This window comes from Nuphar pumila, chromosome 2 (genome assembly GCF_984573655.1).
Source record: "Nuphar pumila chromosome 2, dmNupPumi1.hap1.1, whole genome shotgun sequence".
Classification (NCBI taxonomy): Eukaryota; Viridiplantae; Streptophyta; class Magnoliopsida; order Nymphaeales; family Nymphaeaceae; genus Nuphar; species Nuphar pumila.
The window spans coordinates 108,175,892-108,320,070 of NC_143250.1; the positions used below are offsets into that span (position 1 = coordinate 108,175,892).

A 144,179-nucleotide genomic window follows, 5' to 3' on the forward strand; every position below is an offset into this window, starting at 1 on the left:
GCTTGAAGTCCACTGCTTTCACCTCCACCCCTAGCATTCTTCGCCCTCCTCCTGCTCCTTCTCTTCCTTCTTCTATATAGAGACGAGACGAGAGGATGGAAGGGTTGGATTTTGATCTTATAGGATTAGATTCTATGTCACAAAGATTAAGTGGACACACGGAATGCGATGCCGGTTGGACTCGCACTTTCAAATATGGTAACAAGGACACAATTTTTTTTTTAAAATCCACAAATAACTATTTTATGATATTTCAATGTGTTTTTTATTAAATTATTAATAAAAATGTACCCACTTTGGGTAATCTGATGACCCAATCTCAGGTTTTGAAATGAATCTGATCTTATTCTTGGCATTTCAAGCCATAATTAAGACACAACTACAGTACCTGGGTTATTCGAATGATATTAAAAAAAAAGGACTTGCAACTTCTTATGCTTGTGATGCAACTAAAACTGGCTCAACCCTCTAATCAAGAAAACTCAAGCAAGAAAATACTTATCTCTATGCTATAATGAAGCTAAGTGACAGTATGTGAGTTGACCCTCACGACAATGATCCTGAAGCAACAACAATCTGCTGGGAGGACAAAGCAATTTGGTTGAAAAATAGGAACGTGCAATGCAGAAATCACCAATGTTAGAATTGGATCAACCTGGATGAACACAGACTGATGAAGAACTCCTGTTGTAAAGGACTCATTCCAGAGATGGATCAGCCTAGATGCACGCGTGATGATGAACCCACACACACGATCCTCAATGTTGTTCAAGTATCTCAAGTTCTGATACCATGAGAAATTTACGGTAGATTAAGGAAGAAAAAATCATGTTTCCTTTCCCTTGAAAAAGTTACAAACAATCAGTTTTATATGGGCATCCCATATCTTTGGTAGGATTTACAAGATGTATAAGAAAAACTAAAAAACGAATTACAATTACTGTTACAACTTTTCATATCTATTCTAATCTATTCACACGGTATCCAAATCTCATACATCTATCCAACTGATTGCCAAATGCACACACACGATAAGATTAAGACTCTTTGATCTTTTGTCACTATTTTAAGAAAGGATATCGGCTTGCTTATCTTGACATTTTATATATAAAATCACCGGTAGTGATTTTTTGTGTTTTGTGTGGCTTAAGTACTTTGTAAAATACTCAGCCCTCATCACCTCACCATGCCTCATGGATGGATGCCACTACACATGGTAGTCATTTTCTGTGTTTTGTGTGGCTCGAGTACTTTGCAAAATACTCAGGTCTGATCACCTCGAGGATGTCACCGCCCCCAAATTGCAACATTAGCATCATGATTGGGATCCAAATGGATTACTTTTAAAATGTTGCCAGAATAAACAGATATTGGCATAATGGATGGTGTTGGCGTGAATTTTGCCACCTAGTTGTTCCATATGCTCCAAAGCACTTACAGATGCCCTTGACTCAGCTGGATAGTTGTGAGAAGACGTAGGAAAGTGCAAAGAAAGTTGGATATGTAGGCATTAAAGGACAAGCTACACTATAATAACAAGACGAATTGATCCTAAGCAAGACATCGTTGCATGGTCATGTTAAGGACAACAGGAAACTTAGTTTAAGCTTGTTTCTCTTGTGTGTGTGTATATATATATATATATATATATATATATATATATATATATATATATATATATATATATATATATATGTGGTAGAATGTAACTCTCATCAAGCCTGAAAATAGCAAAAACTCGTAGAAGTGTCACTAAGGAAGAGAAGGAGTCACTTGTGGCCCATGTTTCATGGCATGTCAATCTAAGATAAGAATGAGAAGTGGGAATCTGTCAGACCCTCAATAAACTGGGCGCAACATGCATGGTGTGCAGCGCACGCAACATGCGCGGCATGCACCGCACGCGCGACATGCGCATCGTATGGCATGCGCAGCGCACGGCGGGCGCGGCGTGCATAACACAAACTACGAGGCAGCATGCGAAATGAGGCGCGACATTCAAACGGTTGATGGCGTGCGGCGAGGAGGCGCTTGTGCTCGCCAAGGGGTGCGACCCAAGTGACGGTTGGTGGCAATGGGTGAGAAGGCACCTGTGTTCGTTAAGGGGTGCGACCCAAATGGCGCGATGATTGGAGGCATATCCCTTGTAAGTTATAAAGATGTAATGTCTGTGAATTGCTAGGTATGCAAGTCAGACCAGTGAGATTGTATTATATGTTTGAATAATACAAGTGTTGGGATTCTTTGCATTCGGCTTGTGTTAAAGAAAGTCTTCCGTTGCTGAGAGGCTGAACGAGGTCGTGACGATCTCGTGCCGGTGCAAGGAAAATTTCAAAGGTGAAGTTTGAGTTTGTGACAATTGGACTCAGAGTCAGGTTTGCCTATCATGTCGAATAAGACTGCGGAAAGGATAAGAATCCTGGAGGAGCGACTGGATGCATGGGGCACTCGGTTGATACTTTTGGAGACCCGAGTTACTGAACTTGATATCTGCATGAGATCTTGGGAGGGAAGATTCGAGAAGTCTCACAGGGAGACTTCATTTTTTACCATGATTCAGAATGATGTCAAGTCTATGGGGGACGAAGTAGGCCTTTTAAAATTGATGCTACTTAGTAATTTGGCAGACACTGAGATGAGAAAGATCAAAGTGCCATAACCTAAGGCATTTATGGGTGTGCGTAATGCCAAGGAGTTGGAAAACTTCTTGTAGGATATAGACCATTAATTCAAGAGTATTAAGACACCGGACGCTGAGAAGGTTGCTATCACCAGTATGTACCTGACTGAGAATGCTAAACTTTGGTGGCACACTCGGTCTGGGGAAACTGGACGTTCAACCATTGCCTTGTAGGAGAACCTTGTTCGGGAAATGAAAGAGCAGTTTCTGCCTAGCAATACAACATGGGTGGCAAGGAATGCTTTGAGGAACTTGAAGCAGGTTGGTTCTGTTTGAGAATATGTTAAGCAATTCTCTTTGCTCATGTTTGATATCAAGAATATGTTCGAGGTGGACAAACTCTTCAACTTCATGTCTGGGATGCAGGGTTGGGCTTAGACTGAGTTGAGAAGACAGGGAGTGAAAGATCTCCAGGCGACAGTAGCGACGACTGATGCGCTCGTCGACTACAAGGTGACATCATCTGGTTTGAATGACCAAGATGCCAAGGGCAAGTCCAAGGGAAATGGCAAAGGTAAGGGCAAGTTTGAAAATAAGCCCAAAGAAGATGGGGGTCTTAAAAAGACGGATAAGGGCAGGAAGAAGGCTTTTGGATGCTACATCTATGAAGGACCTCATTTTGCTCGGGACTGTCCAAAGAAAGAAAAACTAAATGCTTTGGTGGGTGAGGAAGGACCCACAAAGCAAGTCCATGTGAATCCTCTTCAACTTCTCAATACGTTGAGAAAGGAGATTGTGCGGAATGAGTTAATCTATGTGGAGGCAAAGATTAATGGAAAACCAGTAAAGGCTATAGTCGATACTGGGGCGACCCATAACTTCATTTTTGCAAAAGAAGTGAAGGCGTTTGGTTTGTCGTTGTCTAAGGATGAAAGTCGAGTGAAGGAAGTTAAGACCAAAGCATTGCAGATCGGTGGCATTGCCCATGTCCAACTGCAAGTTGGGGAATGGGTTGGTAGTTGCAGTCTGATGGCAATGCAATTGGATGACTTTCAAGTTATATTGGGGATGAAATTCTTGGCAAGGAATGTGGTCATTGTTATGTCGCATCTAAAGAGCATCCTCATCACAGGGACGGGGGTGCCTTGTTTCGTTCGGGGCTTGAAAGAAAATTCAGTTGTGGGCTTGGTGTTGACTTTACAACTCAGGGATGAAATCCGAAAAGGGCTTTCTACCTATGTTGCAACCTTGATAGAAGATGGTTGATCGAATAGTGCGAAACAATCAGGAGAAGTGAACGATATTCTGTGGGACTATGCGAATGTGATGCCGGATGAGTTGCCAAAGAAGCTCCCCAAGAAGCGAGATATCGATCACTCGATTGATCTGGTTCTAGGGGCACTTCCACCATCCCAGATGCCTTACAAGATGCCTCATCCACATTTGGTTGAGCTGTGGCGGCAACTTGATCATTTGCTAGATTTTGGATTGCTAAGGCCAAGCAAGGCACCGTATGGGGCGTCTGTGCTGTTCTAGAAAAAGCAAGATGGATCCCTTCGAATGTGCGTGGATTACCGTGCTCTCAATAAGGTAACCATAAAAAACAAGTATCAAATGCCTAACATTGAAGATTTGTTTGATTGCTTAGGGAAGGCACGGTACTTTTCAAAGATGGATTTGCGGTCAGGATATTATCAAGTCAGGATAGCCGAGGGTGATGAATCAAAGACTACCTTTGTGACTCGGTATGGGTCTTTTGAGTTTCTTGTAATGCCTTTTGGGCTAACAAATGCTCCTGCAACTTTCTACACTCTAATGAACAATGTCTTTCGAGAGTACTTTGATGTGTTCGTAGTAGTGTATCTTGATGATATTGTGGTTTATATCCATTCTCTTGAGGAGCATAAGATGCACTTGAAAATAGTTCTGACCAAACTGCGGGAGAATGAACTCTATCTCAAGCGGGAGAAATGTGAGTTTGCAAGGAAGAAAATTCACTTTCTTGGGCACATTATCGGAGAAGGCATAATAAAGATGGATCCACGAAAGATTCAGGCCATTACGGACTGGCCCGAACCAAAGAAGGTCTCAGAACTGCGGTTGTTCCTTGGCCTTACAAACTACTATCATAAGTTCATGAAGAGTTACTCTAAAAAGACGATGGCGCTTACTGAGTTGCTCAGAAAAGACAAGACCTGGGATTGGTCTGCTGAATGTCAGGATCCATTCACTAAGTTGAAGAGGGTGGTAACGTCAGAACCCATCCTTCATTTACCGGATTTTGGGAAGGCGTTTGAAGTCCACACTGATGCATCAGACTTTGCAATAGGAGGGGTGTTGGTCCAAGAGGGACACCCGGTTGCCTTTGAAAGTTGAAAACTCAATGATACAGAGAGGAGGTACTCTGTTCATGAGAAGGAGATGGCGACGGTGGTACATTGCCTACGAACATAGAGGCACTATTTGTTGGGCTCCAAGTTCATAGTTTGGACAGACAATGTTGCTACAAGTTGCTTTGCGACTCAAAAGAAGTTGACGCCTAAACAAGCTAGGTGGCAAAACTTCTTGGCAGAGTTTGATTTTGAGTTGCAGTATAAGCCAGGAAAGGAAAACTTGGTTGCTGATGCCTTAAGCCGCAAGGAGGAACCTGAGGTGGTTGTTGCTTCAATCACGCAAGTATCTGGAGATATCTTGCAGAGTTTAAAGGAAGAAACTCAAAAGGATTCAATCACTATCTGCTTGTTGAAGCAAGTGGAAGAAGGGGTGACAAAGCGGTTTTGGATAGAGGATGGTGTTCTCTATGCTAAAGGAAGACGACCTTATGTGCCTAATGGTGGCGGCTTCCGGAAGTTGTTACTAAAGGAGGCACATGACACCCCTTGGGCGGGGCATCCCGGACAAGAGCACACGATGGCTCTCCTATCATCCAGTTATTACTGGCCGAGGATGGAAGAAGACATTGACTTATATGTCAGAACTTGTCTTGTATGCCAGCAAGACAAGACAGAGAGGAAAAAGGTTGTTGGGTTGCTGGAGCCCCTACCAACGCCGACCAGACCATGGGAAAGCCTATCGATGGATTTCATCTCTAGATTGCCCAAGGTGGAAGGGTTTACATCGATTATGGTCGTGGTGGACAGGTTTTCAAAGTATGCAACGTTCATTCCTGCTCCAAAGGAATGCACAACGGAGATTACTGCACAATTATTTTTGAAACAGATTATGAAGTATTGGGGATTGCCGCTGAACATTGTGAATGATCGTGACGTACAATTCATAAAGAAGTTTTGGACCACCTTGTTCGAGATGATGGGCTCTACGCTTAATTTCTCGACAAGCAATCATCCATAAACAGATGGTCAGACAGAACACGTTAATGCTCTGTTGGAGGAATATCTCAGACATTACGTGCTGGCCAACCAGCAAAATTGGGTGGATCTGCTGGACATTGCTCAATTTTGCTACAATCTGCAACAGACCTCGACGACGGGTCAGAGTCCCTTTGAGTTGGCAACGGGGCAACAACATTTCATTCCTCATGAGGTAGTGAAGCAGAAGGACCAGGGTCGCTGTCTGCAACAGACCTCGACGACGGGTCAGAGTCCCTTTTGGCAACGGGGCAACAACATTTCACTCCTCATGAGGTAGTGAAGCAGAAGGACCAGGGTTGTTATCCTGCGGCATACCGGTTTGCAAGAACGTGGCATGAGAGGATAGAAGAGACGCATGATTGCTTAGAAAGAGCAAAGAGGCAAATAAAAAAGTGGGCAGATGAGAAGCATCGACCACTTGAGTTTCAAGTTGGGGAAAGAGTATGGTTGAAACCCACTCCTCAGATTTGGAAAAAGATCCCAAGGAAGACGGCACACAAAGGGCTCATTCCTCAGTATGAAAGACCTTTTAAGGTAACCAAACGGATTAGATGCTCGACTTACAGGCTGGAACTTCCAGAAAGGATTAAGGTACGTCCAGTGTTCAACGTTAGTTTTCTCATGGAGTACCATGAAGACTCAGAGGAACCCTCACGGATGGTGCCACGACGTGCTCCACCAAATATACGAACACAGTTTCAGAAGCAAGTTGAGTTCATCATGGACCGAAGGGTGGAGGGCCAAAGCAAGAAGAACCAGATGACCTACTTCCTAGTCAAATGGAAATGACTGCCGATAGAGGAAGCAACGTGGGAGAAGGACACTACTTTATGGCAATTTAAGGATTTGATCCAAGCCTACTTAAAGAAGATGAACCCGACGAGGACGTTGGATTCATCTGGTGGGGAAGGCTTGTCAGACCCTCAATAAACTGGGCGCGACATGCACGGCGTGCACTGCACGCGGCATGCACGGCATGCGCGGGGCGCGCGACATGCATAGCGCACAGCATGGGCGGCGCGCGACGGGTGTGACATGCATAACACAGACTACGAGGCGACATGCGAAATGAGGTGCGACATTCGAATGGTTGATGGCGTGCGGCGAAGAGGCGCCTGCGCTCGCCAAGGGGTGTGACCCAAGTGACGGTTGGTGGCAATGGGTGAGAAGGCACCTGTGTTCGTTAAGGGGTGCGACCCAAATGACGCGATGATTGAAGACATGTCCCTTGTAAGTTATAAAGATGTAACGTCTAGGCATTGCTAGGTATGCAAGCCAAACCAGTGAGATTGTATTATATGTGTGAATAATACAAGTGTTGGGATTCTTTGCATTCGGCTTGTGTCAAAGAAAGTCTTTCGTTGTTGAGAGGCTGAACGAGGTTGTGGCGATCTCGTGCGCAAGGCAAATTTCAAAGGTGAAGTTTGAGCTTGTGATAGAATCTATGGTGTTGTTTAAGTGAATATGAGAAAAACTGGATTTTAAACTAGGTGAGCTTTAGAAATTTTAAGACATCAAAATTTTTGGAGGGAATGAATCAATGAAATGCCATGAGTGAATTTATTAAAAAAATGACTTATTATTTGTAGGGAGAGGGTTGACGACTCAAGTCTTGACTAAGTCAATGGCAGAGAGGACCCACACGCTTTTCATAAATTAAAATGTGGTTGGTTGCCACGCCGAGCCCATCTTGGTGCACACGTCTGATTGCATTGACGACATAATTCCAGAATCTTAGCAGAAACACGCCCTGTTATCAATGGTCTTACCTCTTTGCTTTGACGATTGAAGCAGGGTATGCGTAGGAATGTGACCAAGTTCCTGAAATCTAATGAATATTTATTGCAGTTCACGAACTTGTTCACAAGTCACATCCGCAGGGTGCATTTCAAATTGGTTTTTCCAAAACCAACGTTCAAGCTGATCATGATACACAGATCTGCTTATGGGGTTGATGGTCTTCCTCATCAGCCAATTTGCAGCTGAGCCCCACTCTAGCAGGCGGAGATCAGATGCAATGTGATTGCACACTTTCAGGGTGCTGCAGCACCTGATCACCTGCCATCTGCTGTTAGGCCCCACACCTGATCATATGCATATGCATCAGCACATTGAATTTGAAAGTATGCAATCACATTGCACCTAATCCCCCCACTCTAGCTACAAGGAAACACATGAGCTAGCTAGAATCAATTCACCTCTTGCCTAACTTAAGCCCCCTGTTGAGCCATCTAATTTTGGTTATGTCAATAATGTTTTTTTTTAAGGCAAGCTGAGGTTAGGCAGACTCCTACCAGTGGGTTTTGAACCTGCAACATCCAACACAAGGTGACGTGAACTAGCTGCTCTCACCAGACAAGCGAAGCGCCTGTGACCATTCTTATTTTACATGGAGGCATGGCATAAGAAAAGATATAACATCAAGGACAATCAAGATTAAGAAGTGGGATTATAGATTCATCCAAAAGGATACATGATCACCTGTGACCATGTAATCATCACCACAATCCCCAAACATTTTCTTCCCCAGCTTTTACATCTCGACCTCCCCCTCAAATCTATTGAGGCACAGAACAAAAATCACTGCCTACCAAAGAGAAATTACAACTAAAGGAGCATCTGTTATCTTCAAAAGGAAACCAAAATAAGCCAATAAAAAAGAAACCAATGTCCCCTTTTCACACCCAAAACTTTGTCCCATCCTTGAACTTGACCAAACCAAGAGTCCCCAAATCACAAAAAACTTCCCATCTGCCGAATACGGCACCAAGCCTTCCAAGCATTCAATACCTTGAGAGCACCAAGGGGCTAAAGGATTCCTACCTTCGATCCCCACAGGTCATGGGCTTCTCCAACAGAGCAGATATGTAGACCTCACGTATGGAGGGGCCTCTGTCCAGCTTCCTACCGGTGGTCCACTTGACCTTCTTGAACCCGATCCCCTCAATCATAGGCACGTATACTGATTGCATCTGGTCCTCCAAGCAGAAGAAATGGTCGAGCCAGAAGACCCCGCCGGGCCTGAGCACCCTGTAGATGTCAAACAGTATGAACTGCAGCAGCTTGGTGGGGATCCAGTTGCTGAGGACGTGCATGGAGTGCACGATGTCGAGCGTGCTGTCGAAGAAGGGAAAACGTTGGGATATGGACATGTAGAGCGGCACCACCCCGCGCGATGCGATGAAGTTGTTGAACGGCCCGTTGAAGTTCATCGACGTCGTCACCATCGTCACGTTCCGCTCCCGCATCCGCACCGCGAACGTCGCCGTCCCTCCCCCGATGTCCAGCCCTATCCGTATCGTACCATTCTTGCGGGCCAGCACGTCATCTATTGCATAGTCCAGCGAGCCCTCCGGGGGCGGGGGGCCGACCCACCGGTGCATCTCCCGGCCGGCGAGGTCGAAGCAGTCCTTGCAGTCATCGAACCCCTTCTGGTGCTTGCGGTTGACGAGGCAGGTGTAGTTCTTGCAGGAGTAGGCCGTCCAGACGACGGACGAGTCGTCGGGGATCGACCAGAGCGAGTCGGGGAACGGAGACGGCTCGACGAACCGAGCCGGGAGTTGGGACGGCGAGCGGCAGCGGCGGCGGGGGAGGGGCTCGCAGCCCTTGAGGAGGAGCCGCTGGGCGAGGAGCTCGTCGTCTGGGCAGGGCCCTCCGACATCGTAGCTCATGTAGCGGGCGAGGTCGTCGGGGAACAGGTCGCAGGCGCGGCCGGCGGGGGGGAGGATGTGGTCGGAGCCGAAGTTGGGGTTGTGGCCAAGGGGGAGCTTGTGGGGCGAGACGAACTCGAGGTACTCCTTGGGGAGGGAATCGGCGGCCTCCTCCGCCGTCTCGGTGCCGTTGGGGAGGATGGCGGAGAGGTGCGCGAGCTGCTGCAGGAGGACCTCCGAGACGGATCTGGCGGACCGGAGCTCGTTCCGGAGGCGGGCGATCTCGTCCTCGGCTCGGGAGAGGGAGTCGATGAGGCTGTGGGAGGGGCTCTGGCGGAAGGGGCTGTCGGAGGAGAAGAGGGAGAGGGTGATGAGGTTGGAGACGAGGATGCAGAGCAGTAGGAAGCAGAGATTGTTGGCGAAGGATCGTGGGGCAGCGTCCATTGCTCCCCCCATCTCTCTCTCTCTAGATTGCCTCTCTAGCTTTTCTCTCTCTCTCTCACTTCTGTGAGTTTCTCTTGTGGGGATGGTTTATATATTGGTGTGGTGGTGGAATTGTGCTTCTTGTAAAGTCAAAAGGGTGGATGGGCAGCCAACAGGGAGTCGGGCAAGCTCCTTTGGAAGCATCTGAAAAAGAAGTGTGCCTGAATTTGGTTCGGTGGGTGTGTTGGGGAAGGAAGATGTTTGACCATCTTTCTTGTGAATAAGAATAATGTGGTTGTGGTGTTCAACCCTGGTGGAAGGGGCATTGACGCCAACATTCTAGATAAAACGTGAAATGCCAAACGAAACATGTTAATTGGGTTTTAATTGCCAGTTAATATGCTCTCTCTCTCTCTCTCTCTCTCTCTCTCTCTATATATATATATATATATATATATATATATATATATATATATATATATAAACCTGTAACATTGGACGGGTTAAAGGTCCAAAAGTTGGACGTGCCCTGCGTGTTGGATTTGCACCAAAAAAAAAATTAGTAGCAGTCATGACCACCACTAATTCTCGAGAAAAAATGACCTTTTTTGCCGTTGAACTGGAAACAATGTTCCATAAATATATTAGAGAGTTGGATCGGGAACAGCCAAAATTTGTAAAGCCTTCGTCCTGGATCCGACCCATTTGCATCCTGAACACACACATACACCGACCCATTTGCATCCCCAACACACACACACACACACACATATATATATATATATATATATATATATATATATATATATATATATATATGTGTGTGTGTGAGAGAGAGAGAGAGAGAGAGTCTATTGTGGTTGTGTTATACCGTGGCAGACACTTGTTTATGATACAACTAAATCAAAGCCGGTTATATGTTCCCCCCCCCCCGATGATTCACTGAATCCCACGTCTGTGTTCGGGGCTTTGAATGAGCACCACGTATACAAGCACATGGGGCTCGTATTCCCGTGTATGTTGACATAACTTTGCATCGGACTCTGGTGTTGTTGCAAAGACTTAAGTACCCTTTATTGCTATTCTTCTCATAAAGTGATGGTTTGAGAAAATGACAAAAATGCCTTTCATTCAAAAAAGAAAAAACAAATAGTTCAAAAAAAGGACAAACATGTCCTCCATCCAGAAAGTCGAGGATGATGTTGACTCTTCAAAGTCTTCTTCTTTTTCTGTTCAAAAAAAGGACAAACATGTTTTCTTCTTCTTTCTCCGTAAAACACTGTAAAACCCTTTCTCTCTCTAGAGAAGAAATCAAGGGAAACAAAGAGTTCTTCCTGGAGAAGGCCATGAACATCAACCCTCTCACTCTCTCTCCCTTCTCTCTCTACTTCTGTGCACATCCAACAGACGATCCTACATTGTTGCATCGTCATCTTCTTCTTCTTCCTTCTTCGTAAAACACTGTAAAACCCTCTCTCTCTGTAGAGAAGAAATCAAGAGAGGTAAAGGGTTCCTCCTGGAGAAGGCCATGAACACCAACCCTCTCACTCTCTCTCCCTTCTCTCTCTACTTGTGTGCCTGATTTAGAGTTTTTGCCCTTACAGGAGGGGGTCCGGGGGCTCCCCCCCGGCGCGGATCCCGCTGCGCGGTCAGCGGGCGGGGGTCCAGGGGGGGCCGCCCCTGGCGGGGGGCTCGGGCCTCCGGACCAAAATTTTTTTGGGCCTTCCAACAATGATTTGTAGTATTATCGGGCTTTCCTACAGCAATTTGTAGCATTTGTAGTATTATCGGGCTTTCCTACAACAATTTGTAGCATTTGTAGTGTCTTCTGCAAATCGCTATAGCGATTTGTAGTGTCTTCCGCAAATTAGGACCAACTTGTCAGAGTCATATCTCCCTAACCGGAGGTCATATTCCAAATCCGCGATTTGTAGTGTCTTCCGCAAATCGCTATAGCGATTTATAGTGTCTTCCGCAAATTAGGAAAGCCCGATAATACTACAAATGCTACAAATTGCTGTAGGAAAGCCCGATAATACTACAAATCATTGTTGGAAGGCCCAAAAAATTTTTGGTCCGGAGGCCCGAGCCCCCCGCCAGGGGCGGCCCCCCCTGGACCCCCGCCCGCTGACCGCGCAGCGGGATCCGCGCCGGGGGGGAGCCCCCGGACCCCCCTCCTGTAAGGGCAAAAACTCTAAATCAGGCACACAAGTAGAGAGAGAAGGGAGAGAGAGTGAGAGGGTTGGTGTTCATGGCCTTCTCCAGGAAGAACCCTTTACCTCTCTTGATTTCTTCTCTACAGAGAGAGAGAGGGTTTTACAGTGTTTTACGAAGAAGGAAGAAGAAGAAGATGACGATGCAACAATGTAGGATCGTCTGTTGGATGTGCACAGAAGTAGAGAGAGAAGGGAGAGAGAGTGAGAGGGTTGATGTTCATGGCCTTCTCCAGGAAGAACTCTTTGTTTCCCTTGATTTCTTCTCTAGAGAGAGAAAGGGTTTTACAGTGTTTTACGGAGAAAGAAGAAGAAAACATGTTTGTCCTTTTTTTGAACAGAAAAAGAAGAAGACTTTGAAGAGTCAACATCATCCTCGACTTTCTGGATGGAGGACATGTTTGTCCTTTTTTTGAACTATTTGTTTTTTCTTTTTTGAATGAAAAGCAATTTTGTCATTTTCTCAAACCATCACTTTATGAGAAGAATAGCAATAAAGGGTACTTAAGTCTTTGCAACAACACCAGAGTCCGATGCAAAGTTATGTCAACATACACGGGAATACGAGCCCCATGTGCTTGTATACATGGTGCTCATTCAAAGCCCCGAACACAGACGTGGGATTCAGTGAATCATCGGGGGCGAACATACACAACCCCCAACTAAATGCATCAAACAAATTTTGAAATCTTTTGAAAAAATGGGACACAAGGATATGGATTTTTTTTAACCAATACAAAAACTAATTTTTCATATTTTAATATATAAACATGTATTTTTTATCAACATATAATTAAAGACATTAAAAACAATGCCCGTATGTGTCCAAGTGATTCATGCTCTCAAAGGACACAAACCCTAGGTAGCGTATCACTGTGACCTAAGTTTGCATACACTTGATGCTGGATCTAACCGAACAAATGCTTTCAGCATGATTGATTCATCATAGTAGGTTTAATCATCTCTAACACATCATAAGATTAAGTTTTCAAGAGGGCTCACAATTGAAGAAAATGAGAATTAGTTTGAAAATGGCCGGAAACATAAAGGTGGAACAATTTTATTGCATAAAAATAATAAACAGATCATGATTTTAAATATTAGATTTTTCTTTTAGAGATCAGATGATCTATGTAAATCAAAAGTGTGCCACCGTAAGTTACTTGGGCATGACTATTACTGAATTCTTCTCTTCTCAACATAAAAGGACTAGAGAGGAAGGTTCTTTGGGGCATTGACCAATGTGAATTGAAATCAAGTGATTTATGTGATTCAAAAGTATATGATTTCAAATCATTGGATGTGATTTTGAGTCACATGAGAAGTATGTTGTTTCACAAATGTTGATAAAGTATTGTGATTGTGATTTACAATCACAACATCTTGAGAAAATTCAAGTATCATGCGGCATTGCAAAAACAACAAGTAAAATGAACTCAAATATGATTTTAATCTTACTGTCCCATTTTCTCACGGTTGCTTGCACAAGGGAGAAATAGAACAAATAAGCAGCATTCATTACACCATCGAGAGAGAATGATTAGCATTTTTTTTAAAAGGCAAGCTGGGGTTAGGCAGATCCCTAGATTCCCTACCAGTTACACAACGATACCATTGGGATTCAAACTTTGCAACGTCCCAACACAAGGTGACATGCACTAGCTGCTCCTACCAGACAAGCAGAGCTCTCATTGGTAGAATACTCGCTCTATAAAGTACCATGTAGGGCTGGTAAACAAGCTTTGGCTCATTTCTGTGGAAAGTCAATCATACTTCAAGCTTACAATGAGCCTGAGTTAAACGAGCTGAGCACGAGCTGGCTTGTTTACAGAACAACACATTGTTTTTTTTTTTTAAAGGCAAGCTGGGTTTGGCCAGACCCTACCAATTATACAACTTGAGTTTTGAACCTGCAACGTTCCAACACATTGTTTTAGAATTGGAAGTAGGATTACAAAAAAAAACATTATTTTAGAGCTAGAAGCAATAAGATTTGACCACTAAACCTATTTTTACAAACCAAATAGGTCAATATATGTTATTATGATAAGAAGCAAAATATGCCTAAAATATTAATTTCTTACTACTTAACGAGCTTATACAAGTCAACACAAGCCGAATACAAGTCAACCCGAGCCGAGTACTTATTTTTCATGTTTAGCTTGCCGAGCCTATTTTACTTTTTACCAAACCTGAGCTGAACCTCGTTTCTCAGCCCTGACTCCACCAAAGGAAGTTAAATTATTTAACTCTGGTGCTACGCAACAAACATGATTGACTTCTCCCGTAGAATATGCCGCGAGTGCTCCCTCGGGAACAATATAAAAAGAAGCAATGTAAATAAAAAATGGGTGAATGGATTTCAGAGATTAGTCACGAATATAGGTGATATCAATGGCAATGTTAGATTATTAAAAATAGAAAAATTTTTATAATAAAATCATGAAAATATCAAATCGTCATCTATTCTCAATTTTATCATGATATTGATTCCTTTATATTATTTACTTGTTCTTCTATGTTTCACTGAATCAGTATAGCAGCTTGTCCATATGGCCGGGCTCCATCACATGAATAGATTAGTATTAAAATTTTTATTATGATAAAAGATGGATATTACATTGATAGACTCGTACTAATTTTTTTGGTTATAAGAAGCAAATAAAAATTCATGGCACCCCGTTTCTCCTTTTACACATTACTTGATATCTTAAATTCCTATTTTTTTTTAAATTTATGCGCAGATATTATGCATGATTTTTCTCAAAAAGGTTTTCTAATGTACCATGAGATTTTTATTTCCTAAAAAAAAAAAAAGAAATTCTGGATACCAATATTCTGGACATTGTTTTGCAGAAGAATGACCCCAGTGAACCTTTGATGAGGCTTGCACATGGATGGAAGGGCATGTGAGTACACCGAATTTGGGATCTTGTTTACGATAAAGAAAAAGGTAGGGCTTTTTGCAAAATGGTCCCTGCCTTTTCAGCGATTTGCACTCCTCCGACCGGCGTGGCTCTTGGCCGAAAAACAGAGAAAAATCTGCGAAACCTGAGACCAATGGCTGGGCTTTGGTCAAGGTTTCCCGGCGAAAGCGAAACCAGGTCTGTCACAGTGTCACTTCCACCTCCTCCTCCGTACCATATGAGCCCATCAACTGATTCAAAGAGAGGAAAATCTGGTTCAACAACAACTTTCAACCCTAAATGATCCCAGTCCCTCTATCGTTGACGCGAAAGATGCAGGCCCTTGCTCCGATAAGCCATCCCAGCTCCACCAGAGGCTGACGCAGCTTGCCCTCTCCTAGCCCGCAGCAGAATCCCGCCGACCCATCCGCACAGCCCGAAACGACAATGGCGGTTGTCGAGTGTCGTGTCCTAGCGGACACGGTGAGACCCAAACCCCGCGAAGGATGCATCGATCTTGGCACTTGCCCCAGCCCGATGCACGACCCGGATCCTACTGGGTCGTATTGGTCTGTTGACACCCCCCACCCGGGAGCAGATCAGGTCATGCTGAACATGAGCGTTTTTGCTCATGCTGACATCGTGGGCATCCGATTTGCATTTTAAAAAGCACAAAAGTCAACAAACCACGTGGCATTCATCCAAAATGCAAACAGACGGCCACGATGTCCGCATGAGCAAAAACGCTCATGTTCAGCATGACCTGATCTGCCCCCCTCCGCACCGTTGCTGAGGACTTGAGGACTCAGTCTAAAGGATACCCTGGCAAGGAAAACCGAGTGGCTAAACAGAGTTTGGAACCTGCATCGACGTGTGACTCGGGTGCGGCACCTAGTGCGGTCAAGCTGATCCTAAGTACGGTCAACACACTCAAGGTCATAATTATCCATAACTGTTAAAAATGGTTAACTGTTTTATATATATATATATATATATATATATATATCTTCCCGCACCCAAGTCTTTTTAAAGTGCCGCACCCACACCTACTTGACATAGGCTAAAACCCTCCACGGCTCCTTCAAGAGAGCCCCCTCTCGATGGACGACCGTCCTCTTTTAGAGGGATTGGAAACTCAATGAGCCACCTGGCTCCAAGTCTGAATGAAGCCTTGATGATCCAGCAGCAACCGAACAATAGCACCGCAATCTTCAGAATTGCTCGCCCACTGTGGCAGACCCCTCCAGTTTCTTATGAAAATAATCTCATGAAACATTAGAGGACTAGAGCAAAAACAGATCATGGACACCATCATGAAGCACGGTGTGGACGTGGTTTTTCTGCTGGAGACAAAACTCTCACGTGACCAAATTCTTAAGCTGGAGCAGGATTTCCCTGGGACAAGTAGAATAATTTTCTTATGGAATCTTGTACGGTGTCGGTGGAAATTGCTTTATGTTCAGACCAACTGATGATTGTAATAGTTGTCAATCATAAGGTTCGGCCCGTGGGCCCGTGGCTACGAAAATCTATGCCAGTATGAGACTCTGAATCGGATGTCTTCTGTAGCTGTTTCAGTTTCTGTATCTATTTTCTGTTTTTCGGCTTACCTGTTCCTTTTCAACAGCAAGTGATACCTCAACATTTGCTGTGTGCTAGTACCTGTAATTGTATTAGCTTCTATTTATAATACCATATCATTTCTTTCAAAAAAATAATGAGTCTGAAAAGAGCCTATGAAGGAAAGGTCTCATTTTTTTATATTACTCCAGACCTGAAACAAATTTTGTGTAGTTTTTGAGGTGTATTATACAAAAATCTAGTTGTAATTCGAATTCTACATCAAAATACTTGGCTCATTTAGTAAAAAGGGAAATATGCCTGTCATTTTGTTGGGTCAGGTTTAAGCTTGGTTCGGGTCGAGCCTTCTTCCAAAAACTAGGCCCAAGCCCGACCAGTTCGGGCCAGGCAGCGGGCTACCCAGCCAGTTGTCCAGCCCTAGTGACACCCCTATTGGTATATTGGTATCTTGTAATATGCCTCAAACAGTAGCTACACAGCCACTCCAATCAAAATAATGGAAGTTACAACACGAGATCAGCAAAAGCATGAGCCAAAGAACATCAACCACTTCTCAGAACACGTGCAGTCTGGAGCTGCATATCAATATTATGCATCAGCAATTTAAGATGTTATGATAAAAAAACAAGGAACAATTCATAAATTCATTTGTATAATAATATCCATATAACCCTCAATTTGCTACAGTGTCATTGTAAATACACAGTCAATCCCCTAGGTGAAAAACTGTTTGTTCCACAAAAATCTCATTTACAGTATTATTTGCAAATGAATAGAAAAACTTCCATCAAAGGAACAGAGTAAGCATCTGTAAGCACTTGATATCAAATGCATGGTTTCTGATATCTGAGGATCCACTAGCTCAAGATAAGAGATGATATAAACCACCAAGAGGTTTTCTTCAGTTTAAGGAAACATACCACGTGGTGCTGACAAAGGAAAGCATGCCGTTGATAAAATTCAACTTTGTCCATCAGCCAGCTCACCAAGATGCCAAAAATTTATAGCCGAGAAGTGACTGAAATAAGCAATTTCTTTGACAAAACTGAAGGATAAAATCATAACCTGAACACTGAGCTGGAGTATGTGGTACTAACAAGGATTCAGATAGCCACCATGACCCAGCAAAGAAATCATCAACTTAGTCACAATGGAGGTGATGTTTCTTTCCGAGGCACCTCTTTATGTACCATGCAGCATGAAGGCGCAGGCCCATCCCAACCGTTATCTTCAGGACTGCAAGCATGACATAAGTAAGCAATGATAGCACGCAGATCCAGAAAAGCCTCCACCAAAGCGGACAATATGGCAAATGAGATGTATATATTGGAGTTAAGACCCGGATGACCTACAAACCAATAATACAAGCAATTATTAAATGTTGTACCGATAAACTAACAGGCTTTGAATGCATTTTCATATAAAGATAGCATACCACACATGCAGGTGCCAGTGGAATAAAAGTCAAGTTTTTCCGGCCTTCCTCTGGCTCTATATTCAAAGTCTGTATCACCAAAAACAGAAAAGAAGACAACTTACCAATCACCGTGCATCACATGTATGCAGATGGTTGCATGCATTTCTACTGGATTACAGTTTCAACTTTCAAGTTCAACCATAATCAACAAATCTTGCAATATTTTAACTATCGCCTTTTAAATATTTCTTTGACAAAAATAAGCAAAAAGTAAATATCGCCAACTTTTCTCCAGAAATTGAGTTCTCCATCTTTTTTTATTTCCAGTTTCTTATTATCATTCACTTAAAGAAAAAGATTCTCCCAAGAAAAAGGAAAAACTTCTTTCCAACTGTCACAAATACTATTTCAAGACCAGTAATGTTGACTATCATCTCAACTTTCAACAACCATCATATGGAGAATGGACAAAGAAAAACTTAAGCGCAATCACCATGTATCATAGAAACAGTAAAGAAAGCAACACAAGCTATCTGCAGATCGAACTATTAAAGCTATACTCAATGCAGATAAATTCAACATCTTCAGCTGCTTTATTCACATTTCAGGGTCAAGGTCCTGAAGTCACGCACTAGAAATGAATTAAAAAAAATTAAGATTAGAATACAATGCCTCGTGGTGCAAATCCTGGGAAAAAATATACCACAGGTGCTGTCATCCATTTGAACCAGTGAATTATTCCAGTAGCTTGACAGTTTTGGGATGTGTTGGAGGCTCAGAAGTGTAGGTACTGGAGTGGGCCACACAAAAGTGGACAGCAAGAAAAAACAAGTTGAAATATTTCTTTTACCTGTTTGCAGAGATCTTCCAAAAACTCAGAATAAGCTTCAGGCTTAATGTCATTGAATTTTGCCAGGAAGGAATGCTTGATGATGTCAATAAGCACCTCACACATGTAAACCAGGGCTGCATTCTGAAGTAAAGGTAGAATTCATTTATAGAGGGACAAGAACAGGCCAACCAGATGAACTCTTTTATGAAAGATGAGATAGGTTATTATAGACCATACAGTAAGGAAACTCCCAAACCAAGCACCCTCAGCTTCCAAAATATTCTGAGCTAGCACAAACAGAATATATGCAGTAATGTGAAACCGCTCAATGGTATCTGTTCAGCAAAACAAGTGACATAATTAACTGAAACAGCACAAATAGTTTCTTTCAACAAACAGGGAAGAAGTTAAGAGAACAGAAAATAAAAAGAGATACCACTGCTCTCTCTCTCTCTCTCTCTCTCTCTATCTATCTATATATATATATATGTATATATATATATATATACACACACACACGCGCGTGTGTGTGTGTGTGTGTGTGTGCAAGTTAGTCATGTCTAATGATAAATCAGAAACACAGAAAGGTTAAATATTTGAATACTTGTCATCTAAAAACAACCAAAGGAAGAAAAAATACATACCATAGTACACCAGTGTCTGGATATTTTCCTTGTTAAGACGCTTGAAAACATTGCTTTTAATCTCTGCAAAGTTATTTGAGACCAGCAATGCTAGTAATGCGTTATTGTGGGCAATGATGCAGGTAGATAAAGTTATCGCCTGAGCTAACAAGATAAATGAATGGACAATTATCACTTGCTAAGGAACTTGGAAATATATATAATGAATACCCAAGACCAGAGGTAAGATTAATCAGGTCAAGTCTCGTAAAAAAGGATATTGAATGCAATAACAGCTATTGTTTGGTCCAAAATGAATCTCATAAGGTCAAATGTCATGTTTTCTGGTGAACAGCTTGCAACCCCCTCTGCAGAATTAAACAGAACTTGCACAACATCCCCACCAAATGATTGGCACAGTTTGTCAAACATCTGCAATGGAAATGCACCCATTTAACAACATGAAAGGAAGTCCAGACACAATAAGCATGCTATTCAACACAAAGACATAAGAACGATTTCTCACCTCTAGGACATTATACACCACATACAGCTTAAGTGTACCCTGCCCCCGAATTATATGATATATAAGGCTGATATCTGGTTCAGGGAGAAGAGAGAGACAGAAAAGGAATTTCTGTTAGTTTGCTGAAGCCAAATAATAAATGCATGTTTCATTGACAACTAATCATCAAGAGCACAGAGAAATCTAAACTACAATGAACTTGAGATAATACAATGAACTTGAGATAATGACTCTCCCATAACAAGAATACCTATCGCCTGCAACAGCGCAACTGCACAAATCAACACCACAAAGCAACCAAAATCTGATAATTCTGCTGCACATGGCCTCTGGAACTGCCTGCCATACAATAATTGTTCAAGCATTTTGCATATCAAATACATTTATCTATTTTGTCCAAAACTTGTTTTAAAAAATAAAAAAGTACCAGCATGATCTGAAGCAAGAGAGGAGGAATCACATGATTGGATTTCTCAAATAATTGAATGTGGACATTCTCATTTCCCTCTTCTGTATTACTTTGCTCAATTCAGCAATTGTCCTATTCTGGCAGTCCAAAAAGACTCAATCCCTCCTCTTTGAGTTCTACTGACTGCCCCAATACACAATCTACAACTAAAAAGTTTCCTTGCCTTCACTTTTATATCTTCTATAGACAACATAGGCTCCTTACCTTGGTCTTCATGTAGCATAGATTGCTACATGACTTGAAGTTTTTGGCATTAATTATAGTACACATCTCCAATATATAGTGGTAGGTCAAGATGGAAGGCGTTCTCTCCAATTTTCTTCAAAACCTGGAAGGGTCTATATCTAATAGGTTTAAGCTTTTTGACCTTTCTTTTTGGCCATTATAAACTTAGATGAAGCCATACAAGGCCCTCTTTCTGAAAATTGAACTTCACGATGCTTATCATGTCATTTCTTATACTTTGTCATGACATGTTTAGTTGCACATCAACTTCTTCATGGGACTTCCATACCTTTTCAAAGAACATTTGAGTTCTCCTTTCCCTATCAAGCACCCAAAACTAAGTAAAAATTCAAAGTCAAAGTGCCTTTGTGGTAGATACCCCAAAAGAACCTAAAAAAGTGTGCCATAAATAGAACTGTAGATTTCCTATTAAATTCAAATTATAAATAAGGTAGACCACCATCCCACATTCTGGACGCTTGAAATTATTATCATTAAGAAGATGCACCACAATACTGTTGACAACTTATGTTTGTTCATCCATCTATGTATGGAAGGCAGTGCTTCATTTTAACATGTGCCATCATCCCCCCAATAGTTATTTCAAAAATAACTTTGAAATCTACTATCTTGATCAAATATATTTAAGGTAGGTAGCCCGAAATTATTCCATACATGCTGAAAGAATGATATGACTGCTTCTTTACAAGTAATTGTCTTCTTAAGGAACTAAACATAACATCTTGCTAAAACGATCACCTACCACAAATAATCATAAAAATGCCACAGAATTATTCTCCCAGATTTTACTAGGCACTAATAACTGTATCTAGGGACCTAACTTTTGATTTGAAGGCTTAGAACTGTTGCACACAATACACCTTTTTATAAAACAGGCAACAGACTGCTATAACTTAAGCCAACATATGCATCTCACAAGAAATGTTTTTCAACCTAACGTGTCCTACAATTTCAGAAATATGAACTTTTCCAATCCATTCACATTATCAGCTGCTTGTATCATACATGTTCTGGCAGTTATTTTTTTCTCCACTTCTCCTAAGCATATAATTTGGCATATTTTGAGTGGTGCAATGGCTGAAATTTCATAACTAGTAGGAGGGTAAGGTCAAGACAACATATACTATCTTAGCGGTTGCACCCCTTTTATAATTGATTACCAGGTTAAACCACTACATATATATTGTATATGTCAAATGCCAATAGCGCAGTAATGTTGTCCAAGTTTGAGGAAACTGTTAAGGTTTATGGTTTGTGTGAAATACCGCCTCCTTATCTAACAATTACAAACACCAGTTGTTCACAGTATGATGAAGTGCATACAGCTCTTTGTTTTAAGTAAGATAATTAAGTGCTGCATCCTTTATCAATTTATGGTCCTGGCTTCCGATCCTGCACTACAGGTGTTCCTAGGGCATATCCAGATGCATTAGCTTCTATTTCAAATGGTCTCTGCAAGTTAGGTGAGAATAATATTGGTGTTCCATATATCTTTCTTTTCTAGCAATTAAAATGCATATACACATTTTTTTTAACCACTCAAACTTTTGCTTGGTTTCGATCACAAACGAACTGACATACATATTGGCATGCTCTCATAAAACATTACCACCTCAATCACAATTTTAGATTTAACCCAATACTTTACACCTGAATAAACCACTATACCTCAATCACAGTTTTAGGTTTAATCCAATACATACATATTGGCATACTTTCATAAAATGTTACACCTCAAGCACAGTTTTAGGTTTAAGGCAACATGAGATGACCTTTGCTTTAGCGAGATATATCTTCAATTCACCTTCACTTACCATGAATCTAAGGTATACCAAAGTTTGCTTTTTGAATTCATACCATGTACCATTCAATTGCAATAAAATAAGTCACATGTGTTTGCTAAGATAAATGTATATTTTGTACATATTCTTTGTATATATAATATATATGTATATGCATATAATATGTACATATATTTATGTATATAATATGTACATATATTTATATATATAATATATATACATAATATCTATTCATGTAATATTATTTTAGTCAACTAAAGTTGACTTTGACTAGCCACTGGGAGCTAGTCCAACAGCTAGTCATTCTATGCATTGGACTAGGTCCAACGGCTAGAGAGCCCTCTCTTTTCTCTCTTTACTCTCTCTTTCTCTCATTCTTCTTCTACTTCTTCTATAAATAAAAGGTGGTGTAGTTGAGGGAGTGATAGGTAGTTTAGGTGTGTGTATGAGTGTATTTTGTAATGAGGTTCAATGTATTTTATATTTCTTATTTTTTGAAATTATTTATTCTCAAACTCTTGTATTCCACTTTTGTTTTGTCTTGTTCATATCCAAATGCATTGTGATATGGCAATTGGATTTCATTTGCCTAAATAAGATTTAGTCTAATCTTTTTTGGAGTATCTTGGATTTCATGCCATTTCGTGATATGTTATGTCACATAGGTGCGGGTGCGGCGATAAGGCACTTTAAAAAAACTTGGGTGCGGGGTGCAGGAGGGTATATCTATTTTAATATATACACTTTTTTTATATATATATATATATATATATATATATATATATATATATATATATATATATATATATATATATATATATATAACTTGGGTGCAGGGGGATCGAGGAAAACCCTGTTTTTTTAATAGCGAGGGGGGGGGGCGCTCGAGGTACCCCTACCCATTCTTGAGCCCCTTCCTTTTTTAAACCATGGGTGCGGGTTGACCGCACCCAGGATCACATTGATCGCACCGGGTGCTGCACCACATCACGTCAATGCGGGTACGGTGGCCTCTATGTCGAGCCCCTGTGACATAGGTGATATGGTACCAGAGCAAGGTACTTTGTTCTTGGTATCTTGTTCAAGTTCGTGCTTCATGAAGAAATTTGATTGATATGCGGCTTGGACTCAAGGTTCTCATGTTTTGGTATGTGGGATCTTTACCTTAAGATGTATTTATTTAAAAAAAAAACCTTTTATGGCATTGTGGCTATTTCTTGGGCATGAAATTTTTTATGGAAAAATATGTTAAAAGTGTTTTTTGTTCTCAAACTATTTTCTAAAAAGTTTTCCTCTAATGCATGTTCTTTTGAGGCGTTAGAGTATTCGTTTATTGGAATTAGAAGTTGTAAAATCTCTTTAATGGTATATTGTGTTTTTTGGCTCTTGTGCGAGCTTGTTTGTAACTTTATGAATGTATGTGTCAAAGCATGCCCTTTGAGTGTATGGGCTTGAAAAATTATGAGAATCCTATATATTTGTTATATGTGATCTTTCTACTTCATAGGATGTGGTCCTTAAGAATTTCAAATTCTTGTATGTTTTTTTATGTCGTGTGTCATTATGACTTTAAACTCAATAATAATGCCATGGATGAATTATATGTTATTAAATTTTCTCTCATAAGATTGTTCGATAGGCATATCATTTGCATATTTATGTCTTGTACACGTGTTTGAATGTGCAAATCCCTATGCATATTTTACGTCCCATTAATGATTTTTCATAGATTCTGTGTGGCATATGTTTTTGTCTTAGTGGCTTTAATCTATTGCTCTCTTAAAAGATTATTTTATTATGCAAAATTATTTTGTATAAATTAAGATCTTTTTTGTAAGCATCCTTGATTGGTTGTACTTGTGTATGATCTTGGATTTTTTGTGTGCACCTCCAGAGATGTTTGTTGGGGTGAGTTATGTGCACCTCGGTTTTGTCAATTTAGATTGTCAGCTCTAACCGACGGTTGTTTGATCTCTAGTTTTGTAAGTGTGTTGTATTACTCATTTGTTTATTTGGCCATTGTTATTATGTTTGATGCTTGTAATTATGTTTATCTGTGATGGCTATCCTTTTTTGAAACCATGGTGGTTCAAAAGTTTGTAAAATTTGTTGTTCTTGTCTTGATTTGTATGATATTTTCAAATCATCATTCTTATCTTCTTGATGTCATAAGTTTGTTTTCATTACAAGTTATCTTTATCACTCGTGTTTCTCCACTCACCCTTCTTATTTGAGTAATTTTTTCTTTGGATAAGAGATTTTGTTTTATAAGTGTGGTGAGTTATGTGCACCCGTTGAAAGTGATGTTGTTTATAGTTTTACAATTATTTGTGAGGTGAGGGATATGCACCTCTTGTGGATGTAGATGGTTGTTATTGTCAATTTAGATATCTGGTATTGTTGGTGCATGGTCACTGGTTTAGTTGTTGCTGACATTTGTGTTTGATCTCTTGTCCTACGTGCTGATATACTTGAATTTTGAAGATATTGAGTTGGAGGTCAAAGAGGTGATTGCTTGTGGTGAGCAAACTACTGTTGAAATTTGTCAAGAAGAGATAAACAATCTTGCATTGATAATATTTCAAAGGTTTAAACAAACACTTCAAATGAAAGTACAAATCATCAATTAAAACATGCATATAAAATGTAGAAATTCAAGAAAGCTCACAAAGAATTAACTAAATTTATACAAAAATGCATACAACAATTTATGCAAGATAACCAACATGGAACTAATCTGAATATCCTCAACATATACATTTAAAAAAAAAAATTAATGCACATAATAATAAATGAGAGAAATCTCATAAATCACAACCCATTAGGATTCACTCACAACCTAAAGTGGGTTTAAGCGCAAAGAACCAAACCACAATCTTAATATATATATATATATATATATATATATATATATTATCAATGAAATGCATATAAGATGCATGAAAATTTATCAATAAACATTTTTCCATACAAGGAAAAGCACATAACGAAACCGAGGACATGGCATTGGATAGAAATGATTGGAGGAGAAGGATTCATGTGGAAGACCCAGAATGATTTTCTTTTTTGGTTCATATCGCCGACCCCAATTGTTTTGGGACGTAGTTGTTGTTGTTGTCTTTTGAACTTTAGTGGTCAAATTCTCTTATGATTAGTAATTATGATTTCTTGAAAAATATGTTGATTTTGGGGTTATGATTGTCTAAATTAGATTTCTTAAAATTATCTTTTAGAAATGCTCCTCGTCTCTTTCTTAATGGCTATTGTATCTTGATCAAATTGTTAATTTTTAAAAATTACTGCTTAAAGTTATTTTTTCTTGATACTCTCTTTTAAAATTGTTTAGTTTATTTTCTATGTATTATATTTTTTGGGTTTTTGGTGTGTTCGACCATCCTCTCTCCATAATATATAGCAATATATTTGAAACAAATAATATTTTAAAATTTTCTTTGGTTTTGGGATATTTGGCTAGCTCTATTTACAGATTATCAAGGAAATGATGGTATTGAAGATCTTGAAGAGCAAATAGTTGAACAAAAATATTGAAGATTCTATGCACCCTTCCATGAAAGCAACTAATGAAGGAGCTTGATGAAGACTATGAAGCCATTTAAAGACATGGGTTTTTTCTTTTGTATTTGCAAACTTACGGTGAGATACCGTAAGTTTGAGGGGGGTGTTAAGATATATGTATCTTTTATACATATTTTTTGTATATATAATATATAATATATATTTATGTAATATTATTTTAGTCAACTAAAGTTGACTTTGACTCGCCGTTGGGAGCTAGTCCAATGACTAGAGAGCCCTCACTGTACTCTCTCTTTCTCTCATTCGTCTTCTACTTCTTCTATAAATAAAAGGTGGTGTGTGCATGTGTAGTTGAGAGTGATGGGTAGTTTAGGTGTGTATGAGTGTATTTTGTAGTGAGGTTCAATGTATTTTATATTTCTTACTAATGAAATTATTTATTCTCAAACTCTTGTATTTCACTTTTGTTTCGTCGTTTTCATACAAAAATGCATTGTGATATGGCATTTGGATTTCATTTGCCTAAATAAGATGTAGTCTAATCTTTTTTGGAGTATCTTGGGTTTCACGGCATTTTGTGACAATGTTCTCAATAATTATTATACATCAAAATATCATCTAAATAAACAATCACAAACTCTTCTATAAAGGTCAAAGTGCTCCATTCATAAGATGCATGAAGGTAGCAAAAGTATTGCAAAATTTGAACAGCAACCAAGCACAAACAAACTTTTTTCTGTTTCGAAAAAGCTATCCTTTTTAAATGTCATTTTCATGGATATACACTTGATGATAGCTAGCTTTCAAGTCTAACTTAGTAAAATATCACACATATTGTAATTGGTCCCGTAAATCACCAATCTGTGCTAAATGACATTTGTTGTTGATTGTGATCTTATTCAAAGCCTGATAGTCAATGACTCAATGCACATCCTCCAACAACAAGAAAACCACATGGATAGCAGTTATGCTTAGTCACCCTTTTCTTGTCATCTCCATAATTTCTCTTAATATCCTGTTCTCTAACACTAAACTTCAGTATAACTTAATGTTAGAAAGCAGAGAATCTTCAATCAACTGGATCTTGTGTTCTACTGGCCTTTTAGGTGGCAAACATTGACAAACTGAAAATAGATCCTCAAGCCACTTTAGAAGCATTTTTCATTCAGCCTAGGCCCAATTGCAATGAAAGTTCAATCAATATTGCTAGGTCTTCTTTTATGTCTCACTAAACTTTTCACAAGCATTCATCAGTCTCCTTGCTTGAGCAATAATAATCAAAGAGACAGGTTCTTCATTGTTTGCAGCATTAATCACAATTTTTTTCCACCTCTTATGAATCGGTATTGTCGCAACCTCCTATAACCGGTTGCATCTTGGCCTCCTACATAAAGATGTAGAGAATCACTTGGACAGACATACAAGAGGCCCAAACTTCACAATTTATCTTGGCAACGTACTTTTCTGTATTAACAACCTTTTAAGGTAACAACAGTTTTATCACTATTTTTAACGATCAAGGTTCTCTAGCTTCTCAGATTTACAATTGCCGCGCTTCACCTGAATCTTCAAGCAGAAGAGCTCCTCATGTATTGCTATATCATCTTTTGATTATGAGGTTCTGGCATGAGAGTAACTTGAGAACAACTTGAATAACCTATAGTTTTTCTCTCATTTGCAATGAAAACCTCCTTCCCCTTTTCTTTTTCTTTTTTTTAATTGTTTCCACTTTGGATGTCAACCAGAATGCAGCTTCCAACACTTCTTTTTCACATGGCTAATTTCGTAATGATCACATTAATTATCTTGAGTTGTATTTTCCTTTTTGTTCCACTGCCCTTTATATCAACCTTCATATTGCTTTTACTTTGAACCTTCTCTCCCTTCTCTTCCATTTTTTGATTTACTTTTAAATTTTAACTCTCAATAGCTATAGCATTTATGCTAGCTTCACTAGTGCTTGCTACCTGGAAAAGCTTTAACTCTTTCAGCATATTTTTATGTATCCACCACCGATACATTTTATTAACAGAGTTCTCACACAATAAAGAATCTAAAGAATTTTTTTTCTTTGTGGAATTTGGTAATAACTCAATGAATTGCTTAGTGTTGCCAAAAATATTGCCACTTCATCCAACAATTTTTATCTTCTCTTTCAGGTCAATGAATGAAACCACTTCTTTATCAAACTTTTAGACTTTTTCAGGAGAATTCCACCATGTCAAAGCATGATTAAAAAGCTTCAAACAAGGGTGAAAGAAAAAAACTTCTGAGAAGTACATCCATATAATGTAAAATATGTTTCTAACCAGTCACCATATCGTCGATATTTTTAAAATATCGTTAGAGTTGTGGATCTCAAACCGGATCTGGATCCAAAAATCTGTTGCAGCACAACATGAGGAACCACATATGGCGCCACCTAAGGATAAGAGAGAAGTTCCCTCAAATGTGGAACCTCCCAACCACATTCAAGTGGCGCCACCTAAAGAAGAAGTTCCATCTAATGTGCTTGTTTATGGGTATCAAAGCTAGCATTGGGATAACTCCTCAGTCAGCCTAGGATCACACATCACATCAGAGAAAAATGGCAGGATCATCGTTAGCAGTCTTTTCCAGAGTTACCGGAAACACACATGTATCAGGGGAAGCGCGCTTCCCCGAGACGCGTTTCAAAAGCGCGAAATGTGGCGCTTCCGAAATGCATGGAGAAGCGCACGTAAAAAAGAAGAAATGCATCCCCCTTTAAAGGGAAACGCGCACCCCTTTAAAGGGAGATGCGTCCCCCTTTAAAGGGGTACACATTTATGAAATGTCTATTTTACCCTTTTTAAAAACGAAATTAACACATGAAAAACAAGAAACTAAAAGAAATATCTTTCTGAATAAGGGCAAAATAGGCATTTGAAAAAAAAATCGTGAAAACATAAAAACCGAAGTCTTAGGGTTTTGTTTTTCACCCGACTCCTCTCTCTCTCTCCCTCTCATTTTCGACAACCGGCGACCTCCTCCTTTGTTGACGTCCGACGACTGAAGACCTCCTCGAGCGACGTTGGTAATGTCTCTGTTCAAGTATGTTCTCCTCTCTCATCCACTGACGTCCGACAACCTCTCTCTTTCGATTCGCTCTCCTCTCTCATCCACCAATGTTCGGACGAGTCTGAGACTCTGCGTTTCTGAAATCCATTGACGTTTGACGACCAACTTTTCTTGGTTGTTCCGGATGTGGGTGAACACACGGTAATTTTTTATTTCTTTAAACCAGTTCTGATGTCCTCTTCCTCTTTTTTCTTAAGTCTGTCTGAATGTCTCCCATTCAGATTTTTGCAATCTGTCAAAAAGTGGAATCAGTGAGCGTAGTTACCATAGGGTGAGTGGCTTTAGACTCGAATAGGGGCTATCGCCGCCTTATTTAGGAATAGTTGTATCACTCCGGGTACACCCCCTGTGATACGGGTGGAACACAAACTGTCTTTGCTGATTCGGGTATCAGTTTTCTGATTTGGGTTTTAGATGAACATAAAAAGATCTAATTTCTTTTAAGGACTTTTGCTGAGATTTTAATTCTGTTTAAATTAGATGTGTTGGTTTAAATGTTGATCTATTTGTTTCTTGTACTAGGTTCACGTATGATCAAGATTGTTTTTGTTTGAAATAAACTGATTGGCGTTATAGATTTTTAATATGCATCCTTCTAAAATGGGTTCACACTGATTGTAGTTAAATCGATTGATCGATGCTTGTGTGTATAAGCCTGCTGTTTATTACGAACAGGTTTTCAAGAATCATATATATAACCTTATGGGTTTTATACATAGATTTTGTTATATGCATTGAGTCTTGGACTCTTGGCTGATTCATGTACTGATTCGTTAAATTGATTTGATGGGCATTAAACCAAAATTTCTGATAAGAATAAATAGAACTATAGCCTGCAGTTCTTTTTAGATTGGATTTATCAGGCTTCTACCTATTTGTGATTTCCTGATTTAAATTAAATCTATGGTGTTTCAACTGCATGTTTGTTTGAGATTTAGTTTAATTAAACTTGAATTTTAAGGCTTGATGCTCTCCTCTGTATTCATTACGGGTGTTAATGCTATTAGAAAAAGGAAATCTGATTGGTTTCACAGTTCTAAAATTTAGATTGTGACTGCGAAGCTGTGTGTGATACATATTGTCTGGATTATTTTAAGAAATGAGCATGATTAGTTTATGTGCGCTGACACTGAAGTTGTTTAGTAAACCCCACGGTAATTTACGGGAATTCGATTGCAAGGGACGTTCATGGTTCACTTTGGGTCTCTTTTTTTTTCCTTTTGTTTTGGCATTCCAGTTTCATTAATGATTTGTGTTCTTCACTCTCCATCATTTATTGTTAATAATAGTTTTTTTAAAGTGTTCTAAAATGATTCATATACTTTTATGATGCAGGTATATTTGCATGTTCTTTGCTTCATTAATGACCATCACAAGCTATGATCACGATAATTATGATGACGATGATGATTCTTTGTATAATTTGGAGCATGAATCATCTAGTAGTGTTGGGAAGGACAATGCAAGAAAGGGCAAGAGGTCTTCTGATTGTCCATATCAGTTTGAGGACAGAAATGAAAATTGTTTTGATGAGGAAGATGAAGAAGAATATGACTACTATTCTGAAGATGACCAAGATGATGAACCACCTAGCATGCATAAAACAACAGTGCTATGGCGCCATGTATTGAAACAAAAGAAGAGTGGGCAAGGAAAGCAAGGTGAAACACAGGTTTTTATATGCAAGCACTGAAAAAATATTTATCATGGGTTATATACTCGAGTTTTTGCACATCTCATGGGATCTCCAAAGGGACAAAATGTTGGGATTGCCTTTTGCCCTGTAGTTGCAAAAAATGCAGAATTGGCAAGAAAAATTAAGAGACAAGTTCGCCGAGTGGAGGTTTCATCAAGTGCATTTGAGTTGAGGAGATCAAGAACTGATAATCCAAAGAAGCCTATTAGTATGACTACATCATCTAGTGGAAGCCGAAAAACAGTTGATATTCGTGATACTTTTAAAACGGTAGAAAGAGATGATGTAGATCACAAAATTATCAGATTTTTGTGTGCAAATGACATACCTTTCAATGTGCTTCGATCACCATATTAGGAAGAGATGATATCTGCAGTTAGTAAAGTGCCTGGATATAAACCCCCATTATATGAAAAAGCGCGAACAACGTTGCTTGACAGTGAGAAAGAGTGTGTTCACATAGAGTTAAATGAATTTCGAGAAAAGTTTGAGTTTGGAGTTTCCATTGTCTCCGATGGTTCGACAAATATCAAGAACAAACACTTGATAAATATACTTGCATCAAACTGTTTTGGCTCGATGTTCTTATATGCAAGCGATTTTTTTAATGTGCAACAGTCAGCTGCAAACATTGCCGAGTTTTTTAAGACGGGATTTAAACTTGTGGGGCCTTCTAATGTAGTGCAAGTGATTACAGACAATGCAGCAAATTGCAAGTTAGCAGGTGAAGAATTAAAACAAACGTATAAGTACATTTTTTGGTCACCTTGTGTTGTGCACACACTTAATTTGATCTTTAAGGATTTGGCACATGAGTTCCATTGGTTGGGAGAAACATATTTGCAGAGTAAAGAAATTGTGAAGTATATCACAAATCATTCAAAAGCACTAGCAATCTTTAGAAACAATGAAAAATTAGAGCTAATAAAGATTGCAAAAATAAGGTTTTCTTCACATTATACTACTTTGAAGCGCTTGCTTGATGTGAGGGAGAGCTTGAGACTTACAGTAATTTCAGATATATGGAGCGAGTGGAAGCAATCATGCACGGATGCAACTATGAAAAAAAGAGTTGTTACAACAGAAACAATTGTTCTTAATGAAAAATATTGGGATTCTGTATGTTTAGCATTATTGATTACAAAACTCATATATAAGATGATTAAAATTTGTGATCAGTAAGGCTCTATAATTGGTGAAGTGCATGAAGGCATGGATAACATGTTGGGGGAAATCAAAGACAATTTAAAAGGACAACCAGATTTATATGAAAAGATTCATCAGATTATCTCAAATAGATGGGATAGAATGAATGTGTCTCTCCATAGTTTAGCCCACATGCTTACTCCAAAATATTACGAGTCGGAGTATCTCAAGATCCCAGCAGCAGGAGGGGTCAAACGAGTTTCTCCTGATAAAATTTTTATTCTATTTATTTAATAAAGTTTAATGATTTAATTATTTCATTTACATTTTCTTATTATAGTTATTAAACATTTTTTTTTGCAGAAAAGGATAATGATATCTTAGACGGTGCAATGCTCGTGCTTGAAGTCATATCTGCTGAAAATGAAGAGCTATCTACGCTTTATGGGTCGCAACTTGTAGATTTTGCATCAAGAAGTGAAAGATTTAGCTGAAATGCAGCAAGAATAGATGCATCGAATCCTACAATGTCGGTGCTTAATTGGTGGCGTTTTTATGGTGGTGATACACCTGAGTTGAGAGCATTAGCCATTAAGGTTTTATCTCAACCTATTAGCACATCTTCTGCAGAAAGAGTGTGAAGCACCTATAGTTATATTCACAATGTTAAAAGAAATAGGCTCAATGAAGATTGTGCTGATACTTTGGTGTATATTCATTTCAATCTTCGATTGATTGACAAGTATAATTAAGCTGTGTTGTACTTTTTGTTTTGGTATTTTTTTCTCTTTTTTTATCATTGATTGTTTATTAACATTCATATTTTATATTCTTGTTATAAAAGGTGCAACAATCGCTACAAAGAAGGACCTAGTCGAAAATGGGATATCAATCCAGAACTTTCTATTGTAGAAGAAAATACATTGAGATTAGATGACATGCGATGGAGAGATTTGGATGATAGTGCACAACAATCAAGCACTATTTCCAAATCCAAACCCAAAGATGCACAGCTAAGAGCTCGATTACCTCCAATAATCATACATACAAATAAAGTTGAAGATGATACAAATCAATCTAACAGAACTAGTAGAACTGCAGATATACAAGAGCGACCATCAATTCCTCAAGGTCGGATTGGTCGTTTCTTTAGCAGAAGACCTAGACAAGGTATGTTGATCTTGTGTTTTTTATTTTTACTTTTTTCTATATATGTATTTTTTATATTTTAAATTAAGATTTTTTAACATTTTTTATTTTTTAACATATTCGTTATAGAAAATGAAGGAGCGAAAGGCATGGTCATGAAAGATAAAAAGCACGTGATGATGCGGAAAGTTCTCGATCTATTGCTGACTTGAAGGGAAAGAGAAAGATGACAGATTAATGAACTCTTGAATTTTTAATTATTCTTTTGATGATGTATTGTAGTCCAACTTAGAAACTTTTATGTTATTTTTTTTGTCATGGTCTTATAATATTTTGTTGGTTTGATATGTACTTTTATTTTGAACCTTACATGATGAAGTGAAATAGTGGATTATGTTAATTTTAAGTTTATAGTTTAGAACTTTATATCTTATAATTTACACTTTAGAACTTTATAGCTTAAAAATTTAACCATATCTCTATGTAATCTTTGAGTTTATTGATTTCTCATTTTCTATGTTGCAGAGATCACAAGATTTACAACAATCAAGTCATTTAATTCTTTCATTGAAAATATATGCTTTTTAATCAAATTTATTAGTTTTTTTAATGCATTATTTAGTGTTTGCATGCATTTGTTAAATGGTTGCAACAGGAATGTAAATTATGATCTTCTCTTGATGTATTTTTTTTAAATGCTTGAAAGTAGCAAATGATGCATTTGTTAGATAAATGCAACTTATATTATTTATTGTCTTAGATACATGTTTTATTTTGTCAATGATGACATAAATCTTATTTTTTGATAAAATAAAAATATATAATTACATTTTTGCTTCTCTTTCGATTCTTATTCACTTCTCTTTCGCTTCTCATTTGAATCCTATGTCGCTTTCGGGTCGCTTCCGAGACGCTTTCTGGTTCGCTCCTAAGTCGTCCCGCGCTTCCCGCTTCTTAAAATTTTAGAAGTGCCTCGCTTCCCGCTTCTTGCTTCCGCTTCCCGCTTCTGCTTCCCGCTCTCGCTTCCTCGACTGGCAACTCTGGTCTTTTCTCAGATAAGTTTTGTTTCGCTTCCCATATTACCTGCTCCTTCCAATCTGCAGTACTTTCTAAGTACTAAGTTAAATGCAGACAATTTTTTGTTATGGGAGTCGCAATTCACTCCCCTTCTCCTGTCTTATGATCTTTATAGGTTTATCGATGGATCAAAAGAATGTTCGGACAAATATGTTTTGTCTAATGATGGAAAAACCCAAGTTATGAATCCTGAATATTTGACATGGCTGAGACATGACAAGCTTCTTTTCAGCTGGATTATTTCGTCTCTTTCTGAGTCCATCCATGCTCAAGTTGTTGACGTGTGGACTGCTCTTAAAAACTTGTATGCTGCTCAGTCCTGTTCCAAAGTTTTGCAGTTAAAAGAACTGCATAACCTAAAGAAGGGAACCAAGACCATAAATGAATATTTCCAAAGAGCTAAAATGCCCTCTCATTAGCTAGATGTGGCCTCACGGCCCGTGGGCGATGAAGATATTGTTCTACATCTTCTAAGAGGCCTCCCTCAAGAGTATGCTTCCTTTAAAACGTCCATCAAGACTCGTAAAGAACCTGTGGTTGCTGATCGAAGAGGCTTCTCTTAGTGATGTAGATCATGACGACGTGATGTCAAGCTCATCTGCCAATTTGTGCAACACCAACCATTTAGTGGACAATCTAAATGGTACCAAAATAATAACCAAGGTAGTGGTTAGCAAAGAGGTAGAGGACGGTTCAGAGGAAGAAATCTAGGTAATGACCAAAACCGTAGCACTGTGGTTTACCAATACTATGAAAAAACTGAACACTGGACAAAGAGGTGCTTTCAGATCACTCGAAGCTTCCCTAAAAATCCAAATAATTCTCATGAATCTCAACCACAAGCATATCAAGCCACTACCACCAATCTGAATGAAGGAAATTGGTACCCAGATTCTGGTGCATCCCATCATGTTACTCATGATCTAAACTCGCCATATGAAGGCAAGGATAGGGTCAAAATAGATGACAGATCATATTTCAAAATTTATCGCATTGGTTCATCCTCTTTATTTGTTGATAATTCAAAACTGTATCTTAAAGATGTGTTGCATGTTCTGCATATCACAAGAAATTTGATCTCAGTGAATAAGTTTACCCGTGATAATAATGTCATTTTTTAATTTCACTCTGAACATTGTTGGGTTAAGGATCATGTGTAATGACCCCAAACTAACCCTCGAAAATTTTGCGGAATTTCTTTTTGTAAACAAATAAATGATTTTTAAAACATTATGGAAAGATATCCCAGGGATCTGAGGCACATTACAATTTAATATACACAACCCAACATATATCTCATACATAGAATAAATCAAACCATGAATTTAAATTTAATTTAATTTAATTAAAAATTCACCATTTAAGGTTTAACAGGTTCTCCAAAACAATAACTCCCAAAAGCTATCCGAATCAGGTTCGCCAATACATAACCCTCGATCCTTTCAGCAAGTCGATCCTTCCATCACTATGCCTCAGTACCTGAAAAAGGTTTTTTAAAAACAAGTTAAGAACCAAAGTTCTCATACGAGACCTTCTCAAAATCCAACAATAAGAAAATTAAAATAAATCAAATCGAACACAAGTTTAAGAGAGCCCAACAAATATCACATGTTCAAAACAAACTTGCAATATAAGGAATTTAATTCAAACAACTAACAATCTCATACTAAATTAACCATTTAGGGATGCATGAATCAATGCAATATGCATGAATGACTTTTTAACTTTAATTATCAATATTGCTTTTGAATGCATGTCCCTACTTAAATGCAACACATTTAAGTTTTCACTAGTATAAAACCCGCAAATACTCAAAACAGACCAAATTCTCGATGTTCAAGGCAGTTCTTAGTGGTATTTTAACACACAATTTGTATTTTATTAATAGAGTCCTACACATGTCCCTCGACCGATGTCAGAAATCAACACCATCAATCGAAATAATAGGAATCAACACCTGATGTCGGGACGACAAAAAAATCAACATTCATTGACGTCACTTTTTCAGTATACCAATAACTGCAGCTGAATCTAACAGCATCACCCCCAAGCAAAGTGGTGAAAGTTTCCTACAACCATGGTTGAGAACATGAACCATACGTCGGGTTCTTGAAAAAAACAGTGCACACGCCATTTAGTATCCTCACGGTTCCCCATGACCACCATCCAAGTATCTAACAATTTTAGAGGGCTACGAAGGAAAAAAAATTATTACATTGTTTGGTTTCTTTTACCATTCTTAATCAAGGGTTTTTTACACAAAAACAATTATGCAAATCAATATGCATTAACAAGTTTGGGTCTTTTCCCTATCAATTTAAATAGTGTAATTAATTACAAAGCAATATAGAACAATTGCAATGCATTTAAAACTTGTTATTTCATGAGCAACATATGCACCTGGCCTTCAAAGGTTCATCAGTGGTTCATACATAACCACTACACAATTTAATGAAATTTAAATGGCATTGCAAATTTCGGTGAACATCAATCACACATAAGTATGCCAACTAGTGTTCACAGTACACAACATCAATGCATATTCGTGGCCAACGAATGAATGTACATTGAAACAAGCAAATCAGTTTTACCATGCCAACCGAAAATCCAAACTTTTATAACTAATCCAATTTAGCATCCACTAGATTTCAGTTTGACCAAATATTCAAGACGGATCAGATTTACTAATTTCTAAAGAAAAATCAAACTTAATCATGCTAAATAAAAATTCAAATTGTAGGATCTTCAAGAAAAAATCAGATTTTTCAAATTGATTTCTAATCAGATTTTCAAATCACTATTTAGTTAACTAAAACAGATCATTTAAAAGTGGATGCAAAGTCCGATCCATACCAACCGAATCAGGTTCACATAACGGATTCTAGTTTTAACATAATAACACTAAAATCAGATTTATCTTATCAGCCAAAACAGGGAAAGTAAACAACCAAAGTTCATTGTCAACATATATATATATATATATATATATATATATATATATATATATATATATATCTCAAAAATCTGGCTGTCAAGCAAGATTTAGCATCGGCCCCCCACACACCAGTATAAAAAGAAATCAATCCCTATTTAGTATTGAAAACAGCCCAGAAAAATGGGTACTTGACGGATTTTTTTTCCAACAACCAAAAATTCAGATTTTTCATAAATAAAAAATACAGACTTTGTATTAAACCTAAATCCAATCAAACACGCAGGTTCCAAAACTGGTCTTGCATAAAAGAAATACAGATTTTTAATTCATCCCTCAATCTGTCCGAAAATGCGTATAACAAAGACAACCGAGTTTTGTTTAAAGTCTAAACCCATATTTGAGTCGATCTACGCTAGATCCCTCCAAGCCAAACTAAGAGAAAATCTTGTACCTTTGTTGCATATTCGCAAAAAGAAGAAAAGGAGACGATGAAGGAGGAGAACACGTTGCAGCCTCTCTCTCTCTCTCTCTCTGACTTGAGAGAGAGAGAGACGCTAACATCCCTTATATAACGCAAATAGGAAACTTTTGTTGGAGGGATGTCCTTTTTTTAGAAAATAGAAAGAAATCTATTTTCTTAAGGAAATAAAAGTCCCCTTAAAACACAATCTCTAAATAATATATATATATATATATATCTTATCTTTATTACTATTTTTATTACTAATATAATTTAGTTTTAAAAATAATTTATCTTATCATAAATGGATCATGGATTTTGGCCATCGAGTTCAAGACCCATATCGGATCCAAAGTATAGTCAACCCCTAATAACATGTATATACCTTATTTTAAACCAAGGCATCAAAAAATGTGTTTATTTAAGTAAAAAAAATCATTTATTAAATTTTAAAACTTATGATTTTATGAGATATTACATCCTGCTTTAGGGAAAGCGATCATTCAAAGGAGGAGCAGTGAAGGACTCTATCAGATAAAGTTCCATCAGAAGTTTTTACCCTTGTAGGAGAGTGAGCATCCCTAGATCAGTGGCATAAGAGGTTCAGTCACCCTGCTATTTGGGTAGTGCAGAAAGTAGTGCGGCAGTTTGGTCTTCCCTTTTATCAGAACGCTTTACAGAGCTTATGTGATGCTTGTCAATAAGGGAAGAGCCATGTCCAGCCATTTTCCAAATCTGTTCACAAGACCACTGAACCGCTTGAACTTATTTTTCCTTATGTGTGGGATCCTGCCCCAGTTATTAGTTTGGATCACTATCGTTACTATGTTCATTTTGTTGATGCATTTTCTAAGTTTACTTGGGTTTATATGATTTCTCATAAATCTGATGTTGCTAGAGTGTTTTGTCTGTTTAAGGCAAAAGTTGAAACCCTTTTTAGACGAAAAATAAAATCTTTTCAAACTGATGGAGGAGAATAGAGTTTTAGACCCTTTTCTATGTGAGTGTGGGATTTCACATAAAATCTCTTGTTCAGACACCCATGAACAAAATGGTGCAGCTGAAAGAAAGCATCATCATATTGTGGATATTGGGCTAAGCTTGATGAGTCAAGCAGCCGTTCCTACCAAATATTGGACTTTTGCTTTTTGCACTGATAAATCGTCTTTCGTCTCCTGTTATTCAAAATAAATCCTCATTTGAAGTATTGTTCCAGCATCCTCCTGATTATAAAATTTTGAAGGTGTTTGGATGTGCATGTTACCCATGTTTACGACCTTATCATTCCAATAAGCTGGATTATAAAATGAAAAAAACATGTTTTTCTTGGCTACAGTGTCGGTCACCATGATTATCAATGTCTCAATATCACCTCTGGAAAAATCATTGTTTCCCGAAATGTGATATTTGATGAAACTCAGTTCTCCTTTCTCAAAATAACGTCCTCCACCATTTCGCCCACCCGTCCTCCTGTCTCTTCCTCAGTCTTGATTCCCTGGAGTGTTGCCCCTTTACCTTTTTTGAATCAGGCCCCATTTGAACCTTTATGTTCATCAGCTCTACTCGATAATCCTGATTGGACCACTACTCAATCATCTCTACCGTCCCCTAACCAGCACATTATCCAGTGTCCGCACACGTCTGACCCACCTAATCTTCTTTGTGTGGTTGAGCCTCTCCGCACTCACTCCATGGTCACCCGATCCCAAGATGGATCACGCATACCTAAGGTCTACCTCTCCACTCTATATACTTTACTAATTGATTTATTAACTCAGTTCACCCAGGATACTGAGCCCAAAAATTTCCGTCAAGCTAGTCAGTGTCCACACTGTAAGGAAATGACTTTGAATACATTAGGTTCAATAATGAACCAATACACATGCACATGAAGTGCGAATATACCCAGGGAACAACACAAGCACATAATGTGCTAACACATAACCCACAAAAGGGACAAAATGCCTATAAGGCATAAGTTAATATTATTGAAGAGAAAAGGGTGTAACACCCATTACAATGAAGCAAAAGCTCCTACTTGAAGTAAAGAATACAAAGGGAAAATCCCCTATTTATAAGCACCAAAAGGAACCACAAAAGGGGGCTCCCAAGAGAGTCGTTGGGAGCCCCCAACGGTCACATATGTGACCGTTGGAGGCTCCCCAACGACTCTTTGGGGAGCCTCCTTATGTGGCACAAAATACAAAAAAGGACAAAGGGAAAAAGGAAAAAGAAAAAGAAGAAAAGAAAAAGTAAAAAATTACAAGCAATATTTCAAAGTGGAATATGCGCAAAACAGGAATTTACAGAAATACCCTTTTGGGTGAATAAAGTATATATATTTATATTCATATATATATATAGATATAGATATATATACATATATACATAGTATATATGTATATGTATCTCTATATATATGAATATAAATATACACGAAATTACAAATGTCGATACATAATTTAATAGTACACATATTTTAACACCCCCCCCCCCTCAAACTTTGCGGGGAAAAAACCCGAAAGTTTGGAAAAACAAAGGAAAGTCTTAAAAAGAAGTCCAATTCTTCAAAAGTCTTAAGGGAAAAACTCCATCTTTATGACAGTTGAGCTAAGTCTGCAAGTCCAATTCTCCATTGATCGAATCCATGATGTATCTTAGCGATCCTGTAGAGAAAACAAACCAAGAGAAGACTGACTCAAAGTATACAAGAAAAATAAGATATTCTAACCCAAGAATTGCAACAATAATATATTGACAAGCAAGAGTGATTTTAAAAAAGATAGTAACAACTTTTCAAGTCATTAGATAAGAGGTAGCATTCCTTAAGGATGACGGTAAATCATGATTTACTAAGATGAAATATGTCTATTAAGAGACATTTAAAAGCAAAATCCAAAAGTCTTCAAGAAAAACAATGTATATGAAGTGCACCAACTTCCACAAATCGTTTTGCACAAAGACCCAATAAATACTCAAAGGAATTTATCAATACTTGAAAGGAAGAAGTGTGGGCACAAAAGAACACGGATACAAATGTCCAAAGGCATGATGAATATGAACTTCAATAAGAGGGGCTTTATAAAGGTACATTTAACACACATAGATCAACAATAGAGTTTTTCACATCTTTAGGGAGAAGATCTATGTCAAACAAATGTCATATATAAGAAGCATGATTTGACTAAGTATATTAAAACATCCACCCAAGATTCAAGAATGAATATCATTTGAGACAGACTCATTTTGCATATCAAATACAAAAGTGGCCGAAAAACCATAAGCACTTAATATATAGATTGAATGCCAAAATATCAATTTGAAAAAAACATATCATAGATATGATTCACTTGTATCTAAAAACACAAGTTATGAATGAAATTTTGCAATTTTCAATAGTAGTTCATCCACTACAAGCAACTACCTCATTAGTCCTCCAAAACCTACAAATCAAGTGTATAAGCTACTAGAACAAGAACATAATTATAATGTCATCAAAGGCAAAAAGACACACACAAAAGTGTGTATAAACACCTCTTGTCTACATGTAATAATACTTGAAATGAGTGCATCAACGACAAGAACAAGAGAATACGCGCCAACATGGACCAAAAACATCTCTTGTCTACGTAAAATGACACTAAAAAACAAGTATGTTCAGCTACTAGAACAAGAGTATTAAGCTAACCATGGGCTAAAACACAATACATCTTTTGTCTACATAAAATGACACTTGAAATGAGTGAAAGAAGCCAACCATGGGCATACATCTTAGTGACTAGAACAAGGACACAAATGCCAACATGGACTAAAATCACACACCATGTTGTGAATCAACGTGCCTTGTCTACATATAATAACACTCAAGACAAGTGTGTTCAGCTACTAGACCAAGAGAACAAAAGCCAACAACGGGCTACCAACACACAAAGGTGTAATAATATGTCTTGTCTACATATGATGACACTTAGATAAGGGGCATAAAAGGAGAAGACTTTTGAGGCAATAAAACTTGTAATGACGAACATATAAATAAAACCTTGAATCAAAAAAAATAATATTCTTTTAAAAAAGAATACCCATAACAATAACATTTTGGAATAAATGTGTGAATATACACACACCAAGAACACTTGGAACACTTGTGCACAAAAGCACAAAACACGAAATCACAAATGTGCAAATGCACTCATAAGATTCAATAATCTCAAAAACCTTGATTTTAATATACCTTAAAACATTTAAGGTTTCATATATCCATCACATTTACATATAAATGAGAGCATCCACTAGATCAATGGCCAAAAGAGGAAAAACGAGTGACACACTCATAATTAGAGATCATATAACAAATCATTTTAGAGTCCCCAAGGTGCCCATAACTCACCTCAACAACCATCTTTAATATGGCAAGTGGACAATCTAAAATGACATAAGGTGCCCATAACTCACCTCTACAACCATCTCTAATATAACAATAAGGTCATAAAAGGATTGATGCATCATATAACAACTTGTGATGGATAAAATAAGTGTCATAAAAGGCAAAAATACATTTTCAACAAACATAATGACATAAAGAAATCATCTTGGGATAATCAAGCTTTTAACAAAGACATCACAAGAACTGTAATGGTTCGCAAAGAGAGCTTTAACACAATATCCAAGGAAAAGATATTCAAAAAATACTTGAAAATTTATAGAATTGGGATTAAATCCCATACAACAAATTTTAATATTCTTTGATTGTGATGAGATATGCGGAAACGTACAAAGTGTCATAAGCACTTACAAACAATGTTTTATAATGATTCGACAAAAGAATCAATATCTAAATTCATTACACTTTCACCAAAAGAAATGTGCACAAAAGCTCCACAATGTAAAAATATCTACGAAGAGACAATACGCATACAAGCATAAATACTTTATAAAAGAAGTGCACGAAGACACTCTCACAATACTTGAACAAAATACGCAAAAAGCGTAAAAGTGGCAAACATGCAATAATGCATGTATTTCATAAAAAGGAACAAATGCTTGAGTCTCTCAAGTTTTAATTATGCAATTATATGCTTGATAAATGCAATTTAAGACAAAGAAGACCATATTATGGCCAATGTAGGCATCCTTAGAGATACAATCAAGAGGTTTTGAAACCTTATGTGAAAAATACAAACAAACATGTTTATAAAGTTGCATCATTAGAAGAAAAATCAAAAATTAATAAAATCTTTTATACCAAAGGATGCAATAGATACACTATGCATTCTATATAGTGTGAGAAGATTTTTAAAAGATCTTTCCCAATAAACACAATGGTTCATACAACATATTTATCACAAACAATTTTTCAAAATTCTTTAAATAAACCAAAACCATTGAGAGACTTTTTAGGAGTTCATAAATATTTATCATTAACAAGAACTGCTTAGGGTTCATAAAAAAGTAAACTACAAAGATTTAGATGTGAGAAATTCTCATACAAGAATTATATCAAAATATTTTTTTTTTCACAAAAAAATGCACTAAAAACCATACACAAGAGTTTTTAAGCAAAGATCATTAATTTAACAAGAAATCATATATAAAAAGTTAACTTATAGGTTAATCACGAAATTCTTATGAAAAAATCATAAATCTCACATAATTGAAAAACAATTTTGCAAAACATAAATTACTATTATATGTGATGAGGAATCGATAAATATATAACCAAGAATTATATATTTGGACAATAAACAAGTTTACCAAATTTAAAAGGAGATATTTTAAAATATACGAACACGCGAAATGTGAAAGGAAATGATTCAACTATCAAAAACACTAAATGTGCAAGAAAAATAGTTTCATAATGCATAATATGTTAAAAAAGAGATACATACCGAAAACTACTAAAAAAAGAGAGAAACAATGAATACTTCACCATTTCTTGAGCATCACGCTTTCTGTTGCACCAAGAGACAACCCCATCGTAACCTTGCTCTGATACCATGCAAGGAAATGGCTTTGAATACATTAGGTTCAATAATGAACCAATACACATGCACATCAAGTGCGAATATACCCACTAAAGGGAACAACACAAGCACATAATGTGCTAACACATAACCCACAAAAGGGGCAAAATGCCTATAAGGCATAAGTTAATATTATTGGAGAGAAAATGGTGTAACACCCATTACAATGGAGCAAAAGCTCCTACTTAAAGTAAAGAATACAAAGGGGAAAGCCCCTATTTATAAGCACCAAAAGGAGCCACAAAAGGGGGCTCCCAAGAGAGTCGTTGGGAGCCCCCAACGGTCACATATGTGACCGTTGGAGGCTCCCCAACGACTCTTTGGGAAGCCTCCCTATGTGGCACAAAATACAAAAAAGGAAAAAGGGAAAAAGGAAAAAGAAAAAGAAGAAAAGAAAAAAAGTAAAAGTAAAAAATTACAAGCAATATTCCAAAGTGGAATATGCGCAAAATAAGAATTTACAGAAATACCCTTTTGGGTGAATAAAGTATATATATTTATATTCATATATATATATATATAGATATAGATATATATACATATATACATAGTATATATGTATATGTATCTATATATATATATGAATATAAATATATACGAAATTACAAATGTCGATACATAATTTAATAGTACACATATTTTAACACACACTAGCGAAATGCTATGACTCTTGAATATGAGGCATTAATGTGTAATGGTACCTGTACTCTTGCTCCGTCTCACCCAACTCAAAATGTGATTGGGTGCAAATGGGGTTTCAAAGTCAAATGTAGAGCATATGGGTCTTTAGAACGCTACAAGGCACGCTTGGTTACTAAGGGTTAAGCTCAAGAGCAGTGTTGTGAAAAGCGTTGAGGCGTAGCGAGGCACTCTACCAAAAACTGAGGCGAGGCGTAAAGCGTAAGCCTCAAAAAAAAATTTGAAAACTTAAAAATATTTAAAAATACAAATAAATAAATAAATGCTTTATTGATGAAGCAACAACCAATAAGAAATATAAAATCTCAAATAAATACTAAAAATATGAGATTAACATATAAAAGTAACTAAAAAACTGATTATATAACAAAAAATATCTGAAAACTAATTATATAACTGAAAAATATAGCTTCTTCAAAAATCTCAAATAAATACTAAAAAATATGAGATTAACATATAAAAGTAACTAAGAAACTGACTATATAACAAAAAATATCTGAAAACTAATTATATAACTGACAAATATCTGAAAATTAATTATATAACTGAAAAACTTCTTTTGAAAAATATAATATAACTGCTTTTTCTTCTTAAACTAATTATATAACTGAAAAATATCTGAAAACTATTTATATAACTGAAAAACTTCTTCTAAAAAATATAATACTTTGTTCATGCCTCAGGTTAGCGCCTTGAAGCGCAAAGGGCTTCGCCTTAAGGCGAGGCGTGCCTTTTGCACCTCAAAGCGCGCTTTTAACGACACTGCTCAAGAAGAAGGTATTGACTACTTTGAAACGTTTAGTCCAGTAGTTAAACCAACAACTATCCGCACTGTTTTAACCATTGTTGTAAGCCATAAGTGGGTTATCAAAGAGCTGGATGTTCAAAATACCTTCTTGCACGGGGACCTTCAAGAGGCGGTTTATATAAAACAACCACCAGGATATAAGGATTCTCGATATCCAAATCATGCCTGCAATCTTCAGAAGGCTCTTTATGGGTTAAAAGAGCTCCAAAAGCTTGGTACCAACAGTTAAGCAATGCCCTTCACGATGTAAAAAACCAAAGAGCCTTCAATTACGAACCAAAATGTCCACCAATGTTCCACTTGAGTGGCTAACAACAAAAGTGTTCTCTAAAGAACACACTCACAAATCCCACAAAGTGAACCACACAAGTGTTCTAAACAACACACTCACAAATTCCACAAAGGGAATACACAACAAGGTACACAATATAAAATATATATTTTATTCAATAAAATGAATGTGCCAAAAAACATAAATTACAAAGGGGAGAACACCCCTATTTATACACAAAAAGGAGAGGAGAGAGCACTTGAAAAGAGAGAAAGAGCATTACAAGGTGGGAGAGAAGCTCCCAATGGCTAGAAATTCTAGCCATTGGGAGCAATTTGACTTGCTCCAATGGCTAGAATTTCTAGCGGTTGGGGTCAAAGTCAAATCAGATTGACTCCCCCAACTATATTATATATATATATATATTATATATGATAAATAAATAAATATATATAATATATAATACAAAAAAGAAATATATACATATAGAATGTATATACAAGAATATATCCATGTATATATAATACCATGGTTGCCAGTTGAGGAAGCGGGAGCGGGAAGCGATACGGAAAGTGAGGCACTTTCAAAATTTTAGGAAGCGGGAAGCGGGAAGCGGGAAGCGTGGGACGACTTAGAAGCGAATCAAGAATCGTCTCGGAAGCGAACCAGAAGTGACCTAGGAAGCAAGGGGGAAGCGAAAAAAAAAATACAAAAAAAATTGAAAAAAAATGGAGGAAGCGGGGGGAAGTGAGGGGGAAGCACGCTTCTCAAAAAAATGGCGCTTCCCCACGCATTTCGGAAGTGTGACATTTCGCACTTCCGAAGCATGCTTCCCCACTTACCTAGGTGTTTCCGGTAACTCTGTATAATACCATATACATAAATGTATATATATGTACACTTTAATACTCCCTCTTAAACTTACGGTAGAATAACCAAAAGTCTATCTAAAAAGAAGTAAAACCTAGGAGCATAGAGAACTTTAGTAAAAAAAGTCTGTCAATTGGTACTTTGATGTGACATAAGGCAGATCAATAATTCTTTGAAGATATTTTTCTCTAACATAATGGCAGTCTATCTCGATGTGCTTCGTGTGTTCGTGAAAAATATTGTTGTTGGAAATGTAGATAACACTCTTCTTGTCGCAACACATCTTTGAAGCTCCTAGAATCTTGATTCCTATATCAGTCAACAATCTTCTCAGCCACCACCTCTATTTTGGTAGTAACCATCGCCTGGTACTTAGCTTCAGTTGATGGAAGAGAGACTTTATGTTGCTTTTTGCACCTCCATGAGATCAATGATTCACCTAGAAAAACACAAAAACCTGTGGTTGAGTGTCTATTATTAGGATCACCTTCTCAGTCTGCATTTGTATATGCAAGTAGATCTAATGCAGAAGAGGAAGACATAAACAGTCTAGAAATAGAAGTTTTAAGATATCTAATAATACAAAAAACAACTCCCATGTGAACAGATGTGGGAGCGTATTGAAACTGACTAGTTGTGTGTACAACGTTATATCAGGTCTAGTGATAGTCAAGTAAGAAAGAGCTTCAATAAACTTCCTATAAAGAGTTGGATCATCGAGAGACTCCCTATCATCGATTTTCATCTTGACATTTGTTACTTCAAGAGTGTCAACCTTCTTATCATATGATATTCTAGACCTGATAACAATATCAGAAGCAAATTTAGACTTAGATAATAAATACGCTTTAGGTGAATAAACAACTTTTATTCCTAAAAAGTAACGCAAAAAACCCAAATCAGTCATTTCAAAACTAGTTTTAAGAATATTTTTAATATGTCGAACTCCATGTGCGTCTCCTCGAATGATTATCATATCATTAACATAGAAAAGCAAAATGACAATATCTGCATCAGAATTCTTAACAAATAAAGCAGTATCAGTCACACAGGATTTAAAGCCAATATCAAGCATAATATTATTAAATCTATCATACTAAGATTTGGGAGCTTGTTTCAAACCATATAATGCCTTATGCAGACGGAGAGCCTTTCCCTAAAGTATACACATACCTGGAAGGGACTCCATATACACTTCTTCCATAAGATCGTCATTTAAAAAGGCATTCTTGACATCCATTTGGTATATGGATCAATTTTTAATTAAAGCAACTCCAATGAGGGATCTAATTGTGGTCATGCGGGCAACAGATGCAAAGGTTTCTTCATAATCTATATCATATTCTTGTGCATGTACTTTGGCAACTAGCCTAACTTTGCATCTCTCAAGAGTCCCATCACTCTTGGTTTTAATCTTATATACTCACCTACAACCTATAGGTTTATTTCCCTGAGAAAGTTTTTGAATAAAGCAAGTTTAAGCCTTTTTTAATGTATCTAGTTCTAATTGCATGGTTTTAACCCATTTAGAGTATTCTTTAGCTTCAACATAAGATGAAGGTTCAACATATAAGTAAATTAAGGCTTAAGGCTATACATGCTTGAAATTTAGACGAAAAAGAATCATATGAAACAAATTTTGATGGAGGCTTTAAAACTCTAGATGATTTCCTAGTTTGTAGTTCTTTATCTAAATTAGGAAAAAATTTCAACTGCACAAGGAGGTTTGGGACATTCCTGTCTAGAGTATTGTAAACAAGTTTGATCATCATGAGGAGCTTCATTAAGAGACTCCTTATCTCTTGATCCAATGACATTTTCAAAATCATAGTCTCAATCACAATCATCAATATCTTGGTCGGAACCAAGATCAAATAAAAACGAGTACTCGGTTACTTCCTTTGCTTGATCTTTATCAAAGAATTTTTTTTTTCCAAAAAGTTACATTTATGAAAATATACAAATTTTCAGTCTTACAATCATAACACTAGTATTCCTTTTGGTTGTCGACATAACCAAAAAAGGCACAAGGAATAGCTCCAGGAGAAAACTTTTCATTTTTGTTGGTTAATACAAAATATTTGCAACCAAAAATTTGCAATCTAGAAGAGTCAAGAGAGAGTTTAAGAAGTTTTTCAATAGGTGAAATATTTTGTAAAGAGGATGAAGGCATTCTGTTTATAAGATAAATAGTCGTCAAGACAGCTTCTACCCAAAAAATCTTAGGCACATGACTAGCAATAAGCAAGGTTCTTGAAGTTTCAATGATGTGCCTAAGTTTTCTTTCGGATAAACCATTTTGTTGTAGTGTATGAGGACAAGATCTTTGATGTATGATGCTATGAAGTTTAAGATAATCTTTAAAATCATTTGATATAAATTCTCCCCCTGAATCAGTACGAAGTAAAGAAATTTTGTTTTCAAACCTATTTTTAACCAACTTATGAAAATTTTGAAAGTGAAAGACGACTTCAGATTTATGCTTAAGTATATCCAAGTGTGTCTAGTAAAACCATCTTATTATGACATAGTATGCATATTCACCTTTAGATAATATGGGTGTTGGTGTTAGGAAATGACTTTGAATACAATAGGTTCAAGAATGAACCAATAAAGATGCACATGAAGTGTGAATACACACAACCACTAAGGGGTAACCAAATGCACATAAAGTGCCAACACACAAACCTACGAAGGGGCAAAGCCACAAAGTCTAAAAAATAATGAACTTCATTATTGGTGGGAGGTAAAACCCCAAAACCACACTTTGAGAAGAGGGGGAGACCCCTTTATATACAAGAGGAATAATGGAGAGAGAGGGAGTCATTGAGGCTCCCACTAGGTAGACGTTGGGGAGCCCCAACGGTCATAATTATGACCGTTGGGCACCCCAACGTCTACACATATGGGGCCCCCAATGATCCCATGCGATACAATAATAAAAAGAAAAATAAAAAGGTAAAAAATAAAAATAATAAAAGAGAAAAAAACTTAATATAAAAAGTACATGGAGAAAAGACCAAAATACGCCTATCGGGTATTTTGGATATAACATAAAATATACATATATATATGCATGTATATATATGTATATATGGTACATGACTATATTTTAACACGCCCCCTCAAACTTTGTGTGGGGGAACGAAAAGTTTGAAAAAATACAATAGTAAGAAGTTTCAGTCTACAAAAAGTCTTCAATAAAAACTCTATCTTCACAGAAGATCGGTGAAGCTAGCAAATGACTTCTTCCAATTGTTCTTGCCAATGAGCTCCCTTAAGCACCGTTTCGGACAGACTTTATGGGAAATCAGGATTATTCTTTCATCTTGCCTTGGAGGTCCTAAAACAAACAAAACAGAAAGCTCAAAGTATACAAGAAAACATTTTTAACTCTAAAACAAGTAAGAATCTTCAATTCATAATCATATGATGTAATGTGCATTCAATGATTCACATAAGCTTGAAATAAAACATTGAATGCAAGATTGAGTCATACAATACTTGAAAATAAGCAAAAGGAAAGGAAATTCCAATAAGTACTTAAGAATAATAGACATAATGAGCATATGCATGCGACATCATATAATGAAATAAATCAACACTAAAAAGAGTCATTATATGATGATTTTTCAAAGGAAATGCTTAAAGGAAAACCTTATAAAGAAAAGGTATGAACCTTATACCATAACATACATGCAAGTCCACTTATGGGACAAAGCTATATCTTTAGACACAAAAGAACACATGCACATACGGATTCTGCAATATTGACAGAAAATACATGATTTAACAAAGACGAGACAATCAACACATCTTAGAAATCATCATCCAATTGAGTATGAAAAACATCCACTTAAGAGTCAAAAAACAATATCATTTGATTAGAGAACTTCACATATTAAGAGATGAAATTTTTGACAATAAAAACTTAATAGACAAATGCCAACAAGGCAAAAGCAAGAGATTACATAATGCAAAAACATATTGATAATCATTTTTGCTCATAAAATTTGATTAATCATACAATTTATAAGTGAAGTCCCTTTGAAAACACACATAAATCTTTAAAATAGGTTTTTCACTACAAACAAACCCCTCTTTAGACCTCCAGAACCCATAAATCAAGTGTATCAGCGACTAGACAAAGAGCATAAAAACATGCCACTAAAGGGCCAAAGACACACATGGTGTGTATAAAACACCTCTTGTCTACATATAATAATACTTGAAGTGAGTGGATCAATGACTAGATTAAGAGCACAAAAGCCCCAACATCACACATAACAGTGTGAACCAACAATTCTCGTCTACATATAATAACACTCAAAATCAAGTATGTTCAGCTATTATAACAAGAGCACAAATGCCAACCATGGGCTAAAACACACACGAAGGTGTGACAACACATTTTGTCTACATAAAGTGACACTTGAAATGAGTGTATCAGCGACTAGAACAAGGACACAAAAGCCAACCATGGGCTAACATCACACACAATGGTGTGAAACAACAAAGCCTTGTCTACATAAAATGACACCCAAGACAAGTGTGTTCAGCTACTAGACCAAGAGAACAAAAGCCACTAATGGGCTAAACAAATTACACAAAAAGCGTAAACTGTGAACTCCTGTCTACATATGGTGACACTTAGATAAGGGGAAAACAACGGAGAAAACACTTGAGGAAGGAAAGCTTGAAATAGAAATACAATTAAAGATCATCAAATTTTCAATATACCTTGAAACACTATGGTTTCAAACATTAAACATCCACCACAAGTATACATAAATAAGAGCATCCATAAAAAAAAATCAATGGCCAAAAAACAAACGAGTGACACACTCAAAATTAGATATCACATAACATGTCATTTAGAGTCACACTACAAGTTGACAATCTAAAATGACATAACACGAGGTTCCTGTAACTCACCTCAACAAACATCTCTAATACAACAATAACAAGGCCAGAAAGGATTGATGCATCATATAACAACTTGTGATGGACAAAATAAATGCCATAAAAGGCAAAAATACTCTTTCAAATACAGAATGACATGTAAAGAAATCATCATGGGATAATTAAGAGAAAAACCAAGCTCTTCACAAAGGAATCACAAGAACCATAACGGTTCACAAAGAGAGCTTCAACACAATACCCAAAGAAAGGATATTCAAAATACTTGAAAAATAAATTTATAAAATTGAGATTAAATCCCACACAAGCTTTAATATTCTTTGATTGTGATGAGATATGTGAAAACATATTAAGTGCTATAAGCACTTACAATGTCTTATAATGATCAAACAAAAGAGTCAATATCCAAGTCCATTAAGGGACAATGCACTCATAAGCCTTGAGAAAGGCTCTAAAATATAAAAGACTCTAAAACACTTTCACAAAAAATGTGCACAAAGGCACTCAAACAATACTTAAACAAATACGCAAAAAGGCGTAAAAGGAGCAAACATGCACTAAGGCATGTATTTCGTAAAAAGAGGGAATGCTTGAGTCTCTCAAGCTTTAATTATGCAATTATATGCTTAACAAGTGCAATTCAATGCAAGACAAAGGAGACCATATTACGACCAACGTAGGTATTCTTTAAAAGAAGAAATACAATCAAGAGGTTTTGAAACCTTATGTGAAAAATACAAACAAACAAGTTTATAAAATTACATCATTAGAAGAAAATTCAAACTAATGAAATCTTTTATACCAAAAGATGCAATACACACTATGAAATAATGCATATCAAGATTCTATATAGAGTGGGAAATTCTTTTAAAAGATCTTTCTTAATGAACACAATGGTTCATACAACATATTTATCACAAAAAAAATTCAAAATTCTTTAAATAAACCAAAAACATTGAAAGACCTTTACAATCCTTCTTTTCACAAGAATCGCGGAATTCTCACAAATAGTTATCATTAACAAGAACCACTTAAGATTCATACAAAAGTGAACAACAAAGATTTAGATGTGAGAAATTCACATACAAGAATTATATCAATTTTTCACAAAAAATGCACTAAAACCCATAAACAAGAGAGGACCTCAAAACAAATTAGGTTTCATATGAGAGTCAAGAGCATTAAGCAAAGACCAATAATTTAGCAAGAAAACATATAATTTTAGAAATTATCTTATAAGTCAATCATGAAACACCTATGCAAAAATCATCAATCTTACATAATTGAAGACAATTTTGAAAAACATCACTCTATAGAGGATTCTTCATAAATTACTATTATATGTGATGGGAAATTGATAGATGTGTAGAGAAGAATGTGAATTATCACAATTCTTCATAAACTAAAAGTTTCAACCCAATTTTCTTTAAGAGCTTTCTACACATATGCTTTCAAATAAAATATATGCAATTGATGACTTCAAAGTATGAAAGTTATTTTATAAGAATTTTAAATTCGAAAAGTGTGAAAAGATTTTATCACAACCACATACAAGGCTTTTAAATCATATGCAAGACATGAAATAGAACCTCCTAAAGCCATACACATGAGTAAGATCAAATTATGCTTTGGGAGATAAACGACCCATTAAAGTATGTCTTGAGCAACCATATATCTAGAAAATAACAAGATCCCAATTAATTTTTTTTAAACATGCAAGTAAGTGAAATGTGATATACGAAACAATAAGGGTTCAAATGAAGACCCAAATCACACAATCACTAAACATGCAACATAATGATAACGGAAACATATGCATATAAATGATCAAACAAATAACTTTATGATTCATGCTACTTTCAAGAAACAAAATAATGCATACCGAATGGCTTCAAAAAAAAGAGAGAAGAAAAACAATGAATACTTCACCATTCTTTGAAGTTTCTTTGAGTGACACGCTTTTCGATGCACCAAAAGACAACCCGATCACGACCTTGCTCTGATACCATGTTAGAAAATGACTTTGAATACAATAGGTTCAAGAATGAACCAATAAACATGCACATGAAATGCGAATACACCCACCCACTAAGGGGTAACCGAATGCACATAAAGTGCCAACACACAAACCCATGAAGGGGCAAAGCCACAAAGGCTAAAAAATAATGAACTTCATTATTGGTGGGAGGTAAAACCCCAAAACCACACTTTGAGAAGAGGGGGAGACCCCTTTATATACAAGAGGAATAATGGAGAGAGAGGGAGCCATTGGGGCTCCCACTAGGTAGACGTTGGGGAGCCCCAACGGTCATATTTATAACCCGTTGGGCACCCCAACGTCTACACATGTGGGGGCCCCAATGATCCCATGTGATACAATAATAAAAAGAAAAATAAAAAGGTAAAAAATAATAAAAGAGAAAAAAACCTAATATAAAAAATACATGGTGAAAAGACCAAAATACCCCTATTGGGTATTTTGGATATAACATAAAATATACATATATATACGCATATATATATATATATGTATATATGGTACACGACTATATTTTAACAGTTGGACCCCAAACATCCAAATGAACTAGCTCAAGTGGTCTAGATGAAACAAAAGTTCTATCGTTAAATGGTAATCTCTTCATTTTTTCAGGAACACAGTCTTCACAAGAGAAATCATTAAGATTACAAAAAAAAATTCAATTTAAAAAAATATTAGATTTTTTATATATTTGGATGTCCTAATCTTTTATGTCATATATTCAAATCTAACTTTTAGACATTACAACAAAAAACATCTTTAGGTATCTCTAAAAAATCCATATAGTATGTAGCCCTCCTTCTCTATGGCCTTGCCCAATCAGCTTCCCTGAGTGGCGATCCTACACCAAACATTCATTTGAAGAGAAGGATATTACAACCATAATCGAATATCTGAGATAAAAGACTTAGATTTAACTTAGAAATGTATCAAAATTTTGGAATAAAAACTTTTTGGATTTCAAATAATCTTTTTCAAAATTCTCTATTCCTTCAATTTAAAGAGATGTACCATCAACCGTAAAAACATTTGCCACACTTGAGTTGTTATGATATTCGGACAGTATATCATGATTTTGGGTCATGTGAAACGATGCACCGGAATCAAGAAGCTAAGAAAATTTATCATGATTGAAAAAATATGAAACAACGATTCCAATTGAAGACGATGCTTCATTGAGAAGAGATTGAAAAGCTTACACTAGTTGAGCTAGAGACATGCTTCCAATGAATGATTCTTGAGATGTGAAAATGTCCCTTGGTTCTTGTGGAGAATCAACTGAAACAACTTTCTTTTTAAATGTCCCTTTTAGTTTAGGACATTGAGGCCTAGTGTGTCCCGGTTCACGACAATGATAACAAATGACTTTTTTTTATCAGTCATTTCCTTATCCTCTATAATGAGGTGGTTTATATATACAAACATAATTTCCCGGTCTAGAGACGGCCAAGACCGAGTCATCTTCATTTCTTGTCACATGCTTTTTCAACCTATTTTCCTCAATGCACAACTCCTCTATAGTGTCTTCAGTAGAGGGAACTTTTCCTCTACGAAGGAGGATAGACTTAGTGGCTTCAAATTCCGGTCTTAAACCATTGATAAATTGATAAAAATGCTATGCATCAAATTTCGATCTTACGGAGTTCAATATTTTTGGGGCAACGCCATTTTGGCTCTAAAAGAGCCAATTCTTCCCAAAGTTCGGACAAATCATTATAGTATTCTCTAATACTTTTTCCACCTTTGGTCATAGTCTGAACTTTATCTAGCACATTACACACGTGTGCAATATCTTTAAGAGAATACATTCTCTTGAGGTACTCACAAGCCTTGTTTGCATGTTCGAATTTTGCAAGGCTAGAGCATTTTTTAACATCCACACTACTAATAAGCCAAAACATGATCTTTGCATGTCCCATTATCCATTTTTTTCACTTCTTCCCATAGTTGGTAACGGCTTTGGTTTTCTCACTTTCGGTAAATGAAACTTCTTTCTCGCCTTTTACCTTGGTGAGAACTAGCTTGGGTTCCGGATTGAACTCATCAACTTGTCCCCACAACCCTTTTCCCCAAATAAGGTGCTTCATAATAGAAGTCCATGTTACATAGTTGAAATCATTGAGTTTTACGGGTTTAATGGTGACAATTTCATTGTCATCCATTTTACAAGGAATGAGTAGAGGGAGGGATAGAGAGAAGAAGAGAGAAGAAAAGAAAAAATAAACAAAAAGAATGAAATACGAGCACCCCACCAATATTGCACAAACACTTTAATCTTCAAATGATGCACAACCACGATCCACAAGCACTTGCACAATCACAGCCTCTCGAACTACTCTACCAATGTCTCTACCAAGGACACTTGAATGAGTATAAGAAAGAGACGAGCTCTAATACCATGTAAAGAACCAAAGAGCCTTCAATTACGAACTAAAATGTCCACCAATGTTCCACTTGAGTAGGTAACAACAAAAGTGTCCTCTAAGGAACACATTCACAAATCCCACAAAGGGAACCACACAAGTGTTCTAAAAAACACACTCACAAATCACACAAAGGGAATATACAACAAGGCACACAATATAAAATATATATTTTATTCAATAAAATGAATGTGCCCAAAAACATAAATTACAAAGGAGAGAACGCCCCTATTTATACACAAAAAGGAGAGGAGAGAGCACTTGAAAAGAGAGAAAGAGCATTACAAGGTGGGAGAGAAGCTCCCAATGGCTAGAAATTCTAGCTATTGGGGTCAAAGTCAAATCAATTTGACTCCCCAAACTATATATTATATATATTTATATATGATAAATATATATATATATAATATATATTACAAAAAGAAAATATATACATATAGTATGTATATACAAGTACATATATATGTATATATGTAAATTATACAATACCATATACATAAATGTATATATATGTAGACTCTAACACTCGATATGGGTTTTCAGAATTCCCACACTAACACATCCTTTGTTTATTTTGAAGAGAGCAAAAATAAATGTTTTTCTGTTAGTATATGTGGATGGTATTTTGGTGACATGCAATTTTATTTCCTTCATTAATACTCTTGTGGCCAAACACAACCATGCTTTTGCTATCAAAGATCTCAGGGATCTCCATTTTTTCTTGGGTATTGAGGCTATCTGATGCAGAGCAGGACCCGACTGGATCGGTACCACGTGACTCACACTCGGCCCAGGCACCACCCGATCCACTTCAGGGGACAGATGGTGGGATCCAGAAGCTGGATCCGATCCAGTCCACGGCACCACGACGAGGGGTTGATGTACCCTTGCGTACCTATTCAAGAAGAGTGCAGGCACGTACGACCCAGGCCCAGCAGCAGTAGAAAGACATCTCGGGTCTGGTACTGGACCCGAGACCCGGATCCGGTTGACTTCTTTAAAACCCCATTCTAGGGTTGCGTGAGGACGAAGAATATTGGTTTCTTGGCGGCAGCCTTGTCGTTCCAGCATTTTTTTACTTTCTTTACCTATTGTCTCATTCCTTTGCATTGTTTGTTATTTTCATTTATCGTTCAGCACTGCTATTTGTTCATTGAAGTTCACTATTTCAATAAAAGGAGGTTTAACACAGTCACCATCATTTTGGGTGACTGTTTCTCTTATTTCTGCCCATTGTTGATCGTGAGACTCGCATCTCCTCATCCAGCCAGCAGATACGTTGTAGCCGACCATCACCACTGCATCATAGTGGTATCAGAGCCCGCGCCTTTCCCCTCGTCAGCAAGATGGGTTCAGAGGTGAGGGGCGATCCAACGACGGAAATCGAGCAGGAGGATGCCGGCAACGCAGATCCAATGTTGCGGATGATGGAAATGATGACGAAGATGCAGGAAAGTGTGTTGCGCATAAGCCGTGACGTGGCAAGTATATCACGACGACTAGATGGGGTCGAGAGTTGAGTTGCAGTGATCGATTCACCGGCAGGGCCACCCACAGCGTCTACTCAGCAGATTAACACGGGGGTGGGCGAAGGTGTTGTCGTCCCTATCGAATTTGTGGTTGTAACCCTACAGCACTTTCCGTCTGTCGTGCCATCTGGTGATACAGGGAGGGAGTCACGCAGGGACATCGGCCAGGAGTTGCCCCACCAAGGGTTACCGACGATGATCCGTGGCACACAGGCCACTCGAGTGGGGGAAGAAAGCCTGCCCAGCAGCAACCTGGGTGCGCAGGCATGGCAGCGACCCACGCAGCAGGGACTGTCGATCGGGCACGGTCTGCGTGGGCCGAGCCTGATGCCGGGTCAAGCAGCAAACACGCAGACCTCAGCCCAGACTGGGGTGGGTCTGTCGGTTTTCCCAGCACCTGTGCGCGGGAGCGTTGTCGCAACCCATTTGCAGACCAAGGGGATTGAACCCCTATGGATCGAACCTGCTCCATCAGGGTCCGGTCGAGATCCCACAATGATCGGACCCATACCCGATTACCAGGGACCACCCTTTGGATTCCCGATGGTGGGTACGGGTCTCACAAACCCATATCCAGCCTACCCAGTTGGGTTCGGTTCACAGTTTACTACGAATCCGACCCAACCCGTTATCTTCGAACCCCAAACTGGATCCCATACCGACCCAAACCTGTATCGGACCCGGACGGAGCTCCAGTTTGATTTTGAGCCGAGTTAAAACCAGACCCATAATCGTATGGATCGTGGATCGAGTTCAAACCAAGCCTCTTACCCCCACAACTCGATCCCCGATCCAACCTATCCAAATTTGGGTCCGACGAATTGTTTAGGATTAGGCCTGATCCATATCCAGTCGGGCGAATCATCTCAGTCCTATATCAACCCAACCAGATACCCGAACTCAAACCAACTCATTACCAATCCAAACCCAGGTCCAACACCCTTGTCATAACCCAAACCCGTTTTACCTCGTTCCTACCCACTTAGAGCCCGAGACCCACCAAACCCGTCCGCCTTTAGTAGGACCCCCTTACATCCCGATGCAACAGTGTCAGCCACAGATGGCCCCCACCCGCGGACAAGCCACGTCGCGACAGATTCAACAGGGACCGACGCGACCTGAGCGCCGCCCACCCATCGGTGGAGTTCGTCAGCACCAGCATCCAGGCGAGCAGTACCGCACAGAGGGCGATGAAACAGTATGGGACGACGACGCTTTCTGGAACGAGTATCCTGCATGAATGGTGGAGGCTCGTCAGCAGAGAGCACCAGAGCACCCCTCCACTTATGGGGTGAAGCTAGATCTTCCGGAGAATGTGGGGCGGTTCGATGCAGAGCAGTTCTTCGATTGGTCTTATGTCGTGCAGTTCTTTTTTGACTACCACACAGTCGCTGAGCACCGTCGTGTCTCCCTAGCGTCTACTCGGCTGAGAGGCCTAGCACAGACATAGTGGGTGGAGTTGCAGCGGTCGAGAGAGCGGCAGGGACTTGGGCACGTACAGTCGTGGGAGGAGATGCAGAGATTGATGCAGCCAAAATTCGTGCCTTCAGATCACGCTGAGAGGGCCTACAAGGAGTACCTGACCCTGCGTCAAGGCACCCGAATTGTGGCGGAATACACTGCTGTGTTCCATCGCCTTTTCCTACGTGTGCAGATCGAGGAAACCGCCCGCCAATAGGTCACGAGGTACATTTCTGGTTTTCGTCCTGCTATTTCTGATGATTTTAGTTGTATCACAATTGAGACATTAGATCAGGCAAACAGTTATGCCATGAATGTCGAGGAAAAGCTAAAAAGGAGGCAGGAATATAGGACCTCCCGTAGTGAACCAATCAGTCGGCCTAAGTCGAGTTTCCCAACCAGGGGAGCAAGCTCCCCTAATGACTCAAAGCCTAGAGCAGATTTTAGTAGGCCTGACCAGTCAGGACCAGCTTTCCATACCCGGTCCAAAGCCAAACCTAGTGAGTCGACCATTCGTTGTTTTAGGTGTCAGGAGTTAGGACATGTCGCGTCTAAGTGTCCCACCGTGAGCAAGAACACCCATCTTGTTGAAGGTATTGTGGAGTCAGCGTCTGGGAGTGAGAGTGAGTCATCAGTTGAGGACGAGGATGAGAAGTTATAGAGTTCGACGGTAATGTCGAAAATTTGTTGTCCATCCGACATGTGTTGACCGCACCCCGAGAATCGGTCCCATCGAAATGGTTGAGGAATAACATTTTTATGACTCGGTGCAACTGTGAGGGTCACGCGTGTGATGTTATCATTAATACCGGGGCATGCGAGAACATAGTGTCCAAAAGTGTAGTGTCTACCTTGAAACTCGACACCAAGAAACTGTCCCAACCCTATAAGATGGCTTGGTTCAAGAAGGGGAACGAGGTCTCCATCACCCAGCAATGTTTAGTCTGGTTTTCCATGGGGGAACACTACCACGATGAGGTGTGGTGTGATGTAGCCCCTATGCACGCGTGCCACATCCTTTTGGGACGTCCCTAGCAGTTTGATCGTCAGACAACTCACGATGGCCGCAAGAACACATACTCTTTTATCTTTAATGGCTATAAGATAGTCCTTCTTCCTATCAAGGAGATCAGGTTTCCCACCGTGGATAAGCCTGAGCGAGTCCCCAGGCTTGTGGGCCTCTCATACCATCCCTTCTTGGACCATTGTCAGGAAAATGGCTATTGTTATGCCCAGGTGGCAAAGCCGTTGATGAGTTCGTCTGCGTCCATTCCCACGGACGTTGCCCCTCTTATAGAGGAGTTTCGCGACATTATGCCGGATGACCTGCCTGATGGATTACCTTCGATGAGGGTAGTCCAACACGCCATTGATTTTGTGCTGGGATCGAGCCTCCCCAACCTCACCGCATATCGCATGAACCCATCCGAGCATACTGAGTTATTGAGACAGGTTCGGGAGTTACTGCAAAAGGGTTTTATTCGCGAGAGTGTTAGCCCTTGTGCAATACCCACCCTGCTCACTCCTAAGAAAGATGGATCCATGTGCATGTGTGTTGATAGTCGTGCGATCAATCGCATCACGATCAAATACCGTTTTCTCATCCCCCGTTTAGATGATATGTTTGATATGTTATCTGGTGCCTCAATTTTCTCCAAAATAGATTTGAAAAGCGAGTATCACCAGATTCATATACGGGAGGGGGATGAGTGGAAAACAACATTCAAGACACGTGATGGAATGTATGAGTGGTTAGTCATGCCATTTGGGTTATCCAATGCCCCAAGTACTTTCATGAACATGATGACTCAAGTGTTGCATCCGTGTATAGGAAAGTTTGTCGTTGTCTATTTTGATGATATTTTGATTTATAGTTCATCTTTGTCCGACCACTTGAGTCACCTGCGTCAGGTCTTAGAAATTTTGAGGAGAGAAAAATTGTATGTCAATGCGAAAAAGTGTAAGTTTATGACGTCTAGTGTCGTGTTCTTAGGTTTTATTGTGTCATCAGGAGTTAAGGCAGATCCCGCAAAAGTTCGTGCGATTGTCGATTGGCCTACCCTAAAGACTATAGGAGAGATCCGTAGTTTCCACGGGTTAGCCACTTTTTACTGACGTTTCGTGAGAAACTTTAGCACCCTCATGGCCCCCATCACGGAGTGTCTAAAGGGTACTAGTTTTCATTGGACGCCTGCTGCCGGAAAAGCCTTTACGATCATCAAAGAAAGAATGACTAGTGCCCCTGTCTTAGCTCTCCCTGATTTCAATGCAGTCTTTGAGGTTGAGTGTGATGCCTCTAAAGTGGGAATTGGTGTTGTCTTGAGTCAGAACCGCCGACCTGTTGCTTTCTTTAGTGAGAAGTTGACTTAAGCTAGGTGTCAGTATTCCACTTATGATGTTGATTTCTATGCCGTAGTGCAAGCCCTTCGTTATTGGAGGCATTATCTCAGTTATAAGGAGTTTGTCTTGTACACGGACCATGAGGCATTGAAGTACCTGAATAGTCAGAAGAAGTTAAGTGCTCGTCATGCCAAGTGGGCTAGCTTCTTGCAAGAGTACACCTTCACGATTCGTCATCAATCGGGTACTCTGAACAAGATGGTTGGCGCTCTTAGTAGGAAAAACAGCTTTCTGATGACCATGTCAGTGAAGGTCATTGGGTTCGAGCAGTGCAAGGAGTTATACCCGACGGACCCTGATTTCCAGCAAGTCTGGGAAGGGTGCATCTCCTCTGATCGCGCCGCCAACCACCGTTTTAGTATTCATAATGGTTACCTCTTTCGTGGGAACAAGTTATGTGTGCCTAACTTCTCTCTTAGACTTCAGTTGATTTCTGAATTACATGAGGGAGGGTTAGCTAGGCACTTTGGGCATGACAAGACGTTTGCTATGTTAGATGAACAATATTTTTGGCCCAAAATGCGCAAAGATGCTGTCAAGTTCATTCAAGGTTGTCATGTGTGTCAAGTGTCCAAGGGTCATCGTCAGAATAGTGGTCTGTATACTCCGCTACCCGTTCCTGAGCGATCGTGGGAGCACGTGTCCATGGATTTTATCGTGGGCCTTCCCAGAACTCCACGTCGTTTTGATTCAATTTTAGTCGTTGTTGACCGGTTCTCCAAAATGGCTATTTTTGTCCCGTGTAAGCGAACCACTGACGCCTCTTTAGTCGTTTCCTATTACTTCAAGGATGTCACCCGCTTCCATGGGTTACCCCGCACGATCACCTCCGATCGCGACACATGCTTTATGAGCCATTTTGGGAAATCGTTATGGGCTTTATTGAAGACCAAGCTTCAGTTCAGTAGTGTATACCACCCTCAAACAAATGGTCAAACTGAAGTTGTCAACCGCACCTTAGGAAACCTGTTACGGAGTTTAGTGGGGGAGAATGTCAAAACTTGGGACCTCGTATTGCCTCAAGCCGAGTTCACATATAACAATTTCATCAACCGGTCTACAGGAAAATCCCCGTTCCAAGTGGTTTATGGTCGTTCACCCACCCATGTAGTAGACCTAGCTCCTGTATCTAGCATTTCGGACCCAGCTCCAGATGCATTTGACGATGTTGAGTACATGCGTGATATTCACCGACAGGTCCGAGCCAAACTTGTTGAGAGCTACGAATCCTACAAGGCTTTCGTAGACCAAGGTCGTCGTGATGTCCAGTTTCAAGTCGGTCAGCTAGTATGGGTTTACTTACGTCCAGAGCGTTTTCCAGTAGGCACCTACAGCAAGTTGAGTCCTAAGAAGTATGGTCCTTTTAAGGTCCTTCGGCGGTTGGGTCTGAATGCCTACCTTCTTGAATTGCCCGACGATTGGCACATTTCGCCTATTTTCAAGGTGTCTGATCTATATGCTTAATGTGGAGACAACAAGTCACCAGAGTCGACTTCTTCCCAACCAGGGGAGAATGATGCAGAGCAGGACCCGACTGGATCGGTACCACGTGACCCACACTCGGCCCAGGCACCACCCGATCCACTTCAGGGGACAGATGGTGGGATCCAGAAGCTGGATCCGATCCAGTCCACAGCACCACGACGAGGGGTTGACGTACCCTTGAGTACCTATTCAAGAAGAGTGCAAGCACGTACGACCCAGGCCCAGCAGCAACAGAAAGACATCTCGGGTCTGGTACTGGACCCGAGACCCGAATCCGGTTGACTTCTTTAAAACCCTATTCTAGGGTTGCGTGAGGACAAAGAATATTGATTTCTTGGCGACAGCCTTGTCGTTCCAGCATTTTTTTACTTTCTTTATCTATTGTCTCATTCCTTTGCATTGTTTGTTATTTTCATTTATCGTTCAGCACTGCTAATTGTTCATTGAAGTTCACTATTTCAATAAAAGGAGGTTTAACACAGTCACCATCATTTTGGGTGATTGTTTCTCTTATTTATGCCCATTGCTGATCGTGAGAGTCGCATCTCCTCATCCAGCCAACAGATATGTTGCAGCCGACCATCACCACTGCATCACTATCCCTACGGCTCAGGGATTTATGCCATCTCAACAAAAATACATCATTGACCTTCTTGGCCGTGCAGATATGGCTGGAGCAAAACCCATCCACACTCCTCTGTCATCATCTCAAACTCTCTCTGTTGGGTCTAGAAGTGAGCCAAAAATATCAGCACAAATATTGTGATATTTTCAAAATATTGGCAATATATAGTGATAATGTTGCGATACATAAGCACAAAAACAATCTTTTGTTTACCTTTTGATAGAAAATCCAATATCATTTGATTTTATCAGAAACTTTTCAAAAAATGACCTAACACTCCAAATTTCATTTGATTTGGTTCAAAAACCAAATCAAATCGATAGATTATATCTGATTTGGGAGTTTTCTTTCAAGAAGGAAAATAAGAAAGAAAAGGAGAAGGAAGAGGAGAAAGAAGGAAAGAAGCGAGGGAAGAGAAAAAGAAAGAGAAGAAAAGAAGAGCCAAAGAAGGAAGGGAAGAGAAAAAGAAAGACACAAGATGAGCCAAAGAAGGAATGGAAGAAAAAAAAGAAAGGAAAAAAGAGGAGCCACAGCCAAGGGGAAGAAAGGAAAAAAGAGGAGACGAAAGAAAGGAAGGGAAAGAAGAAAGAAAGAGAAGGGAAAAAGAAAGGAAAGAAAGAAATTTTGTAAGTTTATCTTAGTTTTTTTTAATGTTCTATGTTGTGCATTTTCATTTAATTTTTAGAATTCTTATTTTAATTTTTTAAATTTCAGACATTTTCTGAGAAAATCACTTTTTGGAAAAAAAATTTCTAAGAAAAGCCCATGGCAAGAAATTGCCAAGAACAATAGTGGTGACTATGTTTCTAACTGATTTAATCAGTTATTTAACTTGCTGAAATTCCATCACAAGGATATCAGTTCATGCTTCAACTTTCAATGGGTGCTTAGAAGACCATCAATGACCTAGTTGATTAGTATCCGTCTCTTCATTCTTTTCCTCATCATCATTTTTCTCCTCGATTGTAATGATGTAGTAATCTTTGCACAAGACTTTTGAACCTATAGATTCAAGATCAACATGTGGGGTATGACGTATGAACCAAGTAACTAGCTGGGTGAGTAGATATAAACACCCATCAATATTTGATTCACCACTAGTCATGAATGTCATTTTGTCCTATGCATTTGCAATGTCAATAGCTCTTCGATGGATTGTTAGTATTGGATATTATTAGGTCATTTATATCTTTTTCTAGTTGACCAAGTGAAACGGCTTCACCACAATGAGTATTGTATATCTTATGTATCAATAAGAATATGCAATTTTGAACCTAGTAAGTGAAATATATAACAAATTAGAGGGGTTGATGAGTTGGACCCTCTCTTTCCCCTATGTCCACATCCTTTAGTTGTTTTCTTGGCCTTGACCCATTCTACTTATGACTATCTTCTTTCAGCGGTGTACAAACCATGCTGGCATTTTTTCTTACATTTATCTAGCTTTCCTCCACCTTTCCTTTTGGAGGTGCAAAATTGTCTTCTACATTCATAGATAGAGTTCACTAAATGACCTTGATGATATGGTAAATCACTGTTTTGTGTGCTTAATGCATCAGAAATCCAATAACAGGTGAAAAAATAATAACAATAATAGACCGGAGGTACTCAATGTTAAAAGAAAACTATAATTTGTAATCTCATAGCTTATCTCATATGTAATACATCTGTCTTATGTAATCTTTTTTTAGTTTAGTTACATAGTCTAGTTAGGGTTAGGATAGTTACTTTTTTAGTTTCTTTTTAGACTTTTTTTAGCCTTTGTGCTTTTTGACCAAAGTCAAAAAGCACAAAGAAGAGTGAGCCGTTGGACTAACAGCTCTTAATAGAGCCATTGGGAGCCCAACGACTCCCTCTTCCCTCTCATTCTCTTGTATTATAAATAGGGGATTCTCCCCTCTTATTTTGTATTCTTGGGTGTGGTTTTCTCCCACTTGAATCAAAGTCTTTTTTATTTCCATTTGCTTTGCACTCTTTTTGAGTTTGGTGTATGAACCCTAGTGGTTCTTGTGAGTGTGTGCTATTTGTGAACCTTCGTGGTTCTTTTGTGAGATTGGTTGTGAGCATCATTTGAAGATTCAATTGTGGACTTCATTTCCTTACACTCAATTCCTAACACAGTGAAACATTGAGAAGCCTTGAATGACATTAAAGATATCCACACAAGGACAATATAAACATATATCAGTTTTCCAAGTACAAATAGAAGAATGTGATTCTCACCTCATATTTAAGAATCTCCAGAAGGTCATAAGGATACGAGCTGGCATGATCGTTAACAATGAAAGAAAATAATCAAGACAGACAAAGAAGCCAACATCAATTAGCTGCACAGAATTGAATGCATCAGAGACTGAAATGTGAATGCAGAACATATGAACATTAAATAAAAAAGAATTGACATATTCAGTCTTAGAGTTGGGGCCTTCGGCAATAAATTTCATATGCTGAAAATAGCTGATGGTTCATTTAGGAAGGAACTTTATTGCAAAATCTAAGAGAAAAATGAGTCTAGCTGATGATTCATTTAGAAAGGAACTTTACTGCAAAATCTAAGAGCAAAATTAGTCAACTAAAAGCAAGCTCGAGAAACCAGTGACTTGATACACCAGTTAGCAATGTCCAAGAAGATTCACTGGTCCAACTCAGGGCCATCACGAAATAGGCCAAGTTAATCACATAACAACCAGCTAATTTGCAAATTGACTGTTCCAATTGCACATGCCAAATCACAAATAGAATTGTTTCTCCTTCAGAATCATAAAAATCCCAGTGGCAAGAAGAATAAGATAATCCACATCATGCCAATTTAAAAAAAAAAACTAATCCACATCATGAAAATCCATACTTGTGGTTTAATAACTGCTAAAAATAATGTACATTACCAGCACAAAGCATAAGAACAAGGTAATTTAATATTAAAAATACACAGAACAGTGGCATCACCAGTTCACATCTCCATGGAACATGAAACATTGTATTGTAGACCCTCTGTCTCTTATTCTCATTTCCAGCTGATGCTGTTATCCTTAAAGAATTACCACCTTGTATCTCTCCCCAAAAATACTGTAATGGCAATTTTCCTACGGGCAATGAATCTGCATCTGGTCCAATTAGACATGAAATTACTTTCCCAAAAGAGATTCCTATGTATTGGAAAAGGTTCACTGCAATCATGCTGTATTTAAAATTGCAAGAATATCCATGCTAGTGCAATCCAAGATAAAATACAATCATGGAATTTCTAATTTTGATAAGAACAATAAAAGTTGTGATCTCGTTAATATTCGCCATGAGATGCAAATTATGTGTGCATGTATGAGAGAGAGAGATTTTCAACTTCTGAGTGACAGGTTTGCTATTTATTCTTGTCAGTTTGTAGCAAGCGATTCTCTTACAAACCATGTCCAATATGCTGCAGTTTCAAGATTTAACATTTGCAAAATAATTGCATTAAATAAAAACTAATAATTTGATATCCAAAGGAATAGGCCATTGGTCACTAGTTTGACAGGCTATGCAATACAAGCATCCAACACTATTCTGTAATGCCCTTTCACTATGAATTTCAGGAAAATCACAAGAGCACATCATATGGCTAATTAAACATTTTTTAATTCCAAAGAGTAAACATTTGTTAAAATATTGATGTACAACACACACACACACACACACACACACACACACACACACACATATATATATATATATATATATATATATATGTTTTTTTTCTGTTTTATCCAAAATACCTGTCAGGGGCATTTTGGTCATTTTCATTTTCCGTAATCCCCTAGACTAACTAGGAATTAGTTCTCCTTTTATTTTAGTTAGGAAACCTTTTTATTTTTCTTAGTTTTTACTTTTTTGGCCTTGTAAACCTTTTGACTAAAGTCAACATTTGACTTTAGTCAAAAAGGTAGAGAGACGTTGGGCGCCCAACGGCTCTAAATAGAGCTGTTGGGAGCCCAACGACTCTCTCTCCCTAACTCTTCCTTCATGTATAAATATGGGGTAAACCCCCCCTTACCATGTATTCTTTTTAGTGAAGGGTTTTTACCCTCGCTCTCTTAATAAAGATGTATTCTTTTAGCCTTTTGGCTTAACCCCTTGACTATTCAAGATATTCCGCTAGGCAAAAAGCCTATAGGTTGTCGATGGGTGTATAAAGTTAAAACCAAGAGTGAAGGCACTCTTGAGAGGTTTAAGGCCCGATTAGTTACCAAAGGTTATTCCCAAGAGTATGGAATAGACTATGAAGACCTTTGCGTCAGTCGCTAGAATAACCATAGTTAGGACCTTAGTAGCTCTTGCCTCTGTAAAGAAATGACATACATATCAAATGGATGACAAGAATGCATTTCTCAATGGAAGCTTATCCGAAGAAGTGTATATGAAACCACCACCTGGCATTAATATTCCTAAAAAAAAAGCTTTTCGTTTAAATAAGGCTTTGTATAGTCTTAAGCAAACCCCAAAAGCTTGGTATGACAAATTTAGTCAAGTTATGCTTGATTTTGGTTTTCAATCTTGTTTTACTGACACAACTTGTTTTACTGACACAACTTTATTTGTTAAGAATTCTGATACAAGTATTATTATCCTTCTCCTCTACGTAGACGACATGATCATCATTGAAAGTGATAAACAGGAAGTTGACAACATTAAAAAAAATCTCAAAACAAACTTTGAAATGAGTGATTTGGGATTTTTTAAATTATTTCTTGGCATAGAAGTTATTTATTCCTCTAGAGGCTATTTGCTAACTCAAACTAAATTTGTTCTAAATATTGTTGACAGGTTTGGTATCTCAGATGAAAAACAAGTCTACAATTCCGAAGTTGTAAATATCAAAATGAAGATTGATGATGAAGAACCACTTGAAAATCCAACACCTTCTAGACAACTTGTTGGGGCACTATCTTATCTCTCCATTACAAGACCTGAAATTACGCAAGTCGTTCACACAACAAGCCAATTTCAACATACTCCTACCACTGTTCATATGGGAGTTGTTTTATGTATTATTAGATATATTAAAACCCTCATTTTTTGAAGATTTTTCTTATCTGCTTCTTCCTCCTTAGATTTAATTGCTTATACTGATGTAGATTAGGGAGGCGATCCCAATAATTGACAATCAACTAATGGTTTTTGTGTATTTTTAGGTTAATCGTTGATCTCTTGGATGTGCAAGAAGCAACAAAAAGTCTCTCTCTCATCAACTGAAGCTGAATACAGAGCTATGACTACAACCACAATAAAAGTAGTCTGGCTAAGGCGCTTGCTTCATGACATGGGTGTTCAGAGCATGGTTGTCAGTTGAGGAAGCGGGAGCGGGAAGCGATACGGGAAGCGGGAGCGGGAAGCGAGGCACTTTCAAAATTTTAGGAAGCGGGAAGTGTGGGACCACTTAGGAGCGAATCGGAAAGCGTCTCGAAAGCGACCTAGGAAGTGTCTCGGAAGCGAGGGGGAAGCAAAAAAAATAAAAATAAAAAATACAAAAAAATTGGAAAAAATGGAGGAAGCGAGGGGGAAGAGTGATGAAAAGCACACTTCCCATTAAAGGGAAGTGCGCTTCCCAAAAAAGGGGACGCTTCCCTGCACGCTTCGAAAGCGCGACGTTTCGCGCTTCGGGGAAGCGAAGCTTCCCCTTTTACCTAGGCGCTTCCGGTAACTCTGGTTCAGAGCAGAGTTACCAAAAGCGCCTAGGTAAAAGGGGAAGCGCGCTTCCCCGAAGCGCGAAACGTCGCGCTTCCGAAGCGTGAGGGGAAGCGCCACTTTTAAATGGGAAGTGCGCTCCCATCACGCTTCCCTCGCGCTTCCCCCATTTTTTTAATTTTTTGTATTTTTTATTTTTATTTTTTATTTTTATTTTTTATTTTTTATTTTTTTTTCGCTTCTGAAACGCTTCCTAGGTCGCTTCCGAGACGCTTCCCGATTCGCTCCTAAGTAGTAACACGCTTCCCGCTTCCTAAAATTTTGAAAGTGCCTAGCTTCCCTCTCCCGCTTTCTGTATCGCTTCCCGCTCCCGCTTCCTCAACTGACAACCATGGTTCAGAGTACAGGAGCATCACGACCATGTTGCGATAACAAAAGTTCTATTTACATTGCCAGCAATCGGACATTCCACGAACAAACCAAGCACATCAATCACTATGTACGAGAGAAATTTCTACACGGCACCATTGATCTTCCCTATGTTTCTTCATAATATCAACTGACAGATTTCTTTACCAAACCTCTCGTGGCTCCTCGATTTTACTTTCTCTTGGACAAACTTTCGGTTATCTAACTGTAAGTTTGAGGGGGGTGTTAAATAATATGTAATATCCTTTTCTATATTTTAGTTAGAATAGGACTTTTACTTTTTTATTTTTTACATTTTTAGCTTTTTGACTAGTCAACTTTTTTTACTTAAGTCAAAAAGCAAAGAGCCGTTGGGAACCCAATGACTCCCTCCTCTAGCCTCTTACTATGTGTATAAATATGGGGCTTTGCCCCCTTACAATGTATGGATTTCTTAAAGGTGATTCCCAATCAATAAAATATTTTTTTTCTCTTGTTGTTGCATACCTTTTTTGGGTATTTTATATGAACTTTTGTGGTTCTTGTAAGTGATCTTTGGGTGGAGCTATTTGAAGTTTCGATTGGTGGTGATACAAGGATTCATCTTATTACACTATGTAACCTTAACACACACATCCTCTCTCTCTCTCTCTCTCTCTCTCTCTCTCTCTCTCTCTCTCTCTCTCTCTCTCTCTCTCTCTCTCTCTCTCTCTCTCTCTCTCTCTCTCCGAAGGACCACCACCACGGCAAGAGGCCATCCAATGATGTTGAGAGAGAGAGAGAGAGGGGTTGTGGGAGACCGTCCGGCAATGGGGCGGCAGGGCGGTGGGAGGTCGTCCAGCAGGGCGACAGGGCAATGAGAGGTTGTCTAGCTGAGAGAGAGAGAGAGAGAGGAAGGAGGGGCTGCGAGAGGTTGTCCGGTGGCGGGGCGGTGGGAGGCTATCCGGTAGGGCGGCAGGGCAGTGGGAGCCCATCTAGCGGGGCGACGGGAAGGCGACAGGCAGTGGGAGGGTAGTAGAGGTAGTGGAAGGAGGAGGTGGTGGGAGGGGAAAGGGAAAAGAAGAGGAGAAATAAGGGAAAAGATGAGTGTGTTCCTATTGGTTCAACCAATATACATATTTAATTGGTTTACATATTTTAGTTATCCTATATTATGTATATACATATATGGCAATATTTTATTGGTTGGTGTCACTTCTAGGCTATCATATCATCATTTTATAATAATAAGCTTTTTGTATTTCAATCAATCGATCTATTAGGTTTTATTGCCTTAAAGTAAACAACCTGGTGTCTAGCTACATATGTTCTAGTAGTAACGTCGTTATTAAAAACGCACTTCAAGGCGCAAAAGGCGTGCCTCACCTTATGGTGAGGCACTTTGTACCCTGAAGCGCATGCTTATAGCGTAAAACCCCTTACGCATGCACCTCAAGGGTTATGAGGCACGCCTCGACATGAGGTGTGTGCCTCGATCAAATGGGGGTTAAATCCCTCTTTCCGTCCCTTTCTCTCTCATTGCTCTCACACCCTCTCTCTCGTCTCTCGCTCTCCCTCTCCCTCCCTTTCTCTCTCGTCTCTCCCTCTCTCTATCTCTCTCCGCTAAAAGGAAAAAGAAGAAGAACTATCACTAGGTACTCTATCTATTTTGGTTCTTTTTTATTGTACTTGTGAATGTTGTAACACTCTCTTTTTAGAGAGTTTTGGATACATTAACATTTGGTTGTTAAATTGTTAATGCTAATATGCATTTTCTGATGATGACATGATATTGAGAAATTTGATTGTTAGAGATTTTATTACTTATTTTTTTATTAAATGCTCATATTTTATTTCTTAGATACTTACATAGATCAAAACATTGCATTAATGTTACTTTTACATGTTAATTTCACAATTTTTGATATTTATTTGAGATTTTCTATTTCTTATTGGTTGTTGATTCATCAATAAAACACTTCTTCTATTTATTTGTATTTTTAGATATTTTTTTAAGTTTTTTTAAGTTAAAAACATTGAGGCTTACGCTTTACGCCTTAAGGCCTACACCTCGCTTCGGTTTTTGGTGGAGCACCTCGCTACGCCTCCGCATTTCACAACATTTAGTAACAACCCTCTTTAGGCACTCTTTTTTCAGGGTTTCTTACATCTGACTTTGCAATATAAAGAAGAACAATCAAGTGTTGAAATACAACCTTGATTATCTGCCTACAACTGTTAAGATTACTCATTTTTTATGTATATAATATATTATATAGATTTATATACATATATATTCATTATAAAATCAATTTAGTTGACTTTACACTAGTTGTTGGGAACATAGCCCAACAACTAAATTTGTGTTGGGAACTATGCCAAGCAGCTAGATTTCTAGTCCAATGGCTAGAAAGGACTTTCTCTCTCCTCTCCTTACTCTATCTCTTCTTTTATTTTCTCTCTATATATATGGGTGTGTGTGTGCCTATTGTGGGTGAGAGAGTGATAGGTAGTTTTAGGTTCTTTTAGTATTCAAATACATTTTGATTGGCATTTGGACTATTGGAATGTCTAGGGTTCCATGTTATTTCGTGACATGGTATCAGAGCAAGGCATCTTGGTCTTGGTATTTTGTTCGTGTTTGTGCTTCAAAAGAAAGATTTGAATTGATGTACGAATTGGACTCAAGACTCTCGTATTCCAGTATGTATTTTTCTTTAGATTCTCTACTTTAAACTTTTGTGGTATATATTTAGAAATGTATTTGAAATATTGTGGCTATTTATTAAAAATAAATATGTTTTCAAATTAATGTAGAAATTATTGTCTTTTGACATATGTTTTTGCATAAACATGTTTACTTGAAGTATATATTTCGATTATGAATATAAATTTTTACTACTCATTTGTCCTTGTATGGGAAATGGTTATTGAAATATTTTAATGCATTTTGCATTAAATATGCTTAATTGCATGATTAAGGATACTTTAAATTTGTTTCATGATTGGTTGTCTTGCATGTTTTGCATATATATTGATGTTCTCAAACTATCATTTCTTGATATTTGTGGGATTTTAAATATATTCATATTTCCTGTAAGGTGTTGTCTGTGACTTTTTCATTGGTTTTAAACTATTGCATGATTCATTCATATATGCATTAGTTGTGTGGTTAATAGTGCTTCTAAAATATAATAGTTAATTGATCCATGATTATTTATATCTTCTTAAATCCTTATTGAATGACTTGAATCATTTCTAATATTTTTCGCTGTGTAAAAATGATTTGTTCTTGAAAGAAAATCTAACTATGAGTAATTTACTCTCCTATGTGAGACTCTTTTGTGAGTTGTTTCTTCATGGTATTGATGTAGGTTCAAAATCCATGTCTTTTATGCATTAATGTGCTTTCGTGATAGATACATGTGAGTATTGACTTTGAATAATGCATGTTTTCATGAATTTTTAAAGTAATTAATGATTTATGTGTTGATCTTTGAGATATTTTATGCATGCATTTCTCTTTTTTATAATATGAAATTATGTTCTCTTATGAATTAAGAACTATGATTTTTTTAAATTATCTATTGAAGTGAGTCTCTCAATGACTATTGTGTTTGAAAAATTAATGATTTTTCAAAATTATTTTTTTAAAATAATTTTAAAAAATGTTAAATTGTTTTATTAAATATTTTCTACATATTGTATTTTTGGTGTGTTTGTCCACCCTCTCTCCAATAATATATAACCGATATAGTTTATTTTTGAAATCTTTTATGTTTTATGATATATATGTGTATAGTTGGGATGTTTTGTGAGCTCTATTTACAGGTGAGTCACCGTAAGTTTGAGGGGTGTTATGATTACTCTATCTTTTTTGTATGTATAATATTATATATATATATATATATGTATATATATATATATATATTATATACATATATATTCATTGTACACTAGTTGTTGGGAATTCAGCCCAACAACTAAATTTGTGTTGGGAACTAAGCCCAACAGTCTAGTTGTTGGGAACTCAGCCCAACAACTAGATTTGTGTTGGGAACTAAGCCCAACAGCTAGATTCTAATTCAATGGCTAGAGAGGACTTTCTCTCTCCTCTGGTTATTTTATTTCTTCCTTTATTTTCTCTATATATATGGAGTGTGTGTGCCTATTGTGGGTGAGAGAGGAATGAGCAATTTTAGGTTTTTTGTGTGTTTTTTGTGTGTTTTTGAGTGTATTGTAGTAAGGCCCTTATGTATTTATTTCTTTTATGTATTTTTGTTTGAATGAAATCATTTACTCATACAACTTGTATCAAGTTTTGCATATTGTCAGTATTCAAATACATTTTGATTGGCATTTGGACTACAGTTTGGAATGTCTAGGGTTCCATGCTATTTCGTGACAACAACTAGGTGCAATATAAGAAGAGAAATTTTTTACATTTACAAGTGCAAATCAATCTTACAACAGGATTAAGAGTTGTAAGCAACTTATTTGTCTTTGAGGTTATTTTAGTTAGGTGCAACAGTGAACCCTTTTTTGTTTGAGAAAAGTGCAACAATAAACATGTTTCTACAACCAATCAGGGTGCTCCATTTTTTTGATTGGGGCCTAATACTGTTTCCATTCAAATCCCCACCATCCCCCACCCCCACCCCCACCCCAAAAAAAGAAGCCTCGAGTACTTTCATAACTCCATTGACGTCACTAAATCCAGCATCATAGCTCTCTGAGCGTGAATTTGGGAGAGTGCTTCCAGGCATGCACATCAGTTGATGAGAATTGAGAAGCCAGAATTGGGTAAGTTAATTAACTCCAGATGTTTAGTTTCAACTTCCTCTCCTAGACTCTGCAGAAGTTTAGTTTCAGCTTCCTCTCATGGACCTTCCAGAAGTATAGTTCCAATTCACTCTCCTGAACTATGTTTTTTTCCTTTTTTCGTTTTCCTTCACTTATTTATGACCAATTAATCCAGTATCTCACATGAGTAGCAGTGTCTAGCCTTTGATCTCACCTTCGTTGCCACCAAGGTCCTCAACATTAGGCTTGATATGCATCTTTACTGGGATTCTCCCAAGAAAGTAAAATGCTCAATACCCTACTCTTCAGTAATTGCAAGGAGTATCCCACAACACTTTAGACAGCCTATACTTAACTATTTAGATCTCTCTATCTATAACTGTCTTATAAACATGTAGGTAAAAGTATAATCCTATTTAAATCCTCCTGCATTCATATTCATATTTGGCACTGGTTCAAAGAAATTTATAGCCTCTCAAACACATTACCATCCATCTTCATTAACTGATGATTCGTTCATTCATTTTTTTCATAGAGAGCTAATGAATATAACTTAATACTACCACAACACTCACAGTATGCATACAAAATGCACGCAATTGCCTGTTTGGGCTCTCATCTGCAAACATCAAATGAACAAGATAATCCGCAGAAGACAAACTGAAAGAGAAACTCACAAGCACAGTCATCTGCTGTCAGAGTTTTCCAATCTAACGATTTTGCGGACTCTAGTCGTGCATTCCTGTTGCCCTGGGACCTCCACTTCCCCATTTGATTAGGCATACTATCCTCCTCCCTGGCAGGCACGTCCAATCGACCTCCCGACTGTTTCGAATCCGGATCTTTATCTGAATTACTCCCATTCACTGCTTTCTGCCTTAATTCCAACAAAGAAATGGCCGTCACCGACGAATTCTCGAAGCTAGGCCCCACCCACACCGTCTGGGCACTCCCATTGTAACCGGAGACGAGAGGCCTAAGCTCATCGACGACCAATCCATCCACACCAGGCCCAATTCTAGGGCTCAACGAGCTTTCCTCGTCGGTAACCCCCAGGTTTCCGGCTCGATCCGACGCATCTCCGGCCCCGAGAATCTTGCCGCCGGCAAAACAGGATCGATCGTCGGCAGATTCGACGGAAGCACCTCCTCCTTCGGCGTCCTTCTGCTTGGAACCTCTGCACTTCCTCTTCCTCCGCCGCCGCTTCTTCCCGCAGGAGACGGAGGCTCCGTCTTTGGCCGGCTCCTCGGGAATCGGTGTAGATTCCGATCGGAAGAGGAGCCCTGCGTTATCTCCGACGCTCTCGTCGGCGAGGAGCTCGAAGGAGAGCTTTCGTCCTCCCGCCCTCACGTCCATGGATGAAACCTCAACCCTAGCTTCTCCTGTAGCCAGAGAGAGACAGACGATGACGACGATTTTGCTTGTAACGCAGACGATGAGAGAGAGAGAGACAGGTAACGTTAACGGAGCATCTCGGGATAAGCGGGTTGGCGGCAAAGGCAATGCACGGAATAAGATCGGCACGTCGCCTCCTTTTTATTCTTCTATTTTCAGTTGCTCTCAGTCTTTCCATCACAATTATTACGCCCTTCGTAGTTTTACCAATTTTTAAATAACCGCCACATTTTTGTCTCACTTAAGCAAATATCCTCAATATTTTGCCATGTTTAGTTTAATCTTTTGATAAGATTGCCATGTTAACCGTGCAAAACGTTTTTCATAGTTTTAAAACCCAGTGACTTGTCACTCGCCTAGTCCATGTGTATTTTACAGTATTACTAATACATTATATATAATATGTATTATATGATATTTTATAATATATTTAATGCATAATGTTTATAATATATGTATAACCATCTTGTTATGTATAATATATATTATTTATATTATATTTTATATAATATATGCAATTATATACAAAATATGAGAACTGAATATATTAGGCCCCATATTTTTGGTTCTGCCTCATAAGTTTTAAGTGTTTTTTGATAAATCTGAACAGCTAGATGTGTTTAGCATGCTTGATTTAGTGGGAATTGACTCTTGGATTTTTTTTTTTTTTTTTACACTCAAGCCCAAACCCAATACCAACCAAACCTGTCCCGTTGACACCCGTATGAAGGTTGATTGTATATTGGGACCAGCTTTTTTTTGGAGTTAGTGATAGCAAAACTATTCAATTCTTGGATGACATTTTCTATAAGAAAGTCTCAAGAAAAAAAAAGATGGTCAGCATCGGAAATTGAATTTTTTTATTAAAACTACCATAGAAGAGCAAACATACCCACGATATCACCAACGAGTTATAGCATCAAATTCACCTGATTAGGGATGGCAGTGGACCGGGGCTCCGCCCCCACCTTGCCCTGTTTGGACCGGGGATGAAGGGTATGAAACGGGGATGGAGGCGGGGACGAAGGTTAAAATCCATCCCCATTCGGGGATGGAGGCGGGGATGGATGTACACTCATCCCTGCCCCGCCCCGTCCCTGCCACTTTTCCCTGCAATAGCCCCGCCCCACCTCATCCCTGTTTGAACCGGGGATGGAGGACATGAAACAGGGATGAAGGCGGGGGTGGAGGTTAAAATCCATCCCCGTGCAGGGATGGAGGTTCTAATCTTGAGGCGGGGCAGGGGTGGAGACCTTGCCCCCCGCCCCACTGCCATCCCTAATCCTGATCCACGGCATTGATTCACATCCCAATAGAAAAATTAATAGATAAGTGACAATAAAGTTAGGTAGATATGTTAATATGGGAGAAATATTTGGTGGTGTTTGAAAATTACACTTCTTTCCTTCTGCTGGTTTGACGGTAATACGGTGTATCCAACAGAAGCGCGACAGTGTTTTTTTCTCCCGATGTCGTGTTCTGATCCAGATTGACTGAGATTCGGATCCACTTAACCAGGGCGGGATCAGTTTGGGTTTTGCGTGGGGCTGGATACGGATTGGCAGATTGAAGTGTGGGTGCAATTGGGTAAAATCATCCCTTACTTTGGGGTCATATTGTATAAGATCATCCATCAATTATATTCAATCCCCCCCCCCCACACACACATTTCACTCATAAACGGTGAGATGTGTAAGAATGAGGAGACACTATAGTTACCAAGATACAAAATGGATCCGAGAAAAGCGGGGAGCCATTGTTAACAAGCTCTGTGACAAATGTCGCCATATTTAGAAAAATATTGCAGATATATCCTGAGAAATTGCCTTAAAGTTTAAAACTGTAATTTCTCTCGAGATTTTCAAACTTTGACAAATATCATGATATTTATATTTTTAAAAGATATTTATCGTGAAAACCCCCCAGATTTTTATTTTTAAATGTGTTTTATGTATATTTTCTTATAAAAATATTTTTTATATTTTTAATTTATTTGTTATTCTTGAGATTTTGCCAAAAAAAATACGAGATTTATGAAATTTTCAAAATTTCATGAGTTTTTTGCCTGCCAAGATTTTACTGTTTTTAACTTTTGACACTATGTTAACAAGTAATAATAAGTGAGAAGCGGGATTTGTTTTGGAAGCGATTGTGGAAGCATATGAGAAGTGAAGAAACATGTTGGAAGTAATAAGAAACTGAATGAAAAGCCAAAAAAATAGTGAAAATTAATATGAAAAAAACATTAAAAAACAAAGGAAAAGTGAGCGAGAAGAAAATAGGAACCGAAAAAAAAAGATATTTGAGTAGCGAGTGAGAAACATTCATTTTTTTTTTTCCACAGAGAAAGCTGGGGTTAAGCAGAACCCTACCAATTATACAATCGTACCATTTGGGCTTCGAACTTGCAAAGTTACAACACAATGTGACGTGCACTAATTGCTCCTGCCAGACCAGCTGAGCCCCAGGTTGAAAGTGGGAAACATTCTTCCCACATATGAGAAGCAAGTTTCTCTCACATTGGGAAGCCTGACACCTCCCACTTGTAAGTGTGCTTCCCTTGTCTGGTAGGAGCAGCTAGTGCATGTCACCTTGTGTTGGGACGTTGTAGGTTCAAAACCCACTGGTATAGTTGTATAATCCAATGCTTCCGGTAGCTGTGGTCGACAAGCACCTCCATCAATTGGGATGCTTGGTGGTGATGTCATGTACAATATTTGTTGAGGTCCTTTGTTGTTCTCGATTGCTGACTATGAGAATAGGTTGGATATGGTTCGTGTCAGGCTTGATTTGATACTGTACCCATTTTCAAAAAGTGGTCCGAATCTACATCCAGGTGATCTTCTAGTGAAGATCTGATCTGAATAGAATTTGAGCTTGTTGTGGTGCCAGATGTGCTGAAAACAGCAAAATCTTTATTTTTTTCATGTGAAAAAAGATAAAACGGGTTGGCTTAGACATGATTTTAACCCAGATATTATATTTGCTTATTCAATTATGACCCGGATATAAATGCAGTTATGGGCAAATTTAATTTTACCCAACCAGACCCTACACTGATGACAGACCTGAAAGTATCACCAACTGGGCCGACTAAGGTAGGTCCAATTTGTTAATGGGTAAAGGTCTGGATTGGAAGTTTATAAACCAGACTCAAGTCCGAGTCACACTCGATTTAGATCCGGAATTTAAAATATGTTGAAAGAGAGATTTTAAACAAGTTTGATTGTTTCTATCCAAATTTGATTCCTCTGACTAAACCAGGTTCCCCCAGAATCAAACACAGAGTCTCTCTCCCCAGCACCTCAAAGTTGGTTTTAGATCTGGATCCACCTAGTTTTTGCTCAGGCCCAACCCGTTGGCATCCATGCCCCATAGGATTCTCTTTGGCTGGGTGTCGTCAAATCAAGAATGGGTTTCACGTGACCAATTAACGGCCCTATTTAATGTCCCATAGTCGAGATGTGATCTGATTGAATCAAGTGGATCCAAGCACAGATGCAAACTATGTACCATATGAAACCATTATAAATTATCCAAAAATGTATCTATTTTTCTCTCTATGCAAGAGCATTTGATAGCTCTAAAAGTTTCTCTTCGGTTTGTGTTTGGGTTTCACACACTCTATCAAATAGGTAAGAAAAACTTTTCCGTTTTTTGCATTGGCGTGAAGTTTTTTTCTTCGAGAAAAAGTCGAGCGTGACCTCTCTCAGACCCAAACTTGTAACAAAAGCCAAAAGAATAGAAAACAATAAAAGTTTGAGAATAAAAAAAATGTAACGATAAAAACAACTAAAATGATAAAATGAAGGATGGGTGATAAATGAGATTGAATTGTCATAAATTCAACATCTTAAAAACGGATGAAAATGACTTTGAATAGTTAGCTGCCTTTGACCAATAGTCAAAGGCTTCCAAAACCACCCAACAAGAACAAAGCTTCTTAATCATCATTTAAATGCTCTTAAACGAGCTAAATCAATGCAAATAAATGAAAGTCCAAAACTAACTCAATCAAACAAATCAAGGTGGGCTCGGTACGATCAAAATGGACCTAGGTGCCTTTGGATACATCTCGCACCACTGCGAGCATGTGAAGTGCACCAAAGCACCACATTGTACCTCATAATCACCATTTAAATGTTTTCAAATGGGCCAAATCAATGTGAAAAACTAAAAGTCAAAGCTTGTTTGGTAAAAAAATCAAGGTGAGCTCGGTACGATCAAAATAAACTTAAGCGCTTCTAAATGTGCCGCACGCTGTGAGCATGCAAAGTGCACCATCAAAGCACCTCATAATCACAATTTCAATGCTCTTAAACAGGTCAAATCAATGTGAGAAATTGAAAGTCAAAGCCGACTCGATCAAAAAAATTGAGGTGGGTTCGGTATGATCAAAATGGACCTAGGAGCCTCTAAATGCTTCTCACACCACTGCGAGCATACAAACTACGCCATCAAAGTGCCACATTGTGCCCCATAATTGCCATTTAAATTCTCTCAAACAAGGCAAACCAATGTGAGAAAATGAAAGCCAAAGCTTGCTCGGTCAAAAAATTCAAAGTAGGCTCGATACAATCAAACTAGACATTGGCGTTTCTGAATGTGCATCATACCGCATGCGAAGTGAATCATAAGCACCACGTTGCGCCTTACACACATGCACACACATTTTGCACAATCTTCACATCAGTTCCTATGCATTACACAACGACGTCTGCAAGCTACCCTATGACATAAGGGTTTCCAAAGTACATTTTTTAATTTGATAGAGAAAACTGGGGTTAGGCAGACCCTTACCAAGTTATACGACCATACCATTTGGGGTTCGAACTTGCAACGTCCCAACACAAAGTGACATGCATTAACTACTTCCAGACAAGCGGAGCCCCTGTTGTAGGGTTTTCAAAGTATTAAAAATAAAGAAAAAACTATTTAAATCACCAAAAAAATTTCTACTTCTTGGATACAAGACTAAATACTTTTCAAAAGTATTTTGGTAGAAAACAATAAATGAACTAAATCTTTATAATGACTAAGTGATATGTATGTTCAATGATAAAAAAAAAAGTTTCTTTTGAAACTTTTTCCAACAAAATGTATGATTAATTTTCCTAAAATCTTTTTTTTTCGACAGAGAAATCTGGGGTTAGGCAGACCCCTACCAGTTTATAAGAAACAAAGAAATATATACAGATTTACAAAGAGGGTACCCAATCCAGGTTCCACTGAGACCAATGCTTCTCATCCCGCACAGTGGCTAAAATGGCAAGAGATCTAGCAAAAGAGTTCAGCTCTTTAGGAACATAATTAACCACACTTCTTTCAAAGCTAAGAAGATCGTCAACCAGAAGATCTAAATGATTATGAGGATATCCCTTCCTTCAAGACGTCTATTAATTTGATCTACTGCATCTTTTCGAGAAGCCTCTATGATAACGCAATAATCAAGCAAAATAGACTAACCACTAAGTCAAATTTAATATGTTTATTCATCACATGTTTAATTACGCATTTATACAGCTAATTTGGAATACTATATTATTTGACGTCTTGGTTGTGTGGATCCGGCCACTAAATGTTAGATTGATCTAATCATATAGATGTGTTTAACATTATTATGCATATTTATCTAGCCATTGACATTTTTGTTTCAGCCCCTGAGAAAGAAGTTCATTTCACAAGAAAATAATTTTATTTCCCTCATTTTGAATAGGGATGCAAATGGGTCAGATCCAAGATGGAGGTATCGCAATTTTTGACATTTTCAGATTCAACTAGATCTGACTCCCACATGTATTTAGCTGTTCCGGATCCAACCCATTTGCATTCCTAATTTTTTGCTGAAAAGCACACCCTAAGTGTTGAAAGAAGTTCGAGAAAATTTGTAATACATGGAATGTAGTATAAAGTAACACTAGTAGTCTATTATCGTGGTATATGTAGATGCTAATAATATGCATCCTGTTATAGTGATAAGAATAAAAAATCCAACAACCACAAAATTCTAAACTTTATGTGTTAATAGTAATTAAAAGTTAATTAATTATATATTTTCTTAAATAAACATGATGTCAATTTTTTGTAGCAATACTAATAATAAAGCACTTCTAACAAATCTATACAACATATTAATATTTAGCAAAATGACTAATTGGAGAATATAGCGCAATAATAAACAATAGTAACACACAATCAAAATAATAAACCATTATTTAAGAGCTGATCTACAAGGGATGCCTTTTCTTCTTGATTTTCTTGGTTTCACATCAACAACACTCATATGTTCTTCAAATTCATGTCCCACATCCTTATTTATACATCCATCATGCTGATCTTCTTCATGATCTTTATCGATTATCTCCGCTGGTAGTGTTTTTGGAGAAGATGCAGGCTCTGAAACCTAAACCAAATTAGAATTGTAAGTCATATTTCAAGAGGAAAACTGACTTTTTTTTTTTAAATTAGATGCAGCCTCATTGTAACGAACCAATTATACTAAGGTATCATTCCTAAGCTAAAAGAGATTATACAATAATGGTTCTTCTAGATATCAACATAAAGATGTGATGCAGAAAACAGTAAACAAAAAGCCTATCATAATCATCAACATTATTCTTATTATGCAATATTCATATGAGTAAAAATACCTTGCAGGCAATGGAGCAATAATGATATGGGGTCTGCAAACTTCTCTCACATGTAACACATACACTTCCGAGCGGCTTTGAAGGCTTGAGCTGAGGTCGTTGATTCAGGAATACTGCTTTAGCCCCATTGATAAAGTAAGGCTGTTAGGAAAGAAAAATAGGCACCATGTTAGATTTTCAATTTCTAAAGTTGATGAACTAGGTTAGCAAAAAAGTTAGAATAATAGCTACCGATATCACCATACTTTGAAAATATTGTGATATTATCGGCAACTTAAGGTACGAGAATAATATCGACAAAATATTGTAATGTTTCAAAATATGATAATATTATCACATTGTTTTTGGTTGATATTTTTGAAAAAAAATCTTATTTTTATAAATTTAAGACTAGTTTTTTCTTTTTTTTTGTTTCTTTTACATTTTAGAAACTTTACAAACTTAATTTCTTATATTTTTGTGTGAAATATGATACAAAAAACTATTGTTTTCTTATCTTATTATTTTTACATTTTTCCAATTTTTAAGTCGAGATATTTTTGAAAAAAAAACACTTATTGAAAAAACTTTGAGAAAAATCCTCGGCAAAAAATTACCTTGAAGGATACTGGTGTCTATGGTTAGGATGCATTAGCTTAATCATGGTCATTTTATATGGGGTAAATATTTGATACTAATGAAGGTACAAAAGTATTGGATATAAATTATTCCTTAAAAAAATTCCATTTTTTTGTAGATCAAATGTTATAGATGTGATCTACGTACGTGGTTTGTTTAGTAGGAAACTTATTTTGAATCATGCAATTATAACAAGTAATTAGGTTTTAAAGGAGTTCAAAAAACAATAGCCTACAATTTGACAGAACTTCATAACTCAAAAAACCACATTTTTATGTCAAAAATGCTCGATCCTTAGCAGACAAACCATGCTGAACATGTTTATGTGGTCAGATTGAGTTGATACAACTTGCACCTGTGGTTTGTAGCTCAATAGTTCCTTACCCTCATTAGTACCAAGTATTTTTCCTTTTATGTGTTTAACAATTATTCAATGAAAGGACCTTTTCAACTTTACACCATAGATACTGGTGTCTATGGTTAGGATGCATTAGCTTAATCATGGTCATTTTATATGGGGTAAATATTTGATACTAATGAAGGTACAAAAGTATTGGATATAAATTATTCCTTAAAAAAATTCCATTTTTTTGTAGATCAAATGTTATAGATGTGATCTACGTACGTGGTTTGTTTAGTAGGAAACTTATTTTGAATCATGCAATTATAACAAGTAATTAGGTTTTAAAGGAGTTCAAAAAACAATAGCCTACAATTTGACAGAACTTCATAACTCAAAAAACCACATTTTTATGTCAAAAATGCTCGATCCTTAGCAGACAAACCATGATGAACATGTTTATGTGGTCAGATTGAGTTGATACAACTTGCACCTGTGGTTTGTAGCTCAATAGTTCCTTACCCTCATTAGTACCAAGTATTTTTCCTTTTATGTGTTTAACAATTATTCAATGAAAGGACCTTTTCAACTTTACATTGGCTCAGTTCAATGACAAAACAAAATAACTTCCTTACCTGAACTTGAGCACAATCTAGGAGCTTCTGTATATCATGCAGGCGAACTACATTTTGGTACACATACTTCCGGACTTGTAAAATGTTATGATGGTGGTGATGAGGAAGACAATGTTGGCAGATACATCGAACACATTCCAAGCAGAAAACATTCATCTCATTCTTTCTTAGTTCTGCATGGATCGAGCATGACTGGAAAAATTTGCTCTTCAGTAACATCATCAGCCACTTTGGTTTCTCTGTCTGTGTTAAAGGAGAAGAAGCCTGTTTTAAGAAAAAGAAAAGAATAATTATAAGTTTTCATGTTGAAGATGAATGTAACACATGAATGTTAAATTACGATCTTTTTCAATATTATTTGATTGGTCGGTTCAAAAATATTGTTATTTCAATGTATCTGTGTGCAAGCGTGCGCATGTGCACCTTGCACAAATGCATGTTTATACCAATGTTGTTAGTATGTCTGTGTGTATCGGCCTATATGTATTGTATCAGCAGAAAATCGATACGCTTCATCCTTGAATCGACTATTTTTTAATAAATATAAAAACACTTAAATTATTTTTTAATAGATTTAACGTGTCACGTTCTGATTGACATGTAATATTTTTTAATTATTTTTTGGCAGATTCAGAATGATTCACTTGAGTATCGGTATCGGCTGATTCACCTGAATAGTTGGCCAATCAAATTAAACAGGGCCGATACAGATACTGACAACATTGGTTTATACCCTATAAAATGCGTGCCCTTACAACTATGCACAAATGAACTTTTTTTTTTGCTAGGCCAAGGGAAAACTCCATCATCACCCGGCTGCATATAGGAAGGTTTCCAGTTGATAAAACCCTTGAGAACCTCCTTTTCGACCTTGCAACAAGGGATGTTCCCCGTGGGTTTCGAGCTTATGACATCCCATAAGTTTGGTTACATTTACAAATGAATGTTGATTTTACTTGGGGGGTGGACATTGGGTTGGGTATATAAAGGGTTTGTACCTATCTCATAATGGAATAGGTTTCCTATATACATGCAACTGGAAGCCTGATAAGACCCAAGCTTCTCTCTTCCTCTTTTCCACCAACCACTAAAGATTTTTGCCTTTTACCAATATGCATGAACAATTGGTATTAAAACTGCAACTAAATTGTTTATATAAGAAATCATAATTAAGAATGATGTTGGCCATACGAATATAGTGTGAAGAAGCCACCAATTAGAGAAAAACATCTATTACCATCTATGATTTATATATATTATATAAGAGTAATGCTACGGTGAACACATACTAGAAATCATGGTTGTAGGTTGTATCTTCTCAATTAAACCTTATGGATGTTATAGTTTATTTGATAGGAATCATGCTGTGGATCATGCTTTTTGGATACAAAAATAAGATTTTTTTAAGTCATGAAATTTTGATACATTGTGAGCCGTTGATTTTTTAAAGGTCTTTAAAAACATATCACATGATCCAAAACTTGTTTTCCACTAAATAATTATTATAGATCATATTTATAGGGTCTAATCAACAAAAAAAGTTTAAGAAAATTGAAAATCTATTGGATATGTATACGGCTGATTCAATCCGGTATGCTCTCTCTTTCAAAAAAAAAATCCGGTATGCTCATTTCATAATTTTCATTCAAGACTTGGAATGTAATCCTTTTCATTTATTGAATCATTGAAAAAATAACTAAACTAATAAAATAAGACTAACTCAAGTTTCATTCAAATTAATAAAACAGCCATTGCAAAATATTTTTGTAATAATAATTAAATTCTGGACAACTTCATTAAAATGCCTTATCAATACACAACATTAAATGTGTGTGAAAAGAATATTTTTTTAAATGAAGTGAAAAGAATCATATTAAATTTCAAGAATGAATGCGAGCTAAGTTTGTCCATCACAAGCGTGTGTTTCTGCGTCCATCTGAAAATTAATGAGTGGAACCATAGAGATGGCTTGGGAAAATATACATTAGAAAAACTGTTTCTGTTCAAAAATTCATAAAGGCGGGCTGAAATAAATTTAAAAATGCATTGAAAATTTCTCAATTTATCTTTTTTCCAATAAAATCTACCGAAAGGTGTACAAGGGTGAGGGATATAAGCAAACTAAACAATGATCTGGTAAGGCAATTAATGACCTAAGTTCCCGATCCTGTTTGGCTACTTCCAATCTGGGATAGAGTCCGATTGCATGCACCATATTGCTGGATCAGATTAAATCTGACTAGGTCATATAGAGAACTTAGGTCTATATATACCCAGAGAAAGACCAAATGTACCAACAGGGACCCGTGTGGTTGGTAGGAGCTGTCAGTGCACGTCTCCCTTGTGGTGGGACGTTGCAGGTTCAAAATCCAGTGGTACATTGAATAACTGGTGGGGATCTTAAAAAAAAAGACCAAATGTGCCCAAGTTGAAGCTGGGTGTACCTCTTTGGGTCTGGGCAGACCTCGAGGGTTTTAAGGGTTCACTGAAGGCCCATGATCAAATCCCTCTGCCACATGGGGCGGCTGTTGTTCTGGTAGGGGTCCGCCTAACCCCATCTTTCTTATAAAAAAAAAAGAGAATGGACCCACAGACCTAATTAACCTTCTCAGATGCACATGTTTATTGAATACAGGAGTCAATCTATTTTAGTTATAAAAAAGCAAGAGAAACCCAAAACAAAATATAGGTTTAAATACAATTAAACTAAAACGACGAGGGTATAAAACTTGAATACATAATAAAAATTAAATTTTGTATAATATCCGCACAAACGCAGTCGTGTAGAAGAAAACGATATTGAGAGTGAAATTTGTTTGTGATATACATAAAAGATAAAAGATAGACATATAAATCTTAACTGTGTAAATCCAGCTTATCATAATACTTAATCATATGATTTACCTGCATGAACAAGTGGGCATACACTAAATCATAGTTACATATGACAGATGGTTGGTGCACATAGAACAAAAACAACCATAAGATCATACTATGTACACAAAGAAGACGATGAAAGATCAACAAAACCCTAAATTTTGTTCATGAAATTTTGCTTGCATAATCTTAAACACCAAACCACATAATTTAGACATGGAAGATGAAAGTAATACTCTAATGCTGAAAAACATCCTGCAATTTTTTTATCAAGAAAAGCATACCAAAGAGTTTGTATAGGTTCTCTTTGCAACTGAAACCTTATTGAATGAAAGAGTTATGAAGCATAGCATACCATTGAATCCCTCTCCTTCTCTCCAGGACTCCTTAGATTGCTTTGATGAAAGAGGATAACCACAGAAGCATACTTACTATTTTAAATTGTTGATTGCTACGACCATTAGGAAATCTCCTCGTTGTTCTTTTATTTTACAAAATATCTGACGTGCCCCATATGGAAAGGTCTTCTTCCCATTCACGTCACTGTTCCCCCTCTTGCCTTTATAATCACAATTCTAGTTGGATTCTAATCCCGTAGAGACCTAAATATCCCAAAAGTATATCAAATTAAGATGTTTATAAATGAATATTACCATATTTACTTCGGTAACTTTTTTTGTTTCTTTCTTTTTTTTGTTTTTCTCTGAGCCAAGGGCAACCACATCGTCTACCCGGGGGCAAGGGGTAAGCCCACGGAGTTTCAACCGTAAGTACTGCAGGCAGAGCCAACACGGCTAGGTCTTTGATCCTAACTATAGGGGTGGTTACTCCGTGTAAATATAAAAGAAAAACCCCATCGTGACCGTACATTGGCAGGCCTACAGTTGGTAAAACCCTCGATGTCCCTCTCCCACCCCATTGCAAGAAATGCCTCCAGTGGGTTTTGAGCTCGTAACGTTTGGTGACATTCACAAGTCGATCTTACGACGGTTCTTTGATCATTTGGATTTATCATTAAGTTGCCATAACACTTCCTGTGACTTATAAGTCCAGGCTAGTTCTTGTGGATTTAATTTGGTTGACTCAATGGCTCGACCTGGCCAATCGAATCAAGAACGACCATGTTGGTTAGGGTAGGGTGTATCTTGTTCAGGACAAACCTGACTTATGAGGACATTCAAATTAGTCCAGTCAGCAAGCCCAGTTGACATTCTCAAGTATCTTGAGCTAGCTTGTCACGATTGGGCCACTAGATGAGCTAAGCCCTAGACTAGGGCATGTGACCTACGGTCAGTAAAACCCTTGAGGTCTCCCCTCCTACCCATGCACCATACATGTAGACATACCTTAGACCTTGCATCCAGGGACCTCCCCATGAGTTTTGAACTTGTGACATCTCGTCAACATAGCGTGAACTGAGTTGCAAGAGCAACACAACACCAAGCTGCTGAACACTTTGCAGTGGATGCATTACGCATGGTTATCAATTATCTGGACCCTAACAACCTTAAAGATCAGTAGGAGATTGAGTTTTAAAAAATATGTCAATCGGTTGCCTTGAGAGCCTAATTCAAATTTTGAATTAAAGAGTTAAACCTGATTACTTTGGATGGACCGTTTAAATAGTACATGCAATCCAAATCTTGTAAACATTGGTGCTAAACTAAACATCAGACAACACTATTTTAAATGAAAGACTGGACTAACTTCAATAATCCGATTTTGCTCATGTCAACTACTTGGCTTTATAAGAACTCACTCTTGAATAATCCTATTTTGATGCCTAAGCGTTTTTTTTTTAAAGCTTTAAAATCAATGGTTTTTAATCTTCATAAATATTCAAGCATTCAAAAATCACATTTTTTCATAAAAAATACACAATCCAATGATTGATTCCTAGCAAATTCAGCATGCCAAGCACATCCACATTATTGGATTTATAACAAAAAGTGTTAATGATCATATTTCTAGTGATTATATATATATATATATATAGGTAAGTGCTAAATATGGAGTCACTAGAATATGAGAACTGAAATATGAGATATAAGAACTAGAAATATGGGCATCTTCAACACTTTTTTGCAAATCCAACCATGTGGATGTTCTTGGCATGGTGAATTTGCTAGGAATCAACCATTGAATCGTGTATTTTTGATAAAAAAAAAGTGATACCGTGTATTTTTTATTAAAAAAATGATTTTTGAATGCTTGAATATTTATGAAAATTATGAGCCATTGATTTTAAAGCGTTAAAAAACGTCATTTATGCATCAAAATAGGATGATTAAAGAACTTGTTCTTATACAACCAAGGAATGAAACCACATCCGTACAGTTACATTCAAGAAAAAAGAACCAAAAATCTATGAAAATCAGGGTTGTTCTCAGTGACTATATATATATATATATATATATATATATAGAGAGAGAGAGAGAGAGAGAGTACAATTCCATTCTAATAAAATCTCCACCATCTCGCATGAATAGGATACAATGAGTACACCAATCAAAAAAAGCAAAAAAAGGAATACAATGCTCAACAACAGATTCCCTCACTCTGTTCTCAGAAACAGAACAATACAGCACAGCACACGCCTCCTCTCAGCCACCACCGATTGGACGGGACGTCATGCCATGATCAAGCGTCGGACAGCAGGCCGCTGGGCAACAGCGACGAGCCGCAGGCGTCGCAGAAGAAGATGACGGGCTCTCTGTCGCCGTCGGCGATCCCCCCGCAGCGAGTGTGCTGCCACACCTCGCAGATGTCGCACGCGATCATCCGCTCCCCGTCGTCATCCCTCGCCCCGCACCTGCACCGCACCACCCAGCTGTCCGGCCCTCCCTCGTACCTCAGCCCGCACCCCAGGTCCAGCCCGCTCCCCGCAACCCACATCCTCGCCCCTGACTCCGCCACCCCGAACAGCGGCTCCCGATCGTCTCTTCCCTCCATCCCTCCAATCTCCCCCACCACGAACCCCTCGGCGATGCAATACGTGTCCCGCAGCGCCCTCTCGATCTCCCGCTTCAGGTCGCCGACGGTGGCGTAGGGCGGCACCACCACCAACTCCGGCGGCGGCACCGGACGGCTCAGTTCCTCCGCCTCCGCCCCGCTACCGGGCACCACCGAGCACATGAACCGCAGCATCGCGTCGTCGTCGTCGAAGAACGGCCACGACTTCACGAACCTCTTCGTGTCGAGGACCGCCCGGGCCGCCGCCGGCAACACCGCCACCTCCGGCGTCGGCCGGAACCTCGCCGGCAGGTAGCTCTCCACCACATGCTTGTACACGTACACTATGTCCTTCGTCACCTCCGCCCGCCCGATCTGTCGTAGTCCACCACCGCCACTGCTTCCTTCCAACGAATCACTCTCCTCCGCACCACCGCCGGCGAATTCCTCAACGGTGTACTGAAGGACGCGGGTGGCTGGATTCACCCTCCGGCGAACGACGTGCCGGCCGACGAGGCACTCGTTGAGCGATTTGAGCACGAAGTCGAGGAGGCCCGTGTCGCCGATCGTCAGCCGGGCGGCGTCCCGCACCTCCTGCCGCGACATCCGGCCCCCGCCGTCAAGCAGCGAGTCGACGATCACGTCAGCGGCGTACCGGAGACGCTTCTCCGACCACCGGCTTACCGGGAACAACACCGGCTTCGGCAGGGCCACGGCGTTCCGGTTTCTTTCGGCCGGCTTCTTCCGAGTGTCCGCCGCAGCCAGAGCCCTTGAAGACTCGACGGTGGACTCATACGAATCGGAGAGGTGAATCGGGAATCGGGACCTGAGCTCCATCATGAACAGGAGGAGGTCCCTGACGGTGTGCATCTTGGCCTCGCTGAGGTCCTGGTACGTCCGGACGATACGACGGATCGTATCGGCATTATCGACCGACTTAAAATCGGTCAGCACGGTCGTTAGGGGGAAGCCGCCCAGAATCTCCACCGCCGCCTCGTATTTCGTCTCGGTGACCCCGAAGCTCGCGTGACCGTACACGTACCCCCATCGTCCGAACCAGGATCGCCCGTACGCCACGCTGTGTAGGAGCCGGAGCTCCATACTCCCCTTTTTGGCGACGTCCTCCACAGTCACCTCCCTGAAGAAGAAGACGACGACGATTGGTTGGACGGAAAATTCGCCGGAATCTAACGCACACCGACCGGAAATTTCTCATAGACGGCTTACCTGGTGCGTAGGAGACTGCAGATTCGGTCCCAGAGGTCCATAATTTCGCGGCCGGAGACGTATTTCGATCCCTTCTCGCGGCCGTTGATCGAGATCAGGTGGCCGAAGCCATTGCAGTGGACCATCCCGTGCAGGAGGTAGTCGGCGCGGTCGAACGCCGTAGATTCATGCGGCATGCTGGCTCCGAGCGGCTTCTGCGACGAGTCCGATGATGGAATTATGAAATGGTACCGGCGTTTTGATACAAAGTGGTGGCTCCAACCTGGAAAATTACATCAGTGATCAAAACCCCACCTGAATTCAGTATGAAAATTCCGACCATCGCTAGAGATCTTGTTTACGTTCTTGAATTCGATTAATTGGTAATGGAATTGACGACAATCCTGGGCGTCGGATAACCGGAATTCCGAAACTCCGGCGGTTTGCTTAACGGCAAACGCGACCCGAAACCATGAGAGTCGATCTCAGAAGCACCAAGAAACCAAACAAAGATTACGATCGGCGTTCTCACCGCTGCATCTGCAGTAATCGCAGTAAGGCCTGAACGGCTGCAAGACGCGCTCCTCGACGACGTAAAGAGGTATGGAGACGCCGGATTCCTCCTCGATCAAGATGGTCCTCCATGTCGGCATCCCCTCCACGGAGTACTCTTCGACGTCGCCGCATTCTTGAAGGAACTGCCGGACGTTGTCGCGGAAGGCGCCGGAAAGGTCGAGCGGGCATCCGGGATCGGCGAAGGTGTGGAAGCCGTAGGCTCGAGCTCGGCGCTTCCTTTTCCTGAAGAACGCTTCTTGGGCGTCTGTTGATAGCTGAAACATGCTTGAGCCGTGCTTCGGCTCCAGGACTCCTCTGCAAAAAACTCATACAGAAAACAGAAACGGCGGAAGAAGGAAGAGAGAGAGAGAGAGAGAGAGAGAGAGAGAGAGAGAGAGAGAATTCAAACGAAGGAATTCGAATTCCCGATCGATAGTGTTTGTTGATCGCAGCTAATTCCGGTTTTCTGCCTCAACGATTTCTTTGGAATTTTCTGGTTTTATTATTATTACGTCAGCATGATGACGACCTTTTGGGGGTTGAAGGTTAGAAACTGATCCAACGGTTCATAAAGCGTTTTGCTTAATGCTGTGGTTTATCTGAGCCGTTGGTTGCCTTGGACCCCTGATGGGGATCCATGGTTGGGGTTGGAGGGAGATTGGACACGTGGCAAGATGGTGTTGCATGCTCATGGGGGACGCGGGGATTGGACGCAGATCTTTTTATGACGTGTGGCTTTGTGGTTAGTTGAAGAGTGGTTGGTGTTGTAACTGTTTGTTTGAGTCGGTTTCGTTTGTGAACCGAATCGAATCGGGGGTTACAGTCGGTTCGCATTTGGGTCATATCCGAGTGGATCCGAATCATACCAACGGTTCGGATTTGGGTCATCTGTGTGGATCCTAATCGATTTATTGGGATTCAGTACAGTGGGCAATGCCCAAGTATTAATTGGATTTGGGTTTGGCAAAAAGTTTTACATGTGAATCTGAATTTGAATCCAATAGAAATCTAATCTCATTACATATCCCATTAGCTATTTAAGTTAGTAGGATCCAGTCCCAAGCGGTTTTGGTGCAGTGGGATGGGGGTGGTTCCAATCCCACCGGCGTCAACCCCTTGCATTATAGCCAAAGCAACGCGACTTCCTGGGGGAGAGGGGTGTGCCACTGTTTTACGCCGCCAGAGAAGCGACTATAGGTTGGCAGGCATTGACCAGATCTCTTACTCTAGGCGTGGTTTCTCCGTTCCTCATAGGAAAAAAAAATAAAAACAAGTAGGATCCAGATCTGGTATAAGCCTATTCAATCCGACTCTGAACTCAATTAGGTGAGATAAGTAATCCCTGCATCCTAACAAAATCAGACCCATTTAAATCCCAAAATTCATAATGGGGAGCAAAAGGATTGGATACAGGTTGGCTCAAGTTGATCCAAATCCATATTCAAAAATTAAAGCAGCAAATCTAAATCTAGGTCTCCAAATGAGGACTGGCTAAGTAGATATCAGTCCAGATCGGAAATTTATATGATAATTCCGAAATTAATTGAAAAAGGTTCTAATAAAAGCACAATTTTGTTGCATTCAATCTAGATTGTAACATAGATCCAACAAAATATATTGGCCCAAATCTGAATTAAAAAAAAATGTGAAAGGCAAATAAATGTTTCTCGCAGATTTTGCGAATAAAAAAAACATATATCACGATCCAATCTCAATCCATTTAAGTGAAAAAAGCATCGATATTTTTTACTTAAATATCACAATTGTTCTAGAAATTTTAATAAATCTTGTAACTTGTTGGTATGGTTAGAGGACTAGGGATCAAATTAGGGGACTTTTCGCTGGCCTTGGTTGACAATGGGTTCAAGCTCGGTCCTGATCCAGCTGATATGACGGTGTCACACTCGGTTTTTGTCAAACCTGATCTAGATATAGTCGCACGCAGATGTTGATCAGACATAAAGGCCCTTAGAGGTTCAGACATTGCACCAGATCTCACCAATTTCTGACTAGCTAAACGATCAAACAGACCAACAGTGATGCTCGAGTTACAGGGACATCAAACACTAGAAATGAGCTGAGACCCATGTTCAACTAGAAATGATAAGTCACTTGGGCTTACTAGGCCAAACTAGCCCCTCTGACTCGATTCATAGTGTGTGAGTTACCTTTGACCTTGAGACTGATGTTGTTAACTATCTTCTTCAGTACCTTTGACCTTGAGATTACTGCAAACACACGTATGAGGGCATTGGACTTAATAATAGTCCTTGGAAATGCAGTTTTGTTAACAGTTTTGTTCCAGAATACGGATCTAAAATGTTGGGTTGATTGACTGGATTTCAAATTATCAGCAAATGTTTAGGTATGCATTTGCACAAATACTTATGTTGATTTTTTGATATTGATCATTTTGTTAAATATTTCTTTATTAAAATATTACATGTTATAATATTGTTACACATTCAATATACATATTTATTGCAACCATGTTACATATTCAATAACATTGATTTTTGTCACATATTCAATATACATGTTTATTGCAAAATTGATGATTAAGGTGTAGCAACTAGAGATGAGTGAAAGAGCGACTACACGAAGTTCGAAAAGATGATGCATTTGTTATGTCGTAATACTATTCTGGATTTTATGCTTTTTCCTAGTATATTCATGTTTTTTCATGCTAGATGGATGTACACTTTTGGGGCCTTGGGTAAGTGGTTCACATAGTATGATACTTTCTTACATACTATTATACTCTCACTTTGCACATTTTGGATTTATGATACTGCTGATATTTTAATGAATGAAATGTATGTATTTGAGAATATAGGTTGATTCTAGAATGAGTTCACAAACTATAACTGCTTGTTCTGAGAGACCAAGTAGTATTGCTGTCATAAACTATTATCTCACTTGTTTGTTTACTCTGTTTATGTGGAGATGGGCTTTTACCTTTTTTTCGGAATTGGATTCTTGAAATTGATGAAATATACATTTACAATAGAAATTTGCCGTATTGGTTTGGATACATTGATAAAGTGATATTTGCCTATAAGAGAGCATCTCGCTTGTCATTCCTCTGAATTTGTGACATGAATTTATGAGGCTCCATGTGGCATTTCCTGTTCATTGTGAATTTGTGTTGAATCACCTTGAATTCATTACGAATTTATTAATGAATTCTTTCCTGTTACTAATTTATGAGGTTTCCATGAAAGTTTCTTCTTTTGTTTCCAAGAATGGTGTGAACATCAAGTGAGTATTGCTAGTCTTGTTTCTGTTATATGCTTTCTACTCTCTTGGTGTTGTGGGTTCTTACGAAACTTGCTTTTTTTTTCAACCCCTCTTTGTGTTCTGCAATCATGATGGTTGGATGGTGGAAGTTTTTGCAATCTGATTCTCGATTACTCTGTTTTTTTTACAAACATTCATAATGTGGTGCTTTTTAACTGATTAGCTTATGGAAATGATTCACTAGAAAGGCCTTCTTTGGTGTTTGAGCATCTAGCACTATCTTAGTTTTAAGATAAATCCATCAGTCATGAAGAACTACTAGGGTTAAACATCTCTTGTCCAAAACTCCTACATTGTTCTCAACAAAATTTGGGCTGATTAATTGACTGGTTCATTCTGTTCTATATAATCTTGGTCTGTGAAATAACCCCAAATGGCTAGCGGTGTAGGACCTAAAGATTTTAAAGCCATAAATTATTTTGATTTGGCAATTTATTATTCACTTCTTCTAGACTTTGTGGCTTGTGTCTTCATATTTATAAACTTTCCACAATAAGCTCTGAATATGTCCTGACTGGTTGACAACCCATATTCCTTCTTGAAAACAGACAATTGATATAAAATGAAAGTCTGTTTTTGTAAAATTTTAAGGCACAGGTTACAGTTTTTGCTTTTCCCCTGCCACTCCACAGTTTTCTATTTATTTTTACTAACACATTTTTACTCCATTCACGGTGCAGTAGTTCTACATTTTGCTTTTATGAAATTTAAAACTACATTTTCCATGGCCAGGTCTATACCTTTTGCTTTTGATCTCCTTAGAAGGCTACAAATGTATGTTTAATACTGCATGAAATTACTTGAAAATTCACAAAGATTGTACCCGATTGTTGCTGTTGGTGTTAATGTTATGTCCTTCTGAAATTCACTGAACCATGTTGGAATCTAGAAGATTCTCCAGTGCATCTTGTTACAGTGATAAAGTGTTTTTGCTTGGAAAGCAAGATTCTCTAGGTAGGCTGCCTTTTTCAAATTTCAAATTCACTTTCAGGTTTGAGTGGAGCTTTACCTTCAGTTATCATAGGCTGGTAGTGGTTCAACTGGAATTCGAATCATTCCATGCCAGAATGACTGACTTAGGTCCAAGCTTGATCTGTTCTCGGAATCTATTGTGTTTTGGTTGGATGATCGTTCTTGGGAAATGTGGGGGGTTAGCAGCAATCGTGGCCACCTATTTAAATGGATAATGATAAAGCATTTCCCTGATTTAATGTCACCTATGGAATAATAATACAGTTATACAAATGCCATCCCAATTCCCTGGAAGTAAAAATTGTATTTCCCACACTTAGTGAATCCTGCTACCATACTGAGTAGATCTAACAAAGAACAGCAGTATCTACTCTGTAGCATATGTTGTATCTAACAAAGAACAACAGTATCAAACTTTCTACACATATTGAAGTCGACAAGTTATGAAATTTGATCTTCAAATCTTAAGATGCCATGGGTTCTTTGATTTATGAATACAAGAGGAAGCAAACCATGGTTATGTTGTCGAAATTGAAGGATGGATTTTCACCTTGTAACAGAAAAACTTGATGCAAGACTCCTGTAGTATCTCCAAGGATTGGGATAATATTGATCACCAATGACTCATAATTTAAGCTCGTTGATTGATGTTGCAATAAAGGTTTCTCTTCTCACAATCACAATAATCAACAATTACTGTAGTTTTGTTAATATATTTGCTATTCTGTTTGAGACAGGCATAGTCGTTGGATTTCACCCATTGATAATTTGTCAAGGGCCTGACAACACCATGACACTAATATATTTGATAATTTGTTGCATTGCCGCTAGTGAGCCTAGATTTTGTCTCTTTTCAACAAAATAGTTAAACACTAAGAAACTTATGTTCTGTGTTACAAAAGTAATACACATACACAAAGATGAAATAATTTAGCACTACTCTTCCACACAAAGAGACCTTATGATTGAAAAGGCTCAACATCAGTAGGCTGGATTTCACTTTAGTGTTGGTAATTGGGAGATCCGAACCGTTCGATATATATATATATATATATATATATATATATATATATATATATATATATATATATATATATATATATTGTCTATGAAGGATCAATAAAAAAAATTTAAAAGAAGAGAAACTAAAGCAAAAAAGTTGCGATGTCTCCCTTTCTTGAGAATGATAGCAGGCTTTCTTACTTGAATAACCTAATCTTAGGGTATCTTTTAATATTCCACGCATGAAAGCATTTGCTCACAATCCAATAACTTATAAATCTGGTGAAGAACATGATCCTTTGACTTCCTCATCTTAAGGAGAGAAAGTATGCGACCTGGCCAGCTATCTTAAAGGGTTTTTCCTTATTTTAAAAGTGGTTCCAGTTCAAAAAGGTGTACTATGTATACCTCCATCCTGCCCTAATTCTTGTATTTTTTTGTAAAATTGTTTGCCAATTTTTGAAAGAATTAGTCAACCACCACTATTTTTTTAATATAAAATTGATATTTTTTTATTGTCACAAAATTTTACCACATTTTGAAACCTTTCTTAATCACACATTAAAATCATTCGATCAAACATCTATATTTTTTTCTTTTTGCCAAATTTAGGTAAAAAATCATATCCATATTTGGGTCAAAAATCCATATCTAAGGCAAAATCCAATTAGAGATTCATATTCGGGGCAAAAATCCAATTTGAGATTCATATTTAAGGCAAAAATCCAATTTGAGATCCATATTCAAGGCAAAAATAAATATTTAGAAAAAATATCCAATTCGAGATCTATATTCGAGGCAAAAATTCATATTTGGGTCAAAAATCCAATTTGAGATCTATATTCATGACAAAAATCCAATTTGAGATCCTTATTTAGAGCAAAAATCCATATTCGAGGCAAAAATTTCATTCGAGATCCATATTTGAGGCAAAAATCTAATTTCAAATCCATATTCAGCACAAAAAATCATGAATTTAGATATAATTTCGTAATTGGATTTATATCCGGGCAAAAAACCACAATAAACTTGTTAAAACATATAAAATAGTGAACGGATCGGGTCATACAATCCAAAACAAAGTAATTTGACCCATCATCCATGACTGTCCAAGTTATCCACACATCGTCATCAAACAACGGACATTTGAAACATAGCATTTGAGTAAGGTCCAAACAAACGTTGGACTTGAAACAGTTGTTACAAAACAAACAAAACCAATTTCCCTATTATATGCTTTTTGTTCATTTCGTCCAACCCTGAACAAATGATCAAACATACCCTCAGGGTCTACATATCCATCGAGGCGGAAGAACATTCACACTTCAAGGCACCCGAACAGAGAGAGAGAGAGAGTTGTTTGAACTACTTGGCCAAGTCACCGAGTCAGGTTTGACCAATCGGACACAAAGTTCCAAGAATGCCAACCATTGTACACACAATGAATCGAAGAAACAATCTCCAGGAAAATAGAAGTGATTCAAAATAAAGATTGGCATGAACAAAACAAATTTGCAGCAGTTCTTTGACAGCATGCTGTGATCACAAACATCAGGCATTCAATTGAGTAGGCTACGCGATAATGATAACTTTGCAAAGCCAGGTTCAATGGAGAGTGACCCACAAAGCCAGGTTGGACTATCCAAAATGATTCTATGCTGTGTGTGTGTGTAAGAGAGAGATGTGGTTGTTTGAACTACTTGGCCCAATCAACAGCCAACATTATTCAATCTATATCTTATATTGGACATACAATTTGCAACCAAAGGCCACCAGATGACCATCCTGATTGCAGTAGATTCTAGGGGCCGACAATTATCAAACTTTACAGAGGATAAATCCCATCACAGAACCAATTCTGTGAAATCCACCCCCAACTTATGTAGTCTAACATAGAGGGTGGCTTTGGGCGAACTACTTGGCCCAGCCAACAGCAAATATTATTTAATCTATCAAGTTTCACATTGAACGACATTTTGCAACCCAAGGCTAATCAGATGACAATCCAAATTGCAGTAAATTCTAGGGACAGCAATCAGCAAGTCGTCAAATACCATCATATTTGATGATGAATAAATCCTATTTTAAATGCAATTCCCTGTCATCCACCCCCATCTTATGCTATGGAACAAGTTCCATACATGAAAAAGATACTCTGCCAGAAGAAATTAAGCCCTCGTAAATGCACTGCAAGTCCATTCACGATAGCAGCTTGTTGCTACAAAGCAGGTGCTCTAGAACTGGAATTGAATAGACATTGATAATTTAAAACTTAAAAGAGGTGGTGTAACAAATAGCATCAAGAAAAGAAAGCCAGGGAAGACAAACAGCAACAAAGAATGCAGAGACTGCTATGCCAAGACCTGCTTGCCTAGCATATTGACAACTGAGTTTGTCCCTGTAGTTTTCTTTTTTATTTAAGACAACAATTGAATTTTGTGTCTGATAGTACACCAGAGACGTACCAGGAAGGCATTCTACTGTGACATAGCTATCCACTAAATGAAAACAGCTTTATTCGCCCACTTGTATAGCATTTCAATGTATCCCTCAGTTTACACTGTAGATGGATCCTTGTGCTGGCATCATGGGGCATCTTCTGAAGAAGCACCCTGAACATCAGACTTCATGAAGGAGTGTAGAAAATGCATAAGCAGTAATAGCATGATTTGCATTAAAAGGATCATGCACTCAATCATGGTGTTAGTGAGAAGGGGAGTGGACTACAAACGATATCATAAGCAAGAAAGAGTTAGCAACAGATTAATCAATTCAAAAAGAAGCATAGGGAAGACTTGTTTTCAGCAATGCTAAATTGTATGAGGCTTAAGGACGGAAGAAGAGACTAGACTGTTAGTCACAGACAAGAGTTATTATTTTTTTATGATGAAGGAAAACCCTCACAGAGAGCCGGGTCACTTAATGGGCCCACCTTCCTGAAAGGTAAAACTCCGAGTTGAGGACACAACCACCCAGCCTAACATTCCCCAACCGAGATAAGCAACTGCAGCTCCCATGCACCAGCAGGATTAGATCCAGGCCATTCAACTTGACACAGGACCCCGCTGACCACATGGGTAACTGGGTAACCACTGCAGTGGTAATCACAGACAAGAGTTAGTCAGCCTCTATCCACACCTTGTAAAGTGCAGCCTAGTCACTTTCAATGAGGACCATGCATTTGAAGATTGAGATCAAACAGACAAAAGGATGTTGATCAGTGGTCTCCTTGAGAATCCCTTTTCACATAACGCTTTCACAAAACTACTGTGTTTAGATGAAGAGAGTAAGCATAAGATTGATTCATGAGTTTATAAAACAAACACTTCATTCATCACTTCCATGTTCCCCTCTCAAAGATGTCACCCTTTATCGTTTCCAAAAAGACTGCAATGAAATGAAGCATTTTGTAGTAAGTGTTTTAGACATGCGACAATCTCAACAACCTCCACCTTGCTAATTGAATGGCTGTCACCACGTCAACCTTGATACTGAGGCCCTTGCTGCAAAGGCTCAAATGTTCAACCAGAGATTTTAACCAAAAAGTCACAGTATATTGCTGCAAAAAAACATCTAGGATGGGTGTCACACCTAAAGCAAAGTATGGATTAAGAAGTATTAGAACATACGATTTCTGGAGGGATTTCGACCAGTTCAAAAAATGGTTCTTAGTCACAGTTCAGTAAATGGTGCTTCTGCTCACTTCCAGCAAGGTCCTAAACCGCTTTCCTTAAGGGCTATTAACCACCATTCAACAAATGGTCCTTCTAGTCACTTCTTCTGAGAGCCTTCAGATGGACCTTTATCCACCATTTCCTTAAAGATCCCGACTGTGGCACACAACAAATCACACATCTTAAAAATACTGATTTTTCTTATAAATGGAACAGTTGGAATGATGGATGTTACATCGAGTTTTTCAGAGGATAAATGCCAGTAACTGGTGCAAGCTCATGGCTTCCTTGAACAATTTTCTCTTGAAGTCCTCCTTGGGATGCCAACAATTGATTGCCGTCACCAGAGCATTTCCTATAATTCTATAAAGCATAGTGAAGGCTTGGCCTTTGCTTACACAATTGTTTACTTGGAAAAGAGAATCCTGGTCCCTTTAAGTAAAGCTCCTGAAGAGTTGTACAGGACATAAACCATTCTTGGATCCGCAAGTCTGTGCTTTATGCTCATTCCCAAAATGTTTGGGATACTATTCAAAGGCCTCACCCTTCTCACCTTTCTTGAGATGTCTTGGTTGTATGCCCTTGCATTTACAGTCTCTCTCTCTCTCTCTCTCTCTCTCTCTCTCTCTCTCTCTCTCTCTCTCTCTCTCTCTCTCTCTCTCTCCATTAGAAGGAAAAACCACGTCTGCCAAATGCATACACAAAGGCTATTTCCTACTTGGAACATTTATGTTTAGAATGGGAAGAACACTCATTTCAAAGCTAATGAAAAATCAAAGCTTGTAAAACAGTTGAGGAATATTTTACTGGGGTTGGTTGCATATATTCAGGAAAGGCTTCTTTATCCAGCATATTCATTTCCTAATTTCCACATATTTGTTAGTGGTGCTCGCTAACCACCCATATCTTCTCTATAACTTTCATCCAAAATTTTCAAGAAGTTTGTACCATCCAATGAACAGTGAAGAACAAGGCATTTCCACTAACATTTCATGCTCCTTACAGCTGTAGAAAAATGCCTATCCCACAGTGTTCATGCTCGAAATAGACAAATCAAATTTATAATGAATTTCTAAGGTTTCAATTACTATTGGCAGTGCCTTTTTTTAAGAGAATTCATGTCGGCTCGTTGCCTCCCTTGCGTGCATTCTCCAATGGCATTTTCCATTCATTATAACGTAAAAATGCTAAAATGTACTGCAAATGTTTGTATTTTCACAAGAAAACAGGTCACACTCTCTAGCTTCAAACATAAAGATGAGAGAAGAAGGCAGAAAGGAATAAAAAACCAATCAATTCCAATGAGAACAATCTTGAAAGGCATGTCTCTATTATTTAAATTCACCAGAAAACAGGTCAACAGAGGCGCCCTATCGAAAAAATTCAACTTGTTTCCTCTAAGAAGAAGTGCAAACGGCAACATTCCCATTTCAAATTCGGAGAAAAGAAGAAATGAAAACCCACATCAAGATTTCTGATGAATACAACAAAAATCACAGCAGAATCTATGCTAAAAAAGAAAAGGCGAAGAAACAAAGCAAACAGATCAATATCACTTAGTTCAGAGCACCGGCTCCAGGCTTCCTCCCCCTGGCAAGCTTCGTCCACTCCGTGTGGAACGATCCCGGGCGGTCCACGCGCTCGTACGTGTGCGCCCCGAACAGGTCCCTCTGCGCCTGCACCAGGTTCGCTGGAAGCCTCGCCCTCCGGTAGGTATCGAAATACGCCAGGCTCGCGCTCATCCCGGGCGTGCTGATCCCCGCCTCGATCGCCAGCCCCACGACCCTCCTCCACGCCGCCTGACGCTGCACCATCTCCCTCGCGAAGTCCGGATCGACCAGCAAGCTCGCGAGCTGCGGGTTCCGCTCGTACGCCCTCTTGATCCGGTCGAGGAACACGGCGCGGATTATGCACCCGCCCTTCCAGATCCTCGCGAGCTCGCCGAGGTTCAGATTCCACCCCTTCTCCGCGCTCTTGGCCCGCAGGAGGTTCATCCCCTGCGCGTAGCTGCAGATCTTCGACGCGTACAGCGCCTGCCTCACGTCGTCCACGAGCGCCTGCTTATCGATCCCCCTCTTCCCCGCAAACCCTTCCCCCAAACCCACCTCCCTGAAGACCCTATCCGCCGCCTCCCTCTCCTCTTTCAACCCGCTGAGGTACCGGCAATCGAGCGACGCTGCGATAGTCGGCGCCGCGACCGAGAGCTCGGCCGCCTGCTGGACCGTCCACTTCCCGGTCCCCTTCATCCCCGTCTTGTCCAGTATCTTGTCCACCAGATCCCCCGCACCGAGCTCGTCCCTAACCCCAAAGATATCGGCCGTGATCTCGATCAGGAAGCTCTCGAGCTCGCTGCTGTTCCAATCGGCGAACGTCGCCGCCAATTCGGCGTTCGACAGCCCGCCGACGGTCCGCAGCACGTCGTAGGCCTCGGCGATGAGCTGCATATCGCCGTACTCGATCCCGTTGTGAACCATCTTGACGAAGTTGCCGGAGCCACCCTCGCCGATGTAGGTGACGCAGGGGCCGTCGTCGACCTGGGCGGCGACCCTAGCGAGGACGTCCTCGACGTTGCGGTACGCCTGGAGGGATCCGCCGGGCATGAGGGAGGGTCCGTTCCGGGCGCCATCCTCGCCGCCAGAGACGCCCATTCCCAAGTAGAGGAGGCCGGCGCCGGCGGCCTCGGCGGCGCGGCGCTCGGTGTTCTCGTACCACTCGTTGCCGCCGTCGATGATGGAGTCACCGTGCTCGAGGAAGGGGGAGAAGGATGCGATGGTGTGATCGACCGGGGAGCCGGCCTTGACGAGGATGATGATGGACCGGGGCCGCCGGATGGAGAGTACGAACTCGCGTGGGGAGTAGTGGCCGGTGAGCGGGAGGTCGTCGCCCTCCTGCCGGGCGCGGTCGAGGGTGTCGTCGATGCGGGAGGCAGTGCGGTTGTAGACGGAGATAGGGAAGCCCTTCTCGGCGACGTTGAGCGCCAGGTTCTGGCCCATCACCGCCAGTCCCGCCAGCCCGATGCGCGATAGTGCTGCTGACTCCATTTCCCCTCTCTCTCTCTCTCTCTCTCTCTCTCTCTCTGCTGATAGACGATGAAGAGCGGACCTTTCAAGGGGCGAAAGGGTTGGGCGGAGGGTGGTCGTTATATTGGGGTTGGTAATGGGATTGGTGGGGGCGCTGGTGTGCTACGTGCGATGCTTTTTGGGTTTTTTTTTTTTTTTTTGAGTTTATTTTTTTAATTTATAACCCGAATGAACCTCACCCGGCAAGAAGACCTGATCGGACGGGCTCTGTCTGCCATACCTATGGGGTTGTCCCAACACTATAAAATTTCGAGCTCCTGACTTTATGCTACGCATTGGCTTGTGCAGAAAAGCACCGCCCATAAGAATCGAACCTTGACTATCGTATAGCAGCCAAGGCCTCAGCCCACTACGCTAACCCCTCTTGGGGCAATTTAAAAACATTACAACATGCTAATGGTGATGCCCCGGATCGAACTGGGACCTTTAATGTGTAAAACCTTTTGGGGTTTGGTTTAGGATTTTTTTGTTTGTTTATTAAGATATTATTGATTATATTGCCTACCCTGCACACACATCTCCAGTCGCACGTCAGGGAGGTTGGGAATCTCAAATGTGTGGTGCTGATGATATTGTTTTGATTGATGAGTATAGAGTTGGGGTCAATGTTAAGTTAGAATTATGGAGACAGGTATTTGAAGCAAAAGGTTTTAAGTTGAGTAAGAGTAAGACAATGTATTTAGTTTAGTAAGCAACAAAGTAGTGATGAGAATGTAGTGAAGTTTGGTGAGCAAGAAATACTGGTGGATGACTGTATCAAATATTTGGGATCTATAATTTAAAAGTATGAAAAAATTGATGTAAATGTAAATCATACGATAAAGGTTGGGTGAATGAAATGAAAAAGTGCAACAGAAGTGTTGTGCGATCGTACAATGCCATTGCGGTTGGAGGAAAAGTTTTATAAGACGACAATTAGGCCCGCTTTACTATATGGTACAAAATGTTGGGTTGTCAAAAGACATCATATTCAAAAAATGAGTGTAGATGAGATGCGTATGCTTAGATGAATGTGTGAAAATACAATAAAAGTTAAGATTCGAAACGAGAAGATACATAAGTAGGTAGACGTTACATCCATTGAAAATAAGATGAGAGATGATCGTTTACGATGGTTTGAACATATTCGGCGAAGGCCTAATGATGCTCCAATTAGAAGGATGGAGAAAAGAAAAAATATATTAGTTAAAAGAGGTTGGGGTAGGCCTAAGAAAACTTGGATGAAGATGATAGGAAATGATATGAATGCTTTGAACCTCATCGAGGACATGGCATTGGATAAAAATGATTGGAGGAGAAAGATTCATGTGGAAGACCCAGAATGATTTTTTTTTGTTCATATCGCCAACCCCAATTGTTTTGGGATGAAGGCATAGTTGTTGTTTGTAGTGAATGAGGGGGGAACATGCCCCACCCCTCCTCGCCCCGTTTAGATCGGGGATGAAGTCTGAAATGGACCTCCATCTCATCCCCAATCCTTCTTTGGACAAAGAAAAAATGAGGTCCCACCTCGCCTTGTTTGAAGGACATAAAATAGTAATGGAGGTTAAAATCGAAACCATTGTAGGGATGCAAGCAGGGATGGAGGGCAAGATTTTGAGACGGGGCGGGGTGGAGACCTTGTCCCCCATACCTGCCCCGGTCCACTGCCATCACTATTGGCAATAAATATGCAAACTAATCGGATTAAGGCTGTATCCGGTTGGCTTTGAATCTGAATCTAAAATACAAATAGCAGATCCAAGTCCCAAACAAATATTAAGAATGCAAGGTTGAAACTATGGATGTAAACCATTCAGATTAGGATCAGATGTGGCCGACGGTATTGGACTGATCAGATGTTGGTTAAAAGGATTCGGATTTGGATGGTGACAAGCTCATACCAGATCCGGGTTTTTTACATGTAAAAATGGATTTAAATATTTCTTTGATTCAAAAGAAAAAATATATATCGACATCCAATTATAATCGGATATTGTTTTGACTTACCAAACACAACTAAACAGCATCAAATTTGGTTGAATATCAGATAAAGTCTTGACATCCTTAGATGAAACCCTATTTGAATTACATGTGGTGATATCGGATTTGGGAAAATAAAATATAACAAGCTAATTTGCATGCAAAAAAAATACAATTGGATCAAAACCAGATTCAACTTATAAAATACTAATCTGAATACAAAGGTAATCCAATTTTCCTTAGAAGATTCAAATCCAAAAATAGCATGTTAGACTCGGATGAGTATCTACCCATATCTGATCCGTTTGCGCCCATACTGGTACGGATAGGGTTTGATGAGGATATCTATTATTCAACTCATAGTTGAATAGGTATCAACTTTGTGAAGGTGTATTTTTTCTTTTTTGAAGTATGTTGCATAATAAAATTAACTGCAAAAAAAAAAAACACTGTAATTAAAAATATTTTTATACAAAATATGTTTATTAATTTATTATAAATAAGTGTCAATGTGCATTGATAACCACCGTGAGAGTTGCCTGCATGGCCAGTAGGGTGATTGTGAGGGTGCTGAGATGAAGCCACTGAACAAACCCCACTGGTGCAAGGGTGTGTTTGTAGCTTTCAGAGCTGTGTTGCGGGACTCCACCCCAGACTTTCTTCTCACTTTGGCAAAGATTCCTTGTCATAAGAAAAAGAAACTCTGTCAAACAGGTAATTATGTCCCGGCCAAATAAAATCTTATAACCTTTTTAGTATCTGATTAAGCACTTTTCATTATGTCAAACGCAGTAATCTGCTACCAATACCAGGCCCACTCAAATCTTAAGTAGATGGATCTTTTGGCCCACAAGTTTGGTAGCTTAAGGGCGTGTTTGATGCCCAGGGTACCCGGAGGAAAAAGTTGCATGGTTCCCCACGGGTCTTTTTTTCCCCTTTTTTATTGGGGAGAAACTCTATCAAAAAATGGCACAAAAAAAATGGGTGGATGTGGGCCCCACTGAAAAGGGAAATGAAGTTCCGTGAGGGGAAAACTTCTCCCACGCCATCAAACGCACCCTGAGATTCATTTTAGATGGTTGAGGATAGGGAAAAAAAAAGAAGACATGAAAGGCAACGAGGAGCACTTCTCTCGCAATGGTGAGATTTGAAATCACATTGAAGCCCGTTTTACTCACTTTTCATGTCATTCCAAATCGTATTCTCCACATTGTGATTTTGAATAATATGAATCCCGAATCTCATGTGATTTTGAAACAAAGAGACGCAAGTAAACGTGTTTCATGCTTGTTTTAATTCAGCCAGAGTTGACAGACTGAACACGTTCATGATAACACTAGGTTGGTGGGAAACTGCCCTATGGGGGTTGGCTTAGCGGGGGTGGGGGCCTTCGCCGCTAGACGGGCAGTCAAGGTTGGATTCTCATAGAGGTTGCCCTTATGCGCAAGCCCACGCGTAGAATAGGCCTCGGGAAAAAAGATCCTAGCCTCGGAGTTGTACGCTGCCGGCACAACGACCATAGGTATGGCAGGCTGAGCCAGTGCTACCGGGTCTTCATGCTGGGTGGAGTTTCTTCTGGTAATAAATCCAAAAAAACAAAAGGTTAGCTGCAAACCCACTTGAACAAAATTTGCTGGAACCAAAAGAAGAAACTGGCACCTTTTGGAACGACTCTTGGCTTTTATTTTATTTTTGAAAGGCAAGCTGAGGTTAGGCAAACCCCTATCAGTTATACAACTATACCATTGGGTTTTGAACCTGCAAAGTTCGGACACAAGGAGAGGTGCACTAGCTGCTCCTACCAGACAAGCGGAGCCCCCATTGGTGACTTGGCTTTACGGCTGGGACTCACACTTAGTTTTTTGGCTGGGGCTGGGACTCGTACTTGGTTCAAACTGGTTAACCATAACCCTCAAGCTGAATCCAATCAGCCCTTGTGGCGAAACCATCAGAGAGAGAGAGAGAGAGAGTCGCATTTTCCCTTCTCAAGCCAAAGATATGTGAATCCCTGGCCATTCTCGAATCTAAACAAGAATTGAAATTTGCTGGGGCCTCATGTCGAATTCACTGCTCTGATCTCAGGTCCAAGGCAATCTAGGCTATGTTTGGGAGCCGTTGTTGGGAGTGGTGACAAAGTCGGTGGATTTGGCAACAACATCCTCACGAAGATGTTTTTGAAACCCACTGATTTATAATACCTACTCCCCTCCCAGCACCACTCCCATCTCGGTCTCTCCTTCCAAAATGGTGACTCCAATCAACGAAGATGCTTGGGATTTGGTGAATCCCCCCATCACTGCTTTCAACTACGGCTCCTAAACAGAGCCTAATGTATTCAGATAAGACCCCAAGGGGCTGCTCACTGAGAAGAATTGGGGATGAGGCGGGGATCGGGACAGGAATGGAGTGGGAGAAAACGTAAGTCCATCCCCACGCGGGCTTTGATTTTAACCTCCATCTCCGGTCCAAACGGGGCAAGGCAGGGTGGAGCCCCGTTTTCTCCCGGTCCACTGCCATCCCTACGCTCACATGGTCTTGGGCTTGTGGATGGAGATATCTCCCTAAACTAGTTTCAGCCCCGTATAGGCACTCCTACAGTTGCTTTGTTTACCCTATGCATGGTTGCAAAGTTATAGCCAAAAATATCGGACAAGGGTCGGGCGAAGGACACCTTGTATCGGCAAGCGTACTACACTGCCTTTGGGGGTGGTTTCTCCGTTCATCAATTTAAAAAAAAAAAATCTAAATTTTTGGAGTTTCAATTTTATGGTCAAAATGAATTCAAACTATGTAAACTTGATCATGAACAATGATGGATCCGGACACATGGGCCAGGTCCAAACAAGGCAGGCCCCAGAGTCCAAAAGGGTGGGTTGTATTAGAAATCACCAAAGGCTGCCACACATTTTCTTAAAGTTCTTATGACTGAAGAGTCGTGACTTAATTGGGCTATAACTTTATTATATAGAACGAAAACCAAAAGGCAACAAAAATATGGCCCTTCAATATGTTGAAGATCAAATAGCTTCTATCAATTTGCCCTTTTCTTGTCTGACAGAGCCACGTGTTTCCCCCAAGTCCCCGTTTGAATGAGACTTTTCAAAATTGGTTCTTTGTAAAATTAGTTCCGAAAGTAGTTTAAAAATAAATAAATTCTTTAAAACTCTTTTTAACATATACAAACAACGTCTGGATGACACGTTGTTTATTTCTCACTCTACTCTCACATTTTTCTTATTGATATCATCATTCAATCATGTTCACTCATTGATCAATAATCATAATTTTTTTTTATGAAGAAGGAACCCTCACTGAGAATCGGGTCACTTAATGGGCCCGTCTCCCTGCAAGGAAAAACTCCGGGTCGAGGACACGATCACCCAGCCTCACGTCCCTCAGCCGTGATAAAGCAAGAGTTATCATGATTCCCATGAACAATAGATAAAACGGATTGGGTTAGACTCAATTAAACCTAATTCTGAACCTATTTACTTACCCCATTCCGCCAAATCCACACAAACCTGTCATTATATGTTAGATCTGACTCATTCAAACAACTTATTTATGATTTAAACCGCGCTGACTCTGTCTGCCATACTTATGGTCACTGTCCTGGCAGTATAAAACTCTGTGGGCTTATGCATGTTTTACTGGTTATTTATAATCTTTTTTCGATTCAATACTGGTTTTTTATAAGTTGCACCATAAAGGATGTCATTTTTTTCTGCAGAGAGAGAGAGAGAGATGATGATGAAGGCATGTGGTTTGAACCTGATTTTTTCTACAAAAGTTTTATGAATAGCAACTTTTCTTAACAATAGAAAAGACTAAACAGAATTGAATTCCTTTAAAAATATTCATTGGATTAAGGAGACATTTTCAAAAGCATTGCACTGACTGGGTTGAGTTCCAGAGATAGTAGATAAAATAGCTAAATTTTTGTATAAGATTTTCGAACCATTGCCTTCTATGAATATCTAATTTTTGCCACCAATTCATATGGTATGAATCCATGTTAGTGGCATAACCATTAAAAAGAAAGCAGAGTTTGTGAAAAATATTCAAGAAATATAAATTATATGGGACAAAGACGTCATTTTAGCAAAACGTTTTGTAGCATAATGTTTTGAACACAGCCATCCATATTCCTGTTTTTAGATATTGTATATGAAATTTACCAAAGATAATGAAGCAAGATAAATTATCATGTCAAAACTTCTCAGGGCTATCTGTAGTTTCTCTTTCTATGAGATTTTCTGGCTTCAAAACGTGGCCTAAGAGTTAAGACCAAGAGAAAGCATGCCCACTCCCACAATTTATGTGATGGCTGGATCCAGCCCTTACTAGCATAAAACTTAGCACAACCTTACTGCCACCAAAATTAGGTCAAGGTCCAGGCCTGAGCATTGACCGAAAGTCTGGCTGCAGTCATACCACCCATTCTCACACATCTAACATTTTACATGCTCAGATGAGATTGATCTTCTATGCATACGTGTACATGCTTTTGTGTGTGTGAAGTTTTGCAACCTTACTCCACTCAGCTTGGTGCTTGATACCCTTTTCTCCATGTTTACATATAGTGCATCAGTTTGAGAAAACATGGAATAATAGTTATATGATTTGCTTATTTCACTGTTATTGGCAGAGATTTCATCCACTGCAATCTTTGCTACAAACATGTGTGCACGCACACACACACAACCTGATATAAACTAAGAAATGTGATCTGATTTGTACCAAAAAACAGCAGTTGAAACTTGAATGGTCATGAATGTAATTGCACATCAATTACCTGCAGAGAAAAATAGTGCAAGAAGGAACATCAGTGATGTGCACATACCTTCTCTATTGCTAAGTGCAGATGACTAGCTAGATAATGCTGTACTGTACTAGTGTGGCAGATAACAGAGGATTGAGCATTGAGGTCATCACTTAGAGAGATGTGGGTCCAAGTAAGAGCAATGAGTCATTTTATCCACCTTTTAGAGTTCATACAGAAATCATCCACATGGAAAGAAGATTGTTGCAGGACCGGTAAGACAAGCCATACACAAAGCCTGACCAATCAGGTTGGTCATCATCCTGTAAGTGGATCAAATGGTTCTATTTATTAGCTATAGGCCCTTATATCATCATTGTATTTTTATTGAAAAACCAGTTGTTTGGGATGAAATGCACCTGATTATACACACATAGGATATTCATCGTTAACAGCAAACAACTGAAATTACTAGTTTTCAACTTCTCATAATTCAAACAATGGGTAATAGAATTTTGTGGTACATGGTACAACACAGTTATGGCTGGTATGGCATATATTTTTCAAAAGGAGAGAGAGAGAGAGAGAGAGAGAGAGAGGAAAATATAGAAAAATATAAATATAATGTCCAATATGTAGTGTATGTATGCGTGGAAGCTCTGAGAAGCATCCAGCAGCAGCAGCCAGAACCAGAAGTACTAGTGGGAAATGGGTATGCTAGGTATTTTGAAGTACTCATGAAACATACATCATCAGGAAGTTTCCCTTGAAGTTGTTGAAGCCATTGTGGCACTTGACACATGCACATAAGAAAGAGAGAGAGAGTCCCACTCGGCAGTAGATTCTTTCAACCATATTGCATTAAGGCCTTTTATTATGGGAGTGCTTCCCTTCCTTTTCTGCATTATTTGTGATGACATCAAGTGATACAAGTGAGGAACAGGTACAGTTCAAGTCAACATGGGAACGATGTGGAATAAGGAAAAAGGACATGTTTTAAGGTGTAAAGAGTTCAAGGTTTTAAACACTGAAAAAGAAAAGTGAAGTGGTAGGAGCATTTTGATATGTCCATAAGCATTCAACAGCAAAGCCCAAGCATCAGAAACAATATTACAATATACATATGAAAAATTAGATTAGAATGAATAACATTAATTAAAAACCCAAACGCATGAACAATCTAGAGAGAGAATGAACACCTATTTCACAAAAAAAGAAAAAAACCAACAAGAAAGGAATGCACAGGAAAAAATTTACATCTCAGGCATTATGAAAAGGCGAATTGCAGATAAGCACATACAAGATAAATAACTGCAATAAAAAAAATTGTGAAAAGCAAAATGTTACAACTCACCATACATGCAATGCTAGGAGACAGGAAGACTGGAAGTAGTACTTGATAGCCTCAAAGAACGTGCTTCTTCTGGTTTATAACTAAAATTAGAACCTCTTGATCTTGAAAAAGCCAAAGAGATTCAGTCCCAACAAACAGCCACAGACCAATAACAAGATCAATTACTCCACGAAGTAGAAGTATATCCTCATGGACATTACTTTTCACAAATAACAGATTGGACAGTTGAAATAGGATAAGTGCTCTCTGATGTCTACTACCTTGTGAAGGACAAAATTGTTCAGAAAATAATCTTACCCGTGAATATCCAGGTTGTAAACTTGGAGGTGGAGGGGGCAGATTTTGCCGCTTTGGAATGATGGAATCACCTTCTGTTGAATGACTCTCTGCCGTAAGAAAGCTACACAGAAACACGTTATTCCTTATGGAAACTGTTAATAAAGGAAATATTGATGAACAATCTGCAACCTAAAGCAGAGGCCAGAGGGAGACGCCCCAATGTTTGCCACATCATCGATAGTTAAGCAATCTTAGCTATACTCACCTAGACTATGAATAACTTGAAAGAAAGACTAAACAATCACCAGGAGAAACAATAGCAGGTTCCAACACTTTGTATAGTGTATTTGTCCCAGTTCAATCCACGAGTTAATAAACATCGAACTGTCAAATCATATCAAGATGAGTGAATTGGATTAGACTATGGTTCGTCACATTCCACAGTATGCCGAGAATTACTACCTACCAGGAACTGAAAATTATGCATTTACAGAGATCACATAACACATTATTCTCAAGGAAAAAACACAAAGTCAATGTCAGCCCACACATATGAACATCAATACACAATCACTGCTATGACACGTTAGTGGCCATTGAGAGGGCCAGACCTCATAGTAAGGATTTCAGTATGATCACACATCTAATATGAGAGGCATAGGGCTTTTTCAGTCTTCTTGAGGTTTACATTTCAAGGCTTTTTACTTTTGAGGACTTAAAAGACTTAAAAATTCATATCTACATCTCAAGCAAAGATGTTAAATATGGGTGACTCAAGGATTCCATCATGGAAACAAGTCCATGTATTATAAGCACAAAACCAGAGTTACCAGAAGCTTCTTAGGTAGGTGGAAAGCGTGCTTCCCGGAAACTTCATGGGAATCTCGATTCCCCCAACGCTTCTTCTATGCTTTCTCACATGCATGGTCTATGCTTCCTATATGTTTTTTTCACGTTTCTTTTCATGTTTTTCATGTATTTCCTCTTACACTTCCACTCACTTCCTATGTACTTTCTCTAAATTGTAACCATCATTGTTAGATTTTAACAAAAAATTAACTCTTTTATTGAAAAACCATGAAATATAAGAATATTCAATTTTATTTTAGTTTTTATTTGCTTCTTGTTTAATTCCTATTCAGTTACCATATTGCTTCATTTTTTATTCATGTTTAGCTTCCAAATTAACACTTCACTTCCCACTTCTTATAAATTTTAAAATTCCTCGCTTCTCGCTTCCTAGTTTGGCAATCTTACACCAGACCATCAAGAGGACACCTATAGGTAAGGGATGCATGTATACACATACGCCTTTGCTTCTATGTATATATGTACATATGTATGCATAATTCACAAAAAAAAAATTCAACCCAATACATTGGGATGAATTAAATTTTGCCACCTTGACTTTTTTTAACTTCCTTTAATTTAACAACCCACTTTCTCTCCACACAACTACATAAGTAAACACATCTGCCATGTTTCTAAGTACGACTATTTCCTCCCCTTTTCCAGAAAAATGGCAATTACTCTCTCTCTCTCTCTCTCAATTTGCATCAGAAACAAACTTTTTGTTTATGCAGTTTTTTGGCTGCAAGGATGGCAAGATTGAAAGGTATTAAAAAACTAATAACACATTAATCTAACAAAACAAGTTTGCTTGGTAGGTGTATGTATGGCAAGATGTGCTAAAGTTCATGTAAATGGTGATTGACAAAATGTGCAGAACTTTATGTAGTATAATTTTGCATAATAAACATTATAACTTAAGTGCTCAAATGCAAATAAGGATTTAGGATTTAGATAGAAAAGATTTGAGAAATAAGGTAAAAATAGCGTGCTTACATTAAATTATGAGATTGTCCCATTCTTTCCCACTCTTCTACCACATTACACCCTCCTTAACATTAAAAATATATATGTATGTATACATACATACATAATTATATAAATATATTTAAAAGATTTTTTCAAGAGCAAGCAACTAAAAACTTTAAATAATACGTGTCTCAACTTTTTTTTTGCAAAGAATTTCTTCTATAAGGGAAACAAATAAGAATACCTAGAACATGTTCCCAAATAAGGAAAACATGTTTCCCTTATAAAACAAATAAGTTTCCCAGACAAGTTTCTCACTTAATAGGAAATGTGATTCCTACGAGTTTTTGAAATGTTAGGTTTCACCCTTCGGAGACAATTTTGCAGGAAATCGGTTTTCCACATGCAAGTAGAGTTTACGGCAACCCTGATATGACTACTTCAGCATCATTCTTTTCTAGCAAATAGTAACTGGGACAAAAGATGAAACCACGGCACTGCAACAGAATGACAAGAAGCACCAACAAGAATAAAAATATTGTAAAGCCACATAGAAGAGAGTTACCAATAGGGCTTTCCCATTTATAAAGAGAAAAAGGGGTAGAATAACACTTCTATCAACGTAGGATCAAATACACTATACAACACGAAAATAAGCCAAAATAATCTACAACAACTTCCCGTATCAAGGTCTAAACTAAATTGATCTTAAAAGGAAATTCTGGATTACTTGTGTCGGTGTTCTCATGCAAAAATACAAACTTCAAAGAACTTGTAGAAACCACAATCAAATGAAAAAGAAACCGCATGTCACTAGAAGTGAATCCATAAAAGAAGTGTTTCCCACATTCTAGAAGAATAATAACAAAACCACAAAGATCAACCACTTAAGTATAATAAAAGCAAAATAAATTGACATTTCACATGAAAGACTTAAAAAGTTCTACCTGTGATAAGGAAATTCAGGAGATCCAAGAGTTCCTGAGATTGCTTGTTTTTTGGTTTGTGTGATATCACCACTTTCCTACAAAATATTGAAAGGCCAAATTTACGTGATAACGAATAATCAATGTAAAGCAAAGCATGCAAACTCACTTTCAACCATCAAAATAAACGTGAAATGTAAATGTAATATGATATTAATGATGATGTCAATGTTGATGATGACGGTTCTTCCTGTTGCCATTGTTGTTGTTGTCGTTGTTGAAGAAAAATTGTGAAACAAGGATGTGACACAGATGCACTATTGATGCTCTTATTGCTATAGTTTTTGCTCTTATAGTTAATATGGTTGTTGTCGTCATCAATGTTGTTGTTGTTACCGCTCAAGACACAAAAAATGTGAATTGAGGAGGTGCTACAGTTGCACAGTTGTTTTCAAAAGACTTATTTTGAAACTGTCACAATTATTCCTGCCTAAGAAATTGTTAAGTTGGAATGTCAGTGAAATGCAAAAAGACAATGAAGAAAATAATGTAGACCAACAGAATGTGAAAGTAATCAGGGAGAAAACATTAAAAAGGATGGTTTTCGTACACTCTTGCCAGTTAGGACTGAAAAATTTGTCATTCATTTACCTTTCTCAGCCTATATCACCAATATATTAAATTTATCATCATTTTATCATGGAAAATCCACAAAAATATAAAGCACTCACAAAACATCACCCATCTTCAATAGTGATTTTTTCAGAGTTTATCACGATCTTAGTGGATTTTATATTTTTCCACAATTTATTATATATTTTAAAATTTTACAAACTATATATACTAAGGTTTCTCCGATGTTTTTTCATTTATCATGAAATTTTCCCTTGCTGAGAAAATCCAAATAATGGATTTTTCTGACTATATGAAGTCATGGTCCGGTTGATTAGCTAGGTGGCAGTGTTAACTGCCTTGTTTCCCACCTTGGCAATCAGAAAATAACAACAATAATAATAATAATAAAAGGGCTGAGAGAGCACCAACCCTATAAATTCTAATCTCAACTCGTGAATTGCTTAGGTTTAGGTTTATGATGTAAAACTAATGACATCAAAAGGATTCACTGGTTTGCCAATGTGACTCTGTTACATTCCTAGGATATCATCTCAAAGTGAAGTACAGGAATGGTGAAGGCACATTGTCTTAGCCAAAGGGTCCCGGTGTCAAAATCCCAACGGGGGCCATTACCCAACTTGCATAACATACAAGGGAGAAAAAAAAAAATCTTGGAATCTAGGTTTTAGAATTTTGACACAAACGTCTAAGCATCCTTTGCCGCATTCTCACCATTTTCTCTCTGAACTAGTTTGGTCGATGGAACTGAAAGCATATTCAAAAGAACAGAAATCTTGTCCTGATATTGGCATTACGTACCATAGAAAATAGGCAAAGAGCATTTGATTAACACTATGGCTTCCCTTCCCCCTTTCTCAATAAGGCAGCCTTTCAGCACGACTTGGTCTCTGATCTTGGGGGTGGCTTCCCCCTTCCTCATGAAAAAAAAAACAAGAAAGGTATAGCACTTCAAATGCTATAACTGTAACACACGAAGTAGATCATAAAATTTATCCAGTGGAATACAAGATGATCAAGTGAAACTCACGACTTTAGGCACCAAGGGGAGCGACAAGTGCAACCTATGCAAGAAATAGAATAACGTGTTCATGGCTTTAGATTGTGCAACACGACAACTACAAGCAATGGTTCCTCTTTCCCTTTCCTTCACCCGCACGTCATTGATAAGACTAATTAATCTTCGAAAACTAAAAGAAAGAAACAGAAAGTAGCGTGAAGTTGTAAATTTTCACCTTTGGCGCTACACGATGATATTCCGCGTTCGCCTCAGAGAAAAAACGAAAGAGCTCTAACGTACCATCCACTCCATACTCCTGCAAAAGCCCGAAATCCAAACCTTAACTCCAACTCCATAGAGAAAAAGATAACCAGAAAGGGTTTTCCAATCAAACGACAGATAAGTTAAAAACCATACTCTGCTCAAGCCTCCATTCATAACAATACTAGCAAACGGCACCTCCGACGCGGAATCTCCGTCCCCGAACCCGAACAAAGGCTTGAAATCGATGTCTTCCGCAGAGAACGACGGATATCTCGGAGAAGACCTAACCGTAATCGGCTGCTTCCTCTCCGCAATCCCATCAACTTTTGCCTAACACATCCAATTGAGCAAAAACCTTAAGCAACAACGAGAGAGCGACTAAAAACAAACTGCAATTTCGCCCTCATACCAGCGATCGAAAAAAAAAGAGAGGGCGTAGAAACACTGAGAAAGGGCGATCCGTGCCTTCGCATTCCGAATCCTCGCCGCGATTTCCGTCAATTTCTCCTTTTCCTTCGCCGTCTACGCAGATCCAAAAGGAGAAAGAAAGGGGGGAAGAAGAAGATTAGACGGAGGAGAGGAAAGGAAAGGAAATCGTGATGCAAATGAATCGGAGAGGGAGAAGAGAGAGAAAAAAAAAAAGAGAAGAAGCGGAACTCTTTGGCAGATGGTGTCGAAGATCTGATCGGCGGCATCTTGGAGGTCGAGGAGGGATCGCCGGAGGTGGATGTAGTCGGCGGAGGAGCCTCCCTCTCGGCGCCTGTTTCCGTCCTCCGAGACGCGAAGCATCTGTTTGGTTGGTGTGGGGAATCGGAATTCCGAATTCCGATTCAGAGATTGTGAACGGTCGGGAAAGGGCTTGTACCCTAATCCTAGCCGTCCAGCCGAACGCATCTGGACGGCGACCACCATATTTATTAAGGTGGAGTGAGAATGTGAACAGTCGGGATGCGCATTTGATTGAGAGCGGATCCCAGTGATCTGGTCCAACAAAACATAGCCCACAGCATTGTTACCAGTGTCGGTTTCAGACCCGAACCGATTTTGAAATCGATTCAGAGAATCGTCCGGTTCGGACTTGAACCAAATCAAGCTGAATCCGCCATTTTTTATTTTTTAATATAAAAATCATTAAAATTTAAGAAAACGTTTATTAAAATATTATAATAATTTTAAAATATTAAATTATTTAAATTCAGCTGACGGCTGAATCAACCTTTATTGAATACGATACAAATCACCTAATTCGAGCCGATTCGCACCAATACTGAATACTAGTTTGCAGTGATTTTTAGGGGGCGTTTGCAGGCACCCCCTTCCATGGAAATGTCTTCCACGGAAATGGAATCGGACCTTCTCACAGAAACCGTTTCTGCGGAAAACCTGAATCCAGTGCCTATCTCATCGATGGTTTTTGCGAAAATAGTAGATTCCGCTGTTTGTGTTGTCACTGTAGGCCCCGCAAAAACGCACGCCCATGGATGCATTTTGTTAAGTACTCAATCCAATAATTGGCTCTGCTCTTTATTTGATTGGATCATATCATAGCTACCGGGAGCACCTTATTTGGGGGAGAAAGCCTGCTTTCGATTGGCTTCTCAAATTGTTTTCTTTTTGCTTTCCACTGCCTTTTACTTCCACCCAATGTTATCGTCAGTATCGGACGATGATTCGGCTATTTTGTAATAAATATAAAAAATGCTTAAAATTAAATTTTAATACTGTTTTAATGGTTTTAACATGCGTTTTGATTGACATGAAATATTTTTTTAATTATCTTTTAGCTGATTCAGAATGATTCACTTGAATCGTTGGCCAATCAATTCAGGGTCGATACCCATATTGAAAACATTGCTTCCACTCTTTTCTCATTGTTTTTCTCATTTTATGTTAATATTCATTAATTTTTACTTTTTACACATTTTTTTTGTTGTTTTTTCCCACATTTTCACAATCCTTTAAATAACAAATCCTACTTCACACTTCATACTACTTTTTTTCTACACTCATTTCCCTGCTTCCGCTTTACGCTTTACTCTTGCATTTCATTTCTTATCCTTGCAACAGTTAGACAGGTAGGAGCAACAGATAAGGTGCGTTTGTGTGTAACGGAAAGTGGGTTGTTTTCCGCAAAAAAACATCGATGGGCCGGAAAGTGGAATCGTGCATTTTTTGCGAGAAATCTTCAACAGCTGTGTCATTTTACACGCTGGAGGTGGGTTTTTTTGTGTGAGGGGGTCCGATTCCATTTCCGTGGCAATGGAATCCACGAAAAGAGGGTGCTGTGGCACCCATTCCGTGACATGCAAACGCCCCCATAATGTGCAGCCATAGTGACAAATATTGCAATATTTATGAAAATCTCGCGATAATGTCACGAGAAATTGCCTGAAAGTTTAAAACAGCAATTTCTCACGAGATCAAGATTTATGAAAAAGCATAAATACCACGGTATTTACGTTTTAAACGGCTATTTATCATGAAAACCCCATGTATTTTTTTTTATTTTTAAATAATTTGTATTAATATTTTCTTATAAAAATATTTTATATATTTTTAAATTTATTTTTTTATTGCTGAGATTTTGCCAAAAAAAAAACAGGAGATTTATGAAAAAAATTTAATTTCTTGCAAGTTTTTGAAAAACGAGATTTTGCCAAAAAAAAACGTTTGTCACTATGTGTGCATGCAGCCTCTTATATTTCGTAGACAGGATCAAGGCGAAGCGATAAGCGAGTGTTTAAAACTTGTTAACGGATGAAGTGTTTAGTAAGCATGAGCGGAAGCCAATAAAAAAAGTTATAAATAGAACCGCTTAAGAAGTAGCAGGAAAGAAAAAAACATAAAACTCATGCTTTTACTTAGATGCATCTTTAAAGGCTTTAATTGAAATATTTTGATTGTATGTAGGATTCATGATAAGAGTAAGTTTTAAGAAAGAAAGAAAAAATCAAATTTTGAATTATGAAAAGTGTATTTTCAGTATAAAGGAAAATGTGGCTTCATATGGGTAAAGCAAGTTTGCACCTCAAAAACGAGCTCCCATAGTTTTTAAAAGCTTTTCTCTTACTTTTAAAAGCTAATTATGTTTCATTAAATTCATAATATCTTGCGATAATATAACTACAAATAGTGCAAGAAATTGAAAGATTTGCCAATCAATGACCTCATCTAAACAATAGTTAAGAAAAGGTGATAATTTTTTCAATTTTGTAGTTTTTTAATCACTGTATAGAGAGATCAGGTCAGTTTTTTTTTCTTCTTTTTGATAGGCAAGCTGGTGTTAGGCAGACCCCCACCAGTTTAAAAACCGTACCATTGGGTTTTGAACTTGCAACCTCCCCCAACACAAGGTGACGTGCACTAAGTGTTCCTACCAGACAAGCGGAGCCATCAGGTGTATCGCGAAGTGCTGCCGTTCATAAAGCCACAAAGTATTTTCATTGTAATTTTTTTTTTTTAAATATTCGGGAAAAGCAACTTCACTTAATTGCAAGCTCATTGGTGTAAATGGGGCAGGTCTCTCTTACCCACTAGGGGAGTATACCCAGCTTCCGCCATGCCCCGAACGTTCACCTGTAGGTTTTGAGCTCATGACGCCCTTTCAACTTGGTTACCTTTACAAGTTACCCCTACTTGATGTAAAACTTATTAAAGACTATCAGAATATATATGTTTTCGAATTTATAACTCCAAGAAACCACACCCGAGACCAAGATCAGGTCATGCTGGCTGTGCCTGCTATACCTACGGTCTTCGTACCAGTGGCGTAAAAGCAACAGGCGGTTGATGTATATAAGCTAAGTCAAAGTTGTTGAGATGCATGTGAATCAGACTTACGCTTATAGCAAAACCGTATACACCAGCTCTTTTCATTTACAGGTTACAAACTCCTTCCAATTTGTAAGTTGGAAAATGATCTTAATGTACCGCCAAAATGATGTGTTTCCTAAAAATGTCCCATAATCTACCAAATCCGCATGTTCACAATTTTTTTCCTAAAATGATAAACAATATCGCAGGTTTGCAATTTTTTTTTATTGCTTTACCTTTGGCCGGAGCAATTTTTTAATTTTCTCAAGTCATGATGCTAAAATAATACACCCATCAACAAAATCACATATAAGGTTACAAAATTTCAAATAATTTGTGATGCACATTTGCAAATATTCTTTCTAGTGTTGCGAAAATTCGTATCTTGGGAATTTCAGAACAATTATCGCAATGGCATTGAGGAGTTCCTTTTTTGTTGCAAAATTCCTTACAAATAGTATAAAATCAAAGCTATGACTTCACGTAAACTAGTTTTTTTTTTGTATCCAATCAGTGAGAAATTATGACTATTTTCTAACGGCCAAACATCGACGGTGAAAAGATCGGCTAAGAATCATCGATAACGAGAACATCGATGAAAAGTCATCGACGACGAGAAGATCGACAAAAAATCATCGATGGTGAGAAGATCAGCGACGCTTCTGGTAAGGGTGGGATACAAAATGAAATCTGCAGTCAGTATTCGATCACGTGGTATCAGTGAGATATTTAGCATTCTTGAAGCCATCCACTCTAACGAACTATGATAGCGACATAGATGTGTTTTCTCTATATCAATACAAAGTCGATGTATCTCACAGTCAGCGTTCGATCATGTGGTATGGGTGAGATAATCCTTTTCTCCCAATCAAAGATGCAGTAAGAACTAGCATTCTTATAAAAGAATGAAATGAAATGCAACATATCAACAAATTAGAATGAAATGAATACAATGTAAGAGCGACTTCATTTTGTAAAAGAATGGAATGAATGCAATGTATATGCGATTTTATTTTGTGAAAAATAAAATGAATGCAATGTATGAGTTACTTTAGTGCATGCTTCGTTTCTCAACCCCTACTTTTGCATCTTGATGCTCTGTTTCACAAACCTTAATTTTGACCTCCCTCTAGCGATTTTTTCAACGAATCTCTTGCAAAAGGAATTTTGAGATTTTGCAAGAAAAAGGATTTTCATAATACTTGCATGATGTGCTTAAGAAAATTGCAATATCGAAGCCAATTTTTTTTCTAATTTTAAAAAGTAAACTAAAATTCGCATGTACCTTGTAAAATTCCTTTTTGGTTTTAAAAAAAATAAACTGAAATTTCATGTGTGAGGGACAACATACATAATTCCTTGGTGCCTATATAAGATAATTGTCAACTAGTGTTTAATCTTAGGCTTATCATCATCGTAGATATTTATTCGGTTATTCAAAAGCCTCAAAAATCATTTATATGACTTATTCGACTTTTTATCTACCACTCCAAATGCTACAGAAAATATATCACCCTAAGCATCAATAGTGTGGATGGACAATAAAACACTCATGTATTTTTTTTAGAAAGATGTCATCTACGATAAGAAGTTAAGGGTATCTTTTGACAAACTCATTGATATAAGAACATGCACATAAATCTACTATCCATATCGGTCTCAATGAATGCTATTGATCTAGGGTTAGCTGTCATCAAGTGATGACGATAAGTGAAAAACATCTTGAAGGTCTCTTTGAATAAACCATATAACATCAGCGTAGTCAATTCACGTACACGTCATACTTATTTATAAGAAATCACTACACCTATATCGCGATCGAAGTCGTTAATGATTTCTCTTGGAGTCAACTTCAGGTTATAGTACAAGCATCCATGAATAACATGTGAAATATACTTTGAAGGCACTTTTTCTTTAACAAGATTGTCCATTGATCCACCATATATATGATTGCTTTGATACCTCTTCACTTTAAAGAACATTGCTTTGCACATCTTTACACAATGGCTTTTCCAAGAGCAATTTATCATAATCATGGGTTATTTCTCGTACATAGAAGAGTGACTCTTTTATTGTAGTTCTTCATAAATTTTGTTTTAATGATATTCTTAACCACACGATCTCTCAAAAACTCACAACATTGTTCAAGATCAGTAAACATTTTGCTGTAAGCAATTTCGTGATCATTTCACTCTGTTGATAGGTACTAGAACTGTTTGCATTCGTCCTAGAACCACCTATGTGTAGATGGACATCAGGCATCTTCACTCGATTTTGTGCAGCTTTTACTGAGCGGTTTCAAAATTCATGACTCGCCCACTTGTCGCACATTGCATCCCAATAATCTAACCTGATAGTAGAAGGGTCATGGCTCTTCCACTGCAGTGGATCATCTATCCCACCAGCTACTTTTATTATTGCACTCTTCATATTATGAAGCATGTCGGTAAATCGACTGACACCCACATTCTGCCACACTAGCCTCGCGTACTGCTCCTCTTTCACAGTCGCGAAGCGATTCAAAGCTTATAAATAATTTCAGAAAGTTAGTACACATGACTATAACAAAAAATTAAATATAAAATATATTAGCTATGATAAATGATTGTATACCATGAATGAGGACCATAATCTGTCTAACACCTCATTTGTGTTCTCTTTCCATTGAGTGACCGGTCCTAGAAGATTGCATATGAGAAAATGATGTGGTATGTATTACAATATATATTTCACTAGCTCGAGTATGCTTACTTATTACTTGTTTGACTTTCATATTCTTCTTCTTTCTCCTCCTCCTCTTCGTCATCTTCATCTTCTTGTTCATTGAGCGGCCATCTACTTGGTATATCATTTGGATCACATCCTTCTATACGTGTGCCATCGGACAATGAAGATGTGACATGCAAACCATGTGTGACATCGTGACCATAAGAGAAGTCATACATATCATCTGATTGATAGTAATCACCCTCTCCAACAATCTTGTCTTCCTATAACTGATCATACTTAGGGTATAGTTTGGACTTCACCTTGCAAACCGCCCACCATTCATTTATATCTGAATTCCTTGTATTCAGATATGAAATATAGTAAACTTGTTGAGCTTGCGATACTAATATGAATGGTTCATATGTTCCAAACATTGATTTATGATTCACCTCCATAATGCCTGAGGCTTTGTCGACTCTTGTTGCTATGGGATCAAACCAATGACATTTGAATAAAGTTACTCTGTTATTTATGCTTAAATAAGTCAACTCCATTATTTCTTCAATAACACTATAGTAGTCAAGTTCATTTTCACCGTAACTATTACCCTTGACACACATGCCACTATTCATCATTGACTTATTTACACCGTAGTCTTTTGTATGTAATCAATAATCATTTATGATGTACCCGTTGTAACATTGCACAACTTTGGTCAGACTATTTTGTAAATCACATATTCCTTGGTCATTAACATCATCATGGCAGACCTACAAGCATAAACAATGACTGCAAACACGATCAATTAAGTAACATATTGTTGTTTACACGAAAATAATGCATGTCATCATCCTTACCAACTATTTCAACCATGCCCCAAACATATTTTCACGTTATTTTTGTACTTCTAAATCAGTGAGATATGAAAGTTCTTTTCACAACTCTAGATCAAATTGTTTGCACTTAACAAATAATTATACTATTGAACCATGTACGTAGAGAACTTAGTGTAACATATTATGTATACTTACTCGATGTAAGGGTCGATCTTTGAGAAATTAAAAATGATATAGATTTGTACTGCGTCTTGTACTCGATCTTCCAAGAGTCTTGATCGGCAACTGCCAAAGGCATTCCCAAGTGGTTTAAATATCGATAGTTTGTCAGCCACAATAACTTGTTCTCCATCATCATTATGAGGTGAAAAAGTGTAACGTGTTGAAATGTGAGACTCAAAGTACATAGATGAGAAATTTGAAATATCTTCTAAAGTGTACACCTGACAAATTAAACCCTCCACTCTTGCCTTATTCTGAATCTTTTTTTGAGGTTAAACATGTATCAGTCAACAATATACATCTCTTAATACAATAAATTCTCAATAGCATTAGACAAAAAAATATAAATAAAAATATATTTTTCAAATGGGTACATCCACCGATATTGTACAGGACCACCAACTCTGAGTTCATATGGCAAGTGTATGATCACATGTTCCATAACATCGAAAAATGCGGGCAAAAATATCTTCTCTAGCTGACAAATAGTAGTGATGATAGAATCCTCAAAATTCTTTACCTCAGTTACTACAACTTTTGATGCGCACAATATTCTAAAAAATCGACTCAACTTGGATAATACCCTCCATATAGGTTTGTCTAACATATCATGGAATGCTAGGGTTATCAACCGTTGCATGATAACATGACAATCATGGCTCTTCAACCTATATAATTGTCCCTCATCTATCTCCACAGCCCCAACAATGTTAGAGACGTATCCATCTGGAAATCTCAACTGTCTCAACCACTTACATACCTGCTTTACTTGATCTTGTCCAAGCATGTATCTTTCCTTTGGTTTCAATACTTTGCCATTGTACTCTTGGAGTTCCAATTCTAGTCTTTTACATATTACTTTTAAATTCATACGGGCCTTCAAATTATCCTTCATTTTTCCTTTAACATTCATTATCGTATTGAACACATTATCAAACACATTTTTCTCTACATGCATCATATTCAAATTATGTCGTATCAATAAGGTCAGCCAATATGGTAGTTCCCAAAATATAGATTTCTTTGTCCAATTGTTATCCTTCCCAAATCTAAGGAAGGACGTTGCACTATGGGCATCTGTCAGTCCATATGGAAAGTATCACAATCGTCTTAAAATCTCTATCACAGACAACCGTGTAGGTGGATCTTCTATTTCAGTTGTGCCTACTCATAACACATTTCTTTGTCGTCGGAATGGATGGTCACTGGGTAGAAATTGATGGTGACAACTGATCATGCATTTAGTTTAGCATTTAATTCATTTAATTCATGCATGATCCAATAAAAAATTATATTAAAATTCCATATTTATCGTTAGTTTTGAGAAAATGCACGAAAAAGATAAAACTAAAAAAAACATGAATTGCAAATTTATTGTTGTGATTTATTAATTTTTGGAAATTAATCACTTGTTTTCTTTTTAGTAGTCAAATTCTAAGTAGATTAGGTTTGAAAAAATGAATAAAGAGGCAAATTGGTTAGAATGTGTAGTAAATAGGTTAGAAATGAGTTTTTAGTAGTAGTAGGTTCTTTTTAGAATTTCATACAAATTCTAGGAGTAGCTTTGAAATTAACCAACAAAACCCTCTCCTCTCTCTTTAAAAACCCAACGTAGGGAGAGGAGAAGAGATCCTCCATTGCTTTACGTAAATCTCATCTCTTCTCAACCCTCTCTTCTCCTCTCTGGTCTTCTTCTCATTCTCTTCTTCTTCTTACCTCTTCGTCACCACAGATCCTCTTCTTCTCAAGGGATGGCACAGTAGCAAGAGAGAGACCACCTCTTCTCTTAACCCAAACTGAAACGGTAAGTAGAGCCTCTTCTTCTTTCTTCTTCTCTTCTCCTCTCTGCTTATTTAGGTTGTTTTTAATTCATTTTATTTCAGAAAGTTTTCTTTTTCATTTCACTGTGTCAATTTTGATTTTCCAAACGCATCTCAATCTTTACATTTACTTTTTGTAATCTGCTTCATAGATTTCTTTTGTGCATAGCTTTCTGCATCATTTTTTTTGCATCACCAATGATCATTAATTTGTTGTTCTGCATTTTTTAAGTTTTACCTGCTGCATGGCACCTTGCATCCCTGCATAGCATCACTTCATTATTGAATTATTTGCATCATCAATTATATCTGCATTAATCCACCTGCATTTGCTGTGAAATTAGAAATCTAGTTTCACCGGATTCAAAATCCTCTGCTGTGGATCAGATCTGTTGTGAAAAGCAGATCTCATCCGTCATGAAGCAGGCCTGCCGAAATCCCCTTGTAGTTGTCGAAGCTCCCTCTGCATATGTTGTGAAATCCGACAGCCTCATCATCGGCACCTCAGTCTAGCAGATTTGATCTACCGGAATGTGAAATCTAAAATCAATATGCATCTATCAGAATTTCAACCGTGAAAGCAACTCAAAATCCACCGTGATTTCTTTTGTTGATTCACTGTGAATCGGATTTGATTCACAGTGAAAACTTTTGTGAATCCATGAGATCTGCTGAAACTTCCTTCCATCGTAATCCTTTGCCTCTGCAGGAATTTCAAACGTGAAAACCATGAAATCTTTGTTCACGACACCTAAATTTGGTGGCCTCATCATCGGGCCCCTGTGAGCATCATTCACGACACCCGAAAGCCACTCACGACACCTGAGTCTACCTGAGCTTCATCTCACGACAGGCGTTTTCTGTTCAACAGTGAAAATCATTTTCATGGTACCTTGTTTTTGAAAATCATTTAGCTTGTTTTTAAAAGTCTTCACAGCAGCTATTCTTAAAGTTTTAAAAGTTTTTCACATCAGTTTGTAAATTCAATTTCACGGCAGTGTTTTTAAAGTTCATTTTCAGAATTGTTTTTAAAGTTCATCTTCATGACAATTGTTTTTAAAGTGTGTTCACGACAAAGTCGTTATTTTTAAAAAAAAATTATGGTAATGTTCATTTCACATTTCAAGCATTTTATTGTAGTTTTATTTTACGTATTGCATTTTAGTTTTAGTTTATGTGTTGTATTTTAGTTTTATTTTAGGCATTTTAGTTATTTTGATTTTTACATGTTGCATCCTTTCATTTCGCACCTTTTTACAGTATTTTATATTTTTAGTATAGCACTAGTCGTTTCATCTTTCTGCCTTGTGTATTCGTATTGTGCAGGATAAAATAGAGTGAAGGCAAGCGAGCGAGATACTTGGTGGTGTGCATTCGACACGCGTCATGAGGACACAAGCGGAAGACAATTGTTTTTTTTTTAGAATTAGAAATTTAATTTTCATTTAATTCTTGGGTTGTAATAAAACCATTTTAAGCCCTCTGCATAGAGTAAACATTTGATGTAATAGTTAAGTAGTTTATTTTCTCGTACTTTTCTATTTTTGACAATAAAGTGTAGTTTAGTTGCGTGTTTGAATACTAAGTATCCTCTGTTCCCTGAGATCGACCCGGAATCCATCACTCGTGAGAGATGGTTTTATTTTTGGTGTCTGGCTTTCACGTTGTTTTCATATAAAAATATCATTTCAAAATCATTTTCTAAAAGAGACATCAAATTTTGGTGTCGTTGTTGGGGAACGACGAAATACGAGTATTCACTTTATTGCCTTGTGTTTGTTCTCATATTTTAGGTTGTTAGTTTGCTTTCAGTTCATTGCTTAGGACTGCTTAGTTTACATTTCTGCTGATTACTTAGTATTGCTTAGTTTATTTTTTGTATTTAGGATTAGAACCACGTGTGTGCATACCGTAGAGACGAGCTTACTTTTCCTGCACAGCCCACCTATTAGGACACCCTTTGAAGTGACTGTGTACGATTGATACCGTGCACATAGATTTCATTTTTCTGCATAATCCCTGTTGTGTGCAACTGTGTGATACTTGTTTATTTCCGATTTTCAGCTTTTGCTTTTTATTTTACTCATTTTGTGGTTTGCGTGGTTTGGCCGCTTAGTGCGTTAGTTAGGTAGAAAACCTAAATTTAGGATGTTTGTCGCACCGGTCTACTCCTTGATGCATGCAAGGGCGACGATCGCTCGACCCTGAGCTTGTTGAGCCCCCTGTCCCATCACCATAGCCGACGATCAACCTCTGATTCATACTCTTAAAGAGTATTTCATGCTAAATCAGTACACTCCTGCATCACGAGAACTGGTGTAGGAGCGAACCAGTTTGAGATCAAGGCTAATGTTATCTAAATGTTACCATCGTTCTATGACCTTAGCAACGAAGACCCCTATCGTCACCTCGATGAGTTTATCGAGATTTTCTCCACAATACGGATCAATAACTTTGGGGATGACGCATTGAGGTTAACGTTATTTTCATCCTCTCTTAAGAACAAAGCCAAGCACTGGCTAAAGGCTCTCGATACGATTTAGATTACCACTTGGAAAGGAATGCAGTGCGAGTTCCTCAAAACATACTTCTCAATTGGCAAGACGAATTAGTTTCATAAATCCATAACTAGTTTTTCTCTGATAGAGGAAGAACATTTTTACGAGACTTGAGAGATGATGAAAGATCTTCTCCGCAAGTGCCCCCACCACTAGGTGCTCCGTTGGCAACTGATGCAATATTTTTATGATGGCCTGACTGAGAAGGATAGATAAATGGTTGATTCATCATGCAGGGTACTTTCATGCTCAAGAGTGAGGATGAGGCATGGTCTTTATTTGAGACCTTGAGTGAGAACGCCATGCATCATGCCTCGATAGGACCACATATGTTCCTAGTGGTCCTAGGAAAGTTGGGATTTTCAAAGTAGGGTCCGAGCAAGATTTGCATACCAAAGTTGACCAGTTGACTAGAAAGTTAGATCAATTTCTGGCCAATTCAGCTTTAAGAAATCCAGTAGGAAAAGTGTGTGAGCTATGCGCTAGCCCTGCACACTTTGTTTTTGAGTGTCCGACAGCACCATTATATTCTGAATTCGTTCAAGAGCAGGTGAATGTTGTCCAAAGTTTTGTTAGACCGATGCACGATCCTTATGCATCCACATATAACCCAAGATGGCGAAACCACCCCATCAGCCATCCCAGACATAGCACAGACAGAGTAACTTTTCACAAAGTTACTCACGTCCCACATTTCCACAGGCCCACCCTAAGTTTAGTTTGCCTTATTTTCAGGAGCCCACATTGAGCACATCATTTCAGGAGAAGATGTTAGAGTCCTTTTCTGACATTAAGGCCACTATTTGTTCCTACACGCAGTCAATAGCCAAGCTAGAGACTCAAATATGATAGTTGGTTGAGGCTATGAGCAGGCACAACGAGGGGAGCCTACCTAGTCAAACTGTTGTTAACCCAAAGAGAAAGGATCCCATGTCAATTGGTCTGCATTCCTCAGATTCTCACCATATGCAAGTCAAATCTGTTATAGCCCTTCGGAGTGTGAAGGCATATCACCCCATTCAGGAATCGATTGATGAGTCCATTGCCATACCCACTAACCAGTCGATCTCCTTCACCAGACCTCAGGAGAATGGGCAGGGCCCGCAACTTAAGTTTTCATCATATACTTTCTGAGCCCCCAGTTTTCCAGGCCTTAGGGCAATTGATTGCTTTTAGCAAGCAAGAGGCCTACATTCATGAGATGCTTGACCTAGTCAATCAGGATCACATCTCTCCCTTGCTTGATGTTGCATATATTGATAGTTGATCGGTCATTGACTCTTCTTTTGAGAGTAGTTTTCAAGAGAAGACTAACCTCCTGTCATCTAGTATTGAGAGTCATGATATTACTTATAGGGGTAGAGTGGACGGAAATACAGTGCGCAGTGTCATAGATGACACTCTTTTTCTCAGAGAGCATGATTGAGCATGACTTCATATCCATTGATCTCATGGACAATGAAGGGTTTCCCAGAGATCCGTCTGACTGAGGACGTGAAACTTAGCGCTTTATGGAAGGCAACCCATATATTTGCATATTATTAGATTTGACCTTTAGGATTTGTAGATTTTCTTAGGTTATGTTTCTTTTCTTTTCTTTTCTTTTCTTTTCGTTCATGAGTTTCATGCCATGTCATGTACGCATTGTATTTTCTATAGTTGTAGGGTGTGCATTCATATCGCATGTCAGGTTATTTCTACTCGTTTTCTTCATTTATTTGTGTCTCATATGCATCCACATAGTTTCATATAAGCATGGGGGAGTGCCACTGGGACAATGTCATTCAAGCATGGGGGAGGGTGTAGTTTGCACACCTTGATATTTTTGTCTACGTACTTCATATTTTTACACATTTTTTATGAAAAGTAGGTTTTTAAAGAAAGAGTTTGAACTTATATGAATGTTATTCAAAATCTAAGATTTTTAGAGGATTTTAAGCCCCACGAAATTTTTTTCTGACATGGATCTAGAAATTGTGGTTGTTTATGTGGAATTCAAAGAAATGAAGATAGATGCATGTTAGAGTTTATTTTGAATCACAAATTTGAATATGCATAATATTATTTTTGAAAAACAAAGCAAATGAACAATAGCGCAAAAATGAGCTCAAAAAGTATAAAAGAGCATGTGTTAGGTTGTTTGGATATATTTCACAATCTTTAGTAGTTGGTCTCAGACGCAAGTTGAAGCGTTTGAATTTCATATCGAAAAGGAGAGTGGAAATATTCGTGATCCCTAATAGCTAGGAGCAGACGCAAGTTGAAGTGTTTGAGACTCATGTCTAAAAGGTTAATGAAGAAAATTACTTTTGTGTCCTAGTTAATATCTTTAGTCTATATTGAGAAAGTATAAAAGATATTGGCATTTCACAGGGCATAAAAGCAGACCATATGCAAGCCATAAAATAAAAAAAGTATGTAAAAAGAAAAAGTATGAAAAATTGAAAATCAAGAAAAAGAAAAGTGCTTAAAAAGAAAAAGTTCACTGCTTAGAAGTGTGATTGAGAAAACCTGTGCAGAAAACATAGGAGTGAGAATGAATAAATAAAAAATGTGTTTATTTGATTTTCTAAGGATAAAACATAAATAATTGTGATATTTAGAAAAGTGAAAGAAATCTTTTTATTCTGTGGTGGTATATAAAAGACTCTAAGTATGTGTTGATTATTGAATAATAGGAAATATTTGTGAAAACAAAGTCTTTAGCTACATACTGCTTGTGAAGATGAATACTTTTATGCATACATGACAAGGATGCTTGTGGGTAGCATCACTGTAGACCCTTACGAGACCTTACTCATCACTGGGGTAACCCAGGGGTTGAAAGGGCTTGTTGCATGTGCTAAATGCAACCGTGATTCCAACGAAAGTGAGTTAGTTGAGTAGTTGTTGATTCTTGTAATTTTACTTTAGTTTGCTCGAGGACTAGCAAACGATAAGCATGGAGGTATTTGATCTTGCATTTATTTTAGCATTTAATTCATTTAATTCATGCATGATCCAATAAGAAATTGCATTAAAATTCTATGTTTATTGTTAGTTTCGAGAAAATGCATGAAAAAGATAAAACTCGAAAAAAACATGAATTGCAAGTTTATTATTGCGATTTATTATTTTTTATAAATTAATCACTTGTTTTTTTTTTAGTAGTTAGATTCTAAGTAGATTAGGTTCAAAAAATAAATAAAGAGGCAAATTGGTTAGAACGTATAGTAAATAGGTTAGAAATGAGTTTTTAGTAGAGTACGTTCTTTTTAGAATTTCGTACAAATTCTAGGAGTAGCTTTGAAATTAACCAACAAAACCCGCTCCTCTCTCTTTAAAAACCCAACGTAGGGAGAGGAGAAGGGGTCTTTCATTGCTTTACGTAAATGCCATCTCCTCTCAATCCCTCTCTTCTCCTCTCCGATCTTCTTCTCCTTCTCTTCTTCTTCTCCCCTCCTTCCTCAATGGAGATCCTCTTCTTCTCAAGGGATGGCGCAATAGCAAGGGAGAGACCACCTCTTCTTTCAACCCAAACTGAAACGGTAAGTAGAGCCTCTTCTCCTTTCTCTCCTTCTTTCTTCTTCTCTTCTCCTCTCTGCTCATTTAGGTTGTTTTTAATTCATTTCGTTTCAGTAAGTTTTCTTTTTCATTTCATTGTGTCAATTTTAATTTTCCAAATGCGTCTCAATCTTTACATTTACTTTTTGCAATTTGCTTCATAGATTTCTTTTGTGCATAGCTTTCTGCATCATTTTTTTTTGCATCACCAATGATCATTAATTTGTTGTTATGCATTTTTTAAGTTTTACCTGTTGCATTGCACCTTGCATCCCTGCATAGCATTACTTCATTATTGAATCATTTGCATCATCAATTGTATCTGCATTAATCCACCTGCATCTACCGTGAAATTAGAAATTTGGTTTCACCGAATTCAAAATCCTCTGTTGCGGATCAGATCTGCCATGAAAAGTAGATCTCATTCGCCGTGAAGCAGGCCTGCCAAAATCCCCTTGTAGCTGCCAGAGCTCTCTCTGCATATGCTGTGAATTTCGGCGGTCTCATCATCGGCATCTCAGTCCAGCAGATTTGATCTGATGAAACATGAAATCCGAAATCAATATGCATCTATCAAAATTTCAACTATGAAAGCAACCCAAAATCCACCATGATTTCTTTTGTAGATTCACTGTGAATTGAATTTGATACACAGTGAAATTTGTTGTGAATCCATGAGACCTGACGGAACTTCCTTCCATCATAATCCTCTGCCTCTGCCTCTGCCTGGAGTTCAAACGTGAAAACCGTGAAATCCCTGTTCACGGCACCTTAATCTGGTGGCCTCATCATCTGGCACCCGTGAGCATCATTCATGACACTCGAAAGCCATTCACAACACTCGAAAGCCACTCACGGCACCTGAGACCACCTAAGCTTGATCTCACGACAGGCGTCTTCCATTTAGCCGTGAAAATCATTTTCACGGTACCTTGTTTTCGAAAATCATTTAGCTTGTTTTTAAAAGTCTTCACGGCAGTTTTTCTTAAAGTTTTAAAAGTTTTTCACAACAGTTTGTAAATTCAATTTCACGACAATGTTTTTAAAGTTCATTTTCAGATTTGTTTTTTAAGTTCATCTTCATGACAATTGTTTTTAAAGCGTGTTCACGACACAATCTTTAGTTTTTAATTTTTTTATGGTAATGTTCATTTCACATTTCAAACATTTTATTGTAGTTCTGTTTTATGTATTGCATTTTAGTTTTAGTTTATGTGTTGTATTTTAGTTTTATTTTAGGCATTTTAGTCATTTTGATTTTACATGTTGCATCCTTTCATTTCTCACCTTTTTATAATATTTTACATTTTTAGTATAGCACTAGTTGTTTCATCTTTCTGCCTTGTGTATTCATGTTGTGCAGGATAGCACGGAGTGAAGGCAAGCGAGTGAGATACGTGGTGGCGTGCATCCAACACGTGCCACAAGGACACAAGCGGAAGACAATTGTTTTTCTTTTAGAATTAGGAATTTAATTTTAATTTAATTCTTAGGTTGTAATAAAACCATTTTAAACCCTCTATGTAAGGTAAACATTTGATGTAATAGTTCACTAGTTTATTTTCTCATACTTTTCTATTTTTGGCAATAAAACGTAGTTTAGTTGCGTGTTTGAATACTAGGTATCCCTCGTTCTCTGAGATCGACCCGGACTCCACCACTCGTGAGAGCTGATTTTATTTTTGGTGTCTGGCTTTCACATTGTTTTCATATAAAAATATCATTTCAAAATTATTTTCTAAAATGGACATCAACAATCAAACCAACACAGCTTCCTTTCATGCATCAATCTAAAAGATTTTGTATCTCCATGCTGTACGGACATGCTAACCTCCCATGTGTGCTCCAACAATATAACATATCATATGCAGAGAAGTCACTAACTATCCATAGAACATCAACCTTCATATTGAAGTTTTGTTTTTTGTGAGCATCGTACATGAGAACACCGTCATCCTACAGTATTTTCAGTTCATCAATCAATGACCTTAAATATACATCAAGATTTTGGCCCAGAGACGTCGGACCAAAGATCAATAGAGACCAAAAAAGATTTTAACGCTTCATACAAAAGCTTGGAGGAAGGTTGTATGGGGTGACAAATACCGGCCAACATGAGTATGAGGATTATCTACTCCCAAATGAGTTAAATTCATTTGTATATAAACCGAGCCTAACATTTCTCTCTTCCATTATGAAGGTCTGATAAGTACGATCGAAGTGCTTCCAAGCTTCCGCGTTAACATGATGCATAATTTTGTCTTCATCATGTCAACCTTTATTTGCATGTCATCGCATGTGTTTAGTTGTCCTCAAAGACATATACAGTCGTTGTAATCTAAGGGTCAGAGGGAAGTAACAAAGTGACTTATATGACACTTCTTTTGACCTCGTGCTAGCATTGCCCCTTGTCTTTGGCTTGAACCGAGGATGCTCACATGATGGACATGATCTGCTATTTTCTTGATCTTTGAAATACAACATGCAGTGATTTGGACAAGCATCTATCTTTTGATACCCTATACCTAGAGCGTTGATCATAACCTTCGCACGGTAGAAATTTTGTGGCAATTTCTCATCTTTGGGCAACATACTCTTCACAATAGAACACAAACAGTCAAAACATGATTGTCTCAATATATACTCTGACTTCAAATTCAGTAGTTGAAGAACCGCAAACAAGGTATTGTGACTCTCATAACCATTCCACAGTGACTCATCAGCATCTCTAAGTCAGTCATAAAATCTACTAGCTGCATCGTTTGTTGTTTCTTCTTCTATCTCAGTTGGTATATCACTAAGACGCATAGCAGAACCCAGTTCTGGTCCTGCGACATCAAATACCAAATCTGCATATGAATTATCATGCACCACATCCACCAGTGCTTCAAGATTGTTCCAAAATTCTTCACCATTAAACATCCAATTCTGATAACCACTGACAAAACCCTTCCTATATAAGTGATGTATAATGTCATGAGGTTCTACGAATTGATTGTTCTTACACATCGTGCAAGGGTACCTGATCCGACCGGTGGGATCTACTGTACTAACATTTGCCATTGCAAATTCAATAAAACTATTGACACCATCCATATATTCGAGCGACACCTCATTATCAACTATCCTATAGTACATTCATTCATGGTTTGCAGTCATTTTGTCATATGATGTTACAGATATTATCTTAACCAATTAAAAGAGAATCATAATAATGCTATGATGAAGAAAATATTTATTCTATCATGCATTGATGGTGGATGTAATGATTTGATATATATATATATATATATATATATATATATATATATATATATATATACGATATATTCATTTTAAGCATATTTTCATGAAATAATTTCACATGGAATGCATAATCAAATTAAAAATAACTCCATGCAAGCATGGATAGTCATGTCAAACATTACAATACATTCAATCGTTCATATCACAACAATGTCAAATATGTACCTGCAACAAACACACTTCAATATCCCGCTAACTACAACCATGACTAGCACGGTCTCCGAACTGCAAAAATAAGAGCACTTATATTCTCATACATTCAAATCATGCTCAGCATGATCTTCAAACTTCAGCAAAACAGTCCTAGATATCTACAACTAAGTGAGCATGTGAGCAGAAAAGTGTTGTATCCAAGAAAGTAAATAACATGTGATGCGCTTGCATCACTTACTCAGCACAGCTATTTACCCTATTTGCATGCTTTTGCATTTGCATTTTTCTTGTCTCTTTTCACATGACATATTAAGCTGCATGCGATGCTTAGCATTAAGCATCGCACATTTTGCTCTGCTACGCACCTACAATACACATTAATCTTGCCGACCAAAGACAAAGACACATGGAGAAGCAAAAGAAAGCAGGTTGCCGGCCAAAGACAAAGACACAGGCAGGGGGCTTCGCCCCACCCTGCTTGACGAAAGGAGAACACAACAGGGGGTAGAGCCCCCTCCCCCTGTCGGCAAAAGAACCACTCAGGTAGGGGCTTCACCCTCCCTGTCCGACGAGAAAAGACAACAACAGGGAGGCACCCTCCCTGTTCGACGAGAAAAGACAACAACAGGGAGGCAGAGCCTCTGCCGGCCGAAGAAACAAAGTGGACAGGGGGCGGAGGGTCGCTGCCCCCTGCCGACTGAAAGAACCAAGGACATGGGGCTTCTCCCCCTACCGACTGAATGAAAACAAAGACGAGGGCTCAACCCTCCACCGAGAAGCAACAACGGCAGGGGGCGGAGTCCCCGTACCAACCAAAAGAGAACAAAGGCAGGGGGTTGAACCCCTGCCGACCGAACGAAAACAAAGGCAGGGGGACGGGGCCCTTGCCAACCGAGCAAACATAAAGGCAGGGGGTGGTGCCCCCTACCAAAAAGGACCAGCGGCACGGGGCAGAGTCCCTCTGCCAGCCAAAAGAGAACAAAGACAGGGGGCTGAACCCGTTGCTGACCAAACGAAAACAAAGGCAGGGACGAAGCCCCCTGTCGATCGAGCAAACACATAACTAGGGGGTGGATCCCCCTGTCGTTGTTGCTTAAACAAGGGTAGGAGGCGGAGCCCCCCTCAGTAAAGGACCAGCGGTAGGGGGGCGGGCCCCCCTACCGACAGATTAGAAAGAGGGACAGGGGGAAGGCACTCACCGGCGTGGTCGTTGGTGGACTTCGGTCGAGTTGCCAGAGCGGGAGGAACAGGCGGTGGGTCGCTGAGGGAACAAGGAGAGATGGCGGCAATCGAAGAGGGGTTTGCCGACGGTCGGTGGTAGTAGGGAAGAAGGAGACGGTGGTGGTGTTCGGAGGGGTGGCTGGCGGCTTCAGTCACCAGCGTTTGCTTGAAGGATGGGAGGCAACAGAGGGGGATCGAGCGAGGGAGGAGAAAGGGAGGTGGATCGACAGAAGAGGGAAGAGAGAGAGAGAGAGAGAGAGAGCAGGGAGAGAATTTTGCACCCTAGATGGGCCGTTTTACATTAAAAAGTAGCGACAACTTAGCGACAAACAAATTCTGTCTCAAAATCCATTGCTAATTAGAGACGCAAAAATTTTGTTGCTCGTGCATCGCGAAGTTGCAACGTAGTTTGAGGTAAAATATTTCTGTCGTTAATTAGCGACGGAGTTTGGGACAAAATTGTTTTGTCGCTAATCTATCGTTAATTAGAGATGAATTTTGAGACAGAATTTTTCTGTCGCTAATTCCACAACTAATTCCGATTTTAAGGATGATCAATTTTCTCTAGTTAATCCATCGCAAATTTGCAATAAATTATTTCCGTCATAAATTTTCATCGCTAATTAACATTTTTCTTGTAGTGTTAGAAAAATGCATCATTTTAACCATACAATAGTATCATTTAGAGTGGTTATTTGCACCAAGAGAGAAAAATGAAAGAGATTAGGTAAAAAACATGGTAAGGAGGGTTCAGCTAGCCTGCACCAGTCTTGACTCTTGTCGGGTTTGGGTCTTTAAGCCCAACTAATTGATTGGTCGGGTCAGGCCAGGTGGGCCAGGCCCCATTTAGGTGCTCCTTTTTTTTCTAACTAGATGTGGCCTATTTACTAGTTAGGCCTGATCCGTCAGATTCTGATCTGGCTGCACGTGTCAACCCAACTTAGAGCATTTCGAATCTGAAAAGCAGCGACCTCAACGGGTCGGATATAACCTGATATCCTATCTGAATTCATTAGTCAGATTCTGTAATCAAATTCAGATCTGATTAATAATCGGATTCATGTTCTGCATTGAGTTTTGCATTCAAACCTGAACCTGATTTTGACTAATACTCGGATCTGATTCAGAGTAAATATCGGGTTTTAAGTTAGCCTAATCTAGATTCAGTTTTATCTGATTAGGTCAAACCCAATTACGTCTAATCAGACTCCGTAATGCCTTAGATCCAAACAAAGTTGAACCTGCTTACATCCCTACCCATCCACGGCACTATCCATCAGGTATCTGACCCGATGTGCACCCCTTGCCCCATGTTCATCATTCATGGCTTTGATCATCTTGGGACCAATATATCACGTGTGCTGTTCAACCTTGTTTGGTTGGCAACTATAATCATGGATCGTCTCAACTACGTGTGTTGTCCTCAAGGCCCACGGAATTCAATTCCTTCAATCATTCATAATTCCCAGGGAGCTATGTCAGGGAATACATCAATTTACCATCGTGTCGTGTCTTCTTGTATACTATTTTAATATAAATATGCAAAATTGGAGCACCAAGTCTGTGGGAGTTTTCTTTCCCATTCTTCTTGTAGTTTTTTTGATATTTACATGGAGACGTAACCACGCTGTGTTTGCCAGGTGTACTTGCGGTTGCTGTCCTGACCCCTGGCTGGCCCTAAGGAAGTTGCCATGCTTTGGCTTGTGCAAAAGGTGACACCCATGAAATTTGAACATTTTCCTTATAACTTAGTTTTTTTCTTCCTGGATCAATTATCAGGTTAGATTTGGAGACCCACTAAGCATGTCCCACGTAACTTTGCTTATAAAGCATGCCATGAAACTTATTTTTTCTCCGGTAAATGCGGGCCTTAAACATATATTGTTTGGTATAACCATAGTGACAAATATCAAGAGAAATTGCCTAAAAGTTTAAAATGGTAATTTCTTGCGAGATTTATGAAAAAAAACATAAATATCATTATTTAAACACGATATTTATATTTTAAACGTTAAGTTATCATGAAAAAAACATGTATTTTTATTTTTAAATAATTTGTATTAATATTTTCTTATAAAAAATAATTTTTATATTTTTATATTTATTTTTTTATTGCCAATATTTTACCAAAAAACATGCAAGAATTATGAAAATTTTCAAATTCTCACGAGTTTTTAAAAAACGAGATTTTGTCATTTTTAATGTTTGTATAACTGGATATTAGAAACTGAACATTTATTTCATGGTAAAGGGATTTTGGGCACGGGCGCACATACATACACAATTAATGTTTGGCCAAATCACATGAGATGCAATTAAACAAGCCCTAACCCAATTTCAAAATCTTTTTAATCTTTACAAAATATGGTTACACGGTTTAGTTAATAAGAAAAGGATTTTAATAGTTTATTGATTAAAAAATGACTTTGACAAATGTGATTAGGATGTGTGTGCAAGTTTTTCAATTGCCTCAAAATTCAATTGCTCATGTTGATAATAAAACATGTAATTTTACTTTAAAATAATGCAATTTAAAGCACAGTTTTTCAAATAGATCGTGTGAACACATCTGTGAGGACGGATTGAGTTGACGCTAGGGGTGGCAAAACCTGACCCACCAACCCCACCCCTCTTAGGCGGGTTCGGGTTGGGCTTAAGCTAACCCGTTTAATAAATGGGTCGACCCGCCTAACCCGTTTATTAAACGGGTCGGGTTGGGGGTATGCCAACCCGGCTGACCCGTTTAATAAACGGGTTAGGCGGGCAGGTCAACCCGACCCACCGACCCGCCAACCCATTTTCCCGACCCAACCCATTTATTAAACGGGTTGGCGGGTCATGTCGGGTTACCCGTTTATTAAATGGGTCAGGTTAGTGTTTGCCACAACCGACCCGTTTAATAAGCGGGTCGGGTTCGGGTTGAGGTATGCTGACACGCCAACCCGCCAACCCGACCCGATTACCACCCCTAGTTGACTCAGCTTTCAGATTGAGAGAGTTTGTGGATGGTGGGGTTGGATAGTGGAAACCAATCCAGCATCTTAACGGGCAATGAGCTACGCCATATAATCTTGCACACAAACAAGTTAATAGCATAGTGACAAATATCGCGAGATTTATGAAAATCTCACGAGAAATTGCTTGTTAGTTTAAAACCGTAATTTCTCGTGAGATTTTCAAAAGATCGCGAGATTTATAAAAAAACATAAATACCATGATTTAAATGCGATATTTATGTTTTAAATGGCTATTTGTCATGAAAAAACTTGTATTTTTACTTTTAAATAATTTGTATTAATATTTTCTTGTAAAAAATATTTTAAAATTTATTTTTTTATTGCCAAGATTTTGCCAAAAAATGCTAGATTTATAAAAAAAAAAATCAAATTCTCACGAGTTTTTCAACCGTTTTTAACGTTTGTCACTATGGTTGATAGTGCCTGACCACCCAACACCAACCAAATAGCGGGTTTGGATTATGGGAACAACTGCTTTAGTTTCAGTCTGGCTCCAAATTGAACATGCCATATTTGGGTGAGAATCAAATCCAAAACCATTTGTGGTTTTTACGTGTAAAACACACGTTTCCTTACTTTTCCATGGATCCAATAATATCAAACAAATTTCGAATTAGATTCATCTATAATTCACTGAATGAAAGTCAGATCTGGACCTGGATTTAGGTTCGGCACTTGAAGTTTAGTTTCAGAACTGGATCAATCGGATTTGGATTTGGTTCAGATGCAGGGTTTAGTGAATCCAACTTAATTGGATCCTTCCTGGCTTATCGGATTTGGATTTGAATGGAAAAGGGTAGTTCTATATCCGGATACAACTAGTATAAAATAGCTAATGGGATACATAATCATTCACATCTAATCAGATTTGCATATAGGTTCCATTTGGACCTAGACAGATTCTGATATTGAAAATCCAAAATGAATCTAGATCCGATTGCTAATTAGACACTGTTTTCTTTACCAAATTTGCCAGACGGGTTTGGATTATGTAGGACATCGACCCAAACCTGAACCATTGACATCCCTATATTTGCACCCCTAACTCGGACCATTGTAATTGGTTCAGTTCCAACTATAACGAGTCAACAGTCTCCGTGGGCTGAGCCAAACACTTACAAGAAGGTCAACGATCAAACCTGAGCCCAAACTAAGCTCGAGAGGCCAGGCTGCCACCAAAAGACTCCGGATTGAGGAACTTAGAACACATTTTTGCAACCACAGACCGGTCCCTGTTCAAACATTTCTCGAGCCTCGCCAAGTCAGTGGAGCAAGAGCAAGACCCAGTCGAGCTCGGGACTCCTAACTCAGACCTAGGGCTGCAAACAGATCGGATATGGTTCTAAAATCCGATTAAAGTCCAACATGCTATTTCCTGATTTGGATTCTTTAAGTAAAATCCAAATGTGTATTCAGATCAGACCTGGATCTGTTCAATCGGATTAGTTTTGGATTCGGTTCAGCATTTTAAGTTGGATCTAGAACTGATCCGAACCAAAATCTGACTAGGTTGCATTTTTCACATGTAAATAGGTTGTTTTATTATATTTTCCGGACCCAATATTGCCACATGTATTTCAGATTTGGATTCAACCTGGATCTGTTTTGGATCTAATGTTTACATTTAGTATTCAGATTTGGACCTGACAAGATCCGGCTTGAATCCAACCCGTTTGCACCTCGAACCCAGCCAGGGTCCCGTCATAGTGACAATTCTCGCGAGAAATTACCTGAAAGTTAAAAACAACATTTTCTCCTGATATTTTCAATTTCTTGCAATTTTTCATCAGAAATATAAACCTAGCATTTTAAATGTGACATTTATGTTTTTATCAGCCAGTTATCATAGAAAAATCATGTGTTTTTTATATTTACATATTTTTAAAATTTAAAATTTAATTTTTATTGCCGAGATTTTGCCAAAAAAACAAGAGATTTACAAAAAAAATATTTTTCGCGAGTTTTTTGGTTGCCGAGATTTTGCCGTTTTTTTTGGCTTTTTTCACTATGGTCTCGAGGCAAGATGGAGGGCGATCAGGTGCGTAAGGCACAAAAAATTGTGCCATCATATGGCACCTGATCCGCACTCCGAGGCAATAGAGTAATTAGCGGTGGTAAAACGGTGGGGACGGACAAGGGTGAGTGACTGGTGGGGCGCCACAAAGTTGGCAATGGGCCGTCTTGCTCGCGGATTTCAATTTTTTCAGATTGACCGAAGTTCGCGGTACGATCGGTCGTCTCCGTTGTCGCTCCTCTTCCTCTCTGCCCACGAACGCGGTAACCCGTAACCGTGACCATTTTGGCGTCCGTTAAAAGAAACCAAACGACTTCTAACGCCAAAACCTCTCTCTCTCTCTCTCTCTCTCTCTCTCTCTCTCGTGTTCTCATCACCCCTTCTCTCTTTCTTCTCTTCTTGGCCGAGTAATCGAGAGAGCGTTTCTGCTGTAGGAAAAGAGTGGGGCGTCTGTTTGGTGCAGATCTGGGAGGTTGGTAGGCGGAAATTGCAATGTCGGTATGTCAATTTCCTCTCCCATCCAACTCTTGTTTTCCTGAATGGTCTTTTTTGTTTTGTTTTTTCAATCCTATGAGATTTAGATTAGATGCAATTGTTTTCTTATGCTTTGTTTTCCTCCCTTCTTTTTTGCTGTTTGATGCATTTCATGCATTGGCCATTGTTTTCTAATGCTTTATTTTCCTTACCTTTTTTTTCTGCTAGATGCATTTCATGCATTACCCATTTCACGGTTCAGGATTTTCCTTCTTTTTCTTCTTCTTCTTCTCTCTCTGTCGTGTGTGTGTCCGTATTTTTCATCTGGACGAGTGAATGGGTCTATGTGTTTACATTGTGCTTAAGGTTGGAGTCTCGTTTTTGCGTTTTGTGGTCAATTGTAAGATGGTGAGGAGGAATTAGGTCCTACGTTCGTCTATTCGAGTTATGATTTTATGCAACCCTTCTGATAGACACTGGATCAATAATTTCTTCCAGCTCTGCTGAATCTCCAGCAGAGCAGCGGTTGCCTGATCAATCAACATGGTTTAATGGGATAGCATAGCGCTGAGTCGTGCTATCTTCTAATTGAGGGTTCCCGAAGTAGGTTTCCTCTGGGACGTCCCTCTCTTTGGCTATCAGAAAAGAGAATGAAAAAAGTAAAAAAATCGACTTGATTTTCATGCCGGGGATTGAATTGAAAGCACAGAATTGTGGGTTCTTGGAATTTAGGTATTGACTTCGCGATCAACGGGATCTTGGATTCTGAGGAACTTATGGGAAATGTATAGATTTCCCATCACACTGAGTTAGTTTCAGGAGTTGGGAACAAAATCTGCACTTTCCTGGTAGCTATTGATCTGTGGCTTGTGCTTTTTTCTTCATCTTGTTCGTCTACAGGCAACGGATGTGATGGAATTTAGGAACAAAGTCTGAGTTCTAAATTGCATTATGTGGCCTTTGGGATGTAATATGCTTGGCAGAAATTGTTTGTCCTGTTCATCTACAGGTAATGATTTTTTATAGAATTTAGGAACAAAGTCTTGAGTTCTAATCACATCATGCGGCGCCTTATTTGTCAAAAGCTGTGCCTAGGCTCCGCCTAAGCTGGCTAGGCATAGGGACACCACCTAAGCTTATGGGTCTAGGCGGTAGGACCCTGTTTTTTTTTACCTTGGCTGCCTAGGTTGTCCATGCCTTAGCCAGACGGACATAGTTGTCATGTTTTTTTAAATTTTTTTGTCTTTGTTCTTTTTTTTTACCTCTCGCTCCAAAAGTTTTCTTTTTTTATTCTCATTTTCTTCTTCTATTTTTCTTTTTTACTTTATTTTTTTTCTTCTTTCTCCTTTCACCACTCCGCTTAGTTGTCAAAGGCAGAGCCTAGGTGCCGCCTAGGCGGCCTAGCCAAGGTAGTCTCTCGGTCTGATGCACAGTTGCACACACATATATATGCTTTCTGTATAATTGTATATAATTATATATATTAACATATCATAAATATATATTATGAATTTACAATATTATGTGTTTATATTGTATATATAATGTACTTAATTCATATATAATCTATAAGTGCATGAGTTATCTATTTGACTGTTTTTATGTAATATAATTGCTTTACACAACATGTTATTATTTGTCTATTGCTTATTGTTGATTGATTTTATGTTGTATACATGTTTGTTATTAATTTTAGTAGTTTGTTTTCATATTTTGTATGTTTTTTTTTTATTTTTTTATTTGGGGGTACCGCCTAGGACCCGCCTAGTCTTTTTAGGGGCTCACTGCCTAGGCCCCGCCTAGTCCTTTTAGGGGCTCACCGCCTAGGGTCCGCCTAGCGCCTTTGACAACTAAGTGTGGCGCTTGGCAGAAATTAAGCTACTAGGATAATTTTTTTGCTCGATAGATATGGGATGTCAGAATGAGAATGGGCCATGATATCAACATTTACATGCAGCTACATATCATTCAATCGAGTATGGTTTAATGTTGGGGTTCTTAATCAAATGCTATGGTCACATTATACGGTGTTTAGCCTCTACCATCTAAGTTGCAGTTGTG

At 38.4% G+C, this 144,179-nt stretch overlaps 5 protein-coding genes and 1 pseudogene across 10 annotated transcripts in view; 1 reads left to right on the forward strand and 5 right to left on the reverse strand.

The window, feature by feature from the left end:
• Window positions 1–8,427: 8,427 nt before the first annotated feature.
• LOC149846637 (putative methyltransferase At1g29790) lies at window positions 8,428–10,141 on the reverse strand. Its single transcript, XM_089996463.1, has one exon. The coding sequence runs from the start codon at window positions 10,095–10,097 to the stop codon at window positions 8,811–8,813; it is 1,287 nt and encodes a 428-aa protein (XP_089852589.1). The 5' UTR covers window positions 10,098–10,141; the 3' UTR covers window positions 8,428–8,810.
• A 7,266-nt stretch (window positions 10,142–17,407) lies between these two features.
• On the reverse strand, window positions 17,408–75,603 carry LOC149846638 (protein POLLEN DEFECTIVE IN GUIDANCE 1-like). The gene is made up of 11 exons (XM_089996464.1): window positions 74,856–75,603; window positions 66,274–66,431; window positions 65,551–65,654; window positions 20,413–20,501; window positions 20,163–20,236; window positions 19,931–20,068; window positions 19,658–19,835; window positions 19,251–19,348; window positions 19,032–19,154; window positions 18,200–18,268; window positions 17,408–18,112 (listed from the first exon to the last, which is right to left on the reverse strand). Exons 1-11 carry the CDS (start codon window positions 75,532–75,534, stop codon window positions 17,906–17,908), a joined length of 1,917 nt encoding a protein of 638 aa, XP_089852590.1. The 5' UTR covers window positions 75,535–75,603; the 3' UTR covers window positions 17,408–17,905.
• A 13,677-nt stretch (window positions 75,604–89,280) lies between these two features.
• Window positions 89,281–91,690, reverse strand: LOC149846639 (PHD finger protein MALE MEIOCYTE DEATH 1-like). Its single transcript, XM_089991973.1, has 3 exons — window positions 91,384–91,690; window positions 90,873–91,134; window positions 89,281–90,783 (listed from the first exon to the last, which is right to left on the reverse strand). The coding sequence occupies exons 1-3, from the start codon at window positions 91,688–91,690 to the stop codon at window positions 89,334–89,336; spliced, it is 2,019 nt and encodes a 672-aa protein (XP_089848099.1). The 3' UTR covers window positions 89,281–89,333.
• Window positions 91,691–101,653: 9,963 nt separating this feature from the next.
• On the reverse strand, window positions 101,654–103,447 carry LOC149846640 (6-phosphogluconate dehydrogenase, decarboxylating 1, chloroplastic pseudogene; annotated as a pseudogene). The gene has a single exon (XR_016430298.1). The product of XR_016430298.1 is annotated as a 6-phosphogluconate dehydrogenase, decarboxylating 1, chloroplastic pseudogene (transcript).
• A 6,547-nt stretch (window positions 103,448–109,994) lies between these two features.
• Window positions 109,995–117,429, reverse strand: LOC149846641 (uncharacterized). Of its 4 annotated transcripts, none has more exons than XR_016430300.1 (7): window positions 117,090–117,429; window positions 116,586–116,762; window positions 116,404–116,484; window positions 114,557–114,633; window positions 111,810–111,912; window positions 111,513–111,578; window positions 109,995–110,191 (listed from the first exon to the last, which is right to left on the reverse strand). XR_016430300.1 is itself a non-coding variant. In XM_089996468.1 (6 exons), the coding sequence occupies exons 1-6, from the start codon at window positions 117,342–117,344 to the stop codon at window positions 110,165–110,167; spliced, it is 720 nt and encodes a 239-aa protein (XP_089852594.1). In that variant the 5' UTR covers window positions 117,345–117,429; the 3' UTR covers window positions 109,995–110,164. The 4 variants fall into 4 exon arrangements, 1 of the variants encoding a protein (XP_089852594.1); XR_016430299.1 differs by having other exon boundaries at window positions 111,513–111,581; XR_016430301.1 differs by having other exon boundaries at window positions 111,513–111,711.
• A 24,563-nt stretch (window positions 117,430–141,992) lies between these two features.
• Window positions 141,993–144,179, forward strand: part of LOC149846642 (binding partner of ACD11 1-like) — an 8,415-nt gene continuing 6,228 nt past the window's right edge. Inside the window, exon 1 of one of the 2 annotated variants that reach the window (XM_089998102.1) lies at window positions 141,993–142,142. In XM_089998102.1, the coding sequence (XP_089854228.1) occupies window positions 142,137–142,142 (6 nt within the window). In that variant the 5' untranslated portion in view covers window positions 141,993–142,136. The remainder of the gene's footprint in view (window positions 142,143–144,179) is intronic. The other variant, XM_089998101.1, reaches the window with a different exon arrangement.

Coding starts and splice junctions, on each gene's coding strand:
- LOC149846637 (XM_089996463.1), bottom strand. CDS start 10,097: ATGGGGGGAGCAATGGACGCTGCCCCACGATCCTTCGCCAACAATCTC.
- LOC149846638 (XM_089996464.1), bottom strand. CDS start 75,534: ATGGACGTGAGGGCGGGAGGACGAAAGCTCTCCTTCGAGCTCCTCGCC. Junction 20,502..65,550: donor TGGAGATTCTTAAATATGAG/GTGAGAATCACA, acceptor ATTGTATGGCAG/GCAGTTCCAGAGGCCATGTG. Junction 18,269..19,031: donor TGGAAGATCTCTGCAAACAG/GTAAAAGAAATA, acceptor TTGGTGATACAG/ACTTTGAATATAGAGCCAGA.
- LOC149846639 (XM_089991973.1), bottom strand. CDS start 91,690: ATGTTTCAGCTATCAACAGACGCCCAAGAAGCGTTCTTCAGGAAAAGG. Junction 91,135..91,383: donor CGATTACTGCAGATGCAGCG/GTGAGAACGCCG, acceptor GTAATTTTCCAG/GTTGGAGCCACCACTTTGTA. Junction 90,784..90,872: donor TGCAGTCTCCTACGCACCAG/GTAAGCCGTCTA, acceptor CTTCTTCTTCAG/GGAGGTGACTGTGGAGGACG.
- LOC149846641 (XM_089996468.1), bottom strand. CDS start 117,344: ATGGTGGTCGCCGTCCAGATGCGTTCGGCTGGACGGCTAGGATTAGGG. Junction 114,634..116,403: donor ATCATCGTGTAGCGCCAAAG/GTGAAAATTTAC, acceptor AATATTTTGTAG/GAAAGTGGTGATATCACACA. Junction 110,192..111,809: donor TACAACCTGGATATTCACGG/GTAAGATTATTT, acceptor TTTTCTCTGCAG/GTAATTGATGTGCAATTACA.